The sequence below is a fragment of the Xiphophorus couchianus genome, chromosome 8, assembly GCF_001444195.1.
Source record: "Xiphophorus couchianus chromosome 8, X_couchianus-1.0, whole genome shotgun sequence".
Lineage (NCBI taxonomy): Eukaryota > Metazoa > Chordata > Actinopteri > Cyprinodontiformes > Poeciliidae > Xiphophorus > Xiphophorus couchianus.
In genome coordinates, this window is record NC_040235.1 from 20364458 (window position 1) to 20501348 (window position 136891).

At 39.4% G+C, this 136891-nt stretch overlaps 1 protein-coding gene across 2 annotated transcripts; it reads left to right on the top strand.

The window, feature by feature from the left end:
- The first annotated feature begins 26240 nt into the window (after positions 1-26240).
- On the top strand, positions 26241-115908 carry ntng2b (netrin g2b). 2 transcript variants are annotated; one of them, XM_028024767.1, is made up of 37 exons: positions 26241-26761; positions 27834-28011; positions 28142-28603; positions 41444-42087; positions 74881-75053; positions 78486-78515; positions 79851-79961; positions 85227-85313; positions 86962-87312; positions 90854-90961; positions 92516-92623; positions 92714-92812; positions 92934-93035; positions 93403-93483; positions 93682-93792; positions 94591-94686; positions 94887-94961; positions 95177-95263; positions 95789-95887; positions 96598-96672; positions 96758-96856; positions 96981-97079; positions 98245-98352; positions 99791-99892; positions 100045-100155; positions 100298-100393; positions 100548-100658; positions 100801-100908; positions 101098-101199; positions 101857-101946; positions 102066-102155; positions 102244-102360; positions 103743-103850; positions 104793-104867; positions 107487-107654; positions 113380-113514; positions 114459-115908. In XM_028024767.1, exons 3-37 carry the CDS (start codon positions 28370-28372, stop codon positions 114677-114679), a joined length of 4611 nt encoding a protein of 1536 aa, XP_027880568.1. In that variant the 5' UTR covers positions 26241-26761; positions 27834-28011; positions 28142-28369; the 3' UTR covers positions 114680-115908. The 2 variants fall into 2 exon arrangements, with proteins under 2 accessions (XP_027880568.1, XP_027880569.1); XM_028024768.1 differs by lacking the exons at positions 103743-103850; positions 104793-104867 and having other exon boundaries at positions 26242-26761; positions 27834-28603.
- The last annotated feature ends 20983 nt before the right edge of the window (positions 115909-136891 follow it).

Genomic DNA, 136891 nt, shown 5'->3' on the forward strand with positions numbered 1-136891 from the left:
AAAGTGTGATATGCATATTCAACCCTTTTGAGTCAGTTCTTTGTAGAACTACATTTCATTTTGTTTAAATAGTTGTGTCACAACAACTTTGAACATCTACAGGCTGAAATTCTTACCCATTCTTCTTTGCAAAATTGCTCAAGCTCAGTCAGATCGGATGGAAAGTGTCTAAGAACAGCAGCTTTCAAGTATTTCTACAATGCAACGACTTGATTTAGATCTTAACTTTGGATAATTTATCTATTAGATTATTAATTTTTGATTCACTCCACATTATTGTGGTTCTGTTTAGTGTTATCCTGCTGATATGGCCGCTTAAGTTTTCAGCCAAGTCTGACCTACATTTAGCTTCATTCATCTTCCTGTTAAACTCTAATCAGGCGCCGTATCCCAGCTGAAGAAAGGCATTCCCACAGCATGATTCTGCCACTATCGTGCTTTATGGTGGGGAATTATATTTTCAAGGTAATGTAAAGATTTTAGATTTTTTTTCCCCCCCATGTAGTAATCCAAAAGGTTTTCAAAAATTCAGGTTGACTTGGCAGAGAAAAATCTTAATAAAATACTCTGACGTTTGCGGCTATAACGTGAATGAAAAGGAATTAAAAATTATCAACAGGTAAAAATAATTATGAGAGGTTGTGAAGTTAAAGTTGTTTGAAAAAAACCAAAAAAACCCACTTTTGCTAAAAAAGTGTGCAGCAACTTTAGGTGTTTTCTTTGACTACATTGAGACTTGCTGAGCACGAGCCATAGGCTGCGTGATGACAGCCATGGCTCGGAGGGAGTAGCATTTTTTCACTCCTAAAGTCCTTCATTGCACAGAAGAGCGGATAATCCATTTCCTGTTTACATGTGCGATAAAGACACTTTTTTCTCTCTTTCTTCTATCTGAGTCAGAATGAGAAAAGAGGAGGCTTTGAAACTCTGCCTGGTCTCCTGCATTGAGTGGCAGAGGAGAGGAAAAGCAGACACGTCGGCCCTTGTCGCCGGTACCAGCCTTCGGTTTGTGTAATATCGACATTTGCTCCGGTCTGAAGAACGCTCATCTCAACCTCCAGACCACCTGCATCTTGAGAACTGTTGGCTTTCACATCCTTCTGTGCAAAAATAACTTGACTGTGCGCAGGCGACACTTGTTGACACCACCCCTCGTCCCTCCATCTCCCCCCCGGATCTGCTGCGTTTGAAGAGATTGAGCTTAGGTAGGCACAGATGCTAACTGAGCTTTCAGGTCGGTAACAGCACTGTCTTTGCGGTGTCTCTCGCGGACAGTGTGTGCGTTGCACATGTGCAAAGGCTGCATGTCTTTGTAATTCCATATGGCGGGAAATGCGGCCTCTGCAATCTGGGAGCTGACTCCAGAGATCAGGTGGTGTCACACTGACGAGGTAATCACCACCAGGATCCAAATATAGTGAACTACGGGGTTAACAAACAGCTCTGAGACTCAGCGCACCGCCCCCGTGTCCGCTGGAGCTCACTGCAGATGTCCAACCTCAGATAAATCTGCGACCTGGGCCTGCGGTGAAACACTGCAAGTGCAGAGGCTCTCATTACCTTTACATCGGGGCTGAACTTTAAATTAGTCAGCATGGCATATTCATTAGCCTGCCTGGATTCATATCCCTCTCACACACTTATATGCATTAGCACACTTCATCTGTACATCACACGTCTTTCTGTCGTACTTAGACTCTCATCTAAGACCCAGGGATGCTGGTGGCGGCAGCAGTCAAGGTCATTTGTAAAGAGCCGGAGGTGTATGTGATGTGAATTCACCCGCTGGATTGATTCCTCCTGTACGTCCTAATGATCAAACCCTTGTGGTGTTAGAGGATAGTCGGGTGTCTTAAATGGGGATTTGGAGGATATGGGCGTACCTGGAAATGAGACGCATGCAGCTACAGTAGACCGGGCCAGATGATGAGAACCTCTGTTGTAGTTTAACCTGCAGATCAAGGTGACAAAAGAAAATCCAGCTTTAATTTCAATTAAATACTGTCAACGAGTCATAGGACTGATTATATGTATTACGTTTTACTCTCACTCATTATTGTGTTCTTTCTATCTATCCATCCAATAACTTCTTTTTACTCACATTTTGAAGTGTGCTAAACTGCGGTCAAAATGCAGTTATTGAAGACCCAGAATCATCGCACAGTTGTTATTAAATGACTCAAATCCGTATCTTAGACATGGGAAAAGTCAAACCCAGAATCCCTGGATTTTACACAAATCAGTCTGTTGCAAAAGTACATTTTTCTCTGTTCATTTTAACTTCATCTGTTAGAAACTGACTGGATCTAGTCAGAAAATAAAACTCAAGAATGCGTGGAGAATGATTTTTTTTTAGACCACTTAAAATAAATGAAAAAGGCATCCACGCTGTAACCCACCTTGAGCGGTATGCTGCTGTGCACGGATGAAATCTCAGGTGTGATGTTTGTGACAGCCTGTTACAGGCTTTTGTTATCATTGTGACAAGGTGCTGATGTTTCAAACAGCTACCTTGTGCTGAATGGGAGAAATATTTCTTTGACAATGAATCAGCTCGAAGGTGAAAAGGCTCGTCATCACCTGCGAGCCACCCCGTCTCCAACCGGCTCTACACTTTGCGTTTGTCAAAAGCTGTTGAAATAAGACTTATTTCCACAAGATGCAAATTGCAAACAGGTGCTACACTGTGAATTTGGACATTACTAATGTGCAAGTCTTTTCTGCAATCATGTTATTTCTCCACAATCTCTGAGTTAAAGAAAAAAACCATTTATTTATTTTTTTGCTATCACATTTCTGTGTCAAAAATGGACGGCTCCTGCCCAAAAGTATGATTCACGATTAATCTTGATAACTGAGCCAGTATTAACTGGGCTAAATGAAATGAAAATCCATCAGTCACATTATGTAAAATATTGCCTGTTTATGTGTCTTTAGGAAAAAGTATTTACTCAAAGTGTGAATGATGAACATCCTGGGTCTAATTGGTTGTTCCTGATCGAGTCGTATCTTTCTGCAGGTGGCAGTAGGAACACCTGCAGGGGGAAGGCAGTGGAGCTAAATATTTTCACAAAATATTTGGAAAAGAACAAGACGAAAAAATGCAAACCCCTTCTTGCCCCCATGAAACTAGAAAACCCAGTTTGCATCTCTAAGCAATGTGGTAAATCTGTGGTATTTCCTGCTTTGGACTCTCATAAGGCTGTTGTGTTGTGGTTTCTACCAGAGGCGTTTGTGAGGCCAAAAACATTAGATTTAAACACACCTCTGAGGGGAATTGGTGTGCAATAGAGTGTATGGGGCCCGGTGCTGTTTTGGGCTTGAGAATTAGGTTTAGGATTAAGGTGTGAATTGAGTTCAGGTCACTGGTTTAGGCTCAAACATTTACTGCTGATGGATAGAGGCAGGGTGTTAGGCTGGAGAAATGAATGAAAAGTGAATGGAAGTCAATGCAAAGTCCTTGTGAAGATAGAAAGACGTAATATGTGTGTGGGTGTGTGTGTGTGTGTGTGTGACAGTAAAACATAGCACTAATGAGATCCCAAACCAGCACCAAGCGATGCTGGAATTAGCGTCTTTCACACCCTCGCCTCCTCCTCCCCCATCGCCCAGCAGCCCCCATATTCTCTAAACTCTTCCAGCGGCTTTATTAAAACCTGGACATGAGACGGAGTAGAAAAATGAGCAGAACTCAATCTCGGCTTTAAGGCCGACGCCGTCCGGCTTGTGTGCTCTCATGGAGCGGAGGGAAATGACCTATGAAATATTGCCTTGTCTTTTAAATACAGTACAAGCCGCCGCTGCACACATGCAGTGATAGAAGTGTGGGCCGTGCAGAAACCCATGCAGTCCTACGCACACACACGCACCTTGCCAAGCATTGAAGCAATTATGGGAACTGTGTTTCATGTAAGACATAAAATTGGACAATATACTTGCTTCTTTATTTGACGTAAAGCCCAATCAGAGTCAAATGTTCTGCTTCACCAGTTTACAACTCGCTGCAGAATTATCCACAAAACAACAGAGGGAACATGAAAATGTGGCTTTGTAAAAATAGGGTAAATCAGCATAATCTTCCGCTGCGTGCCGCCAACACACACAGTGGGCCTAGCAAGAAAACGGCGCTTAGAAAAGTAAAGCAAATAGTGTGTTGCTTATTATCAAAGCCCTCCTGCTGCCTGTGACCAGTTCTAATGAGGAATTAGCAAAAGATAGAAATACACATTCTGATTCACCATTCACTCTTTCCTTTCCCCATCAAAGGCCTGAGCTGAGCTGAGCTGATCTGAGTGATGGGAGCTTTTTTCGCCCAGTGCCAAAGCTGTGAAATTGTACAGGCTTATTGCAGCTCATGCTTTGCTGGGTTTCTCATTGATTTTGGTTTTGTTAAGGTTCACAATACTTTCAGCCTCTCACTGACCAACTTATTAGCCGTGGCTCACAGAGCAGCGGGGAGTATGTGTTCCTTGTCATTAATGTGCTTTGCCAGGTCATTAGCAGTTGAGCGGCTCTGCACCACAAGCGAGGAGCTAGGCACACGCGCACACACTTACAAAACACACCGAATAAAGCGTGGGTGAGTCACCACTGACTTTTGCCCACAGCCTCGGCTCTGGCGATGATTAAAGCTAGCGGTGACACAAAAAAAATAAATAAATAAATGAACATGCATGTGTGTGCAAGAGCAAACACACACACAATCACGCAGACATTAGCCACGGTCACACAAACACATGCTGCGATAAAGACAAAGTCTGCAGAGCAACGCTGCAACGCGAACACAAGCAAAGTAGCAGCTTTTAATCATCTTTCGGGGAAAAGCCGGTCTACAAAGGAAGTCTCACAAACAGCTGCAGGGGCAGGGCTTTTTCTGCCGCTCAGTAATGGAGAGAGATCATGTTCACCATGTCACCAACTCTATAACAGAGTTCACCTGTAAACAACAGATTAACACATTAAATCAAAATCTGAAACTAATCTGTGGGCTGTTTTTTTCCCCCCCTCTATACTGACTCCCTCTCTTTGTCCCTGTCTGTCTCTCTCATTAGCTGGGCACATTAGCTTTCCTGCTACTCTTTCAGCCAAAAGAAAGGAAAGAGAGCCTGCGGCAAAGTGACCTTCTGGGGATGGAAGGAGGCCAGGGGGGAATTCTCCGACACCACTGATCTCCAGCTAGTTCAGTCTCTGCGTGGGCAAAACTCTGATCTGATGCAGCCATCGGTGATTGACGGGGAAGCTGGAACAAACTCAGAGCGCTGCTTCTATGCAAGGGAGATCATTTAACTAAAGAGTGGCAAGTCGGGTAATGGGTGTTGGCAAATTAACCCCAGCAAAAAAAAAATGTCTTCATGAAAGAGCTGAGGTGAAGAAAGATCTTATGTGTGATTAAAGTGCAGGGAAGCACACAGGAGATGGCTGATCAAAAACCTCGGCTTCTGGTTCCTTCTAGGAATTATGGCAATAATTGAACTCATGAAGGATTTGAGTGGAAATCCAGAGAGATAGAGGTGCATAATTAAAGGGTCACTGTTGTGTTTGTCCTCAATCCCTCCTCCACTGCAGCTATATCAAATTATGTGGCCATGGTTCTCGGAGACACTTGAGAGACCTCCGGTGGCCCAGTATCACTGCCAGACCCTGGCAGGGTCAGCGCTTCTGCACAGAGCGCTGCTCAGCATGCCACATAAACTGATTATAAACTAATATAAAGTTCAGAGACAAAGGCTGACAGACACACAAACAGACAAGTAAACAGCTCAACCATCCGTCTGTGCTTTAAAGCCGAGGCACCAGCTGTTATCACAGCCCCGGCGGTCCTACAAGAGAGTAAGTCCAAACCTCAGACTTACTAAATTTGGTCAAATTAATGGTGAAATAGATCAAAAATTGATGCAGAAATAAATATTTATTTTTTTATGATTTGAAATATATGAAATCTCTGATTTACGGTTAGTATTTGAAAAAACTTAAAAAAGGAACGAGAACAGCACAATTTTTGCTCTTTGGAGGCATGTTCATTTTGTTTTTTGGGGGTTTTTTTGCTCCTGTAGTGCTGGGGTCCAATTTTCCATCATGTATTTAATGTTTACCTCCTTCAACACATTTAATTTTATTTGATGGGAAATGAACAAGCCCATCCTGAACTCATTGATGTATAACAAAGGTACTTTGACCACATGAAGTATCTATGTCAGAGCAGGGAAGTATCTTCAACAATGTAGGGCGATGACTGAAAAACACTAACGGACAAAATACACAAACGTTCTGACCATTGGGATTACTTTCTTTCACCTATGCTGCCTCTGCACAAGTATCATGATACCCCCACAAATTTCAATGTTTTTACATTGGATCTCCACACAATGGTGTACAATTCTGAAAACGATAAATCCGCAAATGTTCGTCCCCCTCTTTGATCTGACACCCCTGCATAAAACCCATGCAGTTGATGAACAGGATTTAGCATGCAGGTTAAGTATTTAGCATATTTCTGGACTTTGACCTGGGAAATCAATATGGCTGAGCTTTTAGATAATTGAATCCTTAGTCCTGTGGAGTCAGATAGCCAATGCTTGCTAGTGGGTTCACAAACTGAAAGCTTAGGACAAGTTCTGGGGTGTTGCATGGAAAATGTATTGTTGTATTGTGCCTAAGCCTAGATGAATCCAGGCAGTTAGTAGAACTCATCAACATTTATCAACAACCGATTACCAATTAGCACTTAAAGTAGTTTATAAAAAGTTATGTGCAGGTGTAGAAGAGAAGGTGGATCCACACTCATGGTCTGCAAAATGCCCTCCTGATGTCTCTATTGTGGGGTCTGACTTCAGTGGGTAAAATGCTGGTGCTTACGAGGCTCTGCAATCGAGCTGGCAAGGGGAGCAACCACACATCCAGAGTTAATCACCACGTTCCCTTCTGTACAAACACACACACTCCCCCGCCCACAATCACATAAACTGTGGGGACATGCAGAGACACACTAGGGGAACCACAAATGCCTGCAGGGTAAAAAGGGGGGCTAATCCGACAGTGATCTAGTGACTCCAGAGAGAAACCCGCTGCACCGACGACTGTCGCTGCCTTGGTAAATAGATGTGTGCACATTTCTATCTTACGCTGCAACTGCTGACAAAGTTTAGAGATTGAGACTGGGGATGAAGCGTTCTTGTTTTCCTAAGCATTAATAAAAATAATAAACATGATTTCAGCACATTTCTCAAGTTTTTATTGTCTTGCCTTCTTATGAAGAAGGTCCTGGGGTTGAATCCTGACCAGAGGTTTCTCTGGGTGTAGCTTGCATGTTCTCACTGCGCATGTGTGGGTTCTCTCCAGGTGCTCTGATGCCTCCCACAGCTCAAGAAGTACGCTTGCTAGGTTAATTGGTCTTTGGTGGAAGAGTGTGTGCATGCATGGTTGTTCGTCCTGCTTGGATTGGTTACCTGTCCATGGCGTCTCCCGACCCAATGTTTCCCTCAAGGACCCCTACAAGGTTAAGCAAGCAAGCAGTTTCTTGCAATGTGGTAAATAGAATTTCCCAAATTGACCAAAAGAGACATTGTGAAAAAAAAAAAAAATTACAAAACTTATTTATTTTCACACTTTAAAAAAAAAGCCAAACAAAAAAAAAAAATCAGTTGCTATATTTCTTGTCACATTTTGTTTACTATCTGTTGTTGAGTTAAGTTATTTGCTGCTTCAGGTTAGTTGATTTCCACACTTCCGTCAGAGGGATGTTGTAGATCATCATCTACAACATGATTGCTTAGAAGCTGCTGACTTTTTTTTCTTCTGAAAACACAATGTGATATTTATTAGTTCCGTTTTCATGTCACCTCAAAAAGGTCATAGAAGCTGACCTTTCACGCCAGACTGGGCTGTGAAAGCAGACTGCTATTACCTTTATTATTTAAGTTAGTATTTAAAAGAATCTGGAGACCCGTGCAGAGAATAGTGGGAACATAAACAGCTTACAGAGTTTCTTGAGAACAGTGATGGTTATAGAGTGTAACAGCTGCTCCTGCAACATTGCTCCTTCGTGCATTTAGGGTGCAGCAACCTCTCACTGGAGGAGCGCTCCGGTGCTGCAGCAGTGTCAGTATGGGGGAGGAACCATTGTCCAACAGTGATGTTACCATAGATCGCTTTTACTGATGTAGCAAGACTGAACTGATTAAGAAAGAAATTGATTTTTGAACCAATACATTTTGTGGCACACATGCAAAAATTTGTGGCATTTAAATGGATAAACAAAAACAATACCAGACTAAATTAGGCAGATTTTATAACATGTTTTGGATGTTTTGGTTTTTTCTGTTGTATTTCATTCAGGACACACAGGACAGCAAGTTAATGTCTTATGCATCAAAAAATGAGACTCAAATGAGTAAAAGACAGGTCATTTTATAAACACTGAAACCTAATAAAGCTGTAAAATTGTACCACAATCCCACTTTAAAATGTGCAGAAAAGCCTGGCCTTGTAGAAGAGAAATATAGAGAAACAATGAATGGATCAAGATTTCTCTACAGTGTTTTGTTTACTACAGGTGCTTTCATGAATATTTTTACAAGTTAGGAGGAACCAGAGGTGCTGAAAAGCTAAGATGAACAAAATAGAAAAAGAATCAAATTGATAGAGATGAAGCAGGACAATCAGAAGGCAAGCAAGAAGCAATTAAACAAATGCGCTGAGCGTTGGAGCGAGCATCCACTTGGGGTTCCCATGGGAATGATCAGCACAGCCCACTCTTATTGAGGGATGAACAAATGTTTCTGGGCCCACATGTCACCGAACAAAGAGTGGGTCGTGCCACACTTCTACTCCTCAGAGCTTCTATTGTTAGTGTTCAATTCCCTTTAGACTTCATGAAAACAAGCTTAGTAAACAGCTCAACCTTTAAAATCTTTCTGTGAGGTGGTAGTGGGAGGCTGAGGGTGAGATTTGAGTGGAGTCCAAATCTACAGGTTCAAAACCAGAATGAATTTGATGTGAACAAAAAAAGGGGAGAAAAATAGAAAAGAAAAAAAAGATGAACAGGTGCGACTAAAACTACTGGTAGCTCGTTTCAGATGGCGCACTTTAGTCGTCCAAATATGCAGCTGTATTTGTCTTTTCTTTTGCCCACATCTTTTAAATTTCCAGTTTAAACACTACGAACTGGAAGAGTTGTTTAGCTGCAAATCCACAGCTAACACAACGCCAAGCAGGAAACACAACACAAATATCCTTTAAAAAAAGTCCTTGTGGCTAGAAAAATGTGGGGATGTTAAAAGTACTTTCTCCAAAAGCGTTGGAGACAGCATCGTTCTACAATAAGGCTGATGATTTTCTGGCATAAAACATGAAGGGCAGCGGCAAACTCACTCAGGGATGCCCAGCATTCTGAACAAGGTCAGACTTTTGCCTGCTCAGTGAAACTCAAAAACTCCGAAGCAGCTTTCTGCAAGTTTTACACTTCACAGGAACTTTTTTAAAGTTTACTTTAAAGGCACAGTGGGGTGGATGCTTCCTGCAGGATTTGGCCGAGTGATAGAAGGAGGAGTTTCACACCTCAATATTCAACTGGTGGCTCTGGTTATTTTGTTCTCCATTAATTGAAGCCAAGGTGTTTTGTAGAAAAAGAAATATTTGCAGAAACATAAACCCAATGGAAGAAAAGAAAAAATCTTCAAAGCTCCCAAACTGAGTTCCTATCAAAAATACATGGTCTACGGTGGACCAATTGGCTGTGCAGCTCTTGCCCTCTCTGCCTTTTAAGGTCCAAGATCCTCAGATGTGCAGCTTCTCCTCCAGGTCTTAAACTTGAACCACCGACAAGACAAACCAACATTAATTAGAATTTAACCTCAGTGAGAAATCTGTCCAAATACAACATGTTTAATTATGCATCAAATATTTTTTTAAAACTATTTGGTTGCATAGATAAGAATGTAGGTTTTGTTTGTTTTTTTTCCAAAACTGACACAGAAACATTCATAGATAGTGGCTTGGTGCTCCTTCCCTTAATCACCAAATCTGTGAAAGATTTTTTTTTTAGCCTCATTGCTTGGTTTTAAAAGACAGACATGGCAAAAAAATTGGAGAAAGACAAAAGTTGCTCTTAAATCTAAACCAGCAAAAATAGATATCGGCAGGTTAAAACCCAAGATAGAAGAAAACGGCTTTTGATGTCTGTCTTTCCTTTAGGTCCAGAAAACATAGGGAGTTACTTTATGATTGTTTTTGGTTTTATTATTTACTCCTTTCTATTATTTACTCCTTTCTATTATTTACTCAGGTACAAATCAAAAGGATAAAAACAGACCATCTTTGATGTGTTTTTCTTGATACCTTCTCTCTTCAAAAGTATCAACCTGTTGGAAATTTTTTTCTTTAGTCAAGCAATTTCTTACATTTATGGGTGCTTTCTTTAAAAAAAAAAAAAAAAAAAAAAAAACATTCCAAACATCTCAATAACACTGAGAAGTGAGAAAAGCTAACTTCAACCTTATTAACCTTGTGTTTTACATACAGAATATGTGCAATTAAAAATTGTTACAAAGGAACGATGCTTCAGTTTTTTGAACACCTGCAAAATAAATTTGTCACGTAAAACCTCTATGCTTGAATGACCAGATTGATTTGAAAGCTTTAAAAAGTATGCTTCCATAATGTAAATTTCAACATTTGAGTTTACAGCCTTCATGGCTGCAATGACTAAGTCCTTTCTATTTTCTACTGTGAGCAGCATGAAAGATCACTGAGCGTCTGGCGTGGCGGGCAGGCTGACTGACTCTTGTACATACATAAATCTTCAGTTGGCTCTTAGTTTTCATCAGGGCAAAAATAAATCCAAAATTTGAGCATTTGTGCAAAAAGGACAAATTACAAACATGTGACGTATGAAACTAATTCAGTCATATTATACTATATTATAGTTATATTAAATTATTTTGAGTTTCTACAATCGAAAGCATGTTTTTACTAACACGGTGTAAATAAACTTCGGTTTCTCATTGTACCGTTAAATAATCCAAATGCAAGAATAAAAATCGGAGCGCATTGCTTTAGAGAATTTTTCCCTTCCTTTCAAACGTTAGAAGTTTCCGTCAACTAGGATTACTTTACACTTAATTGAGGAAAATCTGATCAAGCCATGGCATTGCAAGCTTGAACTGCTTGGGTGACCCGCACAAGTTTGGTCCTTGGGTAAAATTTCAATCTGAACGTGTTGCGTTCATCTCCACAGTCATATAGAGCGAGAAATAACTTGTATCTCAAATTGAAAGTCTGACTTATCATAACCCTTGGCAACCACAGTTTCCACACAATGAATAATAAAGATACAAATTTATGAAGTAAATGTTTAGTAGAACAGTGAATGTGAGCCAGTAGGGCCAGGTTCTGTGAATTTACTTTCTATTCTTGGTTGTGCAGGTCCTACAACAAACATATTGATCGTGTTTACATTAACGGGTACTTTGGGAGTTACAAAAGAGAAGCCGGCCCCAGCTTTACTGCAGTCCTGATTCCACTCAAACGGGAGGGCTAGTCTCAACTCAGAGCTGGTTTCACTCCCTTCCTGCGCGGACAGTAATAATGCACCTATGCGAACACTCTTCACAATTACCTCCTTACCCCAAGTCTGCACATGGTGGGAAAATCCTCCAGTGGCTCTACGGAAAGACCTCAGAGGGATCAACACACAAATGTATACTCCATAACACACAAAATTGCAAATGCACTTACCTGGAGAGAGCTGCATATTCTGTACAAAAAAATAATCACAAAATAAAAGTCCTGCACACATTCTGACAAGCCAAACCCCAGCAGACAGACTTAAAAGCATCAAGGAAATCATCCGGTTGTGGCAGAGCAGGAAAAATAATTGCAAGAGAATCAATGCTAGTTATCCGGGCCTAATAAGGCCGATATCGGAGAGTGAAAGAAGAAATGCTTTTAAGTCCAGCAGACCTTGGGTTCACACTGAAGTCATAAACCAAAACCCCCCGCAGTGTGCAGTCACTGTAGGTTGTGGGATCAGATGATAATTAACAGTTTCCATCCCGTGATGGCGCAGGGTCCTGATGAGACGTTCAGATAGACGTTTCAAGTCTTTTGAGTCAAGAAGGAAAATAAAAAGACCCCAAAAAAATCACAACATGCTCAAAGGTTTTGATGTATGGTGGCCAACTAGAGCAAAACACAACTTTGAACAAAACTTTCATGTAAAAAGCACGCCTGTGGCCAATTACAGCTAAACAGCAACACACTGATGTAGTTGTAAACTTAGTTTGTGATGGTAGTTTAACAATAACAGGATAGTAAGAGCAAGAAAGTACAAACACATGTTATTTTTGTTTTGTAAAATTCATCTTGTATTTTGTAAAGTAACAACTACAAACATGCACATATTAAGCCTGCCCTCACTTCATCATAAGATCCACAGCAAGCAACTGCTTTACAAAGTTACTTGATTAGTAAATATATTCCACAGGTGTGTGTTCAGTGAAGGCCTTTGGATTTGTTACAGAACATTAGTAAACAAGGATGAAGACCAAGAAACACAGCAGATCAGCTTAAAGCAGCTTTAGGTTGTAAACAACATCCCAAGCTTTAAACCTCTCACGGAGGTGAAAATTACATGACACAAATGCAAGCCCAGCCAGGCTTATCTGAGGAAGGACAAAGTTTACAAGAAAGCAGGCAAGAGACCCACGGTGGTTTAACTGTAGAGACCCACAGCTTAGGATGGATAATTTGATGGCATAATCATTAGCTGTATGCTCCACACATCTAGTCTTTATGTAGTTGCAAGAAGAAAATCCAGAGCGTTAAGAATCAAGAGCATTAATCCTTTAATGTTAGCAGGGGACACACATACTGTGTGGAAAAGGAAAAGGAAATCACAAAATTTATTGCGCACAGCACAACACAATAAATCTTGTAAAATTTATTGTGACAGTAAATTGTCACAATAAATGACAATTTATTGTGACGAACACGGACTAATATAAAAAAATAAAACATTTGTGTCCACCTAACAAATGCATGCTAGTTGCAAAGAACAAATGGAGGAAGATGCTAGACTAGATGATCCCTTCAACCTTGAAGGGATCATCAAACTCACATTCGAATGCCAACAGATTAGTGGGTATAAAAATCTCAGCTGGACTAAAACTGGAAACAGTGTGATGAGAAAAAAACCTGATTTTTATTAAAGTTATTACAAAAATAAAACAAACAAAGTCTGTTTTGGGGGAGAAAATATTGTGAATAAATTTCAACATATAGCCTACATATGGTTGGATCTACATAACCATGTAGTATTCATTTAGATTCTCAGGATGGCTGTTCATTACTGCTCTTTAAACCTGGAGACTCCTCTCTTTCTCATTCCATGGGAAACATTCCAGGACGGGAACTGATTCCTGTTTTTCACTTCCATAGTAACCGTTGCCCAGCGTCGGAAAGCCACAGTATGAATGTGAACACAAACAGGTTTTTCTTGCGGCGTGTTTTGACTTCGGTAATTAATCTTAATGTGTATCTAGTAGATTATGATGTGATGTGATGTGATGTGATGTCGCTCCTTCAGAAAGCCCAGCATGTAGGATGCATAAAGCACTACATCGCAAACGATGCACATGGCCCACACATGTTTACATTGTGAGCTGTTGGAAAGTTGCCTTATAGTGAGGAGGAGGAAGACTTGTGCCAGATATGAATATTAATTCCTTTCTGAAAGATAAAAAAAAGCACAATCTCCATCTCCCTGGTTCTGTGCTAATAAAACATGTCGTAATTGCGAATCTCAAATTCCAGTTCTTACAATCGACTTTTGGTAGGAGTTGTAGTAAAACTTGTATTATTGCACTGCATGTTTACTTACAGTTGAATGACTCAACTAATTTGAAGGTAGAGTTTCTTGTTTCTTTGGAAATCAATGAGTTTTGTGGCCAAATCGATTCCAACAAGCTAGAAAATACTTATTAATAGAACCTCTCACTCTGGTTCCTTAATACGCTGTGAAAACTTTATTCGTCTCCTGCTTTATTGGAGTAAACAATTTCTTTTTTGCAAGTCTTTGTTTGATTTATTTAGTTTGAGCAACAATGAATTCTTAGTGAACACCTTGAAACCTACATGATGAACACCACACAATTTAAATCCATTGTATTCAAAAGTGACACAGTGTTGTCATGAAATAGTGAAATAACTACAAGACTCCAAAAGTAAAGTATCCAAAATTAATTTGCAGTTTCTGCAAGAACACATAAAAACTCTAACCTGAACTATTTTGAGACCTGAAGAAGGAATTGAATCTGAAATGATTTCTCAATCAAAACATTTGTTATACTACCTGTTGTGAGTAAAATATTGGCTCAAAAACAGTTTAGTTTTCATCTTATTCAACCTTAATAAACCAGAAAAAAAACATGAATTGGCTGTTTAAATCTCGTTTTTAACTAGCATTTAATTTGATTTAGCTTCCTGATTTTTACCACAAATATAAATAGATAATTGTGTCTTAATTAAAAGCTTTATTGCTGGGGGTATTTATTATTCTTTAAATGTGTAAAGTAACTTCAGCCATAAACTACAGAACTCTTCTCATTCTTACTTTGAAATAAATGTTTTGTATTTTTACTTTATTTAAAATAAATAAACAAGCTCTTGGCATTAACAAATCCAGAATTGTCATATTTCAGTTCTGTTGATCCAGTTTTCTTATATGTGCATTCACACCGCTTGATTGTCACATTTATCAATATGTTGTTTCATGAAATGTTGCGTGCTGGTGATAATAATGGCAAGCACAGATAATATTACACTATATAATGGAAAATAATGTGCACACACAAAAATATAATGCAATATAAATAGATTCCTCCAGCCTCATATCCATTTCCCCTGTATCTCCACACTGACCCATGACCTGTTAGATGTAACGCTTCCAAAGACACCGGCCTCATTACCCGGGCTTCTCTTTGGCTGAGCCAGGTCTTTTATACCCCCGAGGAAGGACAGAAATAAACAAAGACCACCACTGATTGAGAGATGGAAACAAAACACTGTGGCAGGAAAAGGTTACATTGGCTGTTATCCTGTTCGGTGGCCGCTGGCTTTCAGTCATTAAAAAAAAAAAAAACAAAGAAAAAAACTTCCAGTCATCTGTGACAATATCTCAGTTATGCAAGAAATGTCACTAAAAACAGCTATACACATGAGAATTATGTCATTTAGTTGCAAACTGCTAGCTGAGCGCTGTGCCATTAGTAGAGACAATTTAGCAAAACGTAATTTTAAAATATGTTACATCACTAAAGTTTAATGAATTAAACAATGTCTTCATGAGGTCGTATATATGTAGGTATTGATATTCACTATTTCCTCTAGTGATAATTCTCAAGTTTGAAAAAGGGATTTTCACATTCAAAAATATTTACAGACTGATGGCCTTAAGTATTACCTGTGAAACAAGATCGCAAAAGTGTCTGCATGTCTATCTAATTTACAAACTCGCCGCCTAAGATGACTTCCTCCTCAAAATGTCCTATGAAACAAATAACGGTAGACTTTCCTGTTTACCATTGCTCTAGAAAAGGTTTACTTGAAACATGTTGTTATTATGCTGCCCCAGCTTGAGCTATATTCACATTTAAGCATCTTATCTTATCTGTAAAAGCTGTGACTGATTCTAAGTTTTTCTTTTACGTGCGTGAGAACAACATGTGAGTGCACGGTCTCGTAAGGTTAAAGTGACTTTCAGATAGTATATTTGTGTGATTTCCTTTTCCAAGGGTAAAGGGCAACTATGATGCATTAAGGGTGCAAATCTGCTCTTCCATGTAGGACTTGGTGAACATGTGAACAAGGCACTGAGACGAAGCAAACGATCAGACATGGGTCGTTCCTTCTGGATTAAAACTGCAAATACGAACAGTACTTTAAAAATATTCCCCTTTGTCTGCCACACAGATTATATAGGTATCAGAAATCATTTTTACACAAACTCTACTTCCCATTCTACAACGTGACATCATAAGACCTCAGAGACCTTCGGTCATTGTTCTGCGTCTCTGTCCTCTGTGTGTGTGAAATGGATAGGCACTACATGTAGACAGACGAATGAACTGCAACCACAGGTGACAGGAGGGGTCAACATGGCGGAAGAACCTCCGGGATGGAACAAGGGCAAGACTGTATGAGTGAATCAATGAGACGAATAGTTAGTATTGATCCTGCTGGATTTATCCCCTTCAATGTCAATGAGCGGCATCAGTCAGATGAAGAGGCTGTGCCCCATTTGCCCGAAGAGCAGCAGGACAAATCTCATTCTCCCTTCTTCTGCTCATTTAATGAAGGATATAATGGTGTGAGTAGGCTGAATGACTGCTAGCAGACCATTTCAGCGAACAGACTGTGTATCTGTTATCCTCCTGACTTTAATATGCAGCAAAACCTCCGCTGGAAATTAGAGGGAGTGTGCGCTCACAAGAAAAATTGCATGTTTATCCTTTGGTTACCGCTAATTTTGAGGTTTAGCTTTTCTCGTGTAGCCATTCTGCCGCTGAAGAGTGAAACGCGCTAATTAGGTGCTGATGTAGTGACTGGGAAATCAATACACGGCATCATTAAAAGGAATGAGTCAATAAAAGTTCAAAGAGTTACACCAGGATTCTACAACCTTCCTTTGTCTGATGTGGATATATTGTAAAACAAACAAATGTGTGGTTATATTGAGGTGTTGCTGAGGCAATAACCTCTAATATCATAACTCGTACTCTAATATGTCTTACAAAACATACTGTGTTGAATTGGTACATTCCTAAAATTAGTTTTTCATGGAATCAAAGTGGTAGGGCTACATTGATCTTAAAGTAGTGCATCAAAGACATCAGCAATTGTGTAGATGAAACAGTGAATCTATTTATTTTAATCCTTTTATTCTCTTTTTGCCATTCAAAACACTTAGAGCAATGCATTGCAAAGTTTCCAACATTTCAATAATATTTTCTTACCCTAAAATTGTGAACACAGACACTTTCTTCAACCATTTCTTAAAACGATTTCTGATTGTATAAAAATATGGCATTGGAATTTCTTATATTCAAATATTACACTTCAAAAGAATGTTTCTTTAAAACATTAGTATTTGGGACTTAAAGGGTCAATATGGTGGGCACCCAAATATTGGAGGATTCACTACTCTTTCTATTATTTTGTAAAAGTAAATCCAAATTATTCACAGAAAAAAACACCTGTTCACAAATACTGAAAAGAAAATGCAGCTTGGGAAGATGAAATCCCATTTTCCGTGGAGGTGATTGCTATACTCATAAAAGGCATGTTAATATATATACAGTATATACTCTCAATAAAACATGGACTTTCAAGTCTTTTGCAGCCTCTAACAGGTTTTCTGTTTCACGCACAGATGAAGGAGTACAGATAGTTATAAACACGATCAAATATCCTTTAATTCCTCCTAGTTTTAAAGGAAAAACAGATACAACATGCTGGGGATTTTATTTATGGGCTCACACATCAGGGGCTGATCCAAAATTTCTAATAATCTTTTGTGAAGAATCTAAGGAAGAAGGGGGAAGTGATACTTCTCCATGGACAATAGGGGTGAAAGTGAAAGAGGTAAAAACTGTTGATGACTGGTTCAGGGTTGCCACAGGTGTGTCAGGTAATAATAATAACTGGTTATTGTTTAATAGGTATTTAGACCTGACATTTTCTTTATTTTACCTGATGGGAGGTCAGATCAGATTCCATGTTCTTGCTGAAAACATGCATTGCCAACACATGACTCTTCCACCACCATGTATCACAGTGGGAATGGTGTGATCAGGGCGAGAAGAACTTCTCCTCCATTCACACATCTAAAAGCCCAACTCAAGCTCAACACTAAATAAGGCAATCTGTGAACACAATTACTCGACAAAATGCCTAATTAAGTGAGCAGCATCGCTTGACCTGACTTTGAGTGAGGAGGGGGCCAACTGATTCATGGAGCGAGAGGATATACAAGATGTTGAGTGTGTTACCGCTAGTGAGTGAAATGAGAGTGAGTGAGTGTGTGAAAGGCACCTTCAGAGGTTCTCATCGATCACATTCACATCAAACGAGGAGGACAGAGAGGAGGTTCAGGTGCTCTGCGAAGCACCTGAACAAACACACACAACTGCGGTGCATCTTGCACATGGATTCACAATAAACACGTCTGTGATTACAGCACAATGTGAATATGAACAGCGCCGCTTTTCACAGTCGGCTCCACGAACAGACAGAGACACCCACCATAGCGGAAACCTTTCTTTGTGGAACCAGTATGGTGCAGGACGCCGACTGAGTTCCCTACAAATGCTGTTGATCTAAGATTTAGCAGCTTGTCGTCCCTCATTACAAAGGAACTGAAAGGAACACCGATTTAGAAAGATGTCTTATTTCTGTTCATTTAAGCAAACCTTCTGGATTTTACCCCCCTTTTCATCAGATCCCTACAGCAAGAAACTCTGAAGATTCAGGAAGGAAAAAAGATGGGGGCAGTATGATGTATTTTCCATGCACATAGATCTATTTTATAAAACATCTAAGTTATTTTCACTTGTTTTAAAAATGCTTTATAAATCAGATATGGCTAAAAATAAATGTGACTGTCTTCGGGACACCTTCAGGAAGTGGACGCAACACCGTTCCTCTGTTACCCCTTTAATAGTGTTTTTACCAGAGTTTCACTGAGAGGCAGCTCATATACTGAGCTCAGCAGAAGCACAGTTCCACCAGGTGTTTGCTAATTGCTGCTGGCTTGTCTGAAGGAGCTGAGAGGGGGAGGGGTGAGCTGTGAGGCAGAAGCTTGGAAGATGCAGCTCCAGGGAGGAGTTGCATCTTGAAGGCGGAGCTATGTCCACCCAGGTGTTTTGCAGAGCTGAAGGTTTGCCACAGGAGACAAAAGGATTTCTCAAACATGCATGAAAGAATAAAAGCAACACTCTATCTATGTTTAAGATGAAGGAATAACATTATAGACAATTTTATACAATGCTGTCCCTTTGAGATTAGTATAATTGCCAGCAGGGGAAGAGTTGGATGTAAATGGCCTGAATCATGTGTCTGCATTTTGATGTATTTAACTGTTTATGTTTTGTCCAAGATTTCTTGTTAAACTGGTTGTCAGATGTGGCGACTCCACTCATCTGGAGGAGCAGATTTGGCCTGTTTGTTCCTTGTTGTAGATGCTCAGCATCTTTGGCTAGGTTGTCAGCATTTCGGGATCACCTGGGTGTAACGTTCCCAGAATAAAATCTACCTTGCTGCAGTTTTTAGTGAGTTCACGGAGGAAAACTCACACACAACTTTAGCTTGATTTATTCTATTTTTAGCTCTTTTGACACACTTATGTGGTTGAGATAATTTCACAAGTCTTGATATCAAACAGCGATACGCCCAGCAAATACTAAAAGCGGTTTTCAGATTAAAATGTAATTTATAAAGGAATAAAAGCTGTCCAGACCAACCTCAACTTGCATGGAAAAATGTTTTCTTCAGATCTTGTTTGCCTTGCTCCTGCTGAAAAAAAAAGAGTTCAAATTTTTAAAAAAAACCAAAAACAAATATCTAAATTAACAATACTTTCAGAAAAAATATTTTGTGGACTGATGATACAAAATGGAATCTCTTTGTAAGGTGTGCATCCTATTAAATAAGTTATAAAACTAAGCAGCATTTTTGAGGAAAAACTGATTTAACTTGTAACACTTCATCCATCCATCCATCCATTTTCTTACACCCTTGTCCCTGGTGGGGTCGGGAGGTGCTGGTAACTTGTCACACCTCCACCCTTTATTTGTTAAATTTTTTTTAACTATTGTGACCCCTGATCTCTCAGTTGTTTCTCTGCTGTCCAATAGGACAGACTTAGTGCATGGCTAGTTATCATACCACTACTGCATTCGTCATCACAGCTATTTCGACAAAACTGCGGATCCATTTTGGATTATGTCAGACATTACCACACATATCATGCACATAGTCTATGAAAACCTGCAGACATATACATTTTCCAGTGAAATTCAGTCCTATCAAGCATGCAGAGGCACAGTAACACGTTTTATTAAATTAGGTGCTTCATTCTGTGAGTAAAATTATTGTTAATCAGAATTTATTACACCACTGTTGCGGCTTGGTGTTTTAGCACAGATCAAAACAGCAAAAAGATTATTAAATGATCTACTTTACTATTCATAACTGGGAAGAAAATGTATCCTTCAACTTTCTGTAAGTCATAAACATATTCCCACCTTTACTGTGAATCTAATTGTTTAAACCTCTGGATACTTTTTAGATCTTTTAAGCATTTGCCAATATTATCATATGCTGATGATTGACTTAAAATTGGTGATATATCCTACAATATCTCATTTTCCATAGACTGTTTTGTCATGAATCACTTAAAAAACAAATGGACATCACCAGAGGGGTGAGAAGTTGGGTGTTCCTGTTTTCATAGCCTAATTAGATAATTTCCTGTTTGATTAGAAAAGACATTACTTAAATGTGCAACTAAAATGCTGCTGAAGTACAAAGAGTAATAAAAGGAGAGATCACTTCTCCACAATAAAATAGAAATTTGTTCCCTCTTACACATAAAATGTTTAATTACCAAACCCCATCTCATATAAGAGATTTGATAGTTCCATCTCAGAACTTTACTTTACTGTACTTTATAAAAGTGCAGGATGATTTTCATTCACCTCTTTTGTAGAGCCGCGTAACACTGTTCACTTTTATGACTGGACTAACTTTTTTTTCTTTTTGTTAACGAATGTACTTAGTGTGCTTTTTTTCCCCCCCGTTTCCCTGCACGTATGTGTGTTTTGGTACAGGCCACCTATCTGGTCAAAAGCCATTCTGGTCTCGACACAGTGAATATGTAAAATATTTCTGCACGTGCGCTGCTTGTTTGAAACCTTCCAAAAGTTTTACATTGATTTATGCTCGACAGAGACTCCTACACCGCCTCACTCCGGCGCTGTCCTTTCAGCAAACAGAGAGCGGGAAAGAGAGATGAGTCCTGTCCTGATCCTTGTCCAAACTCTGCAGGTGGCCTCGATGAAGGGTATGCTTTTTTTTTTTTTTTTCATCAAGGTCTGCCAGCTAGGCTATCCTGATAGTCCCATCCTCTGCCAAAATTCAAAGAGTGAGAGAGAAAGAGAGGAGAAGAAAAGAGGAGTCTCGTCTGGTCTTACGATATACTTTATGCAACTCTAAAGAGTAAATAAGAAGAAAACGTAATTAGAAGAGAAAACGTGTGTGTGTGTGTGTGTGTGTGTGTGTGTATGAGCAAAAATCTTTACCCGGCCATTGTGCACTCTGCGCAGTAATAGAGCAACACTGGCAAAGGAAATGAAGGCCGTGACGCATTGTTTGGCGGCGTACTGTAATGCTTACAAGCCTGGACAGGTTGTTCTATTGTTATTGATGCTCTTATTTGGGTGGACATAATTTAATTCCAAGAAACAGTATCACTCATTCATCACGTCGAGGGTTGACATTTCTATCAGGCTTATCGATGCACAGTCAAGTGAATTTAGCAAGGTGTAAAATCATGCGCAGATGTACGTACATAGGCTGCCGCTGACGGAAAATTATCATCTTGCATGTTGGAGAAAACAACATGCAAGATGGTACACCAACATGGATATTATGTATAGTCGTTTTACACGAGTCGATTCGAAATGCGGCCGGGCTCTCGCAGCCTACACGTATAATCTGCAGCCATTTGTGGAGATGAAACTGTTCAGAGCTTAATCATACCGAGTCACGTTTCGAGCCCGGCCGATGGTCTCTGACCACCGCTGAATCAGTGGTGAACTTTTGGCTTAAATCACGGGCACCGAGCTACCGAGGAGGAAATGTGACAGTTTGTTGCAAATGTTTCAAATTCTGCAAAGCGAGTGAAACCCAGGGCACCTTTTGGAGGTTTAAAAGTGAAGGTGAGAGCGCTGCTGAATCATTTTTCTCAGCCTCCGACAACGACGCATGGTTTGTGCTTCATCTTTGACTCAGAGGCTGTTTGATAAGTTCAGCAGGAGCCATTTTTTTTCTTCTTTTTTTGCCTGTTTGAGAGTGATAACAATTACAGGCCTGTGTTGCTACATATCAATTGCCTCTTATGGAAGCGACTGTCGCATTTTCATTGTTCTATTGATCCCTGGAGGCGCCAGTGTTTGGGAGGGGCATATTTCCATCTGGGCCTGTTGACAGTGATTGGAGACATGGGGTCTGTTAAAACCATCAACTTTGGAAAAAAAGGGCAAAAACTCATCTAAATAAGGATGGGTCAAAATGACATAATTCAAAATGCTAAAAAAAAAAAAATCAGCTCAATTCTGGGGTTAGAATAAATTGAAGTGTTGTCATTTTCTCAACACATAAAAAAAGTCTTACTCAGCAACAGGCAGAGGGAATCAATTCCCCGTTGACTGCACAAACATATAAACAATAGAAAAAGTGTTCAAGGCACAACTTGTGGATAGGTTAAATTTTTTTTATATATACCTTTGCTTCTGCACCTTTCCTTCCTGATGACACCCTGGGTGTCTGGCAATGTGGCTTATCAAAAGCTGTCACTGAATGCACAGCTCTGAAAAAAAAAATAACTGCAGGAAATAAAATCCATCCATCCATTGTCTTCTGCTTATCCGATATCGAGGCAACAGGTCCAGCTAATTCTGGGGGGAAAAGTAAGGCTGAATAAAAATAAACATAATATAATTCTACTGCTAATCAAAATATCAAGCATTAAATAACTAAACAATCCAGCAAACATGCATGTCAACATTTGCATGTGAGATCAAACAGCATGGAGAAATTCGACTTTGTAAAACATTTTTTGTCGGATCAAAGTTGGGTTGCCGACCACCTGCTATTCTTCTCTCTCTCGTATGAATGTCATAGCGCAGTCAGTAGCTTTGCTTGTGGATATATTTTCAACTCGGAAGTCACTCAACACCATCGCCATCAGCAGAAAGCTTAGTTTCACTTTTACGTTTGTATTATAGAAGATAAAATGCTGCGCTACTGTATTTTTAATTCATTATTCTGAATATTGCGTCCTCTTAGATGGTACACCAACATGGATATTATGTATTCTAGTATGAAATGGGGATTCCATGGTGTGACAAATTTGAAATTAAAGGGCTAATTCACTGCTTTTCAATTTAACCATTTCACTTCGCTTCGCCATAGAAGCCATACTTTATTAAATACACAAGATTTTTTTTATGTGATGAAAAGAAGACTTTATGATCTTGCATCTGGACTTAAGTAATAACCATTCATCTTGTTTGTTCTCCACAATGTTGTGTCTGCTCGGTTCAGGGTTATTAGTCATAGTCTGAACTTAATGGGTTTATAATCATGAAATGATTAGAATCACTCTCACCAGCATCTTGGCTGCATTTTAAAAACCTTAGGGTCACGATGGTGAGCTTGAGAATGAAGAGGAAGCATTTAGCAGCATTGCGACTCGAAATGCAAGACATTTTGATTGCAGTGTTCTCACACCTGGCTCTCTCTCTTGTAGATGAAGCATAATTCCAATAGCTAAGTGTTGTAGCATGCAAATGAATTATTTTCCAATAAGATGTTCCACAAATCTGCTGTGAAATCCTTCAGCATTCACAAGCCTTGAAGTGGCCGCTGCGTTTGCAGGTCGCACAGTTAGAACGTCTGTCCCCTCTATCAAAGCACACAACATACGAGTCTTCTGCATCATTGCGCTTCTTCTCTGCTTCCTATTTTTGGCAGGTTTAATTTGAGAGTCAATTTACTTGCACCGCTGTTCACTGAGTTGAGTTAACTCAGAGATGTGTTAGTGCCGTGTTATGGCATCCAAGAAGCCATAGAGGGAGCTGCGTCGTAAACTTCTGAAGAACAAGGGGACGTCTGACAAAGGTATTGACTGAAAATAATAATAATAATAATAAAAAACAGACAAAAAATAAATAAAATTACATCTCAACCAGATAAATCGCAACGTATGAAAAATAGTGCAATATTTAAAAAATAATAACCCCACAAATTTACTGTAATTAACTTTGTATTTCTGGAAAGTAGGCTAAAAGATCTTAAAGCAGCACATTATCAAGCACCAATAAGAACCAAAGTAATTGACATATACCCATCTGCAGCAGGTTACAAAGACGATTTAAGTCCAGACACCCTGCAGAGGAAACCCGTTTCGCCTGCTTCTAACCCTGATTTCATTCTTAAGCTTGCAGGTGATGGTAGGAACGTAGAAGAACCGGCAACTTACAGTAGACTGGACCTCTTCGCCACGACAGACTGCTTCAGCAACCACATCACTTCAGACGCAGCACCGATCTGCCACAGTTTGGTGGGATTTTTCATAAATTATTCTGTGGACTGACAGGAGAAAAGTCACAACTGTTGAAATGCTTGAATCCCTTTAAGTATTGTATGAAGCTAACGCAGGATTTCAGGAAAAGAGGACCATCTCGACATTCAACATGGAGGTGGTAGTTTGGTGGTTTGGGCCCACTTTGCTGCTTCAGGGCCGGGGTAACTTATCTTAGTTGCACCATAAGCTCTGTTGTCTTCACCAGAAATTGGCAAAAAGCTTCTTTCTTTTTTTACCTTGAGCTGAAGCAAACTTAAACACTAATTTCCAGTTAGGCACAATGTCTTATAGACATTCAGTCTATAAGAGCAATCATTCTGATGTTTTTTAGATAGTTTTTCTTATTATTAAACAAAATCTTCAAAATTGCTTTATCATTTACAGTATTGCAATTTTTGTTTCATATTTAAAAATTGCATACTTGGGGTGCTGTGGTGATGCAGGAGTTAAGCACAACCTACTTATGGAGGCCTTAGTCCTCCATGCGGCCGTCGCAGGTTCGATTCCCGGCCTGATGACCTTTGCTGCATGTCTTCCCATTTCTCTCATTACCACTTTCCTGTTATAATTCACTATCAAATAAAGGCCACAAGAACCAATAAAACCTTTTTTTTTATTGTATACTCGTGTTGTACATGACTATCAGAATAAAAAGCAAATGAGAAAAACACACCTAGCATTGCATAGGGGTGGAAACTGCTCCCCACCACTTTTCCCCCTTGACCTCTGCTATGTGGAAACAGTACAAGACTGACCCAGATGTTCCTGAAAACTCAGTTTGATATTCATAATGCTTGTTCATAATCACATTATTTCTTCCTTTCTTGTTTCCTTTAGTACTTTCTCTTATGTCTCCCTTTCTTTAGGACCGCCTTATCTCAAGGCAAGTGAAAAAAATGGTGGTAGAAAACATGGACTGAAGCAAGGTCCACCTGAATGTGTTGCTCCTGGTCAGTTCGCCCAATCAACAATTCCAGTGCCTCTTATCTGTTTTACTTCCATTTTGAACATGTAAGCAATGCATTTAAATTTAAATGCAGATTATTTCTCAAGTTAGTGGAGTGTTTTAGGTGATTTGCGTGACATGGTTTTCATATATTTTGGTTCTAAATCTTTATTTGGCCACGCAGACTCTTATAGTATGTAGAATATGGCCCAATGTGATCAAACTAAAACACTGTCAGAATTCCTCCAGGAAAGTCGCAAGAGGCGAAATCACAGGATTCCCACAGATTACGCAACACGGACAGCGCATGGCTGCCACAGAAGAGAGCGATGCACTCCAAAACCTTAACGCAGTCATTAAATAAATAAATAAACTATAAAAGAAAAAAACTTATAAAAGAAAATATAAAGAACTCCTTAAACAATATAGACCATGTTTTGTGGTCATTTCTTGTACAGTGTGATAAAATAATTGAATTCAGCTGTGAACTCTTCGTTTAAAATCCAAATCTAGCTTCTTATTTTTCACCCGCCCGGAACTGTATAGTTCAAAACTAACTATAATCGTAATCTTGGATACGCCTCCGTCTTCCCGCTCGGTCCTTGACACCGAGCCGGGTGCTGATCGGACCTAACCGGGGGGCTGAGGACAGCTGAGGACAGCTGAGGACAGCGACGGACTCGCGAAGTTGCGCCGCCCCGGTTCAGACAGCTGCACTGGAGCAGATAGAAGCCGAGATAGTGATTGAAAGTGATGGTAAAAGGATTTAGCCTCGGCATTAACACAGAGGGAGGGAAAGAGAGAGAGAGAGAGAGAGAGAGAGAGAGAGAGAGAGAGAGAGAGAGAGAGAGAGGGGGAGGGAGATAGGAAACAGAGAGAGGGAGGAAGAGGAGGAGGGAGGGTGATATTTTCCATAAAGCCCTTTCCACCCCCCTCCCCTCCCTCTCTTTCTGCCCTTGAGCATCCCGGGTAAACCCGAAGCTTGTAAAGTGGGAAGAGGAGGAGGAGGGACGGAGGAGGAGAGGGGGGTCTGATCGGGGCGGGCTCAAGCCTTTCTTCAAACTCAATATTTTATACTTTTGATACTCCCTGACGGTGGAATTCATTCCTCTTTTCCCGGCCGATCCCAGATCTAGGACGCCGCTGAGCCGTCATTGCGCAGCCATCTACGGTGGGATAAAAGAAAGATTTAAAAATAGAAGAAGAAAAAAAGTGTCCGGCGGACTGCAAATAAGAATAATAATAACAACAACAACAATAAAAAAGCAACAAACAGCGCGCAGGGCAGATTGATATCGGGAGTACAGTGAGGAGACGGCGGCGGCGAGCGAGTACAGTGGAGGATCGGACGGGATTTATAGTGCTGACTGGCCTCAGAGAGACGCGTGCAAGAAGTAAGTGCTCTACTTGATCAAGCATTTCGCAACACGGTGCGTTTATCTTGCTGGACGTGTGTGCACGCAAAACGGAGCACTTAGTCGGGAGTGGACAGACGGCCTCTTTAATTTGAATCAGTTAGGAAGAAAAGGCAGCGAGTCAATAAACAGTTTGCGTGTGTGGTGTGTCAGCGACGCTGCACTGTCGGGCGCATAACTGTGGAAACTGACACACCCCTGAATAATCGGTGCCGGGGAAAACCGCCTGGGCTACTTGTCAAGTGAGCAAAGTCTGCATGGGTCGGGACGTGCTGTTCGCGGACCGGACTTCTGTCACAAGGCGTGTGAGGTTCGGATTACAATCCCTGAAAATGACAATGGAAGCGCAATCTGTGTCTCATTTATCAACGCGTGCGAAAAAAACACAAAACAATAATTAGAGTTGAATTAAGTTTGGAGTTTCCGCTTAAAGTTAGTTGCGCTGTGAAATAAGAATAGCTAAGAGGGTTCTCTCTAATGTACCCGATGAACCTAAAGAAAACTAACTTTTTCCTCCCCACGGAGCCGCAAAAGATTTTCTTCCAACTCCGCATTTTGCACAAGCGCCAGTCAAATAAATAATAATAATAATAATAATAATAATAATAATAATAATAATAATAACAATAATAATAATAATAATAACAACAACAAAAAGGATGACCCAAATAGATGTTGACTGGTACTTTTTACAGTGTAATCGTGGTTGCAACATCTGTAGCCCACTCTGCAGCACAAGAGGAATTACACGCACCGGGCAGCAGCACGTGTTTTTACGCACAAGATTAAAGTACACAGACTGGCGCTCTTTGGCGGGTTTTACGTGGCCAATAATTTTGAAACGCGAAATTACCGCAGGTTAGAGAGGCCAACTTCAAATTTATACTCTTAGTGGAAACAAAGAGGTAGTGTGGCAAGTAGAATGTGGTATGATGAATTTCGTTCATAAAAAGTTTCTAGGCTGCACAACAAGCAATGTCAGGAATAAATAATGCAATTCTAGGCTGTTTTTTTTTATTATTATTAACTTTTCCTCCCATTGTACTCACAGCGCTCCAGATCTACAAGAGGAGCCCAGGCGGTCTGAGCCCCTTCAATGGATCTAGCCGGAGACACAGCCGCTGCTTTTTCACCTTCCCCTCCCGGCGCCACTGTTCCGCTGCAGGACCCCGCTCTCTGAAACATGGATTCTCGTGAGCATCTCCCACCCAACTCCCTTCAACATTATGGTAAAGGTGCACACCGAGAGTCCTCTCAGTAACGGTTTCCGCCCATCCGTTCCCGTGGAAACCAGCCGTCCCAAGCAACAAACTTCTTTACCTCTGTCTCTCTCTCTCGTTTCTCCCCGGGGGACGTCAGTGTTTGTCAGGCGACGCTGACTGAAAGCTGCATATCTACCTGTCTCCTTTCACCTGAGGGATCTCAATCAAAAGCTAAGAGGCGAGTCCTTTTAAAAGTCGCACGGTGGTCAGGATGCTCACGTTCTCCCTGTGATCACCCCTCCATGCGCTTTACCTCTCCTCTGAGCCGTGTGGCCCCCTCACCCTGTGCCGGACCCTGCTCCATACGCCACTCCCCAGGCCTGCCATGCTCCTCCGGGCTGCATTGTTGCTGTTGCTGCTGCTGCTGCTGCTGCACTGCTGGGCCTCCGCCCTCGGCCAGTACAACATGTGCAAGTCTCTGGTGAGCACGGACGAGGGCTCGGTGTGGGAACATTACGCATGCCAGCCCAGTCCCGCGTCCATGAAGGACTACATGCGGATCAAGGTGGATCCTCACGGAATCACGTGTGGAAATCCACCTGAGAGGTTCTGCACTCTGGTAGGTTGAGTCACGCACCTGTGATTTTGTCATTTATTTTCTCAGTGTATCAATAAGTAAAGAGTGCTCTCAGACGTGCCAAACTTTGTGGTCAGTGACAGAGTGTGACGTTTTAGAGCTTGAAAACTTTTATTCAGGTTGTGGCAGACAGGACTGAGATAATGTGAAGCTTGAGGGCGACACAAACAGGGAAAAGCAAGAAGTCAGAGCAAGATTGATACTTAAACATTTGACCTTGAAAAGACATTGGCGTTTGCACCTAACATGAACTTTATGACCTTGGATCAAACTCATATTTAGACTCATAGAAAGAGCCCCAAAGTCTTCCGGATGAAATGCAGATATCAGGACCTTTCACTTCCAAGGACACTACAGGATGAGCTGAGGGAGAAAAAAAAAACTCGTTAAAATGTCTACTAAACCCTGCAGGCCAGTCCTGGCTAATGAAGGTATAATAGTTTGAAATAAAGGTAATAAAATCTCAATCATAAGACTGCAATTAGGGTTCTCTTCCTTTCTGTGCTCAATGAGAAGTTTTCTATCCGAGCTTTGACTCATGTCTTGACTCATTGTGTGTGAGAGATGAGATTTTTGATTTTTTTTCCCTTGACAATCGACCCGCTGTCACTGAACGTCCACTCACTGGCGCTGACCGCTGCAGAAGGCGCCAGACTTGTCTCCACAGCCATGACTCAAAATCTCACAAACAGTGTTAGAACCGATGTGTAGGACTGTCTATATCATGTTATATAATAATGCAATTCTGTTAACTACCCTTTTTTTTTTTCTAAGTTAGAAATTATTTGCTACTTTGGGAGAAGTTTTACCTTTTTCTGGCATAGGCTGATAATTAACATGTGAAGTCGTTTAAACAGGACAGGATAACGCGTACCTCGGATACCTAATGGTTAATGACTTGTTTTAGTAGCGGAAGCCGGCATTGTTTTGAGTGAAACCTCTCCGCTTAAGAGATTAGATGGACCTGAGTGAGGCAAGAGGTGAAGTGATGCCTACTGCCATAACGTATTGACGTCTGCCCCCTAATGGCCCGGGCCTGGAAACTTCTATAACTATGTTTCTGAGTGAGCGATGATGAAATATTGATGCAGCCCTTAATGGGCTTCCTTACAAGGGGTTGGCTGGCGACGCTTCATCCCAAGGATCCTGAGTGTGCTGCACAGCTGATGAGACAGAAAGAAAGAAGGGTGATGGAGGGCGGGACAGGAAGGAGTCTGGGCTTAGTCAGCACTTTCTTGTGGGATGGGATGGGAGCTTTACAGTGGAAAGTTCTGGTTCCCGTAAGGTCATTTGTGGTTGTGGGGATTGAAACAGGTCCCAGACTGCTCTGATTAGGGGGTTTAGAGAGTAACGTTTACGTGAGAAAAGAGAGATGTCAGCTTAATATTCCAAAATGCACTGACTACTTTTCTCAAAGAGGCTATTTTTCTGAAGCGTATAACCGTCCACTGAGCATGTGAGGCTTCCTTTGCCTCAAGTCTTCTGCAGCGTGACAAGTGTTCATTCTCTGACTGCTTCCATTAGAGACGCCAAATTGGCATTGCCCATCATTTATTAATATGCACCAGGCGTGGACGGTTATCAATAACTGAATATTCGAAAAGCTTTGAAACTCCTAACTTTTCCTGTCACACTATTGCTACTGATTGTAGACATTTCATTTCAGTGCCACTGAAAGTGTTGGAGTGACCAGTGACACCTTTACCTGTGCAGAATAATGCAGCAAGCCCCTTCCCCCACTTGTTGCTAGGCACTGCTGGTTGAAAGAAGACTACTACATTTTTAAACTTCCCACAGAAAAGAAAATTAATGCAAATGTGGAATATTTCTGGATGTGACAAACAGGGATAATCATGGTGTGTTTACTGAAGTATTTTAAAACTATGGCCTGGTGTTTATTCTCCTTTTGTGTTCTGTAAAAATTTTACATTTAGACCAAAGTTTACATTATATTATAATAAATGTAACACTTAGTATGTTCGTTTTTTTTTGTTTTTGTTTTTTTTTTTTGCAGCATTTGGAAGTACTGCTATCAATGCAGATTAGAGTTTCATAAAATTATGATTTTAGTGCTTGAACTAAAACACGCTCCGTCGTGCAGTTCTCTGGCTATATTACTGCACACTGCTGGTCAGCTTGCTAAGTAAGAGTTCTACACTTTTACATCAATAATAGAGACAGCTCTAGCTGTTTGGAAACATTCCCATGCTTGTGCTATATGTGCCATTCAATAAGGAGCAGAAAGGGAGAATGGTATTATTTTCTGTGCCACTGTGTGATGTTCTATATAGTCCATTTAACAGAATATGCTTACAATAACTATTCATTTCCTGTTTTAAATTAAAACAAAAAAATAAACTTTTGTTTTGCTGTTTCATAGAAAAACCACAAAACTGCGGCATTTGCCTAATGTGCACATTGTGATTTTTTAGGGAAGCATCTTTTTTCTCCTCCTTTTTGCCATGCCTAGTTTTAGCAGCTACTCAGAAAAGTCAGTATCATATCTAATTGGTTTACTTTTTCAGTCACTCATTCAGCAACGCCACAAATCAAGAGTAAAATTCTTCTCACTTGGGAATATATATATATATATATATATATATATATATATATATATATATATATATATGAAAAAAGTCTTCACATCCCAACGCGCCGAGTTGTTCATCTATAAAAAGACTTGAGATAAGCTGCGGAAGATGCAAAGTACTTTTTTCCCCTCCATCTCTCACCCTACAGAATGAGTGTTTCTGCACACTCTGGGAGAATTCACTTTTTTAAAGCATAGTGGTTTCCATTGCGTCCATCACTTTACAGTAAGTTTTGCTTCTTCCTTCTCTATAGGGATCTATTTTTTTTCCTACTCCATTCATCTGACTCGTTTCTTGGGAGTGCAGTATCGTGTCTGCACAGCCAACGCGGCCAGCATCATGTTGGCTTCTTTCAACGTGACACGCTTCCAGCACTTTGAAAAAGATGCTACTGTCACCAGTGCTGCATGAGGAGCTTCAGTGGCTTTTTGTGTGTGTGTGTGTAGTTTCATTGTATAATCTACTATAGGGCTTGTAGGGAGTGATGGAGCAAAGATATTCAAGGCAAGAATGCTGCAGATAGGCAGCTAATGATGAGAAAAAGGTGGGCCAGATGAAAGCTGTAGCATAAAGACGAAACCCTTCTACTGTCCCGCAGAGACACTCACAGCGCCTGTCTCAAAAATGCTGCATTTAGAAGGGTTTGGCTTTTGTTTGTTGCTGTGGTTTTTTGGGGGTTTTTTTGGGTTTGAAACCAAGCCTTCAATCAGCCATCTCCCTTGGGTGGAGAACAGAGAGCAGTCGAATGCTAATGGGAATGTGCATGTGTCTCGGAATGTGGCGTTAACAGGGACCGGTCGGGGTTTGAGAAACATGTGGATGAGTTGGCTGAGAGTGTGCGTTAGTATGTCTAAGGAAGACACAAAAACAACAAAAAAAAAACCCTCACACACACACACATATACACCTTGCTGTTCCACAACACATTTGCCCATTTTAGAAGCTAGAAATCAGCCAGCTCTAAAAATAGACATGAGAGGAGAGAGGAGCCGCGCAGCAGCGGAAGGGGAGCATGCAGGAAGGGGAGAAAGATGGCAGCTGGTAGTGTGGATCAGTGCATCTCAGACTGGGCCTGTGGCCATAATTCAGGCTCACTGCCTGGTGTAGCCTTGCCAGACCCGGATGGCCTGCCCTGCCCAGCAGTGGCCCATCAAGGCCACACGAGAGGAGGGGGTGGGAGGGTGGAATAAATCCAGGAGTGGGCCAAATCTCGATGAACCTCCTTGGTGTAAATGATAGCCCAGGTGGCCAGTGTCCTAATAAAACTCGACTGGGGGTGAATACAGGTGCAGCAGGAACTGGTCTCACGCTGCAAGGCGTACAGTAATTGGCGAAGGGAACAGATAGTTGAGGAGAGCAGGCAACGAGAGTGAATGTACAAACAACGGACATGGGGGAGGGTGCAGTGATGTAATGGTGTGGCTCACTTTCCCATTAGGACACGGTTGAAAGTGATCTGAGAGTGTTTAGATGTGTTGGCAGAACGGGAGGATAGTTTTAAGTGAGATTTATCCTTCACTGAGGTGATTCTAAGAGGGATTGGCCGCAGGCACTTAAACAGCCTGAGGTGGACTTAGTAAACCACCTTATCAACCAACCAGGATCTCTGGACAGATACCTGTTTGAAGAGGAGGAAACATATGTAGGAGCTATGAAGCAATTTGAGCATGATTACAACTGTGAGGGATTCAGTAACGCAGACGGCCAACGCAAAGCATTTTTTTGAGCAGTCTGATATTTTTCTGCTCCAGATGTGGTCATAGCTGTAGATACTTAGCAAATAAATGCAAGGTTTCTTTTAAAAATCTTAGCTAGAAAAAAAGAACCTTGTTGCAATGTTTTGATTTGAAGTATTAAAAAGCCTTTGAAGGCTCTCATTCTTTGTTCCACTTGAGATTTATTCTATTCCAAAAGTCTTTACATTATGTGGTTTATAAAAAAAAACATTAAACAAAGGAAAACTAGATGTTTTCTTGGCATTTGAATATACATATTTCTCAGAAACGTCCTTGTTTTGTTTTATTTTTGTCTTAGTTTGAGTCAAAATCAGGAAATTTCCAACATGGAAATATCAGGAACTTCAGAACTAGGTTTAGACTTTTAAGCTCAACAGGAGAGTATTTAAGATTAATTCTGGAAATTGAGAAATTGTTTTGTCTTTCTGTGTTCACTATAAAAAAATAACTCCAGTTTAATTACTTTAAAACAGTCTTGTAATAAGTGTGTTTGAGTAATTTAGAAACTGCTTTACTAAAGAAAGAAATATTTCCTGGATAACAAGTAACTGTCCTCCTTTTTAAAAACTCCAATTATTTTTAACCACATTCCCTTCTCTTTACATTTATTTTTTTTATATTGCATGCTATGGCTTATACGTAACATTTTACATCTTCATTTGGGTTTAAAGTCTTTAAATGCCGAAAGATTTACCTATTGGTATGTGTTATGTCTTAAAAATAAATATTTTGTTTCCTAATAAGAAAAAAATGAAAGTATCGAAAAGCTATTTTAAAATAAAAATCAAAAAACTAGTCTTAAACTTTTAGAGATGCATCACAGGTCCACAAAGGGTGGCAGCATGAGAGTCCTCAACCTACCCTGAAAAGATATGATTACAGGACTCAAAATTATTATTAAAGTGTAAAGATTAAGAACGTCTGTCGGAGAGAAGAAAAAAAAATGTCAGAGGTTCAAAGTAGCAAAGAAATGAGGTGCAACTCTCTAGGTGAAGCAATGACAAACTTGAGGCTGTATGAGGTACTTTAATTAAACCTGGTGTCAGTTCAGTGACATCCTGTATAGCTGCTGTGCTTTACCAAGAGGAATAGTGTCTTCTAATAAACCGTGTTATACTTTAAGTTTGTTGCACTTCCAAAATCTAACTTAATATTCTGTTACACAGTCCATATCTCAGTTGATTTGAAGCCCTAGAATCCCCTTTTCTTGCTCCTGCTTTGTGGTTGGCTTTAGATTGAAAAACATCAATAAAATATACAGTAGCAGCTTTTCCCTGAATTCAGCTCTTAAGTGCTTACTCAGAAAACAGCAACTGTTTTCTCTGAAAATGTGGTTCTCCCAATGAACTGCATCTGCTGTAGTCTAAGTTAAGTTTTTTTTTTTTTTTTAAATAACATGTCCAGGTCCAACTGTGGGGACTTTATTAAGATGAGCTCAGCTGCTGCTGCTTTGGAGCAGCATGATGTCTCTGCTCTGTCCTTCTCTCCTCTTCCTCCTCCTCCAGTCACACATGCCTACAGTAAACATTTCTTCTTCTTTTTTTTCCCTCCTTTTTCCTTGCGCACACACGCACACACACACGCAGACATAAACAACACCTGCCCACGCAAACGCACACCTAAGATACATTTACACGCGCCGAGGAGCTGTTTGGTGCCGGGGAAGGCATTTCACAAGAAACCAATAAACAGTGTTTCAGGTAATTAAAGCAAAAAAATAAATAAATAAAAATCCTAGGACATTATATGGTGTTTTATTCATAAATATACCAGCAGCATGCGAGAGTTTGGATAAATCGAGTTAAAATGGTGTCTGTTAAAAATAGCTTAATAAGTCAAAGGTGACATGCTGTTAAAATGGAGTTAGAGATAAAGCATTTATTTCATTTTTATGCTAAAGCACTTATTTTATAGATGAAATAGAACAGGGACTGGAAGCATACCTTTGAGCACTCTGCCTGGTTAAGTCTTACCATCAAAGGATTTAGCACCTACTTATAGCACTATGATTACTTTTCCCCCCTTGGCCTTTTAGTTTTTATTTGAGCGATTTTCACCAGAACTGTTTCCAGTTCCTCGAAACTCTGGAAGCTTTGCCCAGCTCAGAAATCGCAGCTATTTCATGGAATTGTGTAAGGTTTTGACAATACGCAAAATGAATGAAACTTTGATAGGGATAGTAAATGCTTAGCTGCAAATGAAAACAGAGAACACTTTGTTACATTTTTTTAAAGCCTACTAAATTAGGTTTTATTGCTAATTTAATATTGGTGAGTATTTATTGCTTTGGTTCTGACTAAACTGTGATGAACCGCTGAAGTTGCGTCTTATTAATCTGTTCCTCTTTCACACTTGTGCCGAACTTTTCACCCCAGCCATCTGTGACTCCTTTTTTTTCTTATTTTCTCTTCCTGAATTCAAATAAAATGTTCTTTTTTTAAGAGAATTGTCACTCTTAAAGCAATCGTAGGGCAAAAATATTGAATAAAATAAAATAAATGTTAAAAAAAAAAAAAAAGAAATCCAGCACAGACATGCAGCTCAGGGTTTGTAGCTGCTTAGAGGAAATTTTATTTATTTTATTTACGATTGCCTGAACAAGTAATGAGTTACTGTGCAGCTCTGAAGCAGAGGTGATCCCAGTCTTCTTGAACTAAATGTCCATCTTTTTGAGAAAAAAAATAAATTAGTAGGTGTTGGAGTATTTCTATGACCAAAAACCAGAATTTCCCATTTCTGCTTACTAGCCACTTTAGTAAACTTCACATTTGTTTCATTTCAGTCCTTAAAAGACAAAGAACATTCGCAGTCACACACTCATGGTACTTGAAGGAACTGCTTTTTTTTTTTTTTTGTTAGGGATACCCAAATGTTTGTATTCCCTTCTATGCATGTGCAGATTTGTCAGGCAATACTCAGATGGAGAGAAACCACCATCACTCTCCTTGAAGAAGAACTTCCAGCATGACGGAAAGATGTCATAAGTGAAAAGCAATATCCCTTTCTCATCCCTTCTGTGGCCTTTTTAATGGGAAGGTCGTTCTGTTTGATGTTTCCTCAAAACATAATAAATTGTGTTGTGTGTGTGCCTGCCTTTATTCCCCTCGCCACCAATATAAGATAGAAGCTTCTGAAAGTGGAAGGAGAAGAAGAGAGAGCAGGAGAGCAAAGTGACATGTTTTGAGTGGAGAGAAATGAACAGGAAGGGAGATGAGAAGCAGGTAAAGAACTGATTTCTATGTAAATACATGTTGGTAAAGTGTTTTACCTGGGAAAAAAAATCTGTATTTCACTTCTTTTAAAGGAATTAAGAGCAACAATAAGTCATAGTGACAACATTCCTCTTGTAAGGTGATATTTAGGAAGTAGGAAAGCATTCTGTTTTTTCACACTCAGGACGCTGTGTGGTAGAAAACGGATATTGTGGACATTGTACCAATGATGTTACACCAGCCTTATGCTGCAAAATTGGTGATGGTAGCATCATGCTATGGCATTGCTCTTCCTTGGCATGGTCAGGAAATTGGTTAGAGTCTAATTCAGTTCAAATGTTATAAACATTTACAAAACAAGGAGTACACCAAAGGGCTGGACAGGGCAGCAAGGCGAACAAATAACTGCAGTGCATAAAAGACTACTGTGCAAGATGGTGAGGCCTAAAATTACTAAAACGATATAAAAAATTTGACTTTACGATAACTGAATATTGCAGGTGTCCAGCTCAACTTGAGTTAAAATCTGGTGTGTCTTTCAAAAAGATTTAAAAGTTGGGTGAGTCAAGGCAACTTTCATGTCCTTGATGAACGTAGAGGTAGAGCTGCAGTGGAAAGGTTTGAATAAAAGGACATTTAAGTGTGTGTGGATGGAAATGAAAAATTGAAATTGTATCAATCAATCAATCAATAAAATTCTATTTGTATAGCACATTTCAGCAGCAAGGCATTTCAAAGTGCTTTACATCATATCAAACACAGAAACAATGCAACATAGAATCAACAATCAAAACACGACATTAAGTCAAGTTCCATCAATAAATTTGTAATTGATTACATTTCAAATACAATCCTAAACAGGTGGGTTTTTAGTCTAGATTTAAAGGAAGTCAGTGTTTCAGCTGTTTTACAGTTTTCTGGAAGTTTGTTCCAAATTTGTGGTGTATAGAAGCTGAATGATGCTTCTCCTTGTTTGGTTCTGGTTCTGGGGATGCAGAGCAGAACCAGAACCAGAAGACCTGAGAGGTCTGGAAGGTTCATACAACAACAGCAGATCTTTAATGTATTGTGGTGCTGAGCCGTTCAGTGATTTATAAACTAACAACAGTATTTTAAAGTCTATTCTTTGAGCTACAGGGAGCCAGTGTAGGGTCTTTAAAACTGGTGTTATGGTCTCTATCTTCCTGGTTTTAGTGAGAACGCGAGCAGCAGCATTCTGGATCAGCTGCAGCTGTTTGATTGATTTGTTGGACAGACCTGTGAAGACGCTGTTGCAATAATCAATACGACTGAAGATGAATGCATGGATGAGTTTCTCTAGATCTTGCTGAGACATTAGTCCTTTAATCCTGGAAATGTTCTTTGTGGAAATTGTAGTGAAAGGTGGCTGCAAAAGAAAAAAAGAAGAAAGGTGATTCTAGAGAGCACTTATTCAAAAAGTCAGTTTAATTACTTTCAAAACTATATGCACTTCACTTCACAGCTGTACTGACATTGACATTTTGTGTTTGCAATGTGACAAGAGTGAAAAACGTTGGCGGGGGTTTGAATACTTTTCCTCATTGTCTTGGTTCCCATTGTTGTCCCACAAGTCAAACCACTCGTCACTGGGGCATAATGGCAGCTGTTGTGGTGGAGGCAAGAGCCCAGTGAGGATAATTGCTGGAGGGGCTTAGCGACATGGGCCACCTGCTGCAGCATTAGGCCTGGATCACACAGAGACAGAGCGTGTTTGCGGGAGTTTGTGACTATACTGGCGCAGATATACCAAGGAGCAGGGACAAAGCAGTGGCAGGCAGCAGAGGGGGATAAGGAGGACAAGGTGCACAAAAGGGCTTAGACATAACCTCGCGTAAAGCTCTTGTGGGGGATGAAAATCTTCCCGCCTCTATTATTGTACAGTGCATATCACCTCTACTGTAGCTAATCCCCAAAGGCTCTGAAAGGTCAGAGCAAACTGATGAGCAGCAACATGCAACAGTTTGACACAAGGGCTCCAACAAAGTGTAAGAAAAATTGCATGAACTTTTATTTCCATTGCTGCTCACGCAGCTTCGCTTGCGCACAAAGCTGCCACACAAAGCCCTGTGCGGCGGAATCCTCTGTGAGAGCGAGACCTCTAACCTGGAAGGAGTTCGCTCTATATCTGGGACAGGATGACAGGGCGGTCATCTTCAATAGGATTTGTGGGGTCAAGGGTCATCTCCAGAACAACAGCATTCTAATCTTTGCTTCCAAGTGTGTAAACATTTGTCTGGAGCGGGGTCGAGAGGCGCGCTAACAGGAGCAGCTGGACCTCCAACAGGGCAGCCAGTCGCGCTCCCAACATCCGCAGCAACCCTCCTCACCTGACTCTAATTACCTTGTCTGTTTGCAGTTGTTTGCGTGCGTGGTAGATTATCATCCTAAGTGTGTTTGTGCTGACAGTGATCTCTATCTGAGTCGCTGCAATGGGGGTAATTGGGTTATCAGGTAGTAAACAATGCTGCGATGTGGCTTCAGTGTGAAGCAAGATGTATCATCTGCAGTTTGTGGTGTATAGATAGTGTCGCTTCACAGCTGTGTCTTCACATGCATTATGAGCCCAGCTTTCCTCAGCACCACCTCAGCGTTTGCTTTTGTTTAGAGTTTTCCCGCTCCGCGCTGTCACCACAAATCAGATGATTTATAACGATAGCCTCACAGGATTCCAACTTTTTCCCTTTCGGTGTTACTCCGCAAGAGTGGCTTTGAGTGACTGCTCACTTTCCCGCCGAGCAGCACCAACAGACGCTGGGCCCTCACTGGCTCCGGATGTGAAAAAGTGAACGTCTGCAAAGAAGCAGTGACACATGATCTACGCTCGCACGGTACATCAATATAATGCGGTATTGCTTTCACGTTAGAGCTTGCATCATAAAGAAGAAACTGCTGTATCATGTGATACTCCACCAAGATCTTTTGAAAATTGACCGCTTAGCTTCCGCGGAACTGAAAGGAGGCAATAAAAAGTTGAAATTCACAGTAGTTGCAAAAAAAAAACAAAAAAAAAACACCCCAAAAGTTTTCACTTTTCTGGCCACTCCCACAACATTTCTCCATCTGTATGCTGAACATGTAGCAATACTCACATTTCCATGCAAAACCTGCACTGCAAACAGATACCTGGAAGGCTCATTTGCGTGCGCTTTGGTTTGAGCAGGTTAAAGCGCCTTGCTGATATCTGCCGCCATTTACCATCGATGATGTGAAAGGAAACGTTGCATCCACCTTTTAAAGGCTGCAGGAGGTTTGAGGTTGATGGTCAAAAAACAAATTATGGGTGAAAATGTAGGCAAGTGTAACCTGCACAAAATAAGGAACCCGTATTTTATTTTGGCGGGTCAAACTGACAGCACCCTTTAAGTTACGGGTCACAGGTGACTCGGATCTCAATCGCTGTTGCTGCTGTCGCTGTGGCCAGCTGCTCGTCTCGGCGTCTTCTAAACTTATAGAAGAATACGGCTGGATCGAGGCTTACTAAAAGGGCCGAAGGATTAAATTGGGTGTTTCCTGTCGACCGCTCGACGGTCAGGTTTTTTCCCACCCCCTGTGTCACGTCAGGATGGCGAGCTACCGGATCACCGCAGCTTCGCGGTAGGATTTAAATGAACCAAGCTATTTTTTCATTCTGGACCTAGTTGCTCTGGATCATGGAAAAAAAAGAAAACAATCAGATATTGATTGATGGACTATTGATCACCTTGGATTCATGAATGGACCAAAATAGAAACTCTTGGGTGACATCAGGGTTTATTGTTTTGTTGCTGGGTGCTTGTGTTTTTTCCTTGTTGTGTTTTTGGTTATATTATAGAAAATCACTGTTATTATAAATATTATTATTGCATATCTTCATATATATATGAAAGAAAAAAACAAGTTGAATACAATAACTTAAACATACTTTTGTCTAATGGTATTTTATTCAGTAAATACTTGAGAATTTATTTCTGTTTAATTAACTAAATACAAACATAATAACATCTAAACTTATTCATTTACATTTAGATGTAAGGCATAAATGTGTATAGTTATGTGTAGTTACAAGAAGCTCTAAGTTAAGAGAATTTAAAGTTCAGAAATAATAACATCAATACTTAATCATTTCATACGAATGAGTCAGTTCCTATGAAATATATGAACTGACTCATTCGACAGACAGCGCGACTTTAATAAATAGGGGAGAAAATAATAACCCTTATCAAAGTAATTAGTGCTTCCTGAGGGCATTAAATGAGCCTTCTGTAAGTAAAACAAACCAAACAGAACCCGAGCTGAATTTAGCAAATTAAGCATCAAGAGAGATGAGCGCAGATCTCTGGGAATTCTTTGTGCAAATATTTTGACTCCTGTTTTGAATGGGTTGTCAGAAATCTGGCAGATAACAGTCAGCTATGTGAACGCTGGAGCTTTGTGAGTCTTTCAGTCACAACCCCCGTTATGAGTGTGCAACGTTTCACACTTCAATCATAAAATAGAGTTGTTTTCGAAAATAATTCATTCGGGGATATTTGTGACCGCAGTGGTTAGATTACCATTTCGTAATAGCGTTCTAGCATTCAACAGACTGGATGCACTTTTGGGGTATGCAATTATGAGTGAGTGGGTGACGAAATTGTTTTCCATGTCACACAAGAAGATCTCCAATCAGAGTAAAAGACATTTCTTACAGCGGGTAGAAAGAGGCTTGTGGGGCTCTGTGAATAATCCTGTTGCCTTTTGCTTGTGTGGCAGGGCAGCAGTTTCAAAGTCTTGGCATCAGTGGAAGTGGAGGATCAATCCTCTAGAGTTAAAGTGCAGCAGCACTCTGCTGCCCATGCAAAGACGGTGATGATGCACGATCCCCCTGACCTTCACACTTCGTGTTGTGTTGTTTTGCAAGTTTACTTTTCAGACCTCCCAAGTGTCTTGGCAGGGTCTGCCTTCCTAAGATGTTTGTTTTTGTTTTGGTGGAAAAAATGGGTTAGTTTATATTCTATTTTTGGACATTGTTGGAGCAAGTTCATATATCTAGTCACAGGTAACACGGCCTTGGAGGAGAGAGTTGTGCCTAAAACATACCAAAGCATTTTGTACTTCAACTGAAACTTATTTTAGGTTTTTTTTCATAGCTTTGTCATATAGGTGACCAGCTGAGTGCATAATGAGTCATTGCTTCCTGAAAACATCCTAAACTGCACTTCTTGTCAATAGCTTTATCAAAGAAGCATCAGAAGATTTTGGTTATTTACTGACCTTTCTGCTTTGTCTGCATCTCTTTTGCAGGAGAACCCATATTTGTGCAGTGACGAGTGTGATGCCTCCAACCCAGACTTGGCTCACCCTCCTCAGCTGATGCAGGACCGTGAACGCAACGGCCTAATCACCTACTGGCAGACGGTGACCTGGGGTCGACATCCCGAGCCCCTACTCGCCAACATTACTATGTCTTGGAACAAGAGTCTGGAGCTCACAGATGACATCCAGATCACGTTTGAATATGGCCGTCCCACAATCATGGTTCTGGATAAGTCCATGGACCACGGGCGCTCCTGGCAACCCTACCAGTTCTATGCCGACGACTGCCAAGACGCCTTCAACATGCAGCCCAAACGAGTGCGTGACCTCTCACCCACAAACCTGACACGGGTCATTTGCACTGAGCAGTACTCGCGCTGGGTCGGCTCCAAGAACGATAAGAACGTGAAGTTCGAGGTGAGGGAGCGCTTTGCTCTGTTTGCAGGCCCCCGGCTGCAGAACATGGACAATCTGTACACCCGCATGGAAAGTATGAAGGGACTGAGGGACTTCTTTACCTTCACCAACCTGAGGATGAGGCTGCTTAGGCCTGCGCTCGGAGGCACCTATGTCCAGAGAGACAACCTGCTAAAGTACTTCTACGCAATCTCCAACATTGAGGTTTCTGCCAGGTGAGGAGTAACTGTTTTCTTGCTTGTTGCACCTTTACCATCACAGGTTTACACATTTCATCAAGCAAAGAGTTATTATGTATCTAAAGCCGGCAAAAATGTTTTAGATATTTTAAAATACATACAATTACACAAGGAAGAAGGTGGGGATGTTGCTGGTCATTTTGCCGTTCCGTACTTTTGCAGTTTGGTCATAATAAGGCATGAAACAAATGACTGTGTAAAAAGATTTCTTTTGTGTAAAAAAGTGTTTCTATTTGCTGCAACTAGATGAACTGATGATCTGTGTGAAGATCAATGACAACAGCCTGGTTGTCAATAAAATGTCCCTAACCCTTCTGTGGTGGCAATTTAGAGCCTTTTCTACTTTGTGTGCGGCCCGGCAGTGTCGCACTGACCCCGTGTGCGCTTTTGCAAGTTCTTTTTTTGAGTGGTTTCAGAAAGTGCTGGTTTGACAGGACACTCGTCTGTCCCCTCTGTCCCCACTTCCCCGCTGTCCGATCATGACATTGTTACAATCCTCCTGAGCGGCCTGCAAGGACCACAGGAGGGTCAATCTTAAAATTACCTTTGAAATCGACAGCTTGCATGGATGTGTTTTTGGTTTACTCCTAAAACTCTTTAGATATATAACAATTTATCAAAGATATGTGTTTTGTTATTACTTTGTAAGGGTGAATAGGAATTTTTTTGTGACCTGTTTTGCTTTATGCTGTCGGAAATAGCTAAATCTTGTTTAGTTGAGACTTGTTCAGCCCTCTGTCTCTGCTCCTCACACACACCCACACACACACACACACACACCCCATATTAATACTTGATCAAGGGAAGAAAGAAAGCTTGTAAGGTTACAGTGTTGCCGACTTAGCAGTTTCTTGCTGCTAGATTTAGGGTCTTTTCAGACTCTTTTAGCACACTCTTTAAGTAGTTCAATAAGAGATTTGTTGTTAGAGGTACTTGGATGTTTTTGCAGACTAACAACAGCATCTTGTAAAACGCTCAGTTGTAAAAGTATAAAAAGGCTTTGCTTCTTTACCTAAGCTACAACAATAGCACTGTAAAAAAAACCATTTGCCCATATAAGAAGAAACTCTTCAGTGAAAGAGACATTTGATGAAAATCCTAGGGATTTTTTTGACTCTAAAAAACTGATCAGTGTCATTTAGAAGCAAAAGTTTCTAGTCTGATATTTAATTACAATCACTGCAGTGCATCTGGGGGTTTTTTCTCCGACATTGATGGGTACTTTGTTCCGACCATAGATTCCACAGTACATCCTCAAAATGCTGCAACATTACTTGGTTAAGAAAGCAGGTATCAATGTCGCATAAATTAGCAAAAATTCATTGGTAAAAGCATTTTCATTCATTTACCTAACATACATAGCAACTGTCTTCAACAAACTGATGTATTTGTACTGTTAAGTTTTAGTTTATTGATTTGCTAGGCTGACATTTTTTGCTTTCTGTTTTTATATGACTTGTTGATCATTCGACCCAGAATGTGCATCAGGAAAAAAGATCTTACATGATGTTTTTCGTCCACCCCATAAACTAATCCTAAGCTTGGATCATTGTGATATGTATTAATTAAAGTTTCGGCTCTTCAGGATGGCTGGCTTTATCAAGAGACTCCAATAAGAACAATTTAGAAATACTCTGATCACATTAAAATTAGGAAGGATTACATCCTGTTTCTAACATTCAGAAAAATAAATGAAAAACTACCAAAAACAACCCTTTTTTCCTTTACAATTTGGTTTTACTAACTTCTAGACATGTTTAATGGCACTAAAGAGCAACAAACTGCTATTGTCTTGAAGGACGATTACTCTTGGTTTAGTCATTTACATCTGGTCAAATCAGACCAGTTATCACAAAGTATCTGTTTACTGTGCGGTAACCACTGCTTCCTTGTTGTACAGTGGATATGTGATTTGCACTATTTCCTCCCATCTAGACGACTACCAGTTTGAATCTTGATTAAGGTGTTTGTGTGCAAAGTTTGAATGTTCTCCAAGGTTTTTCACACCCTTTCAGCAACCCCTAAGCATGAATGTTCGGTAAGCTGGAGATCCTTTAAATGGCTGTTAGGTGTTAGTCTGTGTACGGTTGATAAATTTGTGTCTTTTCCTCCTGCCTGTGACCTTCCGGTGATTCTGAACAGGGTTAACTGGTTACAGAAAATGTATAGATGAATGGATGGTGTCTGAAAAGCTATGCTTTGTCAAACTAACAGAAATAATCTATGCACTGCTAAAATTCCTGAAAAGCAAAGAACAAGTTAAAACACACAAAAGCAATTACATCTTACATCTCATTGCACTTTAATCTTTTACAATGTATTACTAACTGTTTAATAAGCTCTTCGTGGAATCATTATCTAAGGCTCTTGCATGAATTCAGCGGAGTTTGCTGATGTAGTGCATAATAAGATATACAAATGAGAAATACTGAGAGTCTAGCTTATCAGTTTTGCACTTAAGTGACAAAAAATTCAATGAGAACATGGATAGCATTCAAACTCTGCAAGCTGTACTGCTCGAATGTGTTCATGTATGTCTTTTTGTTGCAATCATACATGACAAGAAGCAAAAATCACTTGGTGGTGAACATACCCTCTGGTTTTGACATGCACACACAGCGACCGTGACCAGAGGGCTCTCAGACTGACCCCGCTCTCAGCATGAATCCGGGTGTGCCTGTCACTGAACAATGATTAATGACAGAAATAAAAGGCCTCGGTGGTTGAACGTAAACCCTGATCCACATTCTGCCAGGGGATCCGAAAACCCTTACATGGCAACTTTGTGACAGTGAACGATGTTACGGCGATCATGCACCTGCTTAGCATCAACAAGCCATCTCTTCTTCCTTTCAGAGTTATTATTCCAATCAATACGGCGGGGCTGACATTTGAATGGTATTTAACATCCTTGTTGGGACGCATGTGCAGTGGGACGAATTTGTGTATGCAAGACGACCGGCGTGTGTGCGCGACTTACGGTTTGCTGAGCAAGAAGGTGGAAAGGGGAAAACGAGCATCTGAGTGGGGCGTTGACCGATGTGGGTGTCTGTGAATGCGTGTCTGCGTGTGAGGAAAAGGTGTGGGGAGTGTTTGATGAAGTCCTGAGTGGATGCTGACACAGCACACATATAGACACACGCGCACACACACATATTCACAGACACACTAGCCTTCTGGCGGAGGGCCTGTAGGTATTGATCACAGACACTTTTCAGGCTCAGCACAGAATCAGAGAGAGAGAGAAAAAGAGAGAGAGTGAGAGAGGTTATCAGCCTACTATTCAGGGGGGTAAACCTGAATCAAAACCCAAAACATTTTGTAACCAGCCACTGAAGCAATTTTGTTTTTGATCCTTGGCTGTGTCCGCTAACATTACACATTATTCAACCAGATGAAATGACCCAGGGCTGCAATTTATTGATTCCACTGTTATTTTTTACTTGGTGATAGCAAACCTATTCATTTCAGTTTGATCTTCCTGGTTACTAGCCACTCAGAAAATTCAAATTTTGATTTTTCTTTCCAGACCAGTGGCTCTTACTGAAGGAAGAAGACACATAGTAAACTACTTGCAGTATAAGATCTGTCATAAATTAACACAGAAACCACAAATAATCTTTAAAGTGTATGAAAAAAGAGAAGACTAGATTTTCTATGACCTGTCCAGACATCGCTCCAGTTCATTCTGAATGCAAGTGAGAGATTATCATTAAATACAAAGAAGGTTGAACGCTGCACATAATACAGAAAAGTTGCATAGTTGGTCTCTATCCTTTATAGAGTAGAACCTTTTCTGTGCGCCGTTTTGAATTTGTGAAAAGTCCAAACTTAAGATAATCATTTTGTCATTGCTTAAAAATAAGACACCACGTCTACTTCTAACATAAATTATTAAAAGATGACAGGAAGGCCAGAAAAGATGTGATGAATGAATGCCCTTCTCATGTGTTCTTATATTACAGGTCTAAAATGAGAATCTCTATTATCTCAGCAGCTTAAAAACTTTACAAAACTGGAGATTGTTGCATCTCTACTGAGCTTTTATTAACTTTTTTTTTTCAAGAAAATTCTTCAAATTTTTCTTCAAAACCAGAAATTTGGTGACAGCTGGTGATAGTGTCAGCATGCGCTAGATCTGATGACAAAGGACCCAAATTTAGCCCTGCAGAGAATGACTGAGGCCAGTCCATCTTCCGCCCTGGCCACCCGCACCTCCCGTAACATTATCGCCAATCAATAAGTTATTCTGGGCAGCCGGGAGGGGTATTAGGTGATAGCAGTGGAGGGGGTCCTCAACAGTACAGTACAATCAGGAGTGTCTGATGCTTACGGCTGGGAAATTGATTCTGGGGAGCGAGACGATTAGTCAATGCTCTCTGGACAAAAGGCTAAGCTATTTCATCTCGTCTCATCTGGCCTCAGTAACATATTGGGATTTCCAATGCTTAAAATTTGAATAATGAATATTCCACTACGCCGCCGCTCCATCGGGGACAGCACACTGAAATGGGTTTTATATGATCAGGACCGAGTGGCAGTGTACCTCAGGTCGCCATGGTAATGAGATATGCCGGCGTTATCGATGGATAGAGGGTTGTAGTCACTTCCTGGCCGTATTGTCTGTCCTCGGGCTTCTTGCTGAGGCTCTTGGACTCAACCCGGTTAAAAGTAATTATTATTAGTTGACTGTTCTTAATGGTTTGAATTGAGGCTGCACAGAGACAGCAAAACAAGCTTTCTTCCAATCAATCAGTACAAATGTTCCCTCTACAGGATGAGTCCCTTGTATGCACGCTATCAGAGTGTCCAGCCAATTCCTAGCAATACAGCAGGGATAAATACTGCTGTATTATCAATATCTATAGAACCCGATAAACCAGTAGGTGCAAACGCAGGCAAGATTAGGTTGATGAGTGGGAGATTTGTTGACAAGATGAGAATGTCGAGCCGGCTGACTCTGAGAGGGCAGCCAAAGGTGGAGCAAGTGTTTGGAAATGGATAAAGACAGAAGAAAGGTCAAACTCAGACCAGTTCAGATCGGACCGAGTCAACAGAAAATGACTCAGCATCGCTCAGTTCTCTCAAGGTTAAACAGGATGTGCTGAAGCACCGGCTCCAGTATGAGCTCCAAGCAAAGGTGTTTCAGTTTTTAAAAGCCCAGGGATTTATGTTCATTTCGCAGGCTGGATTCAAACTGCAGATGAGGGTATTTCCATATCACCGCCGGACCATATGAAAGCTATCTCCGACCATCAAAAGATAGAGTAGCAAAGTCTCAGTTCTATCATCATTTACATCAGTGAAATGATATTCGCTGGGAAAGGCTCACTCATAAGTACGGCTCTCAAATTCTCCCTTATCCATTTGACCTCCATCTCTCCATGCCTGCACCCTTCAGTCCCATCTGTCCGGACTGCGGTGCAGACTGTAGCAGCTCACTAGTCTGCATTATGGATTAGACAAAGGGTCATGGATTGGGCCATTTTTAATGAAATAAACAGCAAATCATATGGTGGGTCTTTATAATGGAATAAAGCAAAGGCTCCAAGCTCAGGAAGAGCCAACTAAGTGGATTAAGGCCAAGAGAGAGGAAAGGAGATGGAGCAGGATGAGGAGCTAGACAAAGTCTGCAATGGGGTTTTTTTTCTGTTTTTTTTACCCCCACCTTTCCAGGCTTGTAATCGCTGCAGCATCAAGTTCTCTTCTCCTCGACTTCTAAATTTGATTTGATTGGAGAAGATGGCATTTAAGAGAAGCCAAGTAGTCTGAGTGTCTCTTACTGTGTTATGGCAGTTAGCTGAATCAGGTGTAAAGAGCAACAGTCAGCAAATGTGCCACATTACATCACTGATCATTCTTCCATTACGGCAGACGATGCCAGTCTGTTGCAAGCCAGGCAACGTTCATGAAAAAATATTTATAGAATGTGAAATATATTTAATTTTTTTTTACTATGAGCAATATAGATTGTGCATTAAGATAATATGTTTTTCATATGTTGACATCTGCTGAGTGCAGGAGAAAAGAAATATCCAAACAAGGTACTTTGTGAGTGTCTCTGGACAGAGATTTGTGCTCTGTGTAATCTCAGAATTAGAGAGCAGTCTCGGGTCAACCTGAAGTGGCACACTCATTGATGAATGCTCATTGATAAACTCATACAAGACAACTTGCAGCCTATTTTAGAGAGTACGACGTTGAATTTGTTTGTGTCAATTCAACTCTAATAAAACGTTGATATTTACTCAGTGGGCAAATTTCACAACTTTTATTTGAGAAATAATTTTCACTTGAAAAAGGTGACTGGATTATTTAAAAATAGGCTGAATACCATCGTTTGTACCATAGTAGCGAAGGTCACAAAGCAGCGCAGTGACTGCTTTTTTAAATAAATTACACTCAGTAGGCTCAGTCTTGCCTGAAAGCAACAACTAATTATTTTCCAGTGGTGTGAATTAGTTAAGAGTTGACCAGGCAGGGAGCAAGGTATCCAAATATTACAGGTCCTTCTCAAAATATTAGCATATTGTGATAAAGTTCATTATTTTCCATAATGTAATGATAAAAATTGAACATTCATATATTTTAGATTCATTGCACACTAACTGAAATATTTCAGGTCTTTTATTGTCTTCATACGGATGATTTTGGTATACAGCTCATGAAAACCCAAAATTCGTATCTCACAAAATTAGCATATCGTGAAAAGGGTCTCTAAACTAGCTATGAACCTAATCATCTGAAACAACGAATTAACTCTAAACACCTGCAAAAGATTCCTGAGGCCTTTAAAACTCCCAGCCTGGTTCATCACTCAAAACCCCAATCATGGGTAAGACTGCTGACCTGACTGCTGTCCAGAAGGCCATCATTGACACCCTCAAGCAAGAGGGTATGACACAGAAAGATATTTCTGAAGGAATAGGCTGTTCCCAGAGTGCTTTATCAAGGTACCTCAGTGGGAAGTCTGTAGGAAGGAAAAGGTGTGGCAGAAAACGCTGCACAACGAGAAGAGGTGACCGGACACTGAGGAAGATTGTGGAGAAGGGCCGATTCCAGACCTTGGGGGACCTGCGGAGTAGAAACATCCAGAGCCACCATGCACAGGCGTGTGCAGGAAATGTGCTACAGGTGCCGCATTCCCCAGGTCAAGCCACTTTTGAACCAGAAACAGCGGCAGAGGCGCCTGACCTGGGCTACAGAGAAGCAGCACTGGAATGTTGCTCAGTGGTCCAAAGTACTTTTTCGGATGAAAGCAAATTTTGCATGTCATTCAGAAATCAAGGTGCCAGAGTCTGGAGGAAGACTGGGGAGAAGGAAATGCCAAAATGCCAGAAGTCCAGTGTCAAGTACCCACAGTCAGTGATGGTCTGGGATGCCATGTCAGCTGCTGGTGTTGGTCCACTGTGTTTTATCAAGGGCAGGGTCAATGCAGCTAGCTATCAGGAGATTTTGGAGCACTTCATGCTTTAGCTTTATGGAGATGAAGATTTCATTTTTCAGCACGACCTTGGCACCTGCTCACAGTGCCAAAACCACTGGTAAATGGTTTACTGACCATGGTATCACTGTGCTCAACTGGCCTGCCAACTCTCCTGACCTGAACCCCATAGAGAATCTGTGTGATATTGTGAAGAGAAAGTTGAGAGACGCAAGACCCAACACTCTGGATTAGCTAAAGGCCGCTATCGAAGCATCCTGGGTCTCCATAACACCTCAGCAGTGCCACAGGCTGATTGCCTCCATACCACGCCGCATTCAAGCAGTCATTTCTGCAAAAGGATTCCTGACCAAGTACTGAGTGCATAACTGTACATAATTATTTGAAGGTTGACTTTTTTTGTATTAAAAACACTTTTCTTTTATTGGTCGGATGAAATATGCTAATTTTGTGAGATAGGAATTTTGGGTTTTCATGAGCTGTATGCCAAAATCATCCGTATTAAGACAATAAAAGATCTGAAATATTTCAGTTAGTGTGCAATGAATCTAAAATATATGAATGTTCAATTTTTATCAGTACATTATGGAAAATAATGAACTTTATCACAATATGCTAATATTTTGAGAAGGACCTGTATACCTTTTCTAAGTTTCTCTTTTTCTTTACAGGCATGTTGTTTCATGCCTGCTTGACTCGTTTATCCTCTGTGTGTCTGTGTTTCTCTCTGTGCTATTCTGGCCCCCCTGCTGATCGAGCTAATGTGCTGAGAGGTTTAAGCTCTCCATCTCCTCACAAACTGGCACAGGAAACTTTCCATCGCTGCTCAGTGTTCATCTTTGTTTGGGGCTTACAGTCCAGACAGAAGCACAGCCACTTTGTAATACTTTATCCAGTGGTAATATTTTTTTGCTTCCTTAAAGGTACTTAACTTAGATATGAGATTTTGAAATATTCTAAAGCATTACTAGTACCATTTATAATTCTATATAGTGATAACTGCTGGCCAGTGGGATGTTAGTGCCTATATTCAGTAAATAGTAGACAAGCAACCCTACATGGCACAGATAGCCCTACTTGAATGAAGATGAAAACTCCACACAGAAAGGTGCTGGCCCGGATTCAAACCCAAGACTTTCTTTTTGCAAGGCAACAGTGCAATGTGACATATGCCAATGGAGACATTTGTCTTTAGCACTGGTCCAGTGAGTTCTTGCTGAACTTTGAGAAGGTGTAAATCTTGCACCAGACTGCAACCATTTCCACAGCAGGTCTCCAAGGTCCAGCGTCTGGGGTGTTGGATCCAGAGGATCCATGAAAGTCAGATCTGTAACTTCGGCTCTGAACTACAACAGTAACTGTTCATCTTCAAACTTCATTGTTGATTAATGAAAACATTCTTGGCAAATCTTCCCACTTTTGTTCATTTTGCACCAGTCCAAGAATTTCGCCTAGCAGTCCATCTTAATTATGGCTTCATGTTCTATTACTCGAACATTTTTATTATGCTGGTTGGAAACAAATATTCGTACATAAAGCGCAGATGTAATTCAACGCATCCAACAATGGTTAGATTATACTTTTCGAGTGACGTGTCACTTTAAGGTGGACTTGTACTTCATACTTGTTCTAGCTGCCTCAACCACTTTAACCTTAACATTTGTCTTCTTAAGACATCAGCAAATTAGTGTGAGATTCTCATGGTATGGAGTCCTTATGGCGAAAACTAGGTACTGAATTATTACATCCCTTAATATCAATTAATTAGTCACAGAAAAAGTGCTGACACCATTAATCGCAACTTCTTCAGTTTTCTGTAATTTCTGGCACAACACTGATGCACACAATCCAGTCCTAGAGGTGGTGGTAACACATGAAGTTTGCTGGATGCCGAGAAGATGTACTGGATGTATTGAGCCCCTCAAAACTAATCTTAAAGTATCGACACAATGTGAAACACTGAGGTGATATTTTATGAATACTAGATGTTAGAGATAACAGCCAATCAGAGACTGGATGGTGGGTTTCAGAGCCAGAATAAGTCAACATTTCACATGATTTGTTAAGTCATCAACTAAAGTTTCCTCGAATTAAAAGAACTTCTCTTACTGTGTCAAACATTGCTACTCGTTAAAACTGTCATCACTCACATTAAATATTAATTAATAATAGTATTGAAGCCACCACTTCTTAAAATATGAAATTTTTATATTAAATATCCTTCATTTTTCCCAAAAAACACACAAGCTTTAACTGCCTTGGAAAACTTTACCTCTATCAGTTTCAGCTGTGTTTGTGGTTTGCTGGACTTGCATGTCTCTGAGCGCCAACAGGAAGGCTGTCTTCAGTGACCAACTGCTGCAAAGTGTCTGTAACAAACTCTAGATCCCACAGTGGAACTAAAACAATAAAACCAGCTTAAAAAAAAAAAAAGATGTAGTCTCAAAAAGTCCACTACAGAGGCTGCTTTCATGCCAGCCCACAAAAATGAATGAAGCCTCTGTTCTGTTCAAAGGGATCCTGTAGAAACGGCAGCTTCTCTGGAGACCCATGCATGAGTGGATCTGCCAGGTTCACCTTCTGCTTATCACAACTCAGATGTTCACATGCTGCTCACTGTAAAAATGAAAAGAAAGCCAAACTGATTATGCACTTCTGAGCGTTCCTGAACAAGTGGTTGTTATTAAAAAATAATTTGCATCCAGAGTGAGAGGTTGTGACGCTTCCAGGAATATGGAACAACTTTAAAAAACATTCTTTCTACAATATGGTGCAATCTTTTATTGACCTTTGAAATAACTAGTGTTAAATGTTCCTAATTTTGTTTTATAGGCTTTACTAAGGCAGCAAATTGCGTTGTCTAAGTGCAGTGTAATTATTACATGCAAATCTACGTTAGTTTTGAATTGTGGTTGAGGTTTAAATAATCTCAGGTAATAAATGTAAATGTTCCAGGTAGCATAGGTGTGTATAAAATCATCTTTTTAATTCCTCTTGGTATAATTTCACACTTAGACTCCAATCTTTATTTTGACCAAGTTTCAAGGTAGAAAATGCACAGATTTGTTTTTTTTTTTTTTTTTTTACAAACTTACTGCTGCCAGTAAGTGCTCATGTTAAGACTTTGTACAATCCCCCTTTAACAATAATTCAGCATTTAGTTTTCTGCTATAAACTCTGACAAGGTTCAAGTGCACAGTAATAGCGATTTTGAATATGCCTCTTTGCAAAATCTATTTATATTTATAACTTCGGGCTCCTCTCTTATGTGCTTCTCTTCAGCTCACCTGACCTAACCATTTCTCTGTTGCCTTAACACAGAGGATGAGGTGTTCTCAGCATTCATTATTCTTTGATTTCCACCTGAATCATCTAAAATCGCTTGTTGTCGAAAAGTCCAAGCTGTTGGTTAAAGTTAGAGTTACATTTGGCTGTCTTCACTTGTTCACGTGTGATGGTAGGACAGAAATAGCTTTTTCTTTTTGCAAGATCCAAAGTGAGTTTAATTGTTGTTTCTGAGATTTTGGTAACTCAAAAATACTTTGGAGACTTATTTCCCTGCTTTAATGTCCTATTTGAGAACATGGCAACAGAAACATTGGTGTAATTCTTTTTCTTTTTTTTGTTACAGTGTTGTCTGTATTACACTTTAATATTACAGACACTGTATTGTCTGTAATACAGACAATACAGTGTTGTCTGTATTACACTTTAATACTGATTACCAAGATGGCAGATATTGGCAAGTTTGGGCAAGTAGCTTTTATTTGTTGTAGCCCTTCCTGATTCGTAAATATGAAAATGCTCCTGTTTTATTTAAATGACATGTTCTCCTGTCATTTCCATTTTGAAGAGTGTCTGAGCCACATTACATTCTTATCCCATGGAAACAAGAAGTCGGGCTGCACACAGCTGGTAGCACTGTTGCTTTGCATCGAGAACATCTTGGGCTCAGATCCCATGGATGTCTTGTTGTAGGGAGTTTGCATGTACTCCCTGTACATGTGTGGGTTCTCTCCAGGTACTCCAGCTTCCTCTCACAGCCCAAACACATGACTGGCTATAGTCTTTCTAAATCAACCAACTGGAAATAGGCAACAGAAGCTCCAACCACACCTAATTTCCCCTAAAAGGGCAATGTATTGACAATGACTGGATGTTCAAATAATTAATCACATAGTATATTTTTTGCCCATGAAAAATTAGGAAATAAATGCTTTCTTTTGTTTAGTATTTTTATTTTAGAAATGTTCAGACTGCAAGAAAAAAAATTTTCTTTAGGGATTTAACCCATCTTCACCATATGGAAGATGGGTTAAATCCCCAAAGATCCAACCCCTCAGTAATCAGTACAGTAATTCTTCTACTGTATCTTCATCAGTAGAAGAATTACTCAGATCACACATACAAACAAAGTAAAAGCTTAACATTTATGGCCATTTATTAATAATAAAGATAAACTGTTGCGGAAACATGCTCATTTAAACTTGCAAATCACCATTATATAACCCTTGTGCAGCAACGCTGTATCCTAAGGGAAGGACTAATTAGACCCTTAATGGCTTTCTGCTGCTAATCCTACTTGTACAAAGGTTTATCGTTTCAGTGGAAGCATGAATGAGGATGACAGGGCAGATAGTGGAGAGTCTCTGTGACTTCTGGGCTTGCTCCACCACTGCACAAGAGAACAAGGAACAGATGCTTGCCCTCTGCCCCCTACACTCACACCCCAGCTTTTTGGGGCCTTCAGGTCGTGTGCGCGCGTGTGTCTCAATGAGCTTGTTAGAGCGACTTTGACTTTGGAGACTGTCCCTCTATTTTTGAATTACCCAAAGTTTTCTTTTTCCGTCCTTTGCAGACGGAAGGTGAACGGATGGGAGGTGTAAGCCTGGATAAAGGAGAGAAAAGAGATGCAGGCAGATGATGGATTAATGCCTAGTTTCTGGGGACTAGCCGGGCTGTGTGATTTTGTGATGAATGATGTGCAGTGTGAGTCTCTGTAAATATTATTCACCAGTTTACATGGCCACCATTTGTCCATCCACACAGCTGAAACCTTGTATCGCGTTGAAGGAAAACACCACTTTCTGCTCCATTATTGATGGATTTGCTCCCTGCATGATTGGATACAGAACCTTGTGAAAGTATTCACACCTGTGGAACCTTTTCACAGCTTGTCACATTACATTTAGTAATTTTTTATTAGTTTTTTGCGTGTGTGTGTGATTGACCAGCAAGAGGAAGCACATTGTTGTGAAGTGGTATGAAAAGGAAAACATCTATAATAAGCATTTTTTTTACTCTAGTTAAGCAACATTTTCTTTCAGTGTGTGTTTAAGTGGCTTTTAGAGTACACCTATGATTAATTTAATCTCAGTATAAAGCTGTGAATGCAGCTAATAAAGTCTGCGAGACGCAACACATGGGAGACAGCAAACGTAGAAGAATGTGCTCTGGTCATGTATTTCAGACTTAAATGAATCACAACTCAATGTGTGATTCACTGAGTCACACATTGACTCAATGAATCAATGTGTGACGCAAATTCCTGCGTCACCCTCAGGAATTTGCTCCTATGATGAAACATGGTGGTTGGCAGCATTATGCTGGTTAGAGTTGATAAAAAGATGGACGGAGATAAACACAGGGCACTTAAATTACTCACTTAAATTTTGCTACCAAATTGACAATCTGTCACAAAATCTGAAAATTCCTCTGCACAGAACTCTCTTCATTTAACTGACTCAGTTATTCTACAAAAAAACCTCACAAATATTGGTCTCTAAAAGGGCAACAGCATTGGAAGAATAAAACCCTGAAACTGCAACGAAAGACAGTTCTAGAAAGTATTGACTCAGGTGAGTAGAATAGAAAATGCACATCAATACTTTTAGATTTTTATTCTTAAAACAATGTATAATTTAACTAGGTTCCCTTCTATTTCACACTGCTTTATGATAATCTGTCTCATAAAACTGCAAAATACACTGAAGCTTGTGATGGTAAAAAAAAAAAAAGTTCAAGGTTCATAAATATTTTTGCAAGCTCCAGTGTAAATAAATACTTTATATGCTGGCTTCTGCACAGAACATCTTTACTTTTGGCTCCTCCCATCTTGCTCAGGCTCCTCCCTCTTGAGCTATCTCCCTTTGAGGCAGCCGAAGCCTTGGAAACAGATCACTTTTTAAATCATTCATGAGCAGTCCACGGAAAAGAAAGGCACGCAGAAAGCTGTGGAAACGCAATGAGGGATGTGTCATTGTTTCTTTCATATGCAATGATTTATGACACGACGGTTGTTACTGATTTGATAATCACAGTTTATTTCCTCTCAGAAAGGAAGAAAGTTATAGTCAGCAATTTTTGCCTGTTTTTCTTTCATTGCTTTTGTCTCATAGATATTTTTTTTTTTGCTTCCCCACTCCCTTTCAAGAGTTTTCTCTTCTCCTCTTCCACCTTCCCTCCTGCGTCATACCCATAAACATCCTTTTAAAAACACAAACACAGAAAAGAAATAAAAGCACTTGCACTGTGTCTTACCTCACATCTGGTGAAGGGGGGGGAGATCTCTTGATACCATAAGCGTGCTCTAAAGCTGAAAAGCGCGCTGGGAATTGTAAGTGGGAGAACATGAGGTTCAGGGAGTGTGTCCTTGAAGAGATAGCTTGTTCTCAGTCAGCCACATTAATTAGCATAGCATTATTACAGGCATGGTGTGATCAAAAACACACTGCCATCTTTACTGCTGAACCGTCTCTGTCATTGCAGCCATGTTGATGGGTACGGATAAACAACTCTTTAGCCGGGGCCTGAATGTGCCACAGTGAGAAAAGGCTGGTGTGTTTTAATGAGATGCGTCCTGTCTCATACTGTCAGCGCTCTGTGGTTGTTGTCTGAGACTTTCTCTTTTCACTAAAATCTGGTCCCATCATGGACCTTGGGGAGATGACAGACAGCAGCCTCCTAAGTCAGCCAAACAAATCTTCAGGGGATGTCGTTTACACATCGCCTCTACGCTAATAGCTTATTTGTGAATAGTTAAGAACCGTGGCTCTCTTTGAGTTTCAGCGCTTCTGGCTGTCAGTGAAGGTTGCCTAAAAAGTTGAGCTTCATGTGACATTTCATCCTTATGTTTTCAGTTTTTGGAGCTACACTCATGTATGCCACATCAGCAGATTTAGTTGGCGGTTTTTTTTCCACTGTTGCTTAATCAGATGTAAAATTAACTGCAAGCAGAGACGGAATATAAACACTACAGGTGAGAGGTGAATTTCTTGATACCATAAGCGTAAGTAGGTACAGATCAGTGTAAGAGTCATTTAAGTAAAAATACTAGACATGATTTTTACTTGAGTAAAATTCTTATATTCATAGACTAACACAAGTAAAAAAAAATATATAATGAAAAACCAATTCCTACACACCAATTGCTTTGCCTTGAGTGAAATAAATATTTCTCTAAATAAATATCCTCCCTCCAAAGGGAGGCGCTATTCCAACAACTGAACTTTTAAGGTGAATTCAGTGACAGATAATGCAGTAGATTGCCTATCTAAACATCTTCAAAATGATGTTAATTTTCTTTTATTCACAAATACTACCATAGTCTGACTCAAAAAGTCCTAAATAAAAGCAATGATCATTTTAAGGTGGTCTTATTGTTGGAGAATGTATCCAGGGATTTGCTGTAAATGATCAAACTAAAGCTCCAGACAGTTTTTTCCCCATCACCACTCTAAAATATAACAAAATCCAAATATTTTCACAAATTTGAACATTTCTTCGTTTATTGCTGAATGAAGTAAAAGCAAATGATTTTCTTCTCTTGATCAAAGCATGTACAGAAAGTAAAATGTACAGAACTGTGACTTTTAAACCTTCAGAATAGATATTTCTGTGTATACTTACACCTCAACTCAACATTGATTAGTTAAAATATTTATAAACCTTGCTTCTGTTTGTAAAAAAAAAATGGCATTCTCAATTCTTTTTGGCACTAGGAGTGAGGCGTGATACTTATGCTCTACAGTGTGTTAAGGAAGAATAATTTAATATTAACTTTGGACAAAACGTTTGGCTCCTTCTTCCTTAAATTCCCGGGTCCTCTTAACGGGCGGCGCTGCAGAGAAAGTGAAACAACAACACTGCGCGTTGACGTCACAGATCACAGAGTTTAATCCCATACAAAGCAACGCATGAATCAATTAACAAAGCTGCAGAGGTACAGAGATATGCATTGATTTCCCCATACAGACAAAGACAGAGAAGACAGATCAACAACACGAAGACAAACGAAGACAAAGACGGACAAAAAAAGGCAAAGACGCGTCTTTGGAGAGAGCCCATGCAAAAAGCAAAAAATAGTGGCCGCTCTCTAGATTTTTAGCGCTGACACGAAATTTTATACTGAGTGGGTGTTTCTTCAATTTAATATATTCAATTAAGGCGTTCCGTTCTTCGACCAATTAGAAACTCCCGTAGGGACTCAGAGAAACTTAAGAACCTCCCTGATTTACGGCAAAGATTGGAGGGCCGTCTGGTTTTTGTCTAAGCAAAAGGGCGGACCACTTAGTGCTAATCCCTGTCTGGTACGGGCGGATCCCTGGCGTCGAAAGGTCCTGAGATGAGATTTCGCAGATACCTCTGAAGTCTCTTCCCCCAAACTCCCGTACTTCTGCCCCATCGGAATGCTAATTTTATGGCTCTGTGTGACAGCGGGAGGCCCCTGCTTGTCTGAATGCCTGCTCATTCGGCCCCATCCCGCATCTCAGACAAAACCTGTTCCAAATAAGAGTATTGAATATAACTTTTACACATGCTGTAAGATTAACTGTATTAAGCACTAAAAAATAATCATTTTTTCTCAACAAGTGATAATAGTTGCTTCAAAAGACAAGTGTGAAATCAATATGTGAAATATCAGTGTAAAAAAGAGCAGTCTTTATCCCAGTTAGTATCATATCAGTATTTTTTAGATGTCGTTTTGGCTGATTTTTGGTGGGACATTAACCACCACTGCTTTTTGCAGAAACACCTTTTTTTATGAATATTCATGCCTTTTTTTAAAAATTTGCCATTAAGTTGTTACAGCTGTCTAGTATGCCAATGTGGAGGGAGTACAATAAAAACAGTAAAGCGTTGTCATCTTTTGTATTTATCCACAGTTTCAAATAATTTACAAGTTGTAATTCTCATAACATCGACTTTATTTAAGGAGTAGAAATAATAAGAGGAAATATTTTTTCTGTAACGTTCTAATAAAAAAAAACAGAGGTGATTTCATTAACTGTAAAATTACATAGCACACTGGCCTCTGAAGACAACAAAAAAACTTTTGCAACACAAACAAAACAAGTGTAGATGTTCCAGGTAAATATGACAATTACTAAATAGGGTGCATGTTCCTGTTACCCTTCATAGTGAAGCTAAACACAGTCCTTGCTTCTTTATTTTCCCCTTCCTCAGCTAAGACCCTCAAGTTTTAGTCCTTGTGCTAATTGTCTTGCTAAGTGCTCAAGTGGGTTTTGATGCTCTCCTTTTTGCCTTCCCCTCCTCCGTTCTTCCCTCCTCCTTTCTTCGCCTCTCCCCTGGCCCTGCAGCTCATGTAGCTTTTCACCCGCTATGACTAATGATGTTCTCTCAGTCTCAAGGTTTTGGTAGGATAATTATATTAACCCTTGTCCTCTGAATGATCCCAAGTCGGTTCCTCCACCCCAGGCATCCTCCCCCCCTCGCGGTTTCTCGGGAATTAAACTGTAATTTCAACAATGGGCGTAAAAGAGCCTTGAACACTATTATATGTGTGTGTGTGTGTGTTTTGTCAGCATGCATTTTGCTGTACATTTTAGGACCTTCCAGAAGATTTCACACAAAAATGGTTTAGTCATTCAAACGAGGCAGACTGCAAAGATGGCACTCACTGAAAGTATTGCACAGTCAAGGCCAACAGGTCCAGGTGTGCTTGTGTCTTTAAATATTAATAATGTATAAAAAAAATACTCCATGACACATTAGAGGTTCAAAAGTGCATTGGTTAATTTTTTATGATGGGGAAACAGACATCAGAGAAAAAGACAAAGAGATCCTGCATGGACTTTGATTCTCATCTAAAATGGTTGCTTATCTTTTCTTTTCATTTCATTCTAATGCATAAACAAGAAGTTGATATAGATAGCCAACAAACAGTTATATCACCCTTCAGGGGTTTAGATGCTCTGCGGGGGAACAGAGAACAGGAAGGATCTCCTAACAAACCCCATCCCGTCCCAAAGTTCCTGCCTTTTCATCACTTTTTTTATTCCTCCCTTTGCCTCCCGTCTCCCATTACTACTTTCTCCGTGTTCATATCTTAAATAAGAAAACATATAGCAACCCCCCCCTCGGCCTCCCTCGTTCTCCATCTCACACCCAATTTCCTCTCACCCCAGGTGTTACTCTTTGTGAGAGTGTTCATTAAAACAAATTCAGCAGCAGTAAGGAGTCTGCAGGGAGGTAACATTCTAATATCAAGCACAGTTTTTATGGTGATTTCAGGACTTTTAGGGGAGGACGGACCGAGGCTGGGATCCTCCTCAGTGGAAGCGGCGTTAAAATGCATTGACGTGTCTGCCTCGGTGAGACGGTGTCTGTAGTCTGTGTCATTATTCCCCTTGCAACGCTATTACAATTCATGCCGGGTCTATAATTATCACCCCACCGCCCCCCAGCAGGGTGAGCCTTCACAGTGGTCATTTACTTCTGGAGGTGCCTCCATTAATGGGTGATACATTTCAGCAAAAAATATATTTTAAGTACAACTTTTCATTAGCATCATGGGGTGGAATTGCTGATATGGTGCTTTCACGCAGCGTCCCACACCCCCCTGTAGCCTAAACGTGAACAAAAGCGGCCAGAAGAGAGTCAGATCCTTTCATTGGACGGGTTCAACCTTAAAATGTCCTTATTGTGTATTTTATATGTAAAAGGAGATGAATCTGGCAGTCAGTAAAATGAAGTTACACTTATGTAATCCTTTATCTGTTTGGCACTGTTGTTACAACTTAGTGCCTATTGAAAAAACAAACGAAATAATCTCAAGCTCTGGAAAAAGTTAAGACATCGCTTAAAATAATCAGTTTCTCTGATTTTGCTTTTTATAGCTATATGTTTGAGTAAAATGAACATTGTTCTTTCATTCTATGGACCACTGACAACATGTCTGAAATTCCAAGCCAAAATTTTAGTATTTAGTTGCAGAAAATGAGAAATGGTCAAAATAGCAAAAACGATGCTTTCAGATCTCAAATAATGCAAAGAAAACAAGTTCATGTTTATTTAGAAACAACAATACTGATGTTTTAACTCAGGAAGAGTTCAGAAATCAATATTTGGTGGAATAACCAAACATTGATTAGGTTTTTCCTCTCCACTGTCTCAACATTAGTATGAGTGGTTGCTTTAAAATCAACAACACAATGCCATCAAGTGTTTACGGTTGCTATATTCTTCTCCAGGGGGAGTTGATGCCTCGAGTCATGGACTTGACATAGTCAGCTAGATTTCCTTGAATAGAAAATGTTTTAACCAATTGGAATAATAAAACCGAATTTGATGTGCTGTTTGATAACTAGGATCAATTAGAGTGTATGTATGACTGAATTGAAGGGACTTTTTGGTAAAGTGCCTTGAGATAATGTATTGGGCATTAGCGTTATCTAAATAAACTGAATTAAAATGAATTGAACTTGCTCCAGCTGAATGTTTTCATCCAAAGCGCTTTTCTGAAACCGCAGATAAGACTAGTGTTTTTACTCTTTGTTTTACTATGACTCCTTGATAGTTTGACTGATAACATATATCAATGTGGTTCCAGCTCTGCAGAGACAAAACAGAAGTTATCTCGCGTCCTAAACTTTATGTTTAAGATTGAAATCGAATCTAAACTGACGATATGGCTGCTTAGCTCTCTTTCAAAAATATCGAAACAACCCACAAAATATGCCACATGACATGGGCATGGAGAACAGTAGCAGACAATGCAACCTCTCTTTCACTATGACTAAAAAACATTAAAACCTTTAGGGCTAGAGTGTCTAATGTCAATCCTCAAGGGCCGGCATCCTGCATGTTTTCGTTCTCTCCCTGGTTTAACAGCCTTGGATCAAATGGTGGCTTGTTAGCGGGCCTCTGCAGAACATTGACATGCTGAGGAGGTAGTAACTACCATCAGGGACAGAACGAAAACATGAAGGATACCGGCCCTTGAGGACTGACTTTGGAAACCACTGCTGTAGGAAAAACACAGATTTGTTAGATCAGGGAAAAAAATGTGTGTCTACAGTATAGAGTCTATGATACAGTTTAACCAAATGTGCTCATGAAAATAGACTAATTGTTGCAAACGGCTGAGTAAAATGCAGCTGCACTGCTCACTAAGGGTTTAGCTGACTAAATCACACATACTACAGCAACAACAACAGGTTTCATGGGTTGATTTTTTTTCAGAGATGACAATTTGGAATCTGATTAGAACATCCCCAGTATTATTTACCTGTTTGGTCTTGTGCATACACTGCATACCTCAAAGCAAGGCCCAGTTTGAGAGCATCTAGTTTTAGGTGACAGTGAAAAGGACCAAAAGTATCTACTAATTCCTCAGTTCCAAAGTAAGATAAATAAGTGTAAAGGATGATTTTATGTACACATTGCATTATTATGGGCAGAGTGTTATGCAAGATTCCTAATTAATTCAAATGCATGCCTGGGTGGCTTGGTATCACTAGTGCATCTTATAGAAGAATGCTTATATTGCATGTTTAAGTAACAGTCCTACACTCATATACATGAGGTGTGATCAAAAACACAAAATCCTACTCCCTGAGAGCAACATATTACTTCCCCCTGTAGTTTGAAAGGCCAGCAAAAACAGCACACAGCTGGCATGTAACCCACACCTGAACTGCTTCAATATATAGCTCTCCCACTCTCAGCAGGCTCTGCTGCAATCATGAGAGTAGTCCTCTGAGGTCCGGATGGGGGAACAGGACGTGCCCCGGCTCCATTATTTACCTGTTTGGTCTTGTGCATACACTGCATACTTCAGAGAGCCGGGTACCTCAAAGCGAGGCCCAGTTTGCCTGCTGCTCTTTACGTGACCCAACACAGCCAATCACAGAGCCGCTCTCCGGTCGGAGCACCGGCTCGACACGCAATAGCCATTTATTTTATGCTGTGTAAATAATTTACTTGTGAGCTTAGTCCCACAAAAGTCTCTCTCCGTCCCTCCGTCTATTCCACATTAAAGTGCACGGTCACAGACTGAGGCACTTTCTTACTGAGAGCATGCTGTGCTAAAATAACGAATTATCCCAAAAACACACCAGGGAGTTCACACATCCACCGTCCAGCATCAGCACTGCACACACTGACTACAAAGCCACGCAAGGTGTGGATAACAAAGACAGTCAAGGTCATCGCTCCTCTCTGAATAATTTAGGATGTCTTTTTGCTTGACGCACCTCTCAATGTTTTATCCAGGGCCAAAAACATCCAGTAACCTCTTGACATTAAATATATTTAACAAGTAGAAGCACTGAGTTTTTGTGTGTCTGTTGTATTCAGAGGAATAGGAGACACATAGTTCTTTGGGGCCTGTTTTTATTTTTATGTTTGTAGACAGTCCTACATAAAGTCAGAGGAAGAGAGGTTCAGTGGTTGCAGGGCCCCCTACTGCTAGAGAGTTGTAATGCAATGCAATAACTAAAAATAATCATTAAGAGGAGACTGTAAAGGATAATAAAATCATATTTTGCCTACAAGAGTCGCAACAACATAAGTGTGACTGTTTCTAAGAAAATAAAAAGTAGAAGAAAACAGCAATTTTTTTGAATGCCGACAATAAGCTCTGACCAGATTCAGAGTTATTTAGGAGTGTCCTGGAGCAGCTTGATGCTCCAATCGCTATGCATTCTGGGTTTGGGTCCCAGTGCAGTCTTAATAACGAGGCGGTTAACCCTGCGTTGCGGCTTTCAGGCCAAAATGGAACAGACAGCATCTCGCTTTGAAATCTATTGCTCCACAGCAAAATACAGAGCAAAAGAGGGTGGTTTTTTTTTTAAACTAGTAGATAATGGGTATTTTTACTGTGCAAAGCCACAGTACTATCAGCTGTAGTAATGTATTTCTCTCTTGGTGAAACCAACAACAGAACTAAAGCTTCTGGTGAGCCAGGGAGGAAGAGAAACAGCATAAGAGGGAAAGCTGTGATCAGACAATGTGATCCAGAGAGTACAGTGAGGCTTGTGAAGGGGCTTTGTTAACTCATTCACTGTTTACTTTCTGTTTGGTCAGATGCAGTAAAGATTATCACTGTATGAAGTCAAACAGTGTTAGTGTTTTATGATGCATCCATAAACAACGAAATACCGCTGTTATTTTATTTACTTTTTTATCAGTAATGGTGTCAGGAGTGATACTTTGTAAACTAGATCCACAGTTGTTCAAGAAACTGAGTCGTTCATTTAGCTAGTGTTTCTAGTGTTAGCTAGTGTAGAAACACTAGCTAAATGCACTGTATGCTACAATTCTTGGTGTGTGTTTGTGCTCTAATCATTAAGATTGTCTATGTTCAAAGCGAAACCTAAGTTTACAAAGCACAGAAGACATAATTTTTTTCTGTAGATTGTGACTATACACAATGCATTAAAACAGAATGGTAAAATGCTGTGAGACAAACTATTAAAGCGTCATTTCAAAACAGAGGAGTAAGCTGAGTTTGCAGTAAATACTTCAAAAATCTTTAACGTAACTGTAAGAGATAATCAGAAATCATTTAATCCAGCATTGAAGTAGAAAAGGCCGTCTTACCAGAATCCCTGGGTAACATAATATTGTACCTGTCCAGACAACAAAGACAGAGGAGACGTCAGCATCCTGAACATCGTTAGTGAGGGAGTCAAATGTGAAATTACCACGGTAACATAAACTTAAAACTTTCCTATTATTTCTGGGTAGCTTTCATTGTACAAAAATACTTTCTTTTCTTTCCTTATTCTCGGATCAAACATGTCAGCTTTTAATATTCTGAAATATTATTGGAATAATATTCTTTTCAAGCATTCCTTAAAGCAATTTTTATTTGCTTTAAAATTGTGTTGTTTTGTAGCAAATAACAATTATTCTGAAGTGTTAAAATGTTGCATATTATCTATGTAATTACTTTTTAGCTGTGAAATAAATTTCATTGTGGCCTAATTGTTGTTCAGGAGGTATTTAAGCAGTCTGCACTGAAGGACAGACTAGAGTATATCAAAACTGCATCAAATTACACAATGTTTCAAAACTTTTTCAAAAATATTGTGAGATGTCTGCCTACCTAATTACAAACTCACTTTCCCATTTTTAGATCACACACTGGCTCAGATTATCCCGTTTTCACATGTAGAAGGAAACAACCTATATGTTGACATATTTTTATAAATTTGAGTTTGGCTTTTAAGTGTTGCAATTCTAACTGCTAATTGCAGTATTGAAATGGGCATTTCAAATCTGACTGGCCTGCAGCTTTCTCCACTCCATAGCAAAGTTTTTAAAAATGAAGAAATGGAAATTTATCCAAGGAATGTGTGTTTTTGTTGTTGTTGTTCGCATTAAAAGAACGATTGATAGAGAGCTGCAAATACCTTTGATTTGGTTTTTAGGTAATGTGAAAGTCTTGAATGAGCTGACAAGACAGTGAGAAAAGTATTGGAAAGCGGTGCACTGCAATCCCCGCTCCCCACCCTCCTGCAGAGCAGGTCAGTTATAGATTATCTGTTTGGTCTTGAGAGAGAGAGAGAGAGTGGAAACGCAGATGAGAGGATGGATGGTGGTGAGAGAAAGAAAACGACACGAGGCGTGGTAGAGAGGCGAGCGAATGTTTGAAGAGGCCCCTGTTCGGCCTCGGACGGCTGCGCTCGAGGAAAATCGATCTTCTCCCTTCAGAGAAAGAAATTTATGAACCTGGAACATAAACGCAGTCATGTCCAATTAGCTGCTCTGAATTTACGAGTTGAGGCGAGGGGAGGAAGTAGGAGGAGGACGTGGTGATAAAGACTTCAGTTTAAGCCAATAAGGCGTGGAGCTGATCGTTGATCTCTTCTTTGTATCCAGTCCCACCCTGCGCTTGATCTCATCTGTTGTGCTTTGGTCACACATAGTTTGGAGACTCTTCTTTTGCCCAGGTTACCAATAAGATACTAATTGTAGGTCACTAATAATGTGTTTTAGAAAAACAATTAGCTGAAAACCGTTAGCATTATCTTCTTATTTCATTTGGGGTTTTTTTATTTATTTTGAAAGTAAAAGAATAAATATTCCACACACTGTTAAAATTGTTGCACAAGTTTAATGCATTTTTATAATCAAAAGCCCTTTATTAGGCAAACATTTCAAAACAACTGAAATGCCAGGGGGCTTTCTCTATAATCATACTGAAACCTATAAGGTATTTCAAGCTACTTACATGTTGTTCACAGTTTTTACTCTGAAATTGAACTCGTGGTTTAAAAACATCTAAATATTGAAAACAACAAACATTTTCATCATGACTGTTTTAGCAGCGTCCACCATACAGATGCAGCTAAACCAGATTTGCAAAGAGGAACAGATAAAAAAGAAATTTTAAAAAACATATATGATTTTATACAGTAAAAGGCAAATAAAAAACAATTAAAATGCTGTAATAAATACATTTTTGCTTTTCTTTATTTCTAATATAGGAGAAGGAGGGTAACAATTTTGTGCTTTATGAATCTTATTTTTGGCTTTTGGTGGAGCAGTGGTATTGTGTTGTTTGTATGTTCTTATTGCATTGCTGTGAAAATTGCCTTTCTTCCATCTCTCCAGTCAATTCTGCAGCATCTTCTCGCCTTTTTGGCATCCATGGTAAATAGGGAAGAGGATGCAAAAGGTAAACTTCAGGGAAAATGTAAATATTTAAGAAAAATCACAGCAAAACATTCAAGAGACTTCCCATAGTTCAACTGGATTGCGGAGTGAACACAGCAGTCAGGGAGTGAGACTCAAAGCTCTTTCTCCAAGCTGCAGGATTTCCTGGTGGTTTTACAACAACGCTTTGCAAAACAGGAATCATCTTCTTGTTGCAAAGTCAGATCTATATGAGGTCAAGAGGAAATATGCAGGAAATATGTTGCACAATTATGGAAACCACAAATACCACCCTTATCAGCATTTCAATTAAATGTCCTTGAAATACATTTAGCAGAAAAATGTAATGCATACTTTTCACTTTTTTAAGTTCACTGGCGTGTCCAGGAATTTATCAAAAGACCCCTTTCTCTTAGCCAGTCTTAAGACTTGAGAAAGAAAAGTCATTCCTTTCAAGTAAAGCAGAAAAGCTGTATGTCAAGTTTAGATGATGTATGTCATCACCTAAACTTGACCAAAATCTTCAGTCAATGCAACTGTTACGGTCCGACCAGTAAGGCACAAGGACAAAGGCATATATCAAAAAATATCTTCTATTTATTTTTCAAAAAAATCTTAACAAAAGGCTTTCAACAACAAATCTCAAAAATATAGCAAAATGGACCCAAAAGAAATCAACTAAGGCGTACCTAACTCAGGATAGCAAACAAAAACTGACCTCACACAATGAACACACAGGGGAATTTATACACAAAAGCAACCTACACAAACGAGGAGGGGAGAAGAGAAAGACAAACGATGCATAAACATAAACAACTAATTCAAACCAAAACATTTTGACTAGAACACAACTGTAAAAAAACAAAACAACCTAATACCAAAAATGTTTTAGCAGTTATGCTATTAGTAGAGAGAGGCAGATTCTTCAATATCAAGTCCCCTGCTTCCTGCAGCCTGATGGTTTGTTCCACTTCCTGGTTTGCCTTTCAACCAGTCCTCTCTCCCAGCCAGTCCTTCAAACTCAACAAAACAAAATAGTTAAATAAATAGTCAAATAAACATAAGGTGTTTCCTAAATGTGTGCACCCATAATAGTAAATGACCTAATGCAATAACCACCACAAAAAAGTTAAATTATAAATATAGTGTGTGAAAATTCTAAATATATTATGTGAAGACATTTAAATAAACACTAACACTGGGGAAAAGATGGAGGAACCTCCACAGCAACATTTAAAAAATCTTTAAAAAACCCTGATCTGTGTCAAACCAGGCTCATCTTGACAGGATGCAGATTGTGACAGAAATACCCAAAACTCTGTTTTAGAGGACCTCAGCAAAAAGTGCCTTCGTGACAAAGTCCCCATAGCAACCATTACTATTAGCTACATATTAGCCATGTCAATCCAACCCAGTGTAATTTCCCCATAATCCTCAGTATGAAAGACTAGACTTAGAAAAATGGATGGATGGACACAAAAGATAGTTGGCCATTCTGTCACCAGCCAGCCCTAGTTTGGCTTTAAGCCTTTCTTTCCTTTTAAAAAGCCATAAGACTTTGTGCCCATTAGACTCGACCTCTAGCGTTACTACCGGAGGTTGTGGAGCCTGTTGTGAGTTTTCTTTTTTTCCTCCAGAGGAAGGAGGCAGTTAAAAGTGTGGAATGGTCCGTCTCAGAAACGGTTGATCGACCGCAGAGCAGAGGAGGGAGACCTCCTGTTGGGTCAGAGTTGCATCAATACAATCTGTCATCACAGGTTAGAGCACACAAACACAGACCCTCCTCCTGGCCCTCCTCCAAGTTTCATCACTGCGAGCATGAAGGCTGGCAGACTGTCATGTCTCTGACACGGCCGCCCTAATCTCTGTTGTACTCACTGCTCAGCCCTCCGTATCATCTAAATCCCCTCTATTCTCTCTTTAGACCTCTCTTCTCAAGCACATGTCCACAACCCAATTTATCCAAAGCACTGCTCAGTGAACACTTGTGCAACGAGCAAGAAGCAAAGGAGCCAAAAGGCTGTGGCGACACAGACCGACACGGGCGAGTCGAAGACGGAAGAAGGGAATAAATGAAAAATGAACGTATAGAGAAGAAAAAGACATTTTGGACAAAGTTCAGAGGGACTAGATGGAAGGAGGAAAACAAGTGAATGATAGCTGTGTCCCTGGTGAGCAACAGAGGAATGCACATAAGCTGCAGTGAAGAGACAGATAAAGCCCCATTAGCTGATGCTTCCAGCTGCTTTTTTAGACTCTGCCACCACATGACTCTCCCCCTTGATGTTTGTTTATCTTTCTTGTTATTTATCCCCATAATTGCTGCATTTCTGCTGTCTAAATCAGGCATTCTCAAATCATTAAGTACTTTCAGGCTTCAGGGGGGATGGACTAAGAAACACATAGCAAGATGGCCTGGAAAGAAGAAAAAGTCCAAAGCACAATGTCAGCTAACAGTGGGCTATACCACATGTTTTTATGAAAACTACATGTTTTCAGACACACTTTCTTTCTTACTTTCTTAAAAAAGAACAATTATCATTGTTCTTTTTTATTCAACACCAAATGAGACAGAACCCCCGATACATTACATGTTTCTTTATTACAGGAGCAAAATTCACATTGTTTACTATCAACACAGCATGTTATTAGATTACAGAGATTGAATAAATCTTATTCAATGTAAAACACAGCGCCCATTGGCTGCATCAAATACGCATGAAAAAAATTTACCCTTATTATTTTTGTGAAACTGCGCACATTGGAGGCGATAGCTAAGCTAAGCTTGCTAAGTCAGCAATTCTTTGTAAACAAAAATGTTGCTCTTCTACAATTTTTAGTAGCTCTTTTATCAGATCATATATATTTGTGTAAATGTCTTTGTAATTTCCCAATTAAGTTGTTGCATATTTGACATGTGTTTCTGTGTCATTGAAATACACAACGTACTTCAAAAATAACGTTCCAATTTGTCCTGCCTTACTAACTAGTTCAATTATATCCTGTATAATCTAATTCCAAGATAAGCCAGACTGTTTGATATGTCAAAAATTTACCAGCATGTAAATTTGCCATGCTCTCACTTGCCATGTAAAGCGCACATGTGCACCACTGCGACAAAAGCTTCACAATTATTACTTAAATGCCACATTAATTACCTAATAGTAACATTTCCTAATTCCATGCAAAACTGTGAATCGCTTTATTTACCTGGGTATGCTGGTTTAAAATCTAAATTAATGACATTGTGAAAAAGTAGCACATCTGGTGATGGTGCAGCAGAACTCTGTGAATTCTCAGTTTCCATTTTGAGTCGGGTGCTGCCACTTACGATTTATCCCACTGCTCTGCTTCTTAAGCCTCAAACTAAAGGCACAAATATAGCAAAAATGCCAGGAGCTTTGGTGGCTTTCTTTTGTCGCTGGAGTTTACTTTTATATTCAATGCTTCTTACTGAAGCACTGCGACTGTTTCTTTGACAAATATTAAGCAAGGCTAACATTTCTCTTAGGTTAAAATAAGGCTTAATTCATGAGGATGTTTTTGTTTTCACTGCCTGGTCTGAGTGAAATAAAAGTGGAAAAAAAGCCAACCTAAAGCATCAGGCCTGTTTGTTCGATTTTCCCTCCTGTAATGAGGGTTTAGTCAGTAATAGCCATGGAGCACAAACACATCCAGCAGGTTATAGAGATATCTTGGATGCGGTTTCCCTTTTACCATCATATATTTTGCCTCTGTGGTATAATTGGGCTTTCTCTCCATTCGTTGTCTTCTTGTGGTGTGTTTGTCGTGACACCCACACCCTCTACATGTGTGCTTGCATATGCATGCAAAAGACAAACAACATGGGAAACAGAAAAAAAAAAAAACTGCTGCCAGTTTCACAGAAACTGCACAGAGCAGATCGATGAACAGAAGCACTGACCTGTAATTACCACAGCTAATTAAAACTCCAATTTATGAGTGGGTTCTAATGCAAAGAAGAATGAATATTCCTTCTGTTCTGGAAAAAAACTCCCCCCGTTTTCACTTCCTCTCCTCTATCTTCATCTAATCTGCTTGCTTCCTCCTGCCCTAACTAACTAAAAACAATTCTGATGGATCCAGCTGGCCCATCTTAACTTCCTTCAGCTCATAGATGCACTCCTGCTTTGATGACTTTGCAGCAACGGCTGACATCTTGCACATTAACATACGATTGTTCCCATGTATTATTTGTGCGCGGAGGGACTGGAAAGAGGGACGGGGAAAATCCCAGAGCAAGCTGTCAAATGCAAGAGTGAGAGCAGCGAGACGCATCACTCTAAGAATCGGAGTGTCACATCAGTCAAGCGGAAGGAGTGCGAGGCTGGAAGTACTTGTGGTCTTTATCGGTGGTACTGCGAGGTTGAGGTCAGAATATCAGGTCAAGGGGATAACACGCCTGAGTGCGACTCAGACGTCTCTAATTATTCTGCCTTGCAAAATTATTCATCCCGCTTGAACTTTTTCACTTTTTGTCACATTTCAGCTCTGGACGTTTATGCATTTTATGGGCTTTAGAAGAAAACAGTGTATAATTGAGAAGTGAGAGATAATTACATTTTTCCTTTCTTTTTTTTCTCACAAATAAATGTTTGACCCTATAAGACCTAAGTTTCAAATGGATATTTTTGCTTATTTTAATTGTACACAGTTCTATAAATGTCCCGTGAGTAAATACATTTGCCCATTTATCCATAACAACTGGGACTTTCAATATCTAGCAAGTTATTTTCGCAAATTACCGTCTATTAAAAGAGTGCCCCTCAGATTAATTTCCCTCCCTGCTACGGCGGTGGTGAAATTATCGTAATAACCCGAGATTGGCTGGAAAGGTTAAAGTCTCCCCTTTTAGAAACCGCTGGAATTTTCCAGATAGTGCAAAGTGTGGCAGAATTACGATACTGCAAATTTGGCTGGATCGTCGTCACTACGTTGGGTCTGGAAGGGTTAAGAAGTTTCAGTGGATGTACATTCACACTTTCACCTTCCAATCAACTCTGTGCTGCTTTCCAGAAAGGTTTAGTTTCTAATCTTGTCTAACTGGAAAACATTTTTCCACAACATCAGGATGCATACAGCTTTGTCTGTTACAGAAAATGTTTTCATAAACATTAAAAGTTGTAGATATAATGTGACAAAATGTGAAAAAGTTCAGTGTGAATATATTTTGCAAAGCACAATAGTTGACTTTAAGGAGCCTGTAATCAAATACTGGACCATATTGGCTTTTTATTAACCTAAATAGTCTTTTCAACAAGTTTTAATGTTGTGCCTAAAGTGGGGCTTGTCATCTGCATAATCGGCTGGACGGGCTAGTTCTCGCTGAATGAGAGCTGCCAAACACAAACTGCATCGCACAACACCCAGGAAATCACTCTATTCTCCAGTATTGATTTAAGCTGCAACTCTTAGATCCTGCACTCAGCAGTGTTTCCACTTTCAAGATGAGACAGATGAGATTTATCAGCAAAGATGCAGGAGATGAAAAGCGGTGATATGTTCACGGCTGTCAGTCACTCAGTGCAGGCATTAGTCACAACGCGTCTGTTTTTGCCTGATCTGTTGCCTGTCATCTGCGCTCGCAAACAAATGCATCCCAAACGCATGGGGTAGAACCACACACACACACACCTGTCTCATTTGACACACATTCACTCTCTCATACAGAATGCTTTCTTCTTGAAAAAGAGATTTTCAATTTCAGTCTTCCCTAAGTGGACAGCTCTTGTCCTTCAGAATGCAAGCAGGAAATGAGGCTTTGTTGGTGGATGGATTCTCCGTGGCATGTCCTGTCAGAGGGAGATGGAGGTGGGGGGGGATTCATTGGACCACCGTAAGGCTCGTGATCTGAGACACAATTTTTCCGTCAACTGAGTTCTTGTTTTAATCTCCCCAAGTTTTGGTAATTGTTATTTTGCACTTGTTGCAAAATCAGGCCTCCGCTTGATGGGCTGCTCACCACATCCGCCTTCAGAGGAAGAAAGGAGATACAAAAATACGAAAGAGCACCGAAGATTAGTGAGAGGAGAGAAAATTGAAGCAGTCGTCTCTCCTCGAATACAGAGGCCATTCTTTGAATATTTGATGCAGACGGATAGGTGTTCACTCCAGTGGAACAAACTGGATTGGAGTCCAGTCGCTCAACTGGAAAAGGCTGTAATTTCCAGTCATACTTGCAGAGTGTCCTTAAGATCCTCATTTCCTTCATGGCAGAAGTGTGGCGTGTGGATCAGCACACCTGGGCCCTGCCCTCTGCCGAGGTCAAGTGTGCACATGTGCATGCACAAGTAGCATTACTCAGAGACGCACACACACACATACCTGGAAATTTAATTTAATATGTATTTGGAAAATTATGAAATTGAGAAATACTGTTCTTTTATATTCTTATGCAAGATAATACAAGTGGTAGTTTAAGTATGCAGCCTATGGGGTGGCAAATATAGATAAAACTACATTTTAATGTTTTATCTTACTTTTTGTGTCTTCCAGTCCTTTATTTTATAGCTTGTTCATCTTTAATATTTTTTCTTCTTCAATGTTTGCTTACCAAATGTACTCACATGTTGATAATTTCGAGAGGAAAAACTATCATTAATGTTGGTCCCCCTGTAGCAGATTAGTGTTGAGGATTAAATTATGAAACATTTAGCTTGTTAGGTATTGATTTTCATAGTTTGCACTCTGACCTGGACCAAATGTCAGGTTGTTCTGGACCCAGCCCATATCTCATTTTTAGTTCTCTTAGATATTGGGAATGCAGAAAATGTGCAAAATCCACTGTAAAGAAACAAAACAAAGATGGTACTTTGCAGATTTGATATAAAAAAAACCATGGGATTTTGGACCATGTGATATTTGAGAAAAAAAAACCACACACCTAGTTTATGAAGCTGGAGAAAAATTTTTTGTAACTTCTAGTCATATATGATTACAGTAAATACAATCGCTTTGAAAACATTGTTTCAAGCCCAGCTGTAAACGAGGCACATTAAAACAGAAAAAAAGCAAGTTAGGATGTTGCTTGCTGTCTCTGCAAACTCTTCTTTGCGCAAAGATTCTTAGCAGAAGTGAAATACTCATTTATAAAAAAAATAAATATATAAAAGAGAGAAAATACCTTGTTTTCACTTTGTAGCAGCTTCCTCCAGACTAGTTAACCCTGGGACTCTGCAGGAATGAGGAGAAGGAAAAATATTAACTGCTTTCCAAAAAAAATAGCCAAAGATCAAAAACAAAACATCTTCAGAGTTTCTGCTGATGATTGATTAAACTGGAACAGAACTGCACTATTATTGCATAGCTGCACAAAAACATTAAATGATTCCCAGTAATATAATCCTATTGAACTATTACATTTATATTGTTTTTTTAATTGTTTTTTTTTGTTTTTTACCTTAAATAACAATTCTATTTAAAAACAAAATTGTGAGAAGAAGAATGTTTACTGCAGGTCTGAGTGTCTCTGGGTATCTTTCATTTTTACCTCTGCTGTTGTAGAAATGTTTGCAAAGTAAACAAAGCAGTGTTTATGTAAAAATGTCTCATAAAATTCCAGCATAAAGGTCAAATTATTTTACTTCTAAGCCATAAGGGAATATAATAAAAGGAATATGCGGTTCACTTTTGTGTTGCATGTCTTAGACCTCATGTGGAAATTAGATTTGGACAACTTGCATTTTATTTCATAGATGCAAAAATAGACAAAATCAGATACTGAAATACCCGCATGCTAATTTACTGTTAACTGGTTTACATGAAAATCAGCCAAACATGGAAGCTTTACAATCGATTAATAAAACAGCTAATTGCAAGAAATTGTGGTTGTTTTTTTTTTTTGTTTTTTTTTTTTTTACTTCATTCAGTTGGTGAAGTAAGAAAGGCTGCAATTGAAATCAAACAACAGAATCAGATGGAGTGGCAGCTGTACAAACTGAGAGAGCAAACATCAAAACAGGAAAAGGATGCTGCAGTTCTGTCGGTGACTTCTGAGGCAGAACTGAATATATTTGAGACTGAAAAGTGACAGTTAACACAATGAACCAAAACATCAAAGCAGAAAGTCTCGGGGCTCTGCATAAGAGGTGTGCCGCATAAAATCTGTTATTTTTGTAGGTTTGTAGTTTTAACTGAGTAAACCGCTCAGATGTTTCTGCAAAACTAGCTGCAGTCGGATAACCGATGCATTTCAATTTCAGGAACGTGTTCGGTTTTGCACCGTCTGTCCGTAGTTGCCCCTGATTTATTTATGTTTTTACCTTCCTCTGTAAAAACCTATTCTCTTAATTTCTTCAACACGCTGGGTGAAATTACAATGTTTCCCCCCCTGCTACTATCAGTAGGTCACAGTCTATGTTCTCACATATGTCAACTGTTTTCTCTGATTCTTCTCCAAGGTGTAAGTGTAACCTCCACGCCTCCCAGTGCCTGCTGACTGAGGGGAACCTCCAGTGCCAGTGTGAACACAATACCACCGGGCAGGACTGCCAGCGATGCAAGAAGGGCTTCAAAGCCAAGTCCTGGAAAGCAGGTTCCTACCTGCCAGCACCAACTGGAACCCCCAACACCTGTACGTACTTTGTTGCACACTCGAACAAAAGTGATGTCGAGACATGCGGTGGTTGTAAATTTCCTTTACTTTCCTTTTTATCTGAAAATACAAACAACGTTCATAAATCCAACGTGCGTCACACTATGGCTGCCATGTTCTACTGAGCTTCTTCAACACAGAAACTTCGCTTCGCTGTCTCCACTGAGATAATCATATCTCCGTTATTAATACAGCAACATACATTTATGAAACTACCACTTCATGTTACAAACATACAATGACTTTTGGTAACTTTTTCTCTACTTCGGCTTACCTGAAAATACAAACAATGTTCATAAATTCAAAGTGTGTCACACTATGGCTGCTATGTACTACTGAGCTTCTTCAACACAGAAACTTAGGACCCAAGGCTGCCCTAAGCGCCTGTTCAAAACTGATGCCTTTCTAAACTCATTTCCCTCTCATCAGCCAGAATAGTTACCAACATATATATGATTGTTCAGCTTAACATGGACAATGAAACACAATGCTTTTTAATAACAAAAACAAAATATTCATAGGAAAGAGAATAGAATCATATTTTAATGGAAGGGGGGTCCTTAAAGTCCCCAGCAGCTGGTTCCCCACAACTTGCTTCACGCATTGTGCGCTTATCCAATTCACGGTGGAGGCAGTTCTGGTCAGATGTTTGCGTCCACACATCACGAGATAAAGCGTCATACATTTTGGGCTATTGATAGTTTATTTCAAGGGTTAGCATTTTCAGAATGGAATGATTTTTAAAAATACAAATTGGGAACAAGTTATAACCCCTCAACCCCCCAAAAAATATACCAAGGTTGAAAAATATACAAAAATCTTATAAATCATTGAAAGTTTCAGGTGAATTTTATGGAGGGTTTTCAGTGGTTTTTAGTATCAAACCCCTGAAACAAGCCTGGGGGAATATTTGGCGACTCTTTATGGTGGATCTGGTATCAGAAGGGTTATGATCTCAATTTACCAACTTTCAACAAAAGTTTAAACTGTTGTTAGTTGCTAATTAGAACTTGGTTAGTGTTTTTTGCCCTTTTGGAAGGCACAAATGTTTCCAAGTTTTAAAGATCTACAGTAAGTGTTCATGCTAGGTAAAGTTGGACAATGTAGAGATATTTTTTTATTATATGGTCCAGCATTACTCTTTGTGAAAAAGTCCCAAAGCATGATGCTACCACAACCAAGCTTGATCATTAATACAATTTTCCTAAATGTGTTAGGATGAACTTGATTAGTCTAAAAGTTCTTCTCGTCTATGTAGCCAAACAACTCAATCTTTTTCTCATCTGATATTTGAGCTTTTTTCCCAGGATGCATTTTGCTCATCCATGCGGAAAGTTGGGTGGAGAGGCTTCCTTGTTGGTCGTCTTGCTCTCACTCCATGACAATCTAAATCTCACTTCACCACAACTCTGGTGTTTTAACAATTTCCAGCACGAGATAGGCTCGAGCCGAAACATTTACTGTGTTCTTCATGAACATGTAAACTTTTTCCTTTTGTCTGAAGGTGACAGCTCAGGTATCCATCAAGACCAAAAAAAGTGGTGACACATTAGAAAAACTCAACTCCTGCATGGATATTTAAACTGATGATCTTAGAATTTGACTCCGAATGTTTTTGACAAACGTTTATAGATCTGCAGTTCTCCACACATCTCACGTAGTTTCTTTGATTTTCCCATTATAGAAGAATTGGTCAGCGCTGTCAAAAATATTTTCTTGTTGTTGGTAAAGAGAAAGTGCCAGCTGCACTCAGTTGTGGTTATTAATGAGAAGTTAGACCTTGGCCTTTTCAAGGCGAAATTTATTTTACTACAGACACAGATAGGTTCTGACAATAACAAGATAAATGTGTAAATACTTTAATGTGTAAAAAAGTGAAATAAGAAAGAAGTTTTACAAAACTAATTTCTCCATTTATAGTTGATATTTATATTTATATCTGCTGTACAAGCTAGCATTAGCATTACTTTATAGCTAGATGCCAGAGAAAGTTAGAAATGTACTAATTAAAAACTCCCAAACATTGTAGGACTGTTTGGGTTTTGTTTTTACTACAATGTAACAAACTTGTAGGTCAGACATTTCTCAAATAATTCCTAAAATTACAACTGATATAATGAATTTTTATGGCTGCTGTAAGCCACAGATATAGATATAGCATTTGCTAATTACAACATACTTTTGTGAAAAAGCCCCAAAGCGTGATTCAGACTGATTTCTGAAGTTCAAATGATTGAACTTTGTTGTACTCTGCTAAGCCTTCATGTTATCTGGTTCAAGTCTTGCTCTCTCACAGGCTGAATGAACCAGAAACAAATAGTGCTTAAATTAATTCCAAGTCAAGACCGTGAACTTTGTTTTAGAGGGTTTACTGTAGAACAATTGATGCATTAATTGTGTCTTAACAAGCCATCATTGAATTCAGAATAATTCTTATGTAAGAGTTGACATTCATTAGTTTTGTCTCATAAAATAATTCAATGTTTAAAGATTTTGAATGACTTTTTTGCTCCATATTGGACTGATGAATGTACAGTAGGCGTTGCTATGACTCTCAGCTCCTGAATGAAAAGTAGAACCAGAAGAACAGGCTGAAAAGAAAGAACGGTTTGAAAGATTACGAGGACACTAGGCTCTGTGGAGTTTCTGTGACCTCCTTGCAGAGAGCAGATCAGGGATGTGCAACAGCACAGCGGTGTGTGAGGAGGAAATCCTTTTGGAGAGAGTAACCAGGCACAGCAGCTAGCTATGATAAAATAATAATCTAGGGCAGCCCCTCCCCACTTTTCTGCTTTTACACTGCCACACTCTTTATGCAATAAGAGAAACACCAGTGGAGACGCACACACTTTTACATGCACCCACACTGCAGAAAATTGTCAGTTTCTCCTCCCTCCTTTCTCCACTATGCTGTTGTTTCCAACTTACTTATATTAGTACTGACACACACCTTCAGACCTCACCCCTGGCCTTTTAAAACTCTTGGATCCCATTAGTGGCATTTAAAAATTTAAATGTTTGCAGCTTCCGCTTGGTTGCAATAGAAAGCAAAACGGCCATAGCTTGAAAAAGACATAATGCATTAAACATCACAAAACTAAATCTAAATTTAGTTGAAAAATAAGCTTTATTTGAGGGTGGAAGGGGGGGAAAGCAAATAAGAAAGACACTTTGCTGGGGAGAACAAACACATGAATCTGGGAAAAAGGAAAATATGGGATGAGGGGGAAGACAGTTCAGATCCTGTAATTACTCTGAGACGGTGAGAGGTGGTCTTCTGCAATCCTTATTTTTCTTAGCAATTTTCCCCCACCTGTGTCTGATAAATGAGCCAGAGTCAAGTCTTTAGGCAAATTGAATGCATAAATAAACAAGTTCTCATCTCCGCTTCCTTTTTTTATTCTCTTTCAGGTACAATTGCTGGTTCCCCCTCCGGTTCTAGTAAGTAATAATGCAAAGCAAAGCAGAAGATGTGCTACTCATTTCTGCCTCTCTTCCCCGCTCGCTTCTTATCCCTTTTCTGTTGCACTGAAATTTTGAAGTTAACCATCTATTTTTTTTCCATCTGTATCCCTGCTAAACTCCACCTCTCTCCCCTGTGATGTTCAGCTGGCTCTCTCCAGTTGCTCATTTCTTTTATTTTTTATTTTTTCCCCCCACATCTCTACACTTGGTGAGCCCTTGGAGCTTCATTATTAATAGATCTCTCTGTCGCCACATCCTTTCATCACAGAACATCACACTAACCTGCACAGAAGGAATTCTTCCACATATCTGCTTTTTATATTTAGACTAATGACAGTTTGTCGCTGATGGATTGAAGGAAGGAGGAACGAGAGGAGGGGGGCTTGTGCATATGTCGGTGCATGGAGCAGCAAAACAGAGCCGAGAGAGAACAGAGGGAGCAATTGGAGATAAGGATGTGGGCATATGTTAGTTTGTAGTAATGCAGTGTGATTCAGGGTGAGGAGCGAGGGAAGGCAGGAATAAAAGGGAATTTGATTAGGGATTCTCTCTGTGGAGAGGCTCTCAGCCTCCGAGCTGTTAGACAGAAGCGATCGGCAAAGTGGCAACTTCTACCCTGACAGCACTGGGCTTTCCTCCACATGGCCCGACAGTAAGAGACGAGTGGATGCATGGGTAAACTTAACAATTGGACCAGGCTGCAGAGAGCTACTCTAAAGCGACCTCATTTGACAATCAAGACACAACTGAGTGATTTATTTGAGCAAATAATGGCTTTGATCAAATATTCTTGATGACTGTGTGGTGTTAGCTGTGGAGAACCAATTTCAAACTCACAGATTCAGTTTTAATTCAATGGCATGGAGACTTTTAAATGGGATTTTTTTCTATTTTTGAAAAGAATCTGTCTCTGAGATTGCAACACCGGTGTTCCAACAGTAGGTGTACAAAACGTCAGTGTTGATAACATTGAAGGAGTTCCTGAGTCAAGTTTTTGTTTTACCTTAATTTTTAATTTTCCTCTCAGCCAATGACGTTTTCAACTTACTAACCTCATTATGAGTTTAATGAGTCAACAGCAGTGTTTTGGGGATTCTAGTGTAGAAAGTGAGAGTCGACTCTCAAGACGTCATCATTTTCATTTTTAACAATCAGGATATTCGATCCACATGAACACATCACAAACAGTTTTAAAAAATATTTGCCATTTGTCCCCAAAACATCAGTTGCGAACAGAGTAAACCATCTCTGATTTGCAAATTATCACCTCTTTACCATCACACTGTATGTTTTCTTTTTCTGGAAATGAAGATAGGAAAAAGGGTGAGGATGACGTTGAAGCTGAAACTGAAGCAACAGTCATCTCTGAAGCTGAACGGTCACCGGCCGTTACACATGAGCCTTTAAGTTCTCCTTTGGAAGGTGTGAAACGTAGTTTAGCTGTAGATAGAGAACCAAGTAGATTTTCCTTTTTACTGTAAAAAAAAAAAGTAGCGGAAGCCTAACCCCATAATGTCACTTCAGTCCTGTCTACTAGTGTACACCAGCAGACATGTAGTTCTAGTTACACCAACAGTTGCACACACTGCAGAAAAAAAGTGTCTGTTATTTAGTCCTAAAACAGCAAATCTACCTTTGCATGAAGGTCACAGCAACAGAAGCCAAGTGCTTTTGTGATTTTGCAACAATAAAATGCTTAAGGCTATTTTTTTTTCCTCTTAAGCTCCCCCTCTTTAAGATTCTGACACTTACTTCACCAATATTTCTTAAAGAAGTGCTTCAGTATTTTGGGAAACATTCGTCTCCATGTCAGGGAGCTGGAACAGATGATTGACAACGCTCTCATGTCTGTTTCTCAGATATGATGCAGCAGACAGCAGCTGTTTAGCTCATCCAGACACTGAAAACAACAGAACACAGCAATCCTGGCCTACAAGACAATGAGACACTTTAGGTTAACCTTTCCTTGTTTTGCAGTCAATATGAAACATATTATGGAACCAATGAGGAGATGTCTGTTGGCTCGGCACTGCCACAGCTTGGAGAAATCATTGACTGCACAAAAACTCCTAGGAGTATAGTTTATAGAGATTTCGTTGAGATTATTAGAGTAATTTAAAACTGGGTTAATATGTGAGCTTCAGAGTGGACAATTTCAGTTCTTGGTCATATGCTACACTGACTTGTTGATTAGCTTACAAAGAAATATGTTCTCAATTTTGTACAAGTGACAGTGCCAGAAGTTTGAAAACATTCATGGCCATAAATGTCAAATAAAGGTGTCTTTTTTTTATCTCAAGGTGAAATTATCACACCATGATTTTATAAACAAGAACTGACTTCATTCATTTGAGTTTAATGTGAAGTCCTTCCAATCAACACAGGGACATAATTATGGATGTCAGCTAAAATCTACTCGCATCCTATTAGTCTTTGGTTTACTGCATCTTGGGAAGTTGCAGAGAAACCCCTATCTTTTGTAGCCATCATAGTTCTCTCTTATCAGACATGGTAGTGTTCCTTTAAATCATTTGGCTTCCTGGAATAGACCTGGCTTTCAAGAATAGTCCATAAACTCACTTATTTTCCCATTTGGCGCTATTCCGGGAATAACATGTTCAGCTGCTTTATCAATTCCCAAACCAGCTTTGATCTGTGTTCGGGTATATGGTCCTGTTGGATCACCCAATCTCACCAGAACTGTCACACACACACACACACACGAAAAGAAATTGCTTTGGATGTTTCAAAACAATCCAAGCAAGTCAGAGATTCACTCCCAACTAAGATGTTGGCGCACCATTCTTCTCGGGGGATGAAAAAGTGGCAAACATATGGAATAAAAATCATCACACAAAACTTGAATCGCCTCTGCTCCAATTAGACCAACCAGGAGGAGATTTATTCAGCACATCTACATAAACATTACAAACTCCCTAATTACAGCAAATCTTCCACAAAGCTCCCACTTTTTAATGGTTACATGACCTTTTATAGGACTTCATACCTACTGGGGTGCATTTAGATGTTTCGACCAATGATGTCCTCTCCTTCCACTTGGCTCATTTCATACTGGAGTTTCATGAACAAATCATCCACAGATGGGAGATTTCAAAGCCGACTGTGTAATAGCTTAAGCACTTTAAGAGTTTCTGTCTCTGAAATTCACTCGGATGACTTTAAGCTGTGAAGAGTGAAAACATAAAGAGGCAAATTGATTATGTGTACTGATTAGTTTTTAACTTGCTAGTGACCTGATACATCAACATGTACACCCCAACACACATACATTCTCATAGCTAATATATGTAGTAAATTGTAATAATCTGCTCTTTTAAGTTTGGGAGTAGGTAAAACAAAAATGAGTACATAGGTGTTCCAAAGTGGAAAGTTGAAAGTTTGACGTTTCCCTTTATTTGATCATGATAGCGATCATGGTATATGGTGGCTGCATATACAAAAACAATGCCCAGAAGGAAGCCCAACGTTGAAAATTAAGAAAGACTCTTTATTTTTTTTTTCTATCAGTCCAAAATATCTGACCACTTTAATAAGTGACATGAATTTTTCTCCTTCTGGATGTTTAAGTGATGCAGTCACATTGTAGCAGGAACTTCCTACACATTTGTGACAAATCCAATGTGTGCTCCTGTGGACATGCTTATAGACTCTGACAGTCAGGGTGTTTGTGTCGGTGCAGAAATCATACATAATTCATCCTCCAACTTACTGGAGGTCTTAGGCTGAACATTGACCGTTTCTAAGGCTATTTATATCCCTGACATTAATGTTAGATGGGGATTGTCCTGTCTTGAAAGCTGGGTTGTCAAAGTGTTGTGGATATTCAGACTTTATTTGTTCTGACTGACTGATCTGAAACAACCCCCGGAGAGATGGGAAAAGTTTCTGTCAGCTGCCTCAATGTACAGTAAAGTGGTCTTTAAAGCCCTTAAAGCCCAGCTTGCCTTCATACTAAATTAAAAACCTGCCATCTTGGTAAGCAGCTGCACCTTTAATGCCGTGCCAAAACGGAAGTCAAAACGTGGGATGCGCTTGGATTTCCACATCAACGTGATGTCATCGGACTTTTTCTGGTCTTGAAGGAATCCATTAAGCGTGGGCGTTTTGAACAACGCAGCAGTTTTGTTGTTTGGCTGACATCAGGAGGAAACTCAAACGAGTTCAATGATTAGCAATGACTCAGGAGAATCTGACAGGAGCTTCAACTAAGGGGCTCGTGAGCCTTTGAAAGTTCATCATTAAGGACGTCGGCTTCCAATAACATGTACGTTTCAGTGAAACAGAAACATTTTCTGATCTTAAACTACCTACAGAGTGTTTCTTTTTAAGTTGTATGTTTTTGCTGTACCCTTGCAACCTTAATTCAAATATCACATATTGATTTTCTGATTCAGTACCTTTCTGTGTGGAGATTGCATGTACTGTGTGCTGTGCATGCATGGGTTTTTGATGGCTTTCTCCCACAGTCAAAAACGTGAGTGTTTGTTTAAGGAGTCTCTCTAGCTGCCCCTTGTAGAAAACTTATGAAAACTAAGGTGTGTATTTGTACTCAGACCCCTTTACTCTGACATACCTAAATAAAATCCAGGGCATCTTATTAGTTTCGGTTTGCAGTGTCATGTAGACGCACTGCGAACATGGGGAAAAGAGTAGGAAGTTTAGACTTTTCAGACAAAATACTGTTTTGGACAGAACAGCTCCTGTACGAAACATTGTGGTGGCAGCATGATGCTGAGAGTTTTTCTTCAACAGGGATCGCAAAAGATTTGAGCCAGAGGAGGAGTTTCATGACCCCAAACTTACAGCTGCAGCTACATTTAGACCAAAGCATGTTAGTTTTCAGATGACCCAGTCAAAGTTCAGATCCAAATCCAATTGAGAATCTGGAAGATCTGGAAACTGATGTTCACAGACACTCCCAGTTTGACTCAGATTGTGTAACAGACAAAAAAAAAGTTTAAAAATATGGATATGTATGCTCAGAGAGTTAAAAAGAAAAAAACGTTAATTCTAGAAACATACATGTTACGAAATAACTGTATTTAATATAAGTAGCTCAAAGGGTCCAGCTGTCCTTCTGGGACACCATAATGAAAACTCCTATCCAATAGCGAACTTGTACTGCTACCTTTTTAAAAATCTTAGGCTTAGAGGAGTGTATTTAGGTTTTAGCCTGACCCTGTTGTATGTAAACCCCGTTTTTGTGTGTGTGTGTGTGTGTGCATGTTTAGATTTATGGCAGGCATATGGTGCAGTTCAGTGGAACCCATAAATCATCTCCATCTCCTCTGTGTCCTCCCGGGGATCTGAGGTCTTAGGTCCCATTCTCACCAAGTGGCCGCCACTACTGTTTGCACACGCACACTCTACAATACACACACACCCACGCCAACACACACACAACACACTGACATGCCAAGCTTTTATGCTGCTGGGTAGCTAAGGTGCTATGATGTCTATAAGTAGTTCACTTTACACCATTAATTATCTTAAATGACAAAAAAACTTTAATGTCTCATCTTTTCTGAAGCTTCAAGGTATTCGACCAGAATTGGAAGTTAGAAAATAATTGTAGCATCATATTATGGATGGATTTTATTTCATATCTTAATATTTTCTGGTTGGACGGGAAGGAATAATGAAAAGCGAAGGGATTTGTCGTTTGTTTAATGTTATGACTGCTGCCTGCCCAGAAGTATCTATGAAATCCTTACAGCAAACAGTATGTGTTAGACAGCCATGTCATAGTACTCGCATCCTTTGTCTTGTCTCTGCCCCAGTTACATCAGTGAGCACGCTCAGAGGATTAGCGATCTATTGGCAACAAGAGTCTGATCCACCGGGCACGCATCTCATTGGTCAGTCTGGACAGATGGGTGTAGGCATGGTGGGGGGTTTCAGGTCATAGTGACCCAATCCGTGAACCCTGTCATAAATCTACAAGCCCCGACCACATGGCCTTCACGTGACCACCGTTTTATTTTTCATCCAAAATCTGGTACTTAACAAGAGCTTCAAAATGCACGGTCATGTGGTCGGGCACGTGCGGAAAAGTGTGCGAACACGGGCTGGTGTTCACACGGCTCTCTTCAAATCCTTGAATTTTCACAAAAACCAACCTCGGCTCCAGTTATCGACTGATTGGATCATGGCTTGAAAATCATGTGACACATTAACAACATCCATGCTGTTTGACTTCCATTAAGATTTCGTGCAGATGCTAACAGATCCTGAATCACAATGGCTTCATTATTGCCAAGCCAAATCAGCGTCTCACACTCTTGTAACAAATGATGAGAATGCTAAGACTGACAAGTGACATTTAGGCATTATTTACACTTTCTTAGATAATTTTAGAAGAAGTGATAAATCATCTCATTATATGCAAATCCATTTGTGAGGAGGACACCTAGACGTGTGTAAGCACATGAACTGAGGGGATGCGTTCGGCGTCGTGTGTGTGCAGTAGGTGCATGTGTGTGTGTGTGTGCCAGAGAGACTGTGTCATCATGGGACTGTTAGTGAGTCCATTTTGACAGATGGGTGCATTTCTACAGGATTAAGATGGATATCAGTTCAGACTGTTGATGCCGTCCATGAGAGAGCAATGGTGCTGTCAGATGGATGGAAACAAAACTTTTATTTTGCATTTTTCTGTGCATGCAGAGGATTCGGACCTCAAAGTCCCCGCTGCTGAGGTTGGAAATTCACTTTTCAGTTCTCTAAACCCTCATCATCTTGATAAAAGTGAAGGTAGGCACGACGCATAGAACCTGCCCCAGATAATTTAGTTGTGCTTTAGTGTTGTTCCACTACAATAGATAATTGCACACTAAAAATTGCTGGGTTAAAAATAACCTAAGTTAGGTGGTATAGTTGTGCTCAAAGTTATTCCTACACCTTACAGAGTCAGATTTAAGACAATCTTTAGTTTTTACAAAGAATCTAAAGATTAGGGTGATGGGAAGGGGGCCTTCCTTCCTTAAAAACTTGGAGCTTTTAAATACCGGCGGAACGTTTAAAAAAAAAAGTGCCCAGAGATAATAAGGATTTTGTTGCTTTGAAAAAATTAAGCCAGCAGTTTTTGGTGTGTGTCTGTGAGTTTTATGATCTGCAGAAATATTAGTGAATGTAGAACACGTAACCTGCTTGCTCAACCGTTTTTTGCCCCCTCCTCTTAGTTTGCCCATTAGCCTTTTGTGCTTTTTAGCTTTGTGTTCTGAAAACTTTCGAAGAACAATAAAATATTTTCAGGCATAAAATTATAGAACCATGCAGTGTATTTAGTGTAGCAACTCCAATGTATGTACAAAACAGAATATGGTAGTAATTTTGAATTAATCTTTGTTATGTAATGGAAGACGAGCGTAATTATCGAATTAGATTCTGTTACAGACGCCATTATCTAAATGCAACTTAAGTTACACAGTGTGAAGAGGAAATTCTTGATCGATCTGGCTGACACTGACAGACAAAAAAATAAATTCGGAGAAACATCTACCCATATTATCAACCAAATAGAAGAACTGCAGTCATAAATAAATATCCTATGGTAATGAAGAGACATGATTAAAAAAAGATAATATCAGATGTGCTACCTATAACAGAAAAAGAAATGTATTTTTTATTTTTGCAGGTATTTATACAATCAGTTAATAGAAATTTCAGTGAAGCAGGATTAGAGAGAGAGTTTCATGAGCTCCAAATACAAAAAAACCCATAATCTGTTAGTGGTACTTGAACAAGTTAACAGGGAAGGGGCATTTTTGTGTGTTGAGCTGAGAGAAATGTGGCATATGTAGAGTGCAAAATATTAAGGAAGTAAATAAAAACATAAATAAAATAGTACTGTATCTAAAAGGCTATTTGCGAGGAGATATACTTTTGTAGTTTCGAAGACAAATACCTATCAATACAAACATTAAACATGATTGTATTCAGTAGGAAACATAGTGATGCCTCCTAAAAAAGAGAATTTATGGATACAAATGATGGTTTTCATTGGTTCTCAGCATAGTGAGAATTTAAGCATACACAGTCCAGTGTATGACTGGGTAACACCACAATGAATGATATTGTATTTTTTATTTTTATTTTACAATCACGTCAACAATGGTCACACCCCTAACACGCAGAATGTTTGTAAGCTGAACAGTATTTCCAGCAGTGAAAGGGTTGTGAAACAGCTTTTGAATTTAGCCTATCTCAGCAGTGTGAAATCACACTTTCATTGTGTGTTCTCACTTTCTGCGTGCGGGCGTGTGCATGTGTGAATTAGAAAAAGAAAAGCTAGGCTTTCTTCAGATAAACAATCTGAGGCAGCATCTCTTATGCTAATGCCTTAGCTTGCTCATTCCTCATTGCATTTACATTCTCTGTCCTCCTGCACCTGATTCAACAGACAGCAGAGCTCCAGCGCCAGAAAGCAGATTTACAGAGGGCTCAGTCCCTCAAACGCACCACGCGTTATCCACCCACACTTCATCTGAGCCTCCGCTGGTACGGATGGGGCAATCTGACCCGCTTTCTGTCAGAACGGAGCTCCATCCTCCTTCGTCGTCATCTCCGCCGGGGGAGAACGGAGTTTCCCCGCCACGGGAGTTCACTCGTTCAGAAACAGTCCCTGAGCTTTCACATCTGTCCCACCCTGTTCCAGAAGGTTCCTCTCATCACTCTGTCACCAATCATCATCATCATTACATAGAAGAGACTACTGTTAAAGTTCAGGATCATTCAAGCCTAACTGACGGAGGTAAGGCACACCATTGACTAGGCTAATCAAAATCTGACTTGGGGGATCATTTTCCAACAAGGCTGCTTTATTTTGGGATAATTTTTATGTTATACTGCATCATCTCACATGTCAGAGGGTATTGTTGAGTTCACTGAGATTTCCTCACTGAGGGTGTGAGGGTGAGCGAGCGTACTGATGAGGGAAAGTTTAATGTGCGATATAGGGAAGTCTTTGAAGGAATGACTTCAGTTGGCATTGTGTTTGCATCATTCAGAGACATTGAGGGGGATTGAGGAACATCAGCCACAGGATCAGAGCCAAGAAAAGACACGAAGACAAAGCAGACGGAATTGGGGCAAAGCCCAACTTAACCTCACCCAGCTGCAGCACATTACAAACATCAGTGTCTGCAGCATTAATGTACAAACTCTGGAAGCATAAATAAAGACGTATTGTATTGTTAGAGGTAACTGTCTGCTGGTTTAGGCATGGTGTCAGCGTGCCTGCGAGGGGGCAGATGAAGAGCTTCATCACCGTCTATCCTTACAAAGCCCGACCGACTCTCACACACCCCTTCGCTTTTAGTGGCTGCAGAATGAGCAAGAACCTGGAATGCCTCCGCTGCCAACGTCTGATGTCAGACAGTTTCGGGGCTGAGCTGACTGAGATTAATCCCGAGAATCATCCTGCCCCCGAGGCAGCGCAGGTTACCGAGATCAAATTCATTTACGCTCTCCGCTGCGCAACGGCAGCCCCCGAAACAACCCGTGATTCAGAATCCCGCTTCGCTACGGCGAGCGAGTGTGACAGATGTGTGAGAAGGCGGGTCTGGTTGGGCCAGAGGAGGACACAATCAGAGAGACGTAGGCAGCGTAAACTTTGATGAGATGCAATGATGGCATGATGCCAGTTGTGTGAAACGGTTCTGGGTGCTGTGAGAACAGCAGCCGACGTCCTGTCTCACCGGAGCCCCGGGGAACGAAGGGAAAAGAGGGAGGGAGGGAGGGGGTGAGAAAAGAGCGAGTGGGCGGGAGGTAGCCTGGAGGGGGATGCACCGCAGGGGAGCAGGATGCTTGCTGAATCCCCCCTATCTGGAAAAAAAAAAAAAAAAAAAAAAACGCACAGCGCCGGCTATAAACACCTCACGGGGGGGAAACACAGATGGAGGCATGCAGCTCTGTAGTCTCTAGCTGTCCGGCAATCATTAGTCCCTCAATGATGTTCATGGTGTGGTCACTCACTTTGATTAGTTATTCACATTTTTGTTAGCAATCATCTCTTTGAGGAAGACTGTGGTGGTTTAACTTAATGAACTGTGCTTTTGTTGATGAAAATGCTTGATCTACATTTAAGTCTGACCAGCAGCAGTCTGACCAAGAGTTTATATTGTATTTCATCTGATACAAAAAGGGTTATAATTATGCACAGAGTCTCAAATGCATACACTGTATGTACTGCGCTCTAATATTTAGTTACATGTCCTTCAGCAAGTTGCAAAGAAATAACTCACTGCTGTGTCTGTCAAGTGGAATTATTCTGGCTGGAAATTTGATCCGTCTTCTTACAAGAAAGGTAGAGTCCCATTAAATTTGCTGGTTTCCTGACATTTAAGCTTTGCTTTCACCATTTCCAGTAGAGTAGAAGGTGAGGACACTACAGAAGCGCAATGATAGTCTGCTTTAGCAGTTCCAAAGCCATGTCGATGTGCATTTCAAATCATTGTCTTGTTGGAAAATTTAATTGTATTCGATTTGAGCTGAATTTGAAAATCATCTTTCTTCATTATTTTACCCACTCATGTTGTTTGCTGCGCCAGTATCATTGGCATCAAAAACATTTACAAGTCTTACCTTGACTCTTTCAAACATACATTTTGTCCTTAGAGAAATGTCCTCTGAACATAGAGCATTCCACAAGAAAGCATTTGATTTCAACATTTAGGCAGCTTCACGTTTCAGATGTGATAGAAGGTGTCTAGTTTGGACAGTGTTTCTTTCTTGGTCAGCTGCCACCTCAGAATACGCTGATGTTATACACCTCGGTTATATTTTTATACAGGCATAAGCCTAGGAGGTTCCTGGATTGTTCTTGAATATCATAATGAGTGAAAATGTGCCACAGCTGGGTGATTCAAAAGAATAATTACCTCAAGCACATATTGAAGCTGGTTTGGAATGGCTAAAGCTGGCTAATATTAAGCCTCTGTAATGGTTGACCTCAGCCTTGTTGGAGATTTATGGGTTTTGCTTAAAAGCATATGCTGTGCCAGTAACCTACCAAATAAGCTTCATCATTTCTGATAAGAAGAGTGGTCAAATATTCAGCCACAACCTTGTTAATTCCTAGAAAAAACTGTGCAGTTTGAAAAAATTCAAACTCGTTCACCTAATTTCTGTTTTGAAAATCCCTTAAAGTTAATGCCGTTGGTGTGTTTCTGTAAACTTTAGACCTGCTTTGTATTAACTAAACTAGTTTCACATCTCTCCTTTTTTGTTGGACTCAATCTGTTAGCCCAACAAGCTTACAGTAGAGGATCTTGGGAGTAATATAAAGCCCTGAAGGAGAAATAGGCAGAGGCAATTAAAAATGCGTTACAATTGGTATGTGTGTGCTAGGTTAGCTGGTATTGATTGGAGATGTTTTGTTCTCATCTCGACACAGGAAAATACATCCGTGAGAAGGCGTTACTGTTTCATAAGCCAGGTATTTTGTGCTTTGTCTAGGTATATTTTGGATAAAAAAGGGGGAACGAACATTCAGACACATTTATGACATTGACATAAAAGCGGGAGCATGTCATACCTTTCACACCCAGAGTGAAAATGAAGCGATGAAGAAACCGCTCAAGCCCCTTTGACTCTCACAGCCCCCCCCCCCGAAGCCCAGGGCTGAGGCCCCCAAAGGGCCGATCCGCTATCTGACAGAGAGGGAGAGATAGAAAGAAAGACAAGAAAAAAGAAAACTAGGTCTTAGCAGGAGGCAGGAAGACAATAGACACCATCAGTAATCTTTAGCCGCTGCAGCATCAGCCTAATTATGTAGTTCGTATCGTTCAGGCTGCAGAGGAAATACCCCACAAGGTCTCTGTTCTTGTTTTGTTGATTATGACTGTGGTTCTTCAGTTTCCCACAAGTCTGTACATGAGAGTCATGGACACAAGGCAACAAGCTCCACTGAGCATGAGCAAGACAGGGAGGAAGAGGAGGACAAAGAGGAATCATCTAAAACGACAAGCATTTCACGTAAATGTAGAGGCAGACTTAACTCTCAGCACAGAACAGTGCGCAAAATAAAATTTTTATTATGGACGTTGACAGCTCAGAGTGAAAAACGACCATATAAAAACTCAAGGTCAGATCTATATAAATTCATCTCTTTGCTGACAAAATAGTCTGTCATTGAGGCAATTTTTGACACCAAGAGCATCATCATAGATTCACTTAGACAGTGACTGAAGCTGATGGGTTCAAAATGAAAAACAGACTTTTAGAGAAAAGGGGGAAAATAAATTTCACCTCCTTTTGAGGACCTTTGTGTAAACAGTATTACTCTGTGATAGGTGCCCACAGTCCACAGCCCCGACACGAGACCCACGGCCACAAACCAACAACTTTATCTGAACATGAAGGGCAGCGGAGAGAGGCGGAGGGACATGCAGAGGCTAACGGTATCCATTTTGTTTGGATGGTAGTTCTTTAATCAGCCGTAGTTTATTGTAATTGTGTAAACATTTGCTCTTGACGTGATTTCATTTGAACTGTGAAGTAGATTTATCAGCAAATCCCTGCATTTATAGCTGTTTGCATTAAACAAATTGAATAAATAACTTTCAACACAGATGCCATTTAAATGACTGCACCAGTTTTATAATTATTAAATCCATTTCTAAAAATGTTTGGGTTTGTGTGCGGCTTCCTCCTTTTTTAATTCCCACTAGATTTTCAATAGTGATCAAGTCAGGCAACTACGTATATTGTCCGATCCAAAATCCTACATTAATTCTTCTGGGACCAAGGTTGTGGTGTATGTCTTGGAGTTTAGATATCAGTAGTCCTTTTAGCATTTATTGTGTGTTACTTTGGAAACTGAAGTCTTCCTGCCAGTCTTTTGCTGTCAATCAGTGGTTTTCTGACGACCTTCCTCCTCAGGAATCATGCAGTTAGCATGTTTGCTTTTTAAGTTTGAGTTCGTGAACTGTGCTTCCAACTGTATCTCTAAGAACATCACGGGGCTTTGCTATCTTTTTGTATCTGTTTATTATTTTTTTCGTGCAAGGAAAAAAAGGAGCTGCAAGGAGCTACATCTCTTTGGATGAACAAACAAATCTAACAATTCAAAATGTTGCAGCATTTCCAAATTGGAAATGATAAAGCATCATATGAACAACTCAGACGAACTTGATTTTGAGGAAAATTTATGTTTTTTGAGAACTCAAATGAGAGATCGAAAGGTAATTTTAGACTTTCCTACTGTTCAAAACCTATGGGAATATTTCAGGGATGTAGTCTTGCTCACCATCACATCATGCAACAGTGGTTGTAAAGCCATCGTTTAATTGCAGACATATAGGCAAAGAGCAAATATTTGTATCTGGGAACCATAAATATACTGAAGCTGCAAATATTTTTCTATCAAGGGGACAAAGTTTGCAGCTGAACTCAGGATAATTATGGAGAACTTAAAAAATAAGTGTCTGGTTTATTTGATGAGCTCTGGTTACAGCTTTCGGAGTCGTTGCCCAGACTGTTACAGAGGATCCATAACTTAACACTAAGTGGGGGCATAAATTGTGTTTGCTGCTGTAAAAGTTATTAGAGCTGGCTATATGCAGCGCCTTGTATTAGCAGCGGCTCAGATTAGGCACTCCAGTGTTTGCTGTCTCACATCATTATCACAAACCAGTTTGTACAGCTATTAAGATAAAAATCTATGTAATCTGGCATTCCACTTTCATTGTCTGATAACAGAAGTCATAAAATAATTAGCTCATTACCAAAATAAGAGTTTTCTGCTGAGCTTATCGGATAAGTTGTCCTTTTTCCGTACAATGATCAACCTACTCAGGTTTTCTTAGATTGAATAATTTCCAGTTTAATCAATCATACACCATGCAGAGGGCAAACTGCTGTAAGGCAACCAAGAAAATTAAAGGAACTATTGAAATACAGTATATAGTCCTGAAATTTCCTTTGCTATTTCAGTTAACCTTGTGATTTTTCAGACCTCCACAAGTCTGAAGAGTATACACATGAAACTCACGGCCACAAAATACCCTCATCTGCGCATGGAGAGAAAGGGAAGCAAACAGAAAATCATGTTGAAATTAAAGGTATCTTTTCACATGTGCAGGCAATATTACCTTGGACACAACAGAACATTTTAATTCTTTATGCTTCTTATAATAATTCTTTTGTGTCAGACCCCCATGCATCTATGGGACACAAACATGAAACTCATGGACACTCAACAAAAACCTCCTCTGGGCACGTAGAAGACAGCAATGATACTGAGAAGACAGGTATTTATGAATCTGAGAATTTGTTTTTAGTGATTAGCTCAGTAGAGAAAAATGAATTCATATGTTTGGTGAAAACCAGTAAAAAATATTTGAGATTTCGCTGAAAACCTTGGTTTGCCAGTTTCCCATATGGCGGAGGGACATGTACATGAGGCTCATTCATCAGCTGGCTTGTCTGAACACGGTGAAGAGCAGCACACAAAGGCAAATCCTCACAAGACAGGTAACCGAATTTCTATATTCACGTTCTGATTGGTTGTTCTGAAATTAGCCTCGTCAGAGACCCTCTTAGGTCACTGCTTGAGTGCGATAAAACAAAAACAAAAGAAATCCTACCTAGGCAAATACTTTTAGTTTTTGGGGGTTTTTTTTATAAATTAATTGCCATAGTAGTTTGTGAATATTTACTTATATAACTGGCCTCAGAGACAGAAAATTGAAACAAATCACTTAAAATCACAATGCCCTAACTTAGAAAAACACATTGCCAGCTTTATGGCTACTAAAAGGGCTGTTGATGTTCAGCTCCCCAGACGGTTTTTCTCATTTTGGAAATAACAATCGTGTCTTGATTGTTTCCAACGAGTTAGAGGGACACGGACATAAGATGCATGGCCACAGAACAACTTTACCTGAACATGAAGAGGGAAAAAACACAAAGTCTCAAACAGGTATGTAACGTAGCAGCTCTGTAGTGTCATGTAGGTACATAATCTCTACCGTAGCAGTAGAAACCAATAGTGGTTAATTTATCAACATGACCTCTAACAGTAGTAAATGACCCCCTGACAGAAAAAAGGCAGGAATGCATCTTAGTGTCAGCTTTCTTCCTGGCTTTGCTTATGACAACGGCAACTGTGATGTGACAGTTTCCCACATGTTTGAGGGACACGCACATCAACCGCATGGCCACAAAACACCCACTTCATCCCAGTCACATGGAGAGAAAGGCCATGAGCACGGGCATGAAGACATAAAAGGTATATTCTTGTTTTAAGAGTTTTTCTCATTTTAAAGCTGTAGCTCTGCTGTCGGTCTTGCCATGCCTGTTGGTGTAACCAGAAACACATTTCTATGTGGCTTCAGGTCTTAGGAAATTCTGATTCTGAAGTAAAATCTTATTTATTCATGAAGTGAGTGTATAGGTTTTTATGTGTGCCAGATATAGATGCTAAGTGTGCACTGGATGAAAGGCGTGTATATGAATGACAAAATAAGTTACTTTTTGCAGTGGGTTTTCATTGGTCCTCTCATGTCATACTAGCTTTGAAAGTTCAATCAGCCATAAACCGTCCACAAGCGCTCCCAAATGGCCAAGTAATATCAGCTTATTCCAACAGAAAGTTGAAGTCTGTCTTGTCAGAAACTTCAAGAATTTAGCATGCTGAGGTGAGTGAATTCTCAACAGGACAGACAGAGTGTTTGAATAGAGTGTCGTGAGATAAAATAATGTTATTGAGTTCAGAAATATCACTTTCAACAGTTTCATAACTTTGTCACACATTAAGTTTATATTCTATTTCTAAACTGCAGCGCTCATACCACTGAATTTGTTGTCATGGCCAAAATTACCAATAGCTGTAAATTGTATTGCATATGCTGCGGTATACCATAGAGAGTTAGGAAATACTTGAGCAGTAACATTTTAAAATGCCTGCCAGGCAGGTGAGTCTGGTGTAGGGATAGAGTGGACGTCCTTAAGCTGGTAGTCTTTGACAAAGTTATTGTAAAAAATATATAGATGTGTTGCTTTTATAGTAATGATTGTGGTGTTTCAGCTCACAGCAGTCATGAAGAAAACATACATCAGGCTCATGGTCATGAAGCAGCATCTGAACACAGAGCAGAGGGTGAAAAATCCCCAGAAAGGCAAGGTATCATTACAGGATGCAACATAAAGCTTAATGCCATCAATGAATGCTTGAACTCTAGTATATTTCTGTGGTAGTCAATGAAAAGTCAACAAAAAAAAAGATTGACTTTGAAAGTCACAATGCTGTAAACATTAGAAGCTTTTAAAAGCTTTTTCTTTTTTTTTATTGTCTCAATATTCATAAAAATCTTAATGTTCCAGTCTTCGACAACCACGAGAATCACAGACACAAAACAAGCTCAGTGGAAAATAGGCAAGAGGAGACTAACAGCACAGGTACCTTGTTTACTTGTGGGGCTGGGGTTGGTTTCTTTATCATTTTATTAAAATTAAAGTTACCAGGGGTTTTATTTTATTTTTCCTCGAGAGAAATAAACATGAACAAACGGGCAGAAAGACACTGAAAGCTTGATGTGAGGACTAAAATATAATTAAGAAATATACAGTTATTTATTTTTCTTATTTTGTTCTTTGCAATCTTGCTGGGTCAGACACACATGGGCACAACACCCAGGGACATGTTAAACCAGCCGGTCATGGGCATGAGGAGCATCCACACAGAACAGCTGAAACTACAGGTATCATCATATAGTTACAGATTGTTTCAATAAACAGACAGAAAAGTTTAAAAATCAAAGTTGGAAAAAATTATTTGCACGTCATGTCATTTTGGACTACGTAAGTTCCATGGATGTTACTGGTGTGGTATTTTACGTCTGGAATAAAAGGTAATTATGCTGTGTGTTGCTAACGATGTTTATCAGTCTCCCATACATCTGAGCGACAGTTTCATGGAACGAAAGGTGAGGCAAAACATACAAAAAGAAAAGCTTTCTGTCATTGTGATCGATCTACAGGTAGAAAAACCGTCCTGTAGCCAGCAGAGTTTCCTTACATCAACACCCGTCTCCCTGTAGTTTTACGTTTTCCATCTTAGTTTTTTTATACACATACATACACTTGGAGCTCCTAACCTCTGTAGTATCCTGAGAACTCACTCATTCAGCGATGTTAGCTCCACCCCAATGAAGTGGATGAGAAATGGAAACATAAAAGTGCAAAGTTCTTTTAATGGATGACATAAGAATAATGTGTTATGTTAGGCCATCACACATCTGAGGAACATTCGCATGGGACTCTGAAGCATCAAACATCATCTCATCATGGAGAGGGCCACATAGAAACACAAGCTGAAAGGAAAGGTACCCTTATTAGTTGTAGTGGTTAGAACTGCATCGGGTGGCTTAGCTTGATGTATGTGGAAGGCCTGAAATGCAAGAGATATACTGTAAGTCACACATGATGTATTTTGTAAATTGGAGCTTTTATTCCTGACACAATGGTTTGTGAGCTCATGAAAGATAATGTGAGATTTTTTATAGTCTGATCTATAATTAACAATTTTTTTATTCATATGTTAGGATGAGTTTTTCTTATTAAAAAGATAACACAACCAAAGCAAAATCCCATTTTGGACAATTTTGGCACATTTACCTCACAATAAATTAATAAATGAAGTTTGTAGGTGTACAGAAAATTTATTTATTATTGCAGTGATTAAAAAAAAGCTATTCCAAAGATTATTTTACATTCTCTAGTCTAAGCCATGGTGAAAATCTACTTTCGCTTTTGTTGATATACTACGTAGTGCTTAAAGGATCTATGCCAATAGTTTTTTCTTTATTTAATAGGAACTGAGACAATTTTCAAGAAGAAATATTTGACTTGCTCACAAGCAAGAGTAGATATACAATCTTCAAAAAATTTGTCCCTGAAAAAGATGGAGGAAAATCACTTGCTTTCAGGGCTTCAATACATTTACCCACAAGTTACACCTTGTAAAATTGTATGAAAGTAAAATGAATCTTCTTTTATTCTTATTCTTTTTTTATTAATAACATTGATGGGCTAGACCAGCACACATCTGAGGAACATGGACATGTAATTCAGAGCCAGACATCTTCTCATCATGGAGAGGAGAGAAACGGTAACATTTCTATTATTAAGAGAATAATGTTTTCTGAATGGCAGCCAAAAAAACATCTTAAAGACATGTATTATTTTCATGATAGCTGTGTCAGCCCCTTACAAATCCGATGGACATGTTCATGAGACTCATGGCCATAAAACAGCAACAGATGAGCAAGGGCACGGTCATACTCAGAAAGCAGGTATCTATTCAGTTTGTATTTCTTGGCTTCAGTTGTTTCTTTATATTGGTGTGCATGCCTACCAGAAACAGCAAAAGTGGATGCGAATGTTTGCTGCCTATATTAATGAACATTATTGCATCAGTCTCCCAGATGCATGAGAGGCTCGCACAAGGCCACAAAACAACAGCCTCACATGGACATGGAGAGGAAGGGCATGGACACAATAAAGTAGAGAGGACAGGTATACAGTATGGATGTAATAATCTAATCGCAATAATCTGAAGCTGGACTGATGGAAACATCAAAGAGAGAAAACGGCCTGTCACTTTTTTGGCTACATCAGAACCACAAACTTTAATGTTTTTATTGGGATTTGATGTGATGGAGCAACAGCAATTAGTGCGTAGCTGTGGACTAGAGGGAAAAGGATACAGGCTTTGACAGATTTTACAAATAAAAACTTGAAATGTACATAATGTATTATATGTGCCTGTTCTTTGAGAATAAGCTCCAGTTTAGTCAAATTGAAGAGTTTCTATAAACAATAATTCTAGAACTTGCCAAAGACTTTCAGATGAATTGTAACATATTAAGAAATCTAAACTGCAGCTCTAGCTTTAGAGTTCTTGTCGACCTCATAGGTGAACTTCTAATCCCATTCAAGTTAATTACTGTCTCTAACTGGGTTTCATCCAGTATTCGTCTATCCATCAGCTCTGACACGCTGCATAACGCTGCCACCACCATGTTTCACAGTGGGTCTGGTTGTTCTCTGATGTGCAAAACATGGTGCTCTGTATGTAGGCCAAAAATTTGATTTTGGTCTGCTGTAACCAGAGCACCATTTTTCACGTGTTCCACATGTGTCGACATGGGTTGTCGCAAACGGCTCATGACGTTCTTTGAACACGGACAAAAAAAAAACACTGTTAAAAAGGTCAGATTTGTTGTTCTGTTAACAGATTTTTCCAGCTGAGCTGGGCTGAGATTTACATATACTGGGTCACTCGGCTGCCTGTCTGAGTAACGCACACCTTGCCAGGCATGTTGGTTTTAGTGGTCAACTATGCATCCTTTTCCTTTCACTGCATTTGTATGTGCTACTTTATGTAGGTCTGTTATTAAATAAATTCCACTAAAATACACTGAAGTTTGTGGTTGTAACAAAGTAAGAAAACGCTGGAGATGTGTGAATAATTTGTCAAGGCACTGCAAGTTTATAAAAATGATCTGAAATCTTAACTAGGAAATAGTAGCATACTTTTTAAAATTAGGTGCTGCATGATTTTTAAACTTTATATCACAATATTAGGAACATAAATATACAAAATGATGCCACTGGAACCTTAAAAGTGTAAGAAGGAAACACTTTGCTTCTATTCTTAATATTAAATGATTTATTTCAGATCCCCTCAAGCCTAGTGGACACGTACATGATGCTCATGGTCACATACCAGCAACCCCACATGAGCATGGAGAAGAGGGGCATACACACACAAACACTGACAGGACAGGTACATGCTATATAAAGCAGGGATATCTGAGTTGAAAACTATGTCACATGTCACTATGTAAGTTTACATATTCAGTATGTAAGCTTACATACTGAATATGTAAGTGTAGCATATTTGTAAAGATAATTTACTATATTTTCAATAAATGTAAATGAATTGTGACCAATAAGCTAGTTTTCACAGAAGGTAAGTGCGACTCATGAAGGAGCAGACAGACTAGAAGTTGCAGTTGCGAGTGCCTTGTATTTATAGTGTGAAAAAATTATATACATATTTACCAGTGGAAACATCCAAATGGCCATATAAAAATGCGCAAAAAAGAAAAAAATAAATACACAAAAACCAAAACTTATCAATCCTACAGTTCCAACATACATGGACCCACACCCTTCAGTTCATCTACCCCCAAGCTGGGGTTGATCAGAGATCCCAAGGAGATTACAATTAAAGTGCTTGGTGCAGTCCAGGTCATCAGCTGACCAAAGTCAGATCAGAGTTGGGACAAAATTGTTCATTAGCTGCAAGGAGCCTCCTACCAGCCTGGCAGGAGAAGCAGAAGTCTTCCAGAACCAAAAGTGCAATCTTTTCTTGGGTTCTAGCTCGCCATCGAACCTGGCCTGAATAATAAAACAGGACCATTTGCTCAGTATATATATATAAATAATCAAAACATTCTAGTGAGCACACAAATTCATTAAATGTCACTCTTTGCACTATAAATAATTCTAAAACAGTCAATATGCATTTTCAATAATTATAAAATTCAATATAAATTACATCCATGAAAAATCCAATAAATATGCACCATATAAATTAGTTAACATGAAATGTAAAAAAACAAATCTAAACAAGTGCTCAATAAATATTTTAGGCACCTTATTGTCCATCAAATGGGTTAACGGTCGGCCATTTAGCAGCTACAACAAACAGTGACAATGAGCTAATGCTAAATCACACACGGAAACACTCACCAATTCCGCAGTTTTATCTCACACAGATTTTTTTTTCACCTCCTTTATGGCTCCTACAGTTCAGCACATTATGTATAAGCATCATACAGATTTAAGGTGAATGATGAATTACACAACGCTCAACTAACCTGCAGCTCTGCTCCTCCCAACGCGTCCTAACGTTTCATACCTCCCCGCTCCTGCTAATATACCTAGCAGATAGGCTGCGATGGTACATGTGACACTGATTCCCAACAGCGATTGGCTGTGTGGAAATCTCGCGAGAATCGCTGACATTACATTAAAGATATCGCGAGATTTGAGATGAAGGGGCCAGGGAGTGGATAAACCGGATAATGGGGGAATGGAAGTTAAAATTTATACCCGGGTTACATACGTTTACAGAAAATAACTGAAAATTAAATGTGCAAAAAGTAGATATTTACACAGGCATTTACTCGTAAGCTAAATGAAAACATGTATTTCAGATCCTCATGAGTTTCAGCCTGTTGTACATCATGGCCACAAATCGACAACCTCACACGGACATGGAGCGATGGAGCACACACACAGAAACGTTGAGAGTACAGGTAAACTCTTAGATGGATAGTTAGAGGTTTTGTAAACTTTTCCAAAACATTGAGATCATACGCATTTACAAAACATGTCCCCAAAAGAGTTGAAAGCTGCAAAAAGCAGAGATGTTTTTTATCTGGTATCTTGTTGACAATTATTATTTCAGATGCTCATGTGTCTCACACCCATGTACATCACAGTCATAACCCCCCAGCCTCACTCGGGCACGGAAAGACAGAGCACTCCCACAGACAAGTTGAAGCGATTGAAACGACAGGTAAAGTTGTTAGATGGAGTAGAAATTGTTGTCTTAAAATCAAATAATGTATGATATGCAACAGATAAGTTTGCAAAATGGGGAGAAAAAAAGGACAACGCTGTGCAGACTTGTCATTTTTTTTTGACAATGCTTATTTCAGATCCTACGGCGTCTCATGGAAACGGACATGAGACGCATGGTCACAAATCAGCAGCCTCACATGGATACGGACATGAGTCGGACACACACAGAAAAGGTTAAAGTACAAGTAAACCTTTTGATGGATAGTTAGAAGTTTTTGTAAACTTTTCCAAAACATTGCACATTTACAAAACATGTCCCCAAAAGTGTTGAAATCTGCAAAAAGCATTTTTTTCAATCTGGTATCTTATTGACAATTATTATTTCAGATGCTCATGTGTCTCACGCCCATGTACATCACAGTCAGAACCCTCCAGCCTCACACGGGCACGGAAAGACAGAGCACTCCCACAGACAAGTTGAAGCGATTGAAACGACAGGTACAGTTGTTAGACAGAGTAGACATTATTCTCTTAAAATCAAATAATGTATGATATGCAACAGATACGTTTGCAAAATGGGGAGAAAAAAAAGGACAACGCTGTGCAGATTTGTCATTTTTTTTGACAATGCTTATTTCAGATCCTCCGGCGTCTCATGGACATGGACATGAGACGCATGATCACAAATCAGCAGCCTCACATGGACACGGACATGAGTCGGACACACACAGAAAAGTTGAAGTGACAGGTAGAGCTGTTAGATACAGCATAATGCAAATGCATATATTTACTAGATTTAGTCAAAGATTAGGTCATGGAAACATTATGTTGGTACATACGAAAAATAAAATAAAAGCTAAAATCAATTAGAAACTGAGGAAAAATATCTTTAGAGTGTTTTCTTTGAGATCTTATTAAATAAAAATGTTAATTCCAGGCCATGACAAGTCCCATGGACACAAGACTCATGGTCACAGTTCAACATCCTCACATGGACACGGAGAGGAGGAGCACACACCCAGAAATGTTGAAATGACAGGTAGAGCTGTTAGATACAGCATAATGCAAATGTATTCAAAGCCTTTGACCTCTTAATATATATTTAGTAACATTATAACCAGAAACTTCAACATATTTCATTGGAGTTTGATGTGATAAGCCAACATTTTTGTTCTATTTGTGAAGTGTTTGGAAAATAATCTGAAGAAGGTAGAGCAGATTTAGTTTTCCGAAAAATTCTGCAACCAATTGCAGTCAGATTGGTTTCAATCTAATTGCATCAGATCGCTACCTAATTGTTGAGCAGAGTCCACCTGTGAACAAGAAGAAATCTATTGTTGGTCACTTAGCCTCGGGCTTTATTTTAGAGCATCGGAGCAAAAGGGGATGAATGTAAATGCATGCACATTTTTATTTCTAAAATAATAAATAATCTACTTCACGAGCATGTGCTACTTTTTTGTGGGTTTATCACATAAAATCCAAATGAGATGCATTTACATTTGTAGCTGCAAGTTGACAAAATGTAAAAAAGCTTGAAACATATGAATACTTTTGCAACACCATATGTTGTGGTAGTTTAATACATCAAGCATAAAAGTAAAAAAGAAAAAAGCTACAAAAACAAATGCACAAAAACAACTAGTGATGTACAACATACGTTTATTTGTAACCATAATAAGAATATTGATTCTAGATGCTTCCAACTCCCATGGACATGGACATGGACATGGACATGAGAATCAAGGCCACAAATCAGAGCATGGAGAGACATGGCATAGCCCAGGTACCACTCAGTTGTGATTTAATATTTTACATATAGAATAGAATAGAATAGAATAGTTCCTCATTAGTTACATTTGGAATCTCCTAAAAATAAAAAAAAATGTTGTTTCTGGTTTGAAGACCCTCATAAGTCTGAAGAACATGGCCACAAATCCACATCATTTGTACATCAGCTGGAAAGTGGAGGGCACGGAGAAACTCACAGGACAGGTATCTGTTTTTACATGCTGTTGTAGAGATCTTCCTATAAATCTACGTAAGAGCTTTACTTACATCTCTGCTGATAATGGCATTTCAGTCGCACATGGTTTTGAGGAGCACGCACACAGCACTCACGGCCACAAAGCAACAATCCCATCACGGCATGGGGAGGACAGGGAGGACGCTCACGGCCACAGGAGGGCTGAAAATGAAGGTACTTCGATTTTATGCAGTCATTGCGACGCGCTCGTAGATTTACAGTAGCTATGAATACTACATTACATGTGAGGCAGCGGAAGCGGAGTAGATAAACATTTACAACAAATTAGTCTTGGCAGCTCACGGTGAGAGGGAAAGATGTATCTAAACTTATCTCTTCAGCTGAATAATTACCTGTCAGTCAACATGAGCAATACTGCTAAATCTTGATCTGGTAGTAATAGTAGTGCCATATTATTTTATGACAGGCCTTTAGTGATGTTGAAGGCAGGAAGTAAATAAAAAACTGCATGGTATATGAAGTAAAGATCAAATATGCAGGTTTACTCTAATCAGCGTGTTGTAAGCATTCGGTATTGGCTTTTTAAAATTATTATTATTATTATCTATGGCAATAATATTTTACTCAGAAATCTGTGAATGATGCTGACTTTGTAGTAGCGTTTGTGCTATGGTGTCATGAAAAGTATTTGCCCACTTACAGATTTATTCCAGTTTATATTTTTTCCTCACACTTAAATGTTTCAGATTGTCAAACAAAGAAAAACTAAGAAAATGTAAAAAAGAAAGAAAGAAAATTTTATAATTTTGATTTCATTTATTATGGTATATGCTATTCAAACCTACCTTGCCCTATGTTTTTGCCTCCCAAACCCAAAAGCTACGTTAATTGGCAAGGAGTCATTTACACCACTGTCGAGGAGTTTTGGCTCACCGCTCTCAGAAAAATTTTTATAATTTAACCACGTTGCAAGCGTGAGGAGTCTATTCAAGTTTGTGCTGCAGTCATAGTCTAGACTTTTTAATTTTTATTTTCTAAGTGTTTCAACGTTGGACTTCATGGTGTGATTCAGATCAATGACCAACTTCATGACCCAGCTCAAAGCCCCAAACTGGACAGACATTTCCCTTCAGGTTTTCTTTTGTGGTAGAGAGCACAAGTCATGGTTATCTATAGTTACAGCAAGTCAGCATTTAACACGTTTGAATGTTGGTGTAATATTTTGCCAAAAGTCTTGGGGGTCGTTGGGTCTGACAAAGAAGACGGCTGTAACAACTTCCACACTGATGGATGTCAGAAATTTTTTTTTTCTCCATTTGTTGTTGGATTTCTTTAGGTCAAAGCATGATGACTTGCTAAGCAGATTTTTCAGCCTGCTTAATGGTGTCAAATTCATTTTTTGATTCTGGCAGAAATAAAGTGTCTGTATGTCCAGTCAAGTTAAAACTTAAAAACTGACAACAACAAAAAAAAGAAGTAATTAGCAAAGAGACACATTATTTTCACAGCACTGTAAGTCGCTTGGTAAACCACTCATGATTTAAACCATGCTGAACGAATATAAATTGATTTTTTGAGTTGTGGATCGTTTGTAGAGCACAGTATCGTTGCAAACCATGGGAGAGGAGGAGGTGGTCACGGGACCATAAGGCATGGTGTTCGGAAAGAAGACGACGAGGACAAAGAAAGAGGGAAAAAGAAAGGTAGAATCTTGTATTGATGTAGTCGCACAGCGGTTCGTAACTGGTTGTACATATTGATTACACAGTTACACAGCTGAGGCAGGCTTATGGGATTGCCAAAGGAGAGCTTATTGTTTTTCTGCAACTATTTGTTAGCAGTATTTGTGCTGAAGTGAGGTTCGCTGTCCTGCTTTCGGTCTAGGAGTTCTGTTTCTTATCATCCCATGAATGCTGGTGTATAAAAACACATGTAATGAGTTGTTAACATGAAGAAATGAAGTGCGGTTTTGAAACATCTCAATTCTGCTGCGTGAAGTATGCGAGCAACCTCTCAATCATGGTTGTTAATTTTAAAGTGCGACATTGCCAAGGGACCAAGTAAGCTACACTTGCTGTGAAGTCACTTCTGACGGTAAAATCTGAAGATCGGGCTACAGTATATCTACGCAATGATATGAATACTGGAGGGAGTGTTTTTGAAGTTCTCCATCTTCTAAAGTGAAACTGGGAATTTTGATGACTTCCTGTCAACAGAAACTTTAAACCAGTTCCACACTGGTTTCCTACTTTTTAGTTTGTTTCAGAATAACAATTTGCACAAATTACTACTTGTGAACACATCGCCTTTTCATCCAAATCAAAACATATTTGTAACTAGAAAGCAACACAAAACATTTCTTAATCAATGAATTTTGTTTCAATTATGTCCAACCAGTAAAGAACTCTGCAGTAGTTATAGAGCCGATCAGCTTTGCAGAACCATTTCAACCCATTTTCTCACGAAGACTTAGGGTTTAATCCCAAACACCTAATCTGTTAGATTCCTCTTTAGACTCCTGTGTTGCTCTGACACTGTCCTCTAGGCTATGCAGACTCCAGCTGTGAGAATGTAAAGTGCAGTAGAAGACCGTGGCATGGTGAATGACATGAATCTTAAACAAAGGTTCCTTCATTTCCCCAAAGGGCTTCTGAAACTCTTGACCTCAGGAGAGCCTCAGGTCAAACAGTTACTCGGGATCATATACGACAATTTTAAAGGTAAGAGGTCGATACTTTTAGCAGCAGGTCCGAAGAACTGGACAGAAAGATTATATCTCAATGCACCTTCTGGATTCTTTGGTGTTAAAGTGGAATGTTTGTAGAAAAATTCCTTCGCCTTGCTCCATCTTTTTCATCTGTCCCTCTTTGTTCATCCCTTCCCTCTGCGCCCGCTCCCCTCTCACGGCTGTGTTCACTTTGTGTTCATAATTAAGGTAAGAAGTTGCACTTTGTGTTCATGCTGCTGTTCAAACACCTGCTGGTTGTTCACATTTCTTTTTCTCCTATGAAAAGGATGCTTGTTCGGAAAATATGCAATCATTTTCCAGTCTGGAAAGTAATTGGCCATTTATATTTAATTAGGCAGGTCGGTCTCCCCTACTGCTTGCACGGTTCCCTCAGTGCTGAGAGAGGCACTTTATGGTTCTCCTTGCGTTGGCTTCCTTTAAGCCGGCTCATTAATATTTTAGCTGGCATCATCAGCTGAACAATAATAATGTGACGGCTGATTAAACAGCTAAACTCCGACTTTCTAATGTGCATTTAAATGCGTATTTGCATAAACATGCCCGGTAAACGCCTCTTTAGAGGACAGTGATGCCTTGCAGCACACTACTGCAGCCAACTTCTGAAGCTTAATAAAAGCTTAATTAGGAAGCGGCCTCAGCCAAGATAATCAGCGAGAGTGGAGCAACACCGCTCCACCGACGGCTGCACCGCCTCTGCACAATGCAGACACCTCTGTTCCTAATATTATTAATCTGTCTCTGAAGAGAAATTATTCCAATCATTGCACAATTTTACTTTTGTTGTTGTTGTCGTTTGTTTTCGGCTGGTGTTGGTGGGACGGACTGGCGACCTGCACAGGGTTTACTCTTCCTCTCACCCAAATACAGCTGCAGATAAGCACTGCGATTGTGCCGCTGGCGCTACCTTGATGTCGAGAACATGTCCTTAAAAAGCAGCTGCAAAATCCATCCATCCATCCATTTTCTGTTCACCCTTGTCCCTAATGGGGTCGGGAGGGTTGCTGGTGCCTATCTCCAGCTACGTTCCGGGCGAGAGGCGGGGTACACCCTGGACAGGTCGCCAGTCTGTCGCAGGGCAACACAGAGACATACAGGACAAACAACCATGCACACACACACTCACACCTAGGGAGAATTTAGAGAAACCAATTGACCTGACAGTCATGTTTTTGGACTGTGGGAGGAAGCCGGAGTACCCGGAGAGAACCCACGCATGCACAGGGAGAACATGCAAACTCCATGCAGAAAGACCCCGGCCGGGAATCGAACCCAGGACCTTCTTGCTGCAAGGCAACAGTGCTACCAACTGCGCCACTGTCACTGACTTTAAATAATCTATAGGCTAATCTACTATTTCATTACAGCACACTGAATTATAGCAGTGTACAAACACACACCAACAATGTATTTTTACATATTATTTGATGCAACATGTCTTTATTGTCAAAGTTATAAATGTTGTATTCATATTAGCTCATCATTTTTCAAATACTTCACCTCAGCTGCATTGTTTAAGCAACTATAGGTTTAGTGAAAGTTGTTGGAGTCGTATTGAGTTGAAAATGACACATCATAGTCGCCGGGCATAGGAAAATCAGAATACAGTGATAAAAAAAACAATTATTATTATTAGTTTGAGCAACAGCTTAATCAATGTGAAGCGGTACATTGCACAGATTCATGCAAATGTTTCAGGGCTCCATAATAAACTCAAGCCAATCATTTACAGGAAGCTTTGCCATCTGCTACACATGTGGCGATAATATTACTAAAAAAAAATTTCTAGTTAAATATATATTACATTAACCACACCATGCTTTCATTAAGATGATAATTAATAAAGCCTTAATTTTGATCATTCTCAAACTTTCATGACCACTGGATCTCTCATATTCCTAAAAGTGATTATAAAGTTGTTATTCCACGCATGAACGACCCCTGGGTTTGATTTTAAGGAGAACAGGCTTGCCCCAAATGCATCTCATTTAAATTTCAGCTAGCTTTATCTGGCTCGTTTTATTGCTGCGCTCTCGACTGGACCCATCACGCTAACGAGGGTCGGGCTGATTTCGCAAGTTTCCGCTTCAGGTCCAGAAACACCGACTGTATCCTTCACTTCCGACTCCCCAGTTTATGGTTTTGCGGCTTGTAATCGAGTCATCTGGTAACGTAATTAAATTCCCAGGCAGAATTAACATGCCTGAACCTACACGAGATTAAATGCATGAACGCAAATACTCGCCCGCAGAAACACACAGGATGGAGGAATTCCCCTCAGTAATCAGTGCAGCACACCGAAGCAGACTCAGCAAACCTGCGAGTGTGCTAATGGAGAGGGAGTGGTTTGTCTTTATGGAGCCAATATAGAGTGAGAGATGCACCCCATAAAACACAAGCAGAGCAGTTTATTCTTCAAACTGACACCAAACCCTGTCTGATGAATTGGTTAGAGCGAATCAGTTTGCACTTCTTCCTGCTACCCTTGATAAAATCCCCCCTCTCTCCCCGTTTTGGTTATTTATACCTTGAAGTCAAAATATGAACCTGTTTTACCTGGGAACTAAACTGAAATGTGTCTCTTTTCACTCAGACTGTGAGTGCTACGGCCACTCCAACCGCTGCAGCTACATCGACTACCTGAACATCGTCACTTGTGTCAGCTGCAAGCACAACACCAGAGGCCAGAACTGCCAACACTGCAGACTGGGATACTTCCGCAACGCCTCTGCCGAGCTGGATGATGAGAACGTCTGCATCGGTCAGTCAGCTGGGAGTCGATGAGAGTGTGCAGAGGGGCGGGGGTCAGATCAACGTGTGTGTGTGTGTCAATATAGCAGCACAGTGGGATTTTTTTCTGTGTCTAATAGAGGAGCACATAAAAGGACGCTACTTTGAAAATCAACACAATTACTCATATGATGTGGTTTTAAGCCAAGGAATAACTGATCATTATTGTGGATGGAGGATTAAGTTTGAATATGCAAAAACCACAAAAGAAAAAAGAACCATTCATACAATAAAATACTGCTTGTCTGAAAATTAACTAAAATTGAACTGGACTGTTATAAATGTTGAATTTTTTATTATTTTTTTTACTCTATTTAGCATGACTCTGTAGTTTCTAAATACTGGAGTTGTGCAGGACATGCAGTAAGTTACATTTTGGGTAGCAGTAACTCCCATAGCAAAAGCTCCTGCTGAAGTTAGTCATCTGCTGCCAGTAAACTTTACAGAGTCTGTAAATTAATGTCAGCACAAACCCAGCTGTTTTGCGAAGGCCTCCGATCTTTAATGGTAAACATTTGTGAACAAGCAGCATCTTAAAACTAAGGAGCACATCAGGCAGTTCAGGGGTACATTTGGGGAAATGTTTCAAGAAGGCTGATGATACAGAACAGTTAATTTCGTCCAAATGAACAAATATTCTGAAAAAGGGGACCATTGATTAGGGGAGAGACCAAGAGACCCAGAACGCTGGTGAATTTCTTTAGAAAATTTGTAAGCAGTTTTCCACAAGCCATGTAGGAAACACAACTCAAATGTGAAAGAGGTTGTTCTAAAAATGCAAACACTTTGACCCACGTGCAAAATGCGATGTAGGGGAGGAAGCTAACATCCTTACCACACTCTTTGTCAGAGTAAAAAAACATGGTGGTGGTGACATTATGCTTTGGGGAAGCTTTCCTTTAGCCAAACATCTAAACATACAGATCTATTATGAAGTAGTTTAGATCAGGGGTGTCAAACTCCAGTCCTCGAGGTTTCCTGCTACTTTTAGATGCACCTCTGATCCAACATCTGGATCAAGCTGAATTGGCCCTTCAGCATGCAGGCAAGTGCTACAGAGTCCTGCTAATGACCTAATTCTTCAGTTGGAGACTGACACCTGTGGTTTACATCAAAGCATATTCACGTGTTAAAATGGCCTTGACTTAGAATCTGCCGAAAGAATTGAAAATAGATGTTCACGGATAGTTTACATCCAATCTGACTGAGCCTCAGCAACTTTAGAAAGGAGGACCATCTTTGATAATCAGCCTCTAAAAGTTCAAACCTGGGAGAGACAGACCCCTAAAGACTTGCAGCTGTAACTGCAGCAAAAGGTGATTCCACAAAGTATTGACTCTGGGGGAGAGGAGGGGCTGAGTACAAATGCATGCAACATTTTGCTGATTTCTTTTTAAAATCATTTCAAAAATCCTTCAGCCATGTCCTTTCTGCACCACAGTTACGCTACTTTGAATCGGTTTCCATGAAATACACAAAAATGTATGGCTGTATTGGGAAATAATGTGAAAGAATAAGGTTGTTTTTTTTTTAAAGGCATTCTGTTTTCTACAGAACATTGTTCCCAAATCAGCCCTCATTTTCCCTTGGGAAAGTCTTTCTGACCACATTAATATATTTTCTAACTTACAAACGAATTTAACTCATCTTTTCCATTTCTATTTGAGATATAAAGGACATTACAAATAAAATTGATTATTACTGTAATTATTATCTTATTTGGTCAAGCAGCTGCTGACTCGACCAACGTGGACTATGCGCCTCAGCGTCAGCTCTGTGATTTTAAGTGGCCTACCACTTTGGAGCTGGTTTGCTCTCATTCCCACTTGCTTCCACTTTGTTTAAATGCCACTAAAATGTTAAATATTTAGTAGCAAGGAAATTTCATGCCTGGACTTATTGCAGAAGAGTAGTTATGGTAAGTATAGGATTAAAAGAGTTTAGAGTTCAGGATGAGTTATGGTGGACGTGACATAAAGAATTAAAAGTATACTGAATGCTGAAATGCGCATGAATCGTGTAGACTTCAACAGAAAATAAAGCAAGCGTGCTTCTCTTATTTTTATTCTCTTTCAAGAGGAAAGAACTGACAAGAGATTCCCATAGTCTGGAGATAAAACTTTGCATTTTAGGCCTGTTGCCTTTGCACCCTGAAGCAAGACGGACTACAATATGAATGGTGCAAACAGCCTCAGGCACCCTTAAAGCTGAAAGTCAACACTGTGAACTTCCATCATATCCGCTATGCTGAAGTGTGCCGCAAGAACAATGCGGGGCATGACCGGTTTAAAACATGTAAATAGTTACACGTAAATATGTGTAAACACTTGCCGTTTCTTTGCATACGTCAAACGGCTGCTTTTTGTGAAGAGTTCGTGTTGGAGAGCAATCTGTTTGCATAGCTGTGGAGGTGAAATCTGGTGTTGATTTTAAGCCATCTGTAGGTGAACGGCAGGAGGCTGGAGGGTGAACTCTCCACAGTCAGAGCACACACGGTTCCCGGCCTTAGAGTCAGCACAAATAAGCCCCCATCAGCTCATCTGCCTGCACAGTGGCACACCGAGCACGGCCAAAGACATCCACGGACCCCAGAGCAAGGAACATCTTCTAAACAGCTTGACTAATATACTTAATAATCACTGCTTACAACCCAGAACTGAAATATTAATCACTTTCCTGCTTATTTGTTTGTTTTTATGTTTAACATATTTTATAGTAACTTCATTTGCAGGTTTAGCTTTGTCCAATTTATCAATTCAAAGTGTGGAAATGGTCCCAGATTTGAATTCAGTCTCTTTGAAGCAGTGTTTGGAACTCTTATTTTGAAGAAAGGAAGGAAGTAGTTGTTAAGCTAGGGTTAGGGTTAGGGTAGTTTGTTGTTTTGATGAGATTGACAATTAAAGATTGTTGGGTGGGTTGGGTTGGGCATTCAGTTACAAGAGCCTTAAAGCCCCTTCCCTATTTTAGTTATTTGCAATTAAAAGGACCTGAAGTGCTGTGAGAATACTGCAGAATACTACAAATGACGGTAAAGGAGCAAAGTAAAATGAGTCTTAGCTCTATCTGACAGTTCTAGTTCTAAATCTAACATTTCTAGACTGATCAGACTTTAACCAAATGATTAAGGATTTTTTTTTTCTTAGGACAACGAATTTTTAAAGCTTTTGTGGCGTTAGAACTATATTACAACTGGAGTGATAAGTGTTGGAACAGCAACAGCACACATGAAGATTATTTTTATTCTAAAAACAAACGAAAAAGTCTAGATATCCACAAAATAGTGTTGAATTTTAAATTAAACAATCATTTCATATCATCTTCATGAGCCTATTTCCTATATCTTTGTATCTTAGAATGTGAATTAATTATTACTGCCCTCCTGAGCAGCCATATTGAATCTGAACCCAGGGTCGGTTTGGCAACTTCCAATTTTACAAATCAAAATCACGACTTCAGCAGGTGATCGTTTTTGATTTTCCCAGCATGTAAATCACAAATTCTGACTTTGTGATGAAAAAAATGCTTTCACCTTAGTCAAGAGATGATTTGCACAGGTAGATATATTTAAGGCTCTTTGTATTCATCTGAGTTCTGTCGATGCTGCAAAACTCTTTTCATGTTTCTTGCGGCGTATACCGGTTCGTGAAATCTGGTCCATCTGAATCTAAGATCTTCAAATTCTAATAAAGTCTGAATCATATTCTGAAAAACTGGTAAATAATGCAGCATAAAAAGAGGGACTTTTTGCATCTCTGCCAGCTTTTGAAAATAGCACCACATTTCTGACGCTTACTTTTGAAAACAGAGGTGATCAAAAAGCTTGCGCCTCCGCGTGGCTGAAGGGTTGTCATCTGCGTCTGAAATAAATACTTTCCTACTTAAAACCTGTCATTTTGATGGGTTTTTTTTTGCTCTGAATGTGAAGAAAGTCAAAGCAAATTCTTCAAGGCGGCGAGATCCGTGCTGTTGTCTGGGAGCAAGCATATGACAAGTTGGTGGAAAGCTCGTTAATTTAACCTCAAGTAGACCTTCAGTCAGTTTGTGTACTCATGCTGTAGACACAAACAGCAAAAAGTTGTTACGAAGCACATGGTTTGGTCCAGAGAGCTAAAAATATCTGCAAATATTACAAAAGAGCTTCAGCTATCTCGCAGGTGGTAAAAAAAAAAGGGGTGAAACTGCGATAATTAGCAGAGAGAAAAGGATTACACTTAAGATCTGAATCTCTGCGATACTGCCTGCCATATCTGTACTTTGAAGACACTCCGCTCTCCCTGCCGTGTTGTGGATCTGATTTGAAATGTGAAATGTATTGATTTATTTGGCAGGGAAAATGCACACACTTTGACATTTTTGTGAGTGCACCAGACGAAGCTAAATTCCCGTTATTCATTTGCTGTCCCTGAACAAAATTATGAATTTGTTTTGGTAAGAAAAAAGGTGAAACAAAACAATGTTAAATTGACTTAACTGTATAAATTCAGTAAAAACAATATAGTAAATATAAAACAATGGAAACTATTATAAATAAGTAATTGTTTGTTTTGTTTTGGGTTTTTTTTTGGTTTTTTTACATTTTCTCCACAAACACCCAATGTGTTCTAATTGGATATTATGTGATGGAGGAACACAAAGTAGCAAAAAGTGGTTTCAAATTCAGGAGCTGAACAGAACCAAGCAGAAGCTGCGCAGGAGGAAACACAGTGCAGCTGGAGGTTTTGCAGCTTAAATAGATAATAGAAATCATTAGGCTATGCTTGGTATATTCTGCAGAGTATGAGAAATATCACGCGTGAAGCAGCATCTCAGCCGGAGGTGACTGTCTGAATTAGCTGGCAGGCGTCGCCTTGTTAGTGAACAAACACAGCAAGCAGGTCAGAGATCAAGTAAGACCGTGATGTTTAAAGCAGAGTTTTGTTATTTAACAAAGTCCTGATCTTTAACAATCTCAAAATGAAAAAAAGTATGACACGAGAGAAGAGAAACATCCTAGAGGCCAATGGTAAAACTACAGGAGATGCAAAGATCCACAGCTGTTAGATATGTAGCCTAAAGAATATCATAAATACTTTTCCTTCTACTTCAAAATTGTGCATTGCTTTGTGTTGGTCTGTCCCTCAAATTCCTATGAAAACACAATAAGGTTTGTAGTGATAGGGTCTAAAATGTTGCATAGAAAGCTTCTTGTTTCAGCAGGAATACAAATCCAAACACTATTACCAAAACTATATCATGATGTCAATGAACTAGGAAGAAAAATGCACATCCTCTACAGTGGGGGCGTCATATTTGTTTTCATTTTGGAATCATAAATGTCCCCAAAGGGCCGGTTGTGGCAGATTTTATTGACAAAACCCATTAGCAAACTGTTAAAATATTAATAAATAATTGTCTTTGCAATCAATAATTCTTGGATTAATAATATGAAACATTTTCAAATTGATGTTATTTGGCAACATGCATGCAGATAAAAACCACTTTGATTTGTTTGATATAAAATCATATTTAAGCACACAACTGTTTGAAGGTTGTTTTCATGTGTCCTTCAGGAGCCTAGAGGGCCACATGAAAAACTTTGATGATCGTAGTTAGCCTCCCTGGGCATTGAGTTTAACAAGTTCAGCAAAAAAAATAATAAATGCTACAGCTAACAAGTCAAATCTTTATCTCTTTCAATTTTCTGTGCCTTTCCTCAGAGTGCAACTGCAACCAGCTGGGCTCCATCCACGACCGGTGTAACGGCACGGGCTTCTGTCAGTGTAAAGACGGCGCGGCGGGGGCCAAATGTGACGACTGCCTGCCGGGATACTACTGGAAACAAGGCTGTTACCGTGAGTGCGAGCAGAATGAGGGGGGGGGGATGTTGCAGCCTTTCTGGGACCTTTTCGAGCGCACCGGCCACTTAACTCGTGGCCGCTCCCAATGTTTTCTTTACACACAGGGGAATAGATCATGTAGCTCATTAGAGGCATCAGCTGCTTTTTAAATTGATGACCCTGTCCCACCTTAACCCCATTACAGAGAATCGCCTTCCTTTCCCATCTACCATCTAGTCGGGTGCCTCAGTCTCGCATATTTATATATTCTAAAAAGACAGACGTGGATGCAACCCGCCATTGGTTTATTAATAATGATAAATGAGAAAATCTATACAGTGTATTTACCAGTGTTTGTTTAAAGTTAAATGTTAAATACATCAAAGCAAACTAATTGTTTCTTCTGTAAAAGAAAGAAAAAAAATCATCTCTGGCCACAGAAACCAAATCCTCCTTTTCTTTGCGAACATTTTTAGGTCAGGTATTTTTAAATAGCCAACTGCTGTTGTCTGTGCTCTCACTAATGCCTTTTATAGCACTTTAATGACGCGCCAACTCTCTCAGATCATTACTTAACAAATTCCACATGTGCATATTTTATATGTTTATTTATTTATTTATTTATTAGTTTTGCTGGGTGTGACAAAACAGTTTTGACTCGACCCCGGGAAAGTGCAACCTCAAGGAAAACTGGAAGGGCTGCAACAACAGGGGGAAAAATAAAAAAGCAGGTGTTACTTTTTCGTGTCCCCAAGGAAAAAACTGGAGCATTTATCTTGCCCTTCTTCCTTCTTTCCTTCCTTCCTTCCCTCGCTGTCCTTCCCACTTTGTTCTCTCCGCTCTGAACTCTGCTCTTCCTGCTCTATCCCTTGTTCCCGATCAAACTGACCCTCCTTCCCTTCATCTTTTTTTTTTTTTTTTACCCCCCTCTCCTCTCCTCGCCTCGCCTCTGCCCACAGCTAACGTTTGCGACGAGGAGATGCTGCTGTGCCAGAACGGAGGAACGTGCTACATGAACCAGAAGTGCGTCTGTTCCCCAGAGTTCAAAGGGGTCTTGTGCCAACAGTCTCGCTGCGAAGCGGGCAAGGACTGCAACGGCGCCTCTTCGCCGCGCCTCTCCGCGGCCGCCCTGCTGCTCTGCACTCTAAGCTACCTGCTGGCCACGTTATCACACCACTGAGCCACGAAAAGACGCCCCCAATCCCTTGCCTCCTCCTACCTACCCACCCTTCAGACACTAGGAGTGTGTGCACATGGAAGGGGAACCGGAACATGAGGTGGAGGAGGGCATCTCTAGTCAGGAGCCCCCAGCCCCCTTCCCGAACTCCCCCCCAGCCCTCCTGCGACAGCACTCCAACATGCACACACTCTCACCAAAAACACTACCTAAGCCCTCGCAAAGCACACGTATATACACACACCTCACAGGACTGTTACGACACCGAGTGTGTTTGCTCAGGTGTGGGGAATGGACGAGCAGAGAAACAAACGCCTCAGAGAAAAGCGATGCAGTCAAAGGGGAAGAAAATGATACCAACCACTGTTCCCTTTATTCCTCAGCTGGAGCAATGTGCATCAAACCAAAAAGCATAAAAAAGTAACACTTAAATCACCACTGTTTCACTTCAAAGGGAATGGCTTTTGTAACCACCGGGATTTATTATTATTATTTTTTTCCGTTTCCTTCTTCTTGGTTGAGCTAAAAAACTCTCATCTGTTAGACTGACTGACAGCTTATGTGTGGGTGTGGGTGGGGTGGGCGTGTGCGTGCGTGGGTGTTTCGTGTGTGTGTGAGTAAATTTGAGGGCGTGGGTGTGTGTGTGTGTGTGTGTGTGGTCAGACGAGTCGACTTGACAGAAGGGTCAGAATGAGCTTGTTTAATTCTGCTGCTGCGGCCTACATAGTATATTAACCAAGTTTCATTTCTCCTCAGACGACGAGACTTGATTTTACATTTATTCTATTTCTGCTGCGTTTTTACTTTGAATTGTACCGTCAGTCATTTTATCTAAACGCGCCCACTAGAAGTCGCTGAGATTATACATATTATATAATATCCAGGGGGGAAGACATTATGAGTAAAAAAAAAAGAAAGAAAGAGAAATTAACCACTATTATGGTTGTCGTAGGAATGAGTGATTGTTGCCACGCTTAACGAGATTTAATCTTCACACCGTATTCAGGAAGCAGAGTTTACCAACTTTCAACTAATCAGAGGTCTAAAGGAAAGAGGAAAAATGTAAAACCACGTATCAATTATATGACATTATTTGAATATTTTTTGTAGAAATTATTTTTGTTTGAAGTTACAATAAATTATACAAAAAAAATTCATTTACAACTATTCCTAATGTGCATTTTATTACACTGATTGTAAAGCTTACAGTAAATATGACTGTTATTTGCCTTCTTGGTTGTATTTTATTTTGTTCACTCAAGAGTTTGTGTTAACAACATGTCTATCCTGTTCTTCAGCCATATTTACAGGATCCACAAGGACGTTTCTCATTTAAAAAAAAAAATCAATGAGAAATCTGTCTCTTAATTCTCCAACAGTAACAAAAAAACAGGCTAAGATACCCCAAAGAGACATATAATGCAGTTCAGCTAGTGTTTGTACACACATCCACCTAGCATGATGCTGCTACTACCCAGGGTGTTATGAAGTGATTACATCACCTTCTTTTACATGCTGTTCCTCCTACATGGCATGTGACAGACTTTAAATGCTACTTCTTACGGGAAAAAGTTTCTTGTTGCCACTCTTTCAAAAAAATTCAGATTAGAGGTTTGCAGAACTAACGGCAATCAGAGCCTTATTTATTATTATCTATTATTTATTTATACTGCAATTACTCCACGTGCTAAATAGGCGATTCCAAATGCAATGTGTTGCACTGAATTTTATTTTGTGCATTACAGTAAATGGGGCTGACTAGAAAGGCTGGCCACTTTTTTTGATGTGTTTATCAAAAAAAAAGGGGGCAAAGTCTATGTTTTGGTCTATTTCGTAAAATCCTAATGAGATGCATTAAAGACAAAATAAAAAACTAGGCGCATTTAAACTTCCGCAAGATGCTGCATAATGGAGGAAATTTCCGTAACATAAGTCACGGAGATGGTCATCTGTCATTAAATTCCTTATAAGGTTTTTGATACATTCTGCAAACAGTCAGTCAGGTCACAAAGAGCATAGAAAGATATTTATATAAAAAAAATAATTAACATAAAGCACACATGTTGGAGATAAAGCCCAGACTAAATTTGCAAGAAACAGAGATGTTGGTATTATACCTCTCTGTCTGAGCCGCTGATTGATGTATTTGCGGTTCTGTGTGTCGGGTTTATCTCTTCTGAGCCTGAACGGTCGCATGAAGAGACTCACGGAAGCGAATAAGCTTACAAACCTGAAAAAAATCCACATGCACTATATAAAGGAAGTCCAAGGATCTGGTCATACTTCAACCTACCATTAAGATGGTTCTCAAATTCGAAACTGTAGCGCAAGCACGACATTTCAGAAGAATTTGAGAAAATCCTACAAAGATTCACCATCCTGCAGCAAACTTTGATCCAGGTTTTCAACCAATACAACTTGGGGTGTGACCTCGACACCATGTCAGAATTTGCATTTCTACATGTTAAGCTAAATAACTTGGACCGACTGCTTTCCTGTTTGTCTGGGAAAAAAGTTGATCAAAACCACTTTAAAATATTACAAGAAAGTCCTGCTTCTTGAAGCAACAAGTTTTGCACAAAACGCCACATGGAAAAGATGCACAAGAACTGAAATAAAACTAAATAATATGTTTTATTTGTATTTTGAAAAATGTGAACTGTTAAGTTACAATTGGGTAACATAAATCATGAAGTTATGTTAGTTGGTTCCTCTTTTTGCAATATTAAGGAACATGTTGCACACATGATAATGGTGAGTGCCTATGGTGGCACAATTAATCACTTGATTCCTTTTGTGTTCGGCCACTTGGACTATTTCTCCACTTAGACATCATCTTTACAGTTTTCACATCTTTTTACAGCTTATTGTTCTGTCTTATGATAAAGGTAAACATCAATACATTTATGGTTTATAAGTTTAGGAAATGTGCCGTGACATTAAGGAAATAAATATATTTCATTGCAAATGATTAAATATGATACAGCAAAGCTGTTTGGATCACTTTCTCTCAAATGTTGCTAAAAAAATAAGAACTAAACTGTAAAAACAAATTCTGACTTTATTGACTATAAAACTGACAGCTGTGTCACAGTTTGCAGTACTTAATGAATATTCAGACCCACCTAATTAAAAATGAGGCTACATTTTGTTGCCACTTTAAAGATGAACCATAACATTAAATATGAATGAGAGTAAACTGTAATCCACAGTTACCCATCGCCCCCTCCTTATTCCAGATCAGACAATCTGAGAATATCAAAAGAAGAAAAACATATTTCACTTGTTTATGGAGAGTGACTTTGGGTCAAAGTAAACGTAAACAGACTCTCATACATCCACGGATGTCTATTTAACTGGAACTATGAGAAACGTGACCAAGGTGCCAACATATTAACATTAATCTGAGTCTATTAAAAGTAGTCGACACAAAGTGCTGCTGACTTTGAAGTCCTAGGAAGAGGTATTAGAGCACAGCGACCTAAGTTTGTCTTTGTCTTCCTGCAGCCGCCTGACTGTGACTCCAAGTTTGGGAAAATAATGTCTCTATTTGTCCATGTCATCTTTGTACCATTTTCCCAGCTGTGCCCAGGCCTTCTGTTTGGATTATTTGTAGATTTCACATGGGTCCACTAAGCCTCTACATCTGATTGCCCTAAAATGTCCTCCTTTTCTCCCCCAACCCTTCTACCTTCTTTTGTTTTCAAGATGCACTCACCGGTTACTTCCCTCATATTGTGCCCAGGGGCTTCTGTCAGTCATACTTTGTGCAGTATACCATCTCTGCACATGACCTGATTTCTCTTCCAGGGGTGTGATTTTCTCTGGGTTTTTTGCCATGGCCGGTCTTCTGTTTCATCTTCATAAAAAAGACAGAGAAAGAAAACGTGTCTTGACATAACACCTCAGGAAAAAACGCCAGATAGAGCACCTTATGTTTTTTGGGACGGGTCGAGTTTTCTCAGTATGAAGTCCTGCCTCGTCTGATCGGCTGCTGCTCCCCAGATCAATCATTTCATCCAGCTTGTGTGTCAGGAAATCACAGCGGGTTAACAGTAATTACTTATTCAATAGCAGGAGCGCATAGACACTTACAAATACTGTACAATGGAACAACAGCTAATGAGTCCTGTGTGGGAAGCAGGAGATTTAACATTTGCTCCTGTGGTTCCATAACAAACTTCAGTCATCAACTTTCTATTACAAAATACTTTACTGAGAGCAGCATTGGTAACAAAACATGCAATTTATTAATTTTTTATTCAGGTTTATGCAATATTGTTAGTACTGCAGTAGAAAATAGTCATTTGAAAAACTAAAAAAAAGTGTTCTTGTTAGTTTTTTATGTTTTCCTTGGTCTGTATGCTTAAGTATCAGTGTCTTTGCCCTTGGCTATGTCACCTGACATTCATTTTCATTTGAAATGCTTATTGATATGCAGATACCTTCAGCTGTCATTTCAGATAATATCCAAGTGACATTTTCAATAACTTATGTAATCTTTGACATTTTTAGAAAAAGGGTTTTAAAAAAAAAAAAAGTAAGTTCATTAGAATCAGCTTCAATGGTGGTGGAGGTTTGAATGAAAACAAAAAGTCATCTCTTGCATTATCCACCAATTGCAAGTTGCCGCGTGACACGTTTTAATATATAAGACAAAAGGATTATTGTCGATTTGAGTGGTTAACAAAAACACACACATCTGTTCAACATCAGTCAGGAGACACTTCCTTTTTGTCAACATACAGCTGCCATATCTTTGATGCGTTCAGCATTTTGTCACATTGCAACCACAACTTCAACGTATCCTATTGGCATTTTTATATAATTGAATTTAGCTTAGAACAGGACAAACAAGTCAACTTTATATGGGAAAAGTTATGATCAATTTAATCCAATTAAACAGAAAGACTCAGGTACTACATGCATCCTTATTCCATCCTAGTTATAAAACAATCCTGTCAACTTCAGTTTTTCATCCCAGTAGGTAAATTGTTTTCTATCTAAGGAATCCAACCAATCGCATTGAGTGACTTTACACCTATCCATCACGAATAAGGACATAAGCAACTGTGGGGAGCTGATTTCATTGGAAATGACAGAGCAGAGAGAAAATAAAACAAAGAAGCACTGATCCTGGGGTACTTCCTATGGTAAAGAAAAAGTGGATTGTTAATGGTAGTGTAGTAGCTCCATTAGAGGCTTCGTCTGTGAGAGAAACACAGCTAAATGCATACCGTAAGCTCTGAGACAACAGCAGTATGCCACAAATAACGGTGAAAAGCAAATTTAAAAGCAAACAATTCCTGCAGTTGCTTTAACTAGACAAGGTTAAACACAGAAGCAGGTTAAAGTGCTGTCAAGAAAATCCGAGCTCATCCCACTTCCCCATGCTGGAGATTTTAGTTTAACAGTAATAATAAATAAAGTTATCTTTAAAATGAATCACTCAAGTGACATCAAGGCCCAACAGTAGACTTAAGTGTCAATAAAGTTAGTTTAACAGTAATAATAAATAAAGTTATCTTTAAAATGAATCACTCAAGTGATATCAAGGCCCAACAGTAGACTTAAGTGTCAATAAAATAAATCTGGTTGTGTGTGTTGTTTTTGTCTCATGCAAACTTTGCTTTAATTCTACATTTTTCTATCTAATCATAAGAAATCATAGTCAGTCAGAGAGATTCATGAAACAAGAAAAGCAGGTTTCCTGGAAAAAGAGGAAGTTTCCAGCCTGCAGATTTATAAAAATAGCTGAGACTATTCCTTAGTTTAAAGTATGAAAGTTTTAAAGAATGAAATCTAAACATTATTAGTAATTGGATAAGATTCAAAGTAAAATACTTATATGAATATTGGTTTACTTGTAATAATACACTTATATTTGTGGGAACTACAAGAAAAACAAGTAACTGTAACTTTAGTAGTAAATAATTAGAATCATGTATTATTCTTGGTTTCTTTTCAGAAAAACATCTGTAATAACTCACATTAAGATTATAATAAGAATAATTAATAAGTTATGGTTATAAAATCATAAATGAATGATAGATCAGAGAAGCTGAAGAAAATAAATGTGATATAAGTTATGGTTATAAAATTATAAATGAATGCTAAATCAGAGAAGCTAAAGAAAATAAATGTGATATAAATGTGATTTTGACATTAAACTTGAAATGGTGTAAGAAGGTGTAACTGCAATTAAACATCACTGATATGTTGGAGGTAGAGAGTAGGTGAAAGGTTGTGCAGGCAAGGGACACAGGAGGTTGAGCAACCCTGAGACATTGGCACAGACATCAGGAAATGTCTGTAAGACAGTGATGGATATGAGATCATCTGTCTAAGCAGACAGCAGGCGCACCAGGGGGGTGGATGAACCCTATATAAGGTGAGTGCAAAAGAGGAACCGTTCGTTGGATCCTCCGGGCAGCTTCGAGCCAAGATCGAGATGGACAAAGAACTCTGCAGCTGAAGAAGAGCCGGGGCCACGGAGCCGGAGACTGTCCTGCACATGGAGACCAACCCGTCTGGCCCACAATCTGTGGCTTCGAATCGCACTTCTCTCATCGGCTGGGTTCTGACCCCAAAGACAAAGATGAAGACAAAGACAAGGAAGAAGAACTGGTGCCTTTTTTCCTGCCAGCACCAAGTCCTGTGTGACCTCAGCATCCATGCGGAGAGGAGGCTCATCAGACCTGCGGAGATCCTGGCCTTCATCGATCAACATCTTCCTCCTGTTGCAACACCTTCTTCATCATCGTGCCAGGTCTGGGGTTCGAGGCGCCAAACTCCGTCCGTCTCTCTCAAAGGTTCCCTTTTTTAGTTCTCAGTATCAGCAGTAGGGAAAGATAGACTAGATGATTGATTTTACTTATTTGATTATTTCTGCTACTGAATTAAGCTGTACTGACCCTTGCAAAAATGCCTTACTAATAAAATATTTAGCATAAAGAAAATCTAAAAGATGTTGTGGACATTCAGTTAATGAGTCACCTTAAAGTTCTTTGATGGTTGTAAAATAGCTGTGATGTTTGATTCTGGAGAGGAAGAGGTGGAAAATGTTTTTAGGTTGCTGGTAGCCCATATTTAAAACCTCATCCTTGGGACTCGACCGAGTCACTAAAACCTACCTGGTTCAATAACAAATGCAAGTTGCAAAATAGAGAACGAGCGACCGTTAACAGGTGTGCTCTGTGAAACTAGTTGGCTGTAGGCTGCTCAGTCTGGCTAATTCACAGGGGGAAGAAGGGTGGGACACCTGGATGTAGGCCGTCAGATAACCAGGCGAATCGTTTCTCGAAACCAGCTTAAACAGAGTTTACTTCAGTTCTGGACAGGGTAAATCCCAGCAGATTTAGGAAACTCAACGGACCCGTTAGACGGAGAGCTGGTAGCACATCTCCCCTCTCAGAAGAGGAAGTACGAGAGTGAGAGAGTAGAGACAGAAAGGAGGGGGGGGGGTGTTGCGCAACAACAGTGCATCATCTATAAAAAGAGATGATAAAGGTCTTGGCTGCAGTAACTGGTCTACTCCATGAACCGTGTCACAGTTAGAGAAGCCCAGATGCAACATCCATGAAGAGAACACAGATAGGAAGCATAAACTGAATGGCATCAATGATGTCAGAAAATGTGTGAATGGAGAGCAGTAGGAGAAAGTTTGTCCACCAGCACCTTAGAGCAACATAGCTACAGAAATAGCTCAGGGTAACCAAAGCCATCATACGTTTTTACCAAAAAGGAAAGTTCTACTCTTTTTTAATGTGATAATACAAATTAAAGTTGTGCAGAATGAACTCCACAAAATGTTTTCATGAAAATCTGAAAGCTCCTGCAAAGTAGAAGCACATATAATCTACAAGTGTAGAGTACATCTCCATCTAAAACTTTCCAATACAATCTTCTTTGTAAAACAAGATAGCATGTGAGCATAACTTTTCACGCTATGCCAAAGATTCTCAATTGAGTTTAAGTCTGACTGGGTCATCCTAACACATAAATGTATAATATTGAAAGCTTAGGATATATATTTTTTAAAATGTACCCACCACTTTAAATTTCTCCAGAACTTTCTCCCTGTCTGCTATGCTCCTTCGTCTTCAAAATGCTACTTGTTCATTTTCTCTTACAACACTCTGAGGCCTTCACAGAAGAGCTTGTGGTTAAATTAAACACAGGTTGAATTTATTTACTAAATAAGTGGCTAACAAGGCAATTGGTTGCACTGGAGGTATCAGAGTAAATAGACTAATGCACTCTGTTATTTTTAGAATGATTAGTTAAAAGAAAAAGCATAAGAAATCTTATTTAATTTTCCTTCCACTTCACAGTTATACACTACTTCAATACCACTTTGATAGACCATCTATTTCATAAAACCCTCAAAATACAATGACGTCTGTGGTTGTAAAATGGCAAAATGTAATAATAAAAGCCAGGTTGTTATAAAGGCTTGTGGATGACTGCCACATGCGTCTTTTCTTTTATATTTCCCAAAGGAAAGAGAATGAGAAGTGTGGCAGAGCACTTTGGGCTAACCACATGCAGCGTTGCCTTACAAATTCTTTCACATTACTTCCACCCAGCAGCAGCAAACTACTGCAGCTCTGTAGAGTCAGCCTCTCTTCTCATTATCAGTGTCAGTTTCTGTTTTTTTTATCACAGCTAGTTAGCTCACTTCTGTCAATAATGGTTCTTTTTTAAAAAAAAAAAAAAAAAGAAAAACATTTAATTTAAAACATTTACTGGCGCCTCTTCTCCTGTTTCTCTTTTTTATTTTTCATTTGCAACTTTTACCTTGATGTGGGATGTTAGAAACTTAAGTGAATTTGTTTGTAAAGTTTGTTTCTGCTGACTTCTGGCATTACCTTGAACAAATCCACTCAAAGATCTGAAGGGAAGACGGTGCTTCCTGTACATCCGATTCCCTATCCAGTTAAAGAAAAAAAAAAAATTCAGCTTTCTGTTTCTTGCCACATCTCTGGTGGCCTTTTGGCCCGCTGTGCGAATGGCCCATCTGGCATTAAACTGAATTTCCAGATTGCCAATCCGAGTCTGGTAGCCGAAGCCTGTGAACTTGTGAAAATCGCTGCTTAAGAGTGTGAGAACATGCATAAATCATTTGCCGATCTCTAGGGCGCTACCTATGCGCATGCAACAGTTGGTGTTAAATGTTTGACACTGATTGGTGTGCGCTACACGTATTTTCACAACATGGCGGATCTTTTCTGAAGCCGAAGTAAAAATGTCCATGAAGGCGCCCAAAGGTAGAAGACAAAGCATCATTTCCAGCCACCTCACAATGATCCCAGTAAAATAGACAAAGATTTGTGGGGTTTTGTGGGGAAAAGCTTAAGGGAGACACTTTGTATTCTCAGAAAATTGGAACAAATGCAGGGGAAATTTGTCATGCAGCAAAAAATATTTATCTTGTAACATTAGTTCTGCAATTATTGGGTCAAATAAAAGAAGGACCACAACAAAAAGTGCTGTCACTGAAATATTCATTCAAACCGGTTCATGCTTTGAACTGAAACGCCTTACCCCAAGTTTAAAACGTACAGCCCTTCAGACAAAATAAGTTGTACAAAGTTGCATCAGGTTGTTTGAAGTATTTTATCTTGTGATCTGGAACAGAGCGATCTAATGTCAGCTTGTCTTAATGCCTGCCCTCTTGACATCTTCTACTGTTGGCCGCCAAAAAAATAAAAACATAAAAAACTCAAGGAGATAAACAGCACAGCATCTAGGAAATAATGTGTGTTGATATTGTAGTTTGGATTATTAAGCTGAAGACAAGAAGGTTATAAACACAAGTTGGCTTCAGCAGCTGCAAGATGTTGGTGTTACTGTTGTACACTTATTGCAGTAATATTATTTTTTTGTTCACACATCTAATATCTGCTTCACTTCACAGGCTCATTTCAGACAGAATACCTAAAAGCACATTTAAGAAACTGCCTTCCTTCACTTTATTTCACTAAAAACATTACTTTAGTTAGAGGAAATAACTAACAGAAATGTAATTAGGCTTAAATTACTTTTACAAAAACTACCATGTCTGTTTGAACATGCTTGTATTTTCTAGTTTTATGACATTGACATTTGTTTGATGCTCTGGTCATTTAGACAAAAAAAAAAACAAACCACAAACTAAAAACATCGGAAAAGGAGCAAACGTTTCTCACAGCACTTCTTATTGATTTAATTTCATTTTCATGTTTCATTTATATTACGTCTAACAAAACCTGTTTGCACTGAGCCGTTCCGTGGAGATTTTCAGATCAATAAGTGGGACAATAATAAGTACAGGTGGCTTTATACTTGAATTCATTGCATAATATGCTACATTTTTGTCAACTACAATGAACAATAGGCAATGTTCCACTACTAAATAGTCCAACTTTGTAGAATCTGAGCTAAAGACGAGATAATCTTCCATACATATATTTATTCAGTAACTTCTTCTGAATAAAGAAACCACTCGATAGCTCAGCACATGTCATGCCCCGCTCCTCTTTGTTGTCACATTCTGCTTGAGCATTATAAGTGACAAGCCTTGAGTTCGCATACTTTCTGCAGTTTGTTGAATACGCAGGTGAAAATGCCTACAATGGAGCTGAGTTTGGCTGTGCCCCATTTCCTTTTCCTTGTGCCTCGCTGTGCCTTAAACACACCTTTCTAAAGCACCTGCACGCCATATTTCAAATACGCTGGCATGTGTCTGAAAAACAACTGCCGCTGTGCAGTATGTAACCCACAAAATGCCTGCGCTCAAGGCACAAAAACAATGAAACCTGTGACAATTCACATAGGCTGTCGGGTGTAGTGCAGCAGAGGGGCTGTGTGATCAGGGGAGCTGGGGCGGCTGCCCTCTCTGTGATACTCCTGCACACATACGGCACTGTTTAGATTCGAGACTCCACATAAAACTGGGTACGTAAAACTGATTTTAATGGCAACTTTCTGAGTGCCGCTCTGTCTTACTCCAAGTTTGAATCTTCACATTTTCCAACCACTTTGTGTGCCTCACAGTTGGTGCCCTGAAGGATTTGGTTTGCTCTCTTGCTTTTGTTTTGAAATATTCTACAGTGCTTTCAGGCATGTCAGGGTGCTTTCAGGTGGTAAACTCAGTTTGTTTTGAAGTAATGCCTCTGCCATCTGATCTGTCTAACTATTTCAGATAGGAAGAGAAAGCAAGAAGACAATGTACCTTTTGTCATATTTAACAATAAGTTTATTCTAGCATTTAACTGGCTCATGCTACTAGCTCATGCTATTAGCACCGTGACACAGGCATGGACTCCCGTTTTACGCGGTTCATCTACGTTATTGTGTATCTGTCGCTATCAAAGAAAGAAGGAAGAGATGACAGGAAACAAAAGGAAAGGAATTCAGTGCTGTCATAAAATCCGGCCTTGCATGAAAAGTTAGGCATGAATATTTTGCATTATGTCACTGATACATCTGGTGTGTCTGTTAGCCAATGACATGCCAAAATCACAGGTGCGAGGTGATTCCATCTGCAGACTGGACAGTTTTATTCATAAGAAAATATCTGACGGCCACTTCTAACAGTCAGTCAGTGCACCTCCAGATGGCTTTCACAAATAGAGCATTTTTGACTCTGAGCTTCCCACTTTCAGAATAACATTATGGAAATCTGATCAAGAGGACAGATCAAAGGGAACCTAAACAACCGAATGCATTCAGAACTCACCTATAAGTGAATAGAAAACATGTGTGTCGTTTAATTTTAGCAGAAACGCACCTGCTCTATGAAGAGCTCAGAGGTGTCTGTACGAACATAAAGTAAATGATTCAAACTTTCAACATTTTACAAAGTATTACTCAGTCAATAATCTGGAAAAAAAACAGCTGCAAACCTATACTGAGACGTTGCCGTCCAACTAAACTGACAGGTGAGGAGAATATTAATCAGAGAAGAAGTCAAGAGGCCCTTCTTAATTGAGCCACAAATCTGACCTTTATAGAAGAGTGGCAAGAAGAAAAACAATGTTGAAAGAAAGCCTATGAAGTTAGCCATAAGCCATGTAGTGGTCACAGAAAATGTGGAACAAGATGCTGTGCATTGATGAAATTAGGAAATCCTGACCTAAATGCTATTGGAAACTTGTGGCAAACCTTGGAAACTTTGAAAATTCCAGGTGCTCTTTGCCCAATCTGATTAAGCTTGAACTGTTTTGCAAAGAATGGACAAAGGTGGTAGAGACATACGCCTAAGTTACATGTTGTTTTAACTGTAGGGAAATGTGGTTCTTCAAGGTGTGGAGTCATTTATTCATTAAAAATAAAGAAAAAAAGAAAAAAATTGAACACTGTTATTGCAAGGCCTAGCTAACGCCTTCTGATGAATTGACACATGAGCAGGTAGAGCCAGCAATAGGTGTTCTGCATGAGAAGCGTTGCAGATCATTTTAAATATCCTCTCTTCTAAGAAACCAGCAGCACAATATGGGGTAGTCTTCCTTCTGAGAAAAACATCAAATGATCCATAAAACCTGTCAAAAGGGCATAATAATAAATTAACCCACTTATTTGTGGCTGGATTGCATCTTTTGTCATTTACAATATTTAGTAGCCAACCCGCCCGCTCTGCAACCCCAGAAAAGATGAGGGGAAAAAAATGTCCTTGTAAAAAAAGATTCATGTGATTTTGTTTTATTTATTTTGCTTTGAATATTTCAGAAAGCCCCTTCAAGTTGCTCAGTTTTTTTTTTCTAGCACACTCTGTTAAGCAGCCCATTTCCATCTCTTTTGCAGTCTCCACTCTGGTATGCAGCAGTCAGCTCGCGGTTTCTTCGTGGATGGCGGAACACTGTCAGCTTCTGTCATACGTCTAAACGTCCAAATGAAAGCTGCAGTTGTGTATTTGCTGGATGCTGATGCAACAGTGGTTCTCAGCATGCCACCGTGCAGGAAGACCTCTGCTTTGCATTCGAATCTGACTTTGAAATGTTGTTAACCATTGTTCGTTCTGACAAGGACACACGTTTCTTGAACCAATCAGAAGGCGATCCGTCCGAGAGTTCTTGAAACAGTTCGTCCCAAATGAATTAAAACCGAAAGTGTAGTCAAAGCGCCACCTCGTTATTGCTTCTCAGTTTGGATTTGACACACAGTTTGAAAATATAATGTCATAAGGACATAATGAAAGGCACACAAATATTACATAGCTCAATATTTCAATGTTTGGGTTGAAGAAGTCTTAAAACTTTCAGGACAAGGACTTGCTTATTGCTGCCAAAGAAATGCAAGGGACATCTGCTATCAGGCTCATTTAGTAGTAATGTCTAGCTTCAACAAGAATTTGCCAAAGGCACTTCAACGCAGAAATGAGACAGAAAAGGAGTCAATAAAGACGATTTAGAAAAAGCAAAAAAAAAAAGGAACATGCGCAATGATTTCCAGGCAGATAGAGCAGCAGGGACTCTGCAGGGAACTAACACCAGAATGTGTAAGATTCAGTTACATTTTGTTTATTTATCTCGCACCATTCAAAACACAATACAGTTAGTCAAATACACTCTAATAAGATCTTTATGCAGAGAGTAGAGAGCATAGTTCAGTCCTATTTATTTAATACAAAGCAACCGCATTTAGGCGCATTTAGGTGACCCCCATTTGACATATAATGTCAAATGGGGGTCATTTTATTTAAGGAGCACTTTGTTGTGTGGCCAGAACACAAAGCACTCAAAAAGCAATCGATCAAATGTATGCCAAAAAATGCTAAGCTAAGTAAATAGAAGATATATTTTTAATTTGGTTGTTTATTTGGTAGGGATAGATACAAGAAACATAGATCAAAACAATCTGAATTTGCAACACATGCCCCTAGAATGATCTAGGTTTAAATGAAAAGTTAAGATTAATAGTACTTATGATAAAATTATCAAATAGAGATATAAAACAGTATATTCAAAACTACTGAATCAAAAATAATTACTATATTTAAAAACCGAATATAGTCCTGGTACATTTTTAGTCAATTCTTAAGCCAAACTCAACATTTGTATTGTTCAGACATGTAAACTTCGATGTCACTTAAAATATTTAACTGAGGAAACACATTTCACATTGTAAATGCAATAAGGAAACCGAAAAAAAAAAAAGACACATTGTGATGTGACAAAATTAGGACATTTTCAGGACGGCATTTTTGTTCTAACATTTAGATATTTTGATATCAATTTCACCAGGCAGGGAAATTTTATTACATGAACACCAAACACAGCCTGGAAAAGAACCTAGAACCAACTGTGAAGCACGGAGGTGGAGGTGGCATGGTTCGGGAATGCTTTGCTATAGCACAACCTGGCCAGCTCGCCATCATACTGTAGAATCCCTATGAAATATTCTGTGTATGAGAAAATGTCAGGTCATCTGCATGTAATTTAAACTGAAGGAGGATTGGGCCTTGCAACATGACAATTACCCAAAACATACTAGTAAATCCACCATGGCCATGAGAATCAACAAAAGAACGTCCTTGTCCTTGTGAAAGCCTGGGTCTTGATCTCATTAAAATGCCGTGGGGCGACTTGAAGCCGGGTTTACATGCAAGAAACCCCTCAAACATATCACAGCTGAAAGCAAGGAGTGAAGCTTTTTTCAGATCGAGGTCAGAGACAGCAAGATGGTTCTAATTTAATTTAATTTAAGGCAACATGTTCTATCAAGTCACTGAATCCCAGCTAATAAGTGAACATGTCCAACAGTAAGGAAACCATTTCATTTTACCAGTAAGAGACTTTAAGCTGTACCAGCCTCAGTTGCTAAAAACTATTCCAGAAGGCCTGAGCGGGTGGTACTTTCCATGGCAAGGAAAAAAAACAGAGAGAACACAAAGTTAATGCTAACCATGGTTTCATCAATGGCCTCATTCAGGGGAAAAAAGATGAAGACCGAAGCTCTGAGCCAGAATAATAAAAAGCAATATAAAAAATGCATGGATATCATACATTATCAGAACATTAAAGTGTCACTCAGGTCTAATTATATTTTTATTTTCCTTTTATAATAAATGTAAAAATAAGCAGAAATTCAAGAAAATTTGTGTCGAAGTTTGTTTCCACTCAGTTTTTCTTTCTTTTTTTGCTTCGTGGTTTCCTGCCTGCAACAACAGCTGTAAGGTTTCTTCTACAATTTCTACAATTTCAAAAAAAAAGAAAACCAGAATACCCAGCTAGGTGAAGAGCCTGCCAGATACCCAAAGGGCGTGTCAGTGATTTCAGTCGAGGACCTGGCGGAAGTGTTTGGTAAGTGTGTCTGAAGCGGAAGCCGAGGATAACAGCGATTCTTGTGTACCGTGTGTGTCCTGCCAGCAGGCAGCCTCTGGGTCGCCTAAGTGTACCATCTGTGGCCAGGTCTGCCATGCTATCACACCTTGTACCACTGCCACGGATGAGGAGGACGTGTTTGAGCGAATGACTTCATGCTTTCCCTGCCAGAGCGCAGTATAGTCAGAGGAGCCAAGAGGAAGTGGCGTGGTTTGTTTTTCTGCGTCCAGCTCGTTGCAAGAGAAATGAGAAACAAACAGCTAAACTGATGGTTTCATCTGAATTTTTACAAATTTCTTTGAGGCATTATTTGCAGAAAATGTGTCATCTTCTGCCCCTCCGACCCTGCTGGTCACATGTTAAAAATATAAATTCATTTCTTGACATTAGTGTTTGTGGAGCTCAGGCCACACAAATGATCTAAAAAGTCCTGCCAGGTTTTCTGCAACTCTGCCAAAATTTAAAAAAATTATTAAGTCAGTACTAGATTTATGTATTTTCAACTGGAAAAAGAACGCAGCTGTAACCTTTCTCACATACATCTTTTTGCATTTACACAAAATAGAAATAGAGACAAGCTGCTTCTGCGTCAAACGTCCCACCCTGCTGTGGCAGAACCCCCAAAGTAAGAACATTGATGCATCTGTTTGTGGATTTAAAATATTTTTAGAGCTTTACAGAGCACCATTCATATTCGCATAATTCAAACGACAGATGTCCTGATCAGAATTTATTCGTAGCTGATACCAGTTCAGGTTATTCCCAGTCCGATGCCCACCTGATGCTGCATCCAATTCAACCTACTCACAGTGTCATGACAAAGTATTTGTCCTTTAGATTTTGTTTTGGTTTTTTTGGTTCCTCATTTTTAAAAAATTTCAGGTCATCAAACTAATTTTGATATCAGACAAAAGCAACCTGAGTAAAAAAAAAAAGTTTCCAATAATTTATCATGTCTGAAGAGTGTGGCTGGGTGGCTTGTGGATTTCTGCATTTACCCAAGACAACAGCCTTTCCTCAGAACTCGACATTCTTGTTGTAAAGGTGACAGAGGTCCAAGAACCTTTTTAGCTGGACTACAGGATCTCTTGGCTCTAACAGGATTTTTTTTTATATATATATATTTTCTGGAAAGACTACAGTCGGTGAAGCGCTCTACAGATCTCTAATGTGTGGGAGAGTGGCCAGATGGCAGAAGACGGCAGCTTTGAGTTTGCAGAAAGACACCGAGAGACTCTAAGTGCTCGATGCAAAAGACCGTTTTCTGACTGGATGCTGAGGAGTTGCAAGACGTTTTTAGAGCATTTCCTGGAAATCATTATCAAGTGAAGGATTATCATTGAATCACTGAAGTTATGGTGACATAACTTCAGATTTGCTCAAAGATTTGCAACATTTATGTACTTGTAAAAAAAATTAAAGGTTAACATTAAAATATCCAGATATTTGTTTTTAAAAGCAACTACACAAAAGTGACCCTTAGTGCAATCGGATAAGGTTGAAAAATGGACTGTTAAACAGAAATGAAAAGGCCTTAAATAGCCAGAAGAGTGGAAAAGACAAATTAAAGATAATTAATATGCAAATAGACACAGATATGTTTCTTTGTAATCCTTTGTGGTTTTATCACAGTTGTACAACAACTATTGAAAATCTGGACCATGTAGATTATTTAAGTTACTGTAAGTTTTCCAAGTTTCATCAATTTATCACACTTGACCTCATAATCCAATATGGCTGCCACGGGTTTAGAATACATTTTTTGTACTGTTGGATGTTGATAATTTTTTTTCCCCACGCATAAATCGACGACTGCCATTTTTAAATATGATCCATTAGCATCTGAATTCATGAAATGTATAGAACTACATCACAACTAGCTTATTGCTGACAGGAACTGGAGCATGGTTAAATTGAGATTGACGTTTTTCCTAAGTCCAACTGCAGACAGCATGTCTAGGACTTCTAAGCTTCTTTCTACTTTGCATTAAATGAGGTTGTCTTTATGTCTTCAAAATTGTTTTCAACATTAGAGATGGAAAACAAATTAAAATCTGTGCAGAGGAAAGTACTTTTTCACAGTACTGTAATATTTTTGCTTTCTTTTAAGCATCTTCAGAAGTGACTATGTAGTGACTGTGTCAAAAATAACTCACAGGTTTCTGGTTCAGAAGTCATCAAAGCCTCATTAACAAAAATTTTTTTGTATGACTTCATTTAGACACTTAAAGTCTTTTGCTAGAGAGCAAAACAAACTATGGAATATGGCACCTGAGGGTGAAGCATCGCCATCCCTTTTAAGACTCAACAGATGAATGAACAGGTGACAAAATATGAAAACATTAAGGAGGCTTATGAGCATTTCATTCAGACTGGGAGGATTAGAGCGACAAGACAGGCCAGAGAACATGTAGAGAGCCGAGCTGTAATCCAGAGCCTGATGTCCTCCTGATTCTAGGTGTCCGAACCAAAAACCTGCACATGCAACGAGAAGTTCACTTCAGCTTGAGCTTCCGGCAGAGTTTTATTTAATCTGTTCCCAAACCAGGACAGTGAATGAAACCAATAAAGATTTGGTGCATCCATTAGGAAAGACTCCTTGGAGATCACATAAAACAGAAGTACACATTTTGACAAACAGAGCCACGTACAGGATTTATTTTTCTTCTTTCTTTTTCAAAGAAATAGATAACGCTTTATTTGATGGGATGTGCACTAGACTGATATGACACTGTCATAAACATGACATAACACCTGTCATGAACATGAAGGAGTCTTTATGAATGTTTATGACTGTTGTCATGAAGTGTCATTCGGTAAATAATGACACTTTTAATGCAAAGTTGGTTTAAAAGTTGCATTAAAAGTGCCTACTTTGCAGTAAAGTGCACACATTTACCAAATAATAACAGTGTCATATCAGTCTTCAAATAAAGTGTTACCAAGAAAGGTTACCATCAGACAAACTTTTCAAATGATGATTTCATTTTCAAGAGGAAAAGTTATTCAAACTAAACGGTCAATTTTTGAAAATGTGTAATATGTTGTGTCGGGGGAAAAGTGGTTGAGCCAGATGTGGCATTTAGTCTGGATATTTGTCCTTTTACGTAACTCAAACACACTGTATCTAAAAGATGACTGGGCATTCTCATTTACTAATTTCTAGTAAAAAGAAAAATTCATGGTTCCCTTAATTAGAGCGATTCACCCCAGCTCTGAAAAACCATAGCAGCCCCCAGCCATCTTACTGCCACCATCATGTTTGACTAGTACTATCATGCTTTCATCTAGTTTTATACCAGATGTGAGGGAAGGCACACTTTCCATTAAATCCGCTTTACCTTGATGGGGGGGGGGTTGTTGTTAGCATACTTTATGTAATCTTAAAATTTCTATTGATGTGATTTCTTCATCATGGCTTTTTATCCCAGAATAATAGAAATCATCATGTGAAAACAGTTTTTGTATTAACTCAGGCTATCTATCTCTTGGCATTAGCATTTGTTTAATGATCACAATCCTTAAAGTGTGACAGAAAAGCAAAAGCGGATGAAATATGTGGTGTAAAAAAATACTATTTCAAACGTTAATAGAAAAGCCAGCATCAAAATATGCCCTCAATTTTCTTTTAGTCTTTTTCGGTAAGAATCAAACGGAGAGCACAACTGATTCATCAGTATTGCCGTCCTCTCAGCCATAAACTTTCCTCCCTAATGCGCACGCATTTGTATGTGTAGGTGTTCAGACATCTTTAATCCTCAAACAGGAATTATGCCTCCATTTATATTTATGGACGGATTTAGAGTCTCTGCAGTGTTATTGTAATAAATCTGCGAACGTAATCTTTGACCCGAAAGAAAATTGATAAGGTGGAAATGGAAAACAGGGTGTTATGTTTTCTTTTTGATCTGAGTAATATAAATTACAGAAGGAGAAGCAATAGGAGAAACACAGTGACATCATCGCCACAGACAAACTTCTATTTTTTTTTTTTCTTTTACACATTTCAGTGGAATTTAAACAATCAGAATTTACATTTCCAAAATCTCTCACTGGTTCACTTTTCTCATGTGTTACACACAGAATGAAACACTCACTAATGTACAAGTCTGAAGGTGTCATTTTTTATGAAACTAAACTCAAAAGCTTAAGACGTGTTTACAGCTCAAACATAGGTTGCTTCCACTGATATCTGACGTTCTCCTCAGTTTGCCTTTGGTGTGTATTGATATTATTAGACCAATGCAAAATAATAATATACATACTGTATATGTACAGTATGTCTTGTTATGCTTAGATATTTTTTGATCTCAGTTGATTAAGTTTTTGTGACGGTGTTGATAAAGAACCAAAACTGGTTAATCTAAAGAAAGTCTAAATACATTGTAAGTCATAATTATTGTAGAAATCTTTCCTGATTATTGACTCTTCATAAATAAGTTGTTCATTGCGATGTGTGCCACCAAAACCTTTTTATTTTTTTGTACAAATTTGTTCTTGTTTGCAAACGTATGGACCTGCAGTGTAAATATCTGACAAGTATTCAGTACTTCCTGAACATTTTTCACTGCAGTTACAGCATCAGGTGTTTTTTGTCTTTACCAACTTTGTCCATTTTTCTTTGTCAAATAGTTGTAGTTTATTAGTGTTTGAAGGCATTTTAAATTAGTTGTAATCAAAGTCATAGGTCTGGACTTTGCACTAATTGGCTGGACCTCTGTTGCGTTAGGTCCAGCCAGTTGGTTGAACCTAATTGGCCAATATTCACTCCCAATTAAATTTTTTATGCAAACATTTAATTTATGTTATATATTTTTATTTAATAGTCATTATTTTGTAGAAATCAGTTTTCATTTGTAATAGTTTTTTGCTGCTTGGTTCAGGTGCAAAAAAAATGACATAATAAATCTTAGCGTGGCTTTTAAAGTGTTGGAGGGCCTTAATTTAGCAAATGATTCTATCATTCAGTTGCTTAAAAGTTTGGTGTTTATTCAGCTGTATGTGCCTTTCTTTTCAAATGCTGTTTGGGCAGGCTTAGATAAGTGGGTTTTAACTTTTGCTTCTATTCACTGTTTGTGTTAGATTAAGGCAGGAAAACCGCTTGCTTAACTTTTCAGAGTTGGTGCAGCCAGATTTTTACCAAAAACAAACTAGCAGAGAGCTCAGCTCCATTCTTCCTCCTCTCATACCACCAGTATGAGGGGAGGAAGCCTGTTCATGTCCATGACACCCACATTTGCTTTCAGCAAACATGTTTAGTCCCATACTCTGACAAAATACGTTCTGTGTGTTTTATATTTTGTGTCGTAGCAAACACAAACTTTGTTATATTTTACTAGAATTCTTTTTGAGGTAGTTTAAGGCAAGGTAGTGCAAAACTGTGGAAGAAGAAGAATGACACATTAAACGTTTTAACAAGTAAAATTCTGAAAAATGTGGCGTACGTTTGTATTCAGCCACACCAAGTCACTAAGTTACCCTTTATGTAATAATGTCAAAGTTTGCAAATATGAAAAAATAGAGACCAGGAAATGAGGTGATGAAAAGGTTACAATGTTTTGTTTTCTACTCTCTTCTGTTTCGCATGTCATGAGTTAGAAATAGGTTTGGCAACTGCAACGATCTTAAGAATTGCAAAATTGATCAAAATCCCTCTTGGAGGTAAATGTCCAGCTACTGTCAAACTAAATTTCTAGCTTTACTAAATTTAGAAGCCCAGTGGCTCCTAAACTTATGAGGCAGAAATGCAAATCTGACTGAAAAATCAGAACACAGCATAAGGCAATATTGTCCTGAGTAGTTGCAGGGATTTTCAGGTGTTCAAAAGCGGATGTTGCTGTTTGCATTTAAAATATAAATAGTCCCAAGCCAGACAGAACAGTATGAGAGCACTGTTTTTCTATTCTATTACAATATTAGAATTGGCCCAACATGTGCTGCGTAAAAATAGAAAAGAAAAAAAAAAACATACTCACCAGCTGGTCCAGGTTCAGGACCTGACACTATCTTTTTCTCACAGTTTTTTTTTTTGTTTCCTTCTGCATCTAAATAAAGACTAAGTCATTTTTGAAGGTGAAAGAACTGAAACAAACAACCTCAGCAATCAAAGCTTTTAGATCCAACATTGATTTTTTTTTTTTTTTCTTCTTGATGTGGAAAACAGCTTTAACAGCATTTATCCCCAGAACAGAAGTCAGTTCACAAGACAGGACATAAACTTGGTCAACAATAGCAAATGTAAAGCACAATAGAAGTATTTATGTTGTTAATGTGCATCTACGATTGCGTTAGTTTTGTAATCGTTTTATGCATTCGCAGTCTCTCCTTTATATATGTATTTTTTTTTCTTTATTTATGAATACCCACCACTGGAGTAGATTGGGGGCTGTTTAGTTATCTTATTGGGTTTTTGTTAATAAAAAAATATTTAAATAAAAAAGAATTCTGAGCCAGGTAGTGTAGAAAAAATGCAGTGCATACACTATTTCCTTAAAAGTATAGCCAAAATAAAAGAAACAAAATAAGATTCCTATTTGCCACAGTGAAAGTTTTGACCTTTAACAGGGATCCCTGTCCTTGAAGCAATGCCTCTAACCTGTGCTGCCAGGTCAGGTTGTGCTGCCCCCAAGTGGAAACCCTGTGAAAAGACAAGGATAACTAAGCGCACAGAGTATGTGTGGTTCCCTCTATTTTTTCATTCAGACTTTACCCAACCAGTTTATTGGGGTAACATCTTAACTCCTTCTGATTGTCTCAAGATTATCTCAGGTGAAATTGCGCATTTGTTTTACACACTGGCAATTATTTGGGCTCCCATTTAGGCATCTAGACTAAATCAGCCGTGGAAAATCAGACGTTCCTGCTGAGGTGCAAAACACAAATGGATTATGACAAATCTCATGAGTCTTGA

Coding starts and splice junctions, on each gene's coding strand:
- ntng2b (XM_028024767.1), top strand. CDS start 28,370: ATGCTCCTCCGGGCTGCATTGTTGCTGTTGCTGCTGCTGCTGCTGCTG. Junction 42,088..74,880: donor AACATTGAGGTTTCTGCCAG/GTGAGGAGTAAC, acceptor TTCTTCTCCAAG/GTGTAAGTGTAACCTCCACG. Junction 98,353..99,790: donor CACAAACACTGACAGGACAG/GTACATGCTATA, acceptor CATGTATTTCAG/ATCCTCATGAGTTTCAGCCT.